At 43.8% G+C, this 144,179-nt stretch overlaps 1 long non-coding RNA gene across 1 annotated transcript; it reads right to left on the bottom strand.

The window, feature by feature from the left end:
- Positions 1-33,761: 33,761 nt before the first annotated feature.
- Positions 33,762-112,619, bottom strand: LOC117079032. Its single transcript, XR_004435253.1, has 3 exons — positions 112,468-112,619; positions 81,628-81,769; positions 33,762-34,165 (listed from the first exon to the last, which is right to left on the bottom strand). It is a non-coding gene; the product is annotated as an uncharacterized LOC117079032 (long non-coding RNA).
- Between the last annotated feature and the right edge of the window lie 31,560 nt (positions 112,620-144,179).

Raw genomic sequence — 144,179 nt, 5'->3', positions numbered from 1 at the left:
TGGTTTCTAAGGAATCCATCCTCAAGCAATTGGTACAGTGGTTCTATGAAGCTAAGGATGCAGGTGGACTACTTTCCACTTTCCAGCTGCTAGCAGTGTGACTCCAATCACTGATAGTGTTTTGCTAGCAGACACACTTTAGAATCTTGAACTATAAGATTTCCCTTAATCCATGGGGCCTGCAGAAGTGGCCTACCTTCCCTCCCCTTTTAGACAGTGTTCCCACTCGATTGACCACTATACTGAAGTCTCAGCCAAGACCTAGTCCTACCTTTCTTCCTGGCCACCAGACAAAGAATAGAGACCAAATCTCAGCTTGGCTTTGGTGGCTATGTTCTGCCTACTGAGCAAAGCTAGGTATTGTACACCAAAGAAGCTGCAGTACCTGTTCATTCACTTACATGGACAGAAAAGTAACCAGAGGAAGGATAGACATAAAGCCGGGCTAAATGGTTTGGCTGGTTTGTCAATGACCTGAGAGGATCAAAATTAGAAGACTGGGGACAAGGAGGTGTAGGAACAAGGCACGTAGGTGGATCTAGGCGAAAGAATCTTTGCAGAGCATGTCACAAAGCCTGTCAGAGAACACCCCCACAGAAGAAGCATTACACAACTGTGGGACAGGATGACTCAACCAGGACATGTCCCTGGCCTCTGTCATTGGCTACCCTAGTTCTACACAACAAACATGTGCATAAACAGAGTAGCCATGGTAGAAAGGAGGGGGCATGCATGGGCTTCCTCTCCCCAAGCATTATCCAGCTACTGACACACTGAAAGTCTAACTTCAAACAACATAGACTGATGCTGAGTCCCTGATATGGTACCAACAAGACTTTGGATGGTTGTTTGCATCACAGTCCCCTCTAGTCTGGAAAGGATGGCAATATACCCTGCCTAGGATGGACTCAGGTGTTGATTATGGGTCTGCTGCTCCCACCACACAGCCTTAGCACCACTGTCTGAGGACTCATAGGGTGTCTGATCTTCTGACCTGGGATTCCCTGCATAACATTGCCTCAGACCAAGGGACACACTGTGTAGCACAGGAAGTATAGTGCTAGCATGACGTGGAAGCCACTGGACCTATTATATGCCATATGCCATACCATCCAGAAGCTCCAGGTCTGAATGGCCAAAAGAATGGCCTCTTGAAGGAACAGCTAAGGCACCAGCTTGGAGATGACATCCTGTAGGGATGGGATGATACACTTAAACCAGTGGCCATTGCATGGGCATGTGCCCAAAAGTAGTTAAAATATATGGGTGTGGGAATCCATATATGGGACCAAGTGGAAGTAGGAGTGGCCCATCCAGTATCGCTCTCAGTAACCCACTTGAGGAATTTGGACTTCTGATCCTTGCAACTTTGAGCTCTATGAGATGAGAGATCTTGGCTCCCAAAATGGAGGAAGGAGAGGAGGGGATGCATCTAGCTGAGAACAGGGTAAGATACCCCCAAATTTAAAGCTGTGGCTGTGGCCCAGTCAGCTTGAGCACCTTATAAGAGTAGAACAGTAGACCACTATGGCTTTACCACACTAGTAGGGGTCATTAGTCCTGACCAGCATGAGGAGGAGGTAGTCCTGCTCCCACAAGATGGTGCCAGAAGGAATACAGATGGCACACAGGTGATCTGCTTGGCAACTCTTGCCTCTCCCATGTCCAGTTTTAACTGTAAATAAGCAATATAAAAACCATGGCCTGATAAGTTATGATGATGACCAGGGATTCAGCCCCCCTTCAGGGATGAAGATCTGGATTGCCCCACCCAGGAAGCCACTTAGCCCAGCAGAAGTGCTATCTGAGTGAGAGGGAATCTAGAATGAAGAGAGGAGGGAGGTAATGAGTAATAGATATGGATCCAGTTGTAACGGGGGGACTGTCATTCATCCCACTGACCCTCCTCATCTAAATTTCCCCAGAAATTATGACCCATTAGAATCCTGGAAAAGCTGTGTGTGGATGAAGTAAATATTTTGTGAAAGCCAATATACCAGGCAGAGGAAAAGGGGACTATAATAAAGGCTGGTGGTGCTCTGCCTAGATCCCTGTTACTGGTCAGCATACCTATTCCTCACTGGCTAACAGCTCACAACTGCCTCTGTCTAGAGAGAATTGACTTCAGATGGCAAGAATTGTTGCACCTGGTAATACCTGGGCGTTCATTCTCCCCACCCCCACCCCAGCCACACACACATGGGCAGGTATCAGCCAAGGATTGGGATGCAGAGATACTTGCCTCCAGGAAGGACGGCTCTCTGGGCACTTCTGATCTCTCCATGGGATCAGGCTGAAGCTGGACTTCAGCTGAAACCACTTGCCTCTCTCCTTCCCTCACTTCCTGGAGGGTTTTTCTGGAGGTCACTTTTCCAGTAAATCACCCCCATAAAAATCCCTTTCTCAAGTTGTGCTTCTAGAGAGTTCTATAGAACTTAAAGACTCTTTGACTTTTGAAACTGTCTATAGCAATTCTTCAATTGCAATAATACCTTTCTAAGATAATAAGAGCTTCCAGAAAAGTGGGGTGGGGTGGTGGTGAGGAGGAAGTTCCTGTATTTGTTTAATTGCCTAGGGCTGCCATACAAAGTATCCCAAACTGGGTGAGTTAAAACAACAGAAATTTATTCTCTCACAGTTCTGAAAGTTAGAAGTCCAAGATCAAGGTGTGGGCAGAGCTCTGCTCCCTCCAAAGCCTCTCAGGAAAGATCCTTTTTTACCTCTTTCAGCTTCTTGGCTCCAGGCATTCCCTGGCTTGCAGCAGTACAACTCTAATCACAGCCTCCATCTTCACTGTGTCTGTGTCCAGATTTCCCTCTTTTTGTAAGGACTCCAATTATATTGGATTAAAGGCTCACCCTATTTCACTATGACCTTATCTTAATTAATTACATCTATAATGCTTCCATTCCTGAACAAGGTCGCATTCTGAAGAACTAGTGGTAGACACTTCAACATATCTTTTGGAGGCTGCAACTTAACCTGTAATGGTCTTCTGTGAGGAATGATAACCCAAATGGTGGTGGATGTCTTGCCATGCACACTGAAAGCTAGACCAGGGAGCATATTTTAAATACTGAAGAAAAATCATTTCTAGCCTATACCTAGCTCAATTAGAAAATAACTTCATGTTCAGACATGCAAGATTCTGAAAATTTCCCTACGTTTGCCTACCTTTTGCTTCTTTGGCAGCAAAGAAGGATGTACTCTAGCAAAATAGAGCAATAGCCCAAGAAAGAAGGGAGTAGAAGGCAGTAAACAGAGGTCCCAGCTAGGTGCAGGTACAAGGGATTTCCAGGATGATGGCCATGCATCCCAGAATGGAAACTGGTTCAACCTGGAAAGGAACTTTAATAAAAAATGCTCCGCAGACTATCTGATTGGCTAGAGCTCTGAGGGGAAAATACGGAGGAAAATTATAAAGAAGATATTGCAATAAGCAAAAAAGAATAATAATCAGAAATTTTAGAAAAAGTGAAACGACACAAAAACTGCAGAAGGAAGGTAATAAAATCATAGCATACCACCTGGTTCTAGAACAAATTTTAAAATACTGAAAACCCTGATAAAAACAAAAGTTAAATAAACATCATGATGTAAATTTGTTGAGAGAATGTGGGGATATTTAAAGGGATATTTATTAAAAGAGTTAAGTCCTAATACAGTATGGCAATTGTCAATAGATATTATCTAAATGTGTAAAGCAAAAAAGGCAATTTAAGCGCATTATTTAAAGAAATGGAGATAACCACCAGAAGAAATAGTTCAAAGAGTTAAAAGTCATTGCTCATAAGAAGCAGGACAGAGAAGGGGAGATCAGAAGAGGCTGCCATTTTCATTATAAAAATGTTTTACTTAATTTTTGTAAAGCCATGTGACCTATTCAAGTTATTAGAAAAGACTTTAGTAACTCACACACAGCTACACAATCAGTAGGTGTCAATACTGGGATTTGACCCCCAAATCCCTTATTTTATGCTTACGCCTGTCCTGTATACTTTGTCCTGTTCTCTCTTGTATATTTTGTTGCCTACTAATTAATAGATGATGTGGCTTACCCTTAAGATGTGGAAGTGGAAAAAAAAAAAACCGTTCTTACCCTAAATAACTCCCCAACCCCCATGTATGTTGAAGCATGAAGATAAGATACATGTAGAATTAAAATATGTTGCAAGAAAGGCCAAAACAATCCAAAGATATGTATGAAGCATTAGAATTTTAGAAATACTCTTGAATATAACTTTGGAGACTTCCATGGCTTTTCAGAAGAAAATATTGCTCAAATCATGTGGGTAGTTCTGCAGGATCAGGCAAATAAACTTCCGTCTACCTAAATTGTTTAGCCCCAAGGGGGCTCTTTGGACATAGATTCAGGTAATTCTGCAGCCTTAGCCTCTCCATAAATGGAAAGACCACAGGTCCAGAGCCTGGAGCACAGTGGAATCTGCGGTGTAGGCTGTGGCCAAGGAAACGGCTTAGCAGTGTCCCAAGATGTACTGTGTTGGGTGTTGCTAAGACACAGTGGTAATGTAATGTGTGCCATAAAACAAACGGAGGCAAGCTTTCTGCTTCCACCCTGGGCTCTGTTTCTTCAGAAGCAAGTTAAGAAGAAGGGGAGATGGAGCTGTCAACTCTCTGTACATAAATTCAAAAGGATGAGCAAAGGCTGGCAGGATGATGGATAATTCTCTACAATAGATGTACATATTCTTATGCAAGAAAGCAACCATTGCAGCAGAGTAAAATATGGAATATGGAACAGTGGAGAAGAATGTCAGCAAGTAGAACGAGCTCAGTGAAAGATTATAATCCAGCAGAATCGGCACTAGAGTGACAAATTCTAGAGTTTACCCTATCCCAAAGCTCACCATTTGGTCTTTTCTATCGGGAACAAAGACTTAAAAAAGATTTTAAGGTACTCTGAGATTGTCAGAAAAGAACTGCAATTAGCAATACCTGCTGCCGGCCACAAAAGCGAAAATGTTGGCTCATTTGCCTTACGTGGTCAACCATGGCTTCTGACATGCTCAGCAAATGAATTCACGCCTCCCCAGGGATGAGCATTTCTAAAGTGTCGAGAAGAGTGTACTTTATTACGAAAACAAGCAACCTTATTCCATTTTTTTTTTACATGGCCAAAGTGCACACTTGTGTTACCTTTACAAAATGAATGAAACTTACTGAAGAGATTTTTTCATTAAAGACAAATAAAAACCTCATTGACATTTGGGTCAATTTCCATCCAGCTTTATCTCTATGAATACATTCTCAAATACAGGATTATATCTAGGTATCTAGGTTAGAAAACTGTGGCGCCCATAGTTTTCATTCCATGGTTTGGGTTTAATGAATCTCAATCCAGTTTAGTATTTTCTTTTATTTATAACACATTAAATTGTTAAAGATTTATTTAGGAGCTAAATATGAATGTTGAAAGGGTGTGCCTACTGAATGCCCATAGAAGGATGGGCAATTGATAGGAAGACTGAACTATTCCTAATTCTAAACTTTGAACTAATTACATATTTCTTGAAACTCTGCCCCGAGACAAAATGAAAACCAATCAACCAAGGTTCTCAAGGAAGTAGCTATTGAACCAACCCCTGCCCCCATGCCACAAACGGCCACAGACTGACAAATCACTAAAATCAGTGCTTCTTTGGTTACTCAGAAGATTTGATAATTTACAAAAATGGTATTTCAGCAAACTGATCAATGTTCAAGCTGAGTTTCAGTGGATGGATTATCATCAAGTTGAATCAGGGCCCCCTTTAAACATTTTGGAGTTGGCAGAGCTCTGGACATCATTTTACAGAAAATAGCCAGGCTTTCTAAAGGGAAACACCCAAAAGTCCCATCCCATTTAGAAATGAAAAGTTAAAGAAACCTGTTGTGTTGATATGGGATAGTCCCAGACAGCGTCTCCTGACAGGTAAGGATGCCAAGGACCCCAAAAAAGGCAGTTACTCCAACAATGAGAGGAGAATGGATGAGGCTAGTGTCCTAGGCAAAGTGCAGGGAGGGGTAAATGGGAGATGTTTGGGACCAGAGTTTAGCTAAACCTGGAAGCCACTCCAGATCCAGTCATCACTGCCAGGCTTGCAAATATTAGCCTCTGGTACACCCCAGTGACTCCCACAGAGATCTGTACCAGCCAGGCAGGCATAACAATGGATGGGCATTTCCATTGGCAGCACCCTCTAGCAGTGACGTAAGCTATTAGAGATTCATCTTCCAGCTCTGCTTCTACTTGGAGCTCATCGGCCCAGCAAGCCCCACAACTGACTCCAGAGACCTCTAGAGAGAGCTGTGTCTGTTCTCAGAAGTTTGAGGAATCTCATGATAAATTTGTTTGCATAAATTAGGATATGTATTTGCACCCCAGCTGGTGGCCCAAGCCAAACCCTTCCCACAAAGAATACAGAATACAGCCTGCATAAAGATTAAAAAGATTCAACCCGCCAGGGTGTGCTCTGCATGACACATGAATAGAAGGTAGATGCCCAATGGACAGCTGTTGCTTTGCTTTGGAAACCCAAGTAGAAATGAGGGCCTACACTCTGTTTTTGGGGATTTGGTTTTGGTTTTGGTGGTTTGTTTGTTTGTTGTTGCTGTTGTCATTGTTTTGAGGAGAGAAGATGAGATCAGTGAACCAAAGAATAAATAGTACAGTGAGATCTTTGGGCCTTGAAGGAAAAAAGACCCAGTGACAAAATGATAATTTCCCTGCTGATACTTACCAAACTTTAGTCCTTTGCAAACAACCGCCTCAATTTTTGTCATATCTATATACTACACCATTTATATTATGATTTACTTAATATATTTTTAATTGGCTTGCTTTCTATTTACATTTTTTAAAATAGACTTTGTTATTTAGACAGGCTTCAGGTTCACAGTAAAACTGAGTAGAATGTACAGAGATTTCCTATAAACACCCTGACCCAATATATGCATAGCCTCCTCCATTATCTGCATTTCCCACCAAAGTGGTACATTTGTTACAATTGGTGAATCTTCATTGGCATAACATTATAACCTAGAAACCATAATTTACAGTACGATTCACTCTTGGTGGTGGTGGGCATTCTATGGGCTGGAACAAATCCTTTGAGGATTCTATGAGAAGAAACACTTGAAGGGGCTCAGAGTGGGCTCTCAGGAAGGGATCGTTATTATTACCTCTGCGGCATTCCATTACACATCTTCATCCCCTGCAACCCGTTTCCGACTCCCGAGGATCACAAGGGAAATAGCTCTCTGAAGTGAGAGAAGATAGTAATAGAAGAACAGACTGTGGATGAGAAACCTGGGACCCTTGTGAAGAGACAGAGACGAAGTGTGACAAAGCCAGTGATGGAGAAGCTGCTAATGAACCTCACAGTATTATCAGACAGGAGGTGCCAAACCTTCATAACTGCATTTGTCCCCATTTCACTTTCTAGAGGAAGTACAAGGGAAAGTGAGAATACAGCCTTTACAGTCACATGGAACCTAAGATGAAGTTTGGTTCCAATGCCTATCAGCTTTGCCGCGCCTACCACCTTGGCTTAGTTTGCTCTTTTAATGAACTGTCATACTCCTACTCAGGTCCGAAGTCATGGTGAATATACATTGAAGAAAAAAATGCATCTCTAAGCAGCAGACACAAAGTAAGCATCCAGCAAAGTTTAATCACCTGCCTTCCTTCCTTCCTTCCTTCCTTCCTTCCTGTTGTGTGTTGCAGAAAATGTCTGAGATTGGGGTGATCACTTACAGAAGAGAGAGGTAACTTGTGGGCTTCCTCTGCTTTCTTGGCTTCACTGAGCAGCTTTCAGAACAGGGTGACAAAGATGGCCATGTCCTCGCTTCTCCACAGGGCCATCTGGCTTGCTCCTTCTGCTCTGACACTCTGCCCCTAGCTTCTGCATGGATGGCTCTCCTTATCTTTCATGCGGTAGCTCAAACTTAATTTCCTCTGTGACACTCCCCATTCTCGTTCATAGACTGTCTCGAGATTTGTAATTACAGATTGATTTGTTTGCTCGCTTGTTGAATTTGTGCTTCTCCTGCCTCCTGCACATCTGTGTGGACATTTCTCTGATTCCTTCCGCCTTCCAGCCCTCAGTGAAGCATTTTCTGCCCTGCTTCCTTTGCCCTGTTGGCTCCAGTGACTGGCTGGCTTCCTCCTACACCCTAACTGGGGCTGGGCCAAGGTCCCAGCATGCCTTGCAGCTGCATCTGACCACTATAACAAAGGTAGAAGAAGCACAGCAGTGGGGCCAGGGGGAAGCTGGATTTCTCCCCAGACTCTGACCACCTTCACTCTGGCATTCACCCTCTGGAGTCTCTTCTCAACACACATTTTCCCATGGCCATACCAAGATCCTAGTCGCTGTAGTGGGTTGCCCCAGAGTAGCCACCTGAGAGCAGAAGGACTTGTCTTAGCCTATAAAAGGTCACAGGACACTTCTCCTCTACTGCTCAGAACTCGCCAATCCTAGGTCAGCCCTTTGGAGGAGAGTGCCGCATGTGAATACTATGGTCCAAAGAGACTACCCAAGAAACCCGTGACGTCCCAGTCAGATGGGAATGAGGCACAGAGGCATGGCCCCTGACCCAGCTCCCTTCCCCGCTGTGATCTTTCTTCCATGCTATGTTGCCTGTCACTCAAATTAGGTCTTGAAACAAAATCAAGACACCACGGGTGTGGGGCAGGATACTGGGCCAGCATTAGTAACAGCCTAGGCAGTGAGATTTTAAGGTGTCTTCATTTGGATTTTCCCAGAGGTAGGCCCTGAAAAAAAAGGATCTAGGGCAACTAGTTTCTTTGGAAAGTGCAGAAAAAATGCATTGGAGTAAGGAAGTGATTTGGGAGGAAGACAAGGCAGCCAATACATGGTGCATTATTAACAAAGTAGGTGACTCTAGTAGCTCTTGGGATGGGCATGAGATGGGGCCTTGATCCTTCCAGGAACGTCAGGGAAATGGTATGAATTACATGCTCGGAAGAATTCCACCTGAGTGAGGGGCAAGGGAGCTGGGGTATTTACAGGCAAGACTGACGCTGCTCCTTGGGAGCACTGATGCCCTGACATTTTTTGGCCTTTTAGGCAGAGGAGCGTCTTATGTTTCCTGAAACAAATATCTCTTAGGCCTGAAGATGAGGTCCTAGTGCTAGACGTTGCCAGGAGTGCATGGCTTAAGGGACACGAGGAGGCACTGACAGGATCATTTACACTGGTCATGCCCCTTAAAATATACATTGCCTGTTGCTGATGCCTGGTATTCCCCCACTAGAACTCAAACCCTTTGACATCCAAATAATGGTAGCTGGTATTAGTGCAGTATCAGTTTACAGCTCATAAATCTCTCCCATGGGGCACTGCCGCCTGGGTTACTTGCAACTAACAAAAACCTGAGAGATATCACAATACCAATGCATTGGTTTTCTATGCTGCTGTGACAAATTACCAAAAACTTGGTGGCTTGAAATAAAACACATTATTATTCTTCAGTTCTGGAAGTCAAAAGTTCAGAATGTGTCTCAGTGGGCTAAAATCAGAATGTCAGCAGGGCTGTGTTCCTGCTGGAGGCTCCAAGGAAGAATGTGCTCCTGCTTTTTCCAGCTCCTAGAAGTTGCCTTTATTCCTTAGCTGAAGACCTCTTCCTCCTTCTTCAAGGCCAGCAGTGTAGCATCTTCAGATTTCTCTCGCTCTCTCTCTCTCTTTCTCTGATCTTTGTTTCTATGATTACATCTCCCACTCTAACCCTGACTTTCCTGCCTCCTTATAAATACCCTGTGATTAGTTACTCCTTGAGATCCATGGGGATTGGTCTTAGGACCCCCTCAGATACTAAAATCCACAGATGCTCATGTCCCTTAAATAAAATGGTATAGCATTTGCATATAATCTATACACATCCTCCCATGTACTTTAAATTATCCCTAGGTTCTTCACAATACCCAATACAATTAAACATTATATAAATTGTCATTACACTGTAGTATTTTTATTTGTATTATTTTTTATTGTTGTATTTTTCCCAGATATTGGGCAGGTGCAGAATCTGCAGATACAGCGGGCCAACTGTACATTGAGCCCACTCCAATCACGTGAGATAATCCTCCCATCTCAGGATCCTTAACTTTACCACATCTGCAGAGTCCCTTTTGCCATATAAGATCATATATTCACAGGTTCTGGCACTTATGATATGGACAACTTTGGGGGAGCATTCTACTGCCTACCACACCCAATTTATAGGTAAGAAAAGAGATATTTGGCCGTAACCTCACAACTCATGTCTAGATAGGTCTAGAATCCATGTGTTTCCATTCTGCATCTACACTCTTATTACGGAGTGGCTGCTTCCTAGAGTTCACAGAACATATTTCTTACTGTAACTCTACAAACCATTGTAGGAGGAACAAACGTGAACCACATCCAGTCATTTATTCACACTGCAGTATGAGGTGGCTTTGAATCCATCTCAAAGTATACTTTTCTTTTAGGCTCCTGTTGAGGGAAAATGGGCTGAAGGGAGCATGAAATAACTTTGTAAAGGAATACAAGGAAGTGCCATTGAACTGGGAACCTCTGAAGCCAGCTGAGGTTAGGGGTACCTACCCACCTTTATCCTTTTCTATCTGATCTTCTAAGAAGTATTTGCTGAGCGCTTAAAACATTGCAGTCCCTGCATGGTGAGCCAGCCCCTGTGCCAGGGCATACGAGAAAAATTCAAGTTCAGAACATCTCAAGCTCAGATAGAAACTCAATAAAGATCTGTGTAATGAATTAATGAATTTACTAATTTTCTACTATAGTCTAAGAACTTTCTGTACCAAGGCCCCAGTTTCCTAAGACTGAGTAGCCCCACACTCATTTCCGGAAAGCCTCTCCCGTTTCCCACAAGCAACTGAGTATGCACATTGCATAGCTCTGACTAGAAGCTAAAAGCAATTTTTATGTTTTTTTTAACAGATCATTTTCTGCTGGCGCACAGATGTCTGCAGAAAGGAAAAAGTCAGGAAGATATTCTTAACTCAGAGACAAAAGTGACTGGTCCCCTCCCCGCTCCTCAATCATTTCCCCACTTACCCTTTCACTTGCTTTACTTCACCTGCAAATGGAGAAAATACTCTCCCTTGAAAACCATCCTGCCTCTAAAAATGTCATCCCGCGCCTTTCCTTTTTCTCCCAGCTAGCTCCTTTTAGTCCAGCACCTGAGTATCAAGAGAAAGGAAATCTTCTGGATGATTCTAGGGAAATACTGAGACGGGGGTAGGTGAAGACAAACAGTGCCGCACCGGGAGCGCATGTCCACGAACACGTAAATCTCTGAGGTCGAAGGCAAAGCGGGGGAGTTCAAAAGGTGTAGGAAGCAGTAAAGTTCAGACACTGACTGACTAAAAGTTTGTCATAACACTCAGCCAAATGTTAGCTCCAGGCGTAACCAGTAATAGGATCATTGTTGTTGCTATTGTTACCATTTTATTATTATTTTCCAGGTGCGTATGCATTTCAACATGTTTTCACCAAATATGTGCATTTTATTCATCATAACTACCTTATGGGGTTGGCCGTGGCCATGTGGCTGTTCCCATTTGTACTTACAAAGGGCCAGAAGCTCAGAGGGCTGAGCAACAGACAGTGAGTGACCAGAGGGGACCTCTAGGCTCGAGGGTCTCCAGACTCCTTAACTGGGGCTCTTGCCACCATCCCACACCACACCTCTTTTTGTACAGAACTCCCAGGAGAGGACACTTTGGAAGCTGGGATTCCTGATGAGTGATTCTTCACCAAGCCTTTCAATGGCTATGAGTGATCAATTAGTTCCAGATCTGTGCCAAGCCAGCTACCAACTCTCCTCTGGAATCATGAGTTCTCAAGCATGGTACACAACTGACCACTTACAAGAGGCAAGGACCTTGCAGGCAGAGAAGCATCCAGTCCGATGCCCTCAAGGGAGAAACCATATGCGTTTCCTGGCAAAGCACAACAGTGTAAAATTGACAACATTCGACCCTATGGTTTAGACTCGCAAAAGGAAGATTGTCATACTCAGTTTCTCCTCCTTCCTCTTTCTCTGTGTGTTTGTGTTCTTATGTCTATCTCTCTCTTTTCTCTGACACACACACACATACACACACAAGAGAGAGAGAATCATTGAGCAATTTCTCTCAGATACTACTCACCTTTTAAAGTAGAGGTAGATGCCCACAGTCAACTGAGAGGACTAAGAAATGCAAGAAATGACATAATATTTTCCAGCATCCAATTACCAAAATCACCACTTGGATGGAGAGGGCTGAAGGGGGCAAGCCTCAGTCATGAGCAGGCAGGGAATCAATCAACTGCTGTTGGCCGAATGCCTTCTGCACTCCAGGGCTTTTGTTACAACTTTCTCATGTATCCACAGAGCAGTCATAAAGATAGACATCACCAGCCCCATTTTACAGCTAAGGAAACTGAGGCTCAAATATGCTGAATTAATTCAAGGCTACGTAGCTTTTAAGACAGAGTAGGATTCAAAGTCATGCTGGTCTGATTCCCAAGTCTGTGGTCTCCCCACCACAATCCTTATCAGATGTGGAAGACGTAAGATAAACATTTACCCACCAACCTTCCCAAGGCCCAAAGGAAGAACTTAAGCGATCTTCTTCATTCCACAAATAAGTATGGAGCATTTTTTCTGTGCTCAGGCCACAAAGGTAAGAAGGATATGTTCTTTAAGATCAAATTAGTGGAGGAAAAAACAGATCTGTAAAGAGATCTAGCAAGTAATGCTGACTGCCCAAAGGGCGAGGTTGGAAGGGGTCTGTTGGGCACAGAGAGGCTCATCACAGGAGCGTTGATACATTGTATCTTAAAGGATGGACAGAAATGTGTCCAATGGTCAAGGAGAGATATTGCATATTGGAGGGGACACAACTTGGGTAAAGTGAGGGTGGCAGAGGAATATGGCAAGTTCTGGAAGCTACATGTGGATTGGTATTAAGGGAGAGTGATGTGTGATAAAGATAGTTGAATTCATCATTGTAGCTAACTCCACAGCAAACCTTTTATCCCAGGAGGTCAATCCAAACAGGTTCTCAAATAAGCCTCCGAATCCCCACTTAATAGCCTTGCAGATTTGGGAGGGACGCCACACCCAGAAATTTTGATTCCATAGTTCTTGGCTGGAGTCTGAGAATCTGAATTTCTGATCAGCTCCCAGGTGATGATGACACTGCTGCTCCACTGACTGACCTTCCAGGACTGGCCCCAGCCTCCTTGCTCATCCTGATGTTTGCCAATAATAGGTCCAGGGATAAACATATGACCTAATTCTGACCACTGAGAAATGAGAGGGCCTGTTGGGAGGATATCTGGGAGAATTTTCTTCCTTCATAGGAGAGAGCCACAAGGAACATTTTTTCTTCCTCTAGATAATCTGTTGTTGGGATGTGACACATGAAACTTCTGCAAGCCACCTTACTCCTAATGTGAGCATGATGCCAGCAACCAGGAACAGCAGGCAGGGAGATGCTGAACACCTGGGTCTTTGAAGGAATCTATGACATGGTTTGAATGTTTTGTCTTCACATCTTATGTTGAATGTTGACCTCCAATATTGACGGTGAATCTAATGGGAGGTGTTTGGGTCATGGAGGTGGATTCCTCATGAATGCTTGGTACTGCCCTCATTGTAACCTATGGGTTCACATGCAAACCGGTTGTTTAAAAGAGACTGGCAGCTCCTCCTCTCCTTCTGCCTCCCTCACCATGTGATATGCCTGCTCATCCTTCACCTTCTGCCACGATTGTAAGCTTCCTGAGGCCCTGCCAGAAGTAGATGTTGGCACCACACTTCCTGTACAGGCTGCAGAACCATGAGCCCAAAGAAACCTCTTTTATTTATAAATTAGGCAGTTTCAGGTATTCCTTTATAGCAGCACAGATGGACTAAAACAAACATCAAGTCACTAAATCATCTGGAAGAGCCCACCTTAATGGGAGAGGATTCTTTCTGACTAGTCAGGAAGGAGAGAGAATAGCATTTCAACCAAGAATGGAGACACAGAGTTAGTCTGGTGGGCCCCTGGGAGAGACAAGAGGTAGGCCTGCTTTCCTGGAGCAGAAAAGTGGGAAAAACAAGGTGACTAGCAAGGAAGCTGGCTGATCACAGAGCTCCCTCAAAGCCTCCTTGAGAAGAAGGTTCTGACAAGCAAAGAAGTAGATGCCATCCAAGGTTCTGGATTGGGCAAAGGGCATGGTAAAATGACTGTCAAGGATAGTTACTTGCCAGAATTGTTGTCTCCTGTGGAGGAAAAGATAGATAAATAACTAATAATGATTATCATAATATTTGCAAGCCCCTTTGGGTGTCAGGCAACATGCAAGTTCCAACTCATTATCACCCACCTGGTGACCCACCTGGTGACAGGGGAGATAGGAAGGATAATCTGTGCCATGAAGGGTGGCTGGGCTGTGTCAGAAGAAGAAGGAGGCCCAGAAGGAATACCATGACAGGTCATGACCCCACGAGGAGTCAGTTCCACTGTGGTGGGAGGAAGCATGAGAAAACGAAAAGGGTAGCCACTTGAGTAGCTGGGATTAGTAGAATCAGTAGATAAGTAGAAAAGGGTAACTTGCCCTGAGTCTTGAAAGATAGATAGGGGTTATTCTGGTAAGATAGTGTAAGAAATTGGGAGGCCACTCCTGGCAGAGGGTACTGCCTAAGAAAAGGTTTGGAGGTAGGAATTGATGTCTTGAACCACCAGAAGCTCCAGATGGGGTGAGAGTGGGAGTAGGAGGCAGACAGGGAGGCCAGGTGAGCCCTGCCATCAAGTATGTGCTTTCTCCCCTGGACTGGGAGAGCCACCAGATGGCATTAAGGTTAGATGTGAAAGGACTCCATGTGTGTCTTAGAAAGATTGTGCTGGCAGAGTGTGGAGGGCAGAATGAGGGTGTGGAAGTGGAGTGAGGAAGGCATTTGAAATTACTAAAACTTTAGATAAGAAATTGGCACTGTGTGGCCTCCGGGCTTCATGTCATCTGGTTGCTTCTCTATGGATGTCCCTGGGCGGATTATAAATGCTTGAGGAGCAGGAAGTGGGCCTGCTTATTCACGGTTATACGCCTAACACTTATTAAGTGCTCCATAAATATTTTGTGTATTAATGAAGAGACAGCCATCCCAGAAGATGTCTCATTCACTCATCAAACTTTTATTGAGTTCCTACTGCATGTTAGTCCCTATGCCTGGTGCTAGAGCACAGAGTTGGCCCTGAGCAAAGATTCCCAATCTTTTTGTTCCATCAACCTCTTTGGCAATCTATGGAATTCTACAGACCCTTTCTCAGAACAATACTTTTAAAAAAGAAATTGAAGCTTATAGAGGAAATCAGTTTCATTAAAATGTAGCTATCAAAATATTTAAAATGGAAGTGGTAGTATAATAATATACTTGCATCTTTATTTAACTCATTAAATAATGCATTGAGGAAGCTGTCTCATGACAACTATCATTTCAACATAATGAATGTGAATATTTTGAGCTATCTGTAACAACTGCAATGTGATAAGAAAACATATACAATTTCTGACCAGATGCAGTGGCTCATACCTATAATCCCAGGACCTTGGGAGGCCCTGGCAAGCCAATCATTTGAGGCCAGGAGTTCGAGACCAGCCTGGGCAACATGGCAAAACCCTATCTCTACTAAAAATATAAAAATTAACTGGGTGTGGGGGCACACACCTGTAGTCCCAGCTATGCAAGCGGTGGAGGCACAAGAATGGCTTGAACCCATGAAGTGGAGGTGTAGTGAGCCAAGATCATGCCACTGCACTCCAGCCTGGGTGACAGAGCAAGACTCTGTTTCAAAAAAAAAAAAAGAAAGAAATACAATTTCTGGTTGTGGTAAAGTCACAGGTACTACTAATAATATTGCACTGTGGGTTGGGAGCAGTGGCTGACACCTGTAATCCCAACACTTTGGGAGGCCAAGGTGGGTGGATCATTTGAGGTCAGGAGTTCAAGACCAGCCTGGCCAATGTGATGAAACCCCGTCTTTACTAGAAATACAAAAATTAGCCAGGCAGTAGTGGCATATGACTGTAATCCCAGCTACTCAGGAGGCTGAGGCAGGAGAATCCCTTCAGCCTGGGAAACGGAGGTTGCAATGAGCCGAGATCAAGCCACGGCACTCCAGCCTGAGCAACAGAGTGAGACATTGTCTCAAAAAAAGAAAATATTGCAGTGTAGTCCTCCATTTATAATAGTAGTGTATAAAATTTGGAGCGGAGTCCTCAGACTGTGATCCCAACATCGGTATCATCTAGGAACCATTCCAAATGCAAGTTCTCGAACCTCACCTCAGACTAAATCAGAGACTCTGGGATTAGAGGTAGGGTGACCAACTCATCCTCATCAGCCTGGAATGTTCCTGATTTTAGCACTGAAAATCCACATCCTAGGAACACCTGAGACCCAGGCAAACCAGGATGGTTATTCACCCTAGTGGAGACCCACCAGTGTGTGTTTGAGGAAGGTTTTGATGTAATTCTGAGCATTTGAGAACCACTGACATACAAGTGGTTATTAAAATAAAGATGTAAGTTTCCCATCCAAGTTAATAAAAGCCCTGAATTCAAAAGATTCAAGATAAGAACCCCAATTTAGACAATATCTCCAGTCCTCAAGGAGCACACTTTTCAGAAGAGGAGGAAACAACTAGGCAGACAGCTGAAATTCAGTGTGAAAAGAGCCTATAAACATAAGCCCAGGGAGTCCTGGGAGCTTGGAACAAGTGTACCTTTCCAATAAGATGCCTATGTCTACGGAGTAGAGAGGTATGGTGTAGGATGATGCAGTGGTGATGATGAGAAAGAGGAAGAGGAGCAGGAGGAGGTGGAGGAGGAAGAGAAAATAAGCTAATATATATTCAGTGTTTAACCCTGTTCCAGGTTCTATTCTTAGTGCTTTATGCCTTTCATTAATTCTCACAACTCTAGAAGGCAAGAACCATATTATCCACATTTAATAGATGACCAAACTGAGGCACAGAGCAGTTAAGAAACTTGCCCAAGGTCACACAGCTATTGAGAGAAGTAACAAGCATTTGAAGTCAAGAAAGCTGACTCTAATCTCATACTTTTAACTGTCATGTGATTGCAGTGGTTATTTGGGTATTTGATCATTGTAAGGTTATAAAGGCCACAGAGGATTCCTCTTCCTCTTCTCTGAAAATAAACTTTATCTTGGTTGAGATTCAAAGGATGCAGCTTATTCGAAGGATGCAGAGCTCAAGAAGTCATTGCATAATTTCAGTTTGGGCATCTAGGGCCACTTGGGATCTGTGGATGTAACTGCAGTGCCAGCTTCCCAGGGCTGCTTTTCATCTTTGTTTGCTGCTTGGGGTCAAGGTTGAGAAAAGGCAAGAGAGGGAAGGAAACCTAAAAAAGAACACAGGGGTCTGATTGAATGATTGATTGATTTAGAGACAGAATCTTGCTCTGTCGCCCAGGCTGGAATACAGTGACATGATCGCAGCTCACTGCAACCTCTGCCTCCCGGGTTCAAGCAATTTTTGTGCCTCAGCCTCCCAAGTAGCTGGGATTACAGGTGCGTGCCACCATGCCCAGCTAATTTTTGTGTTTTTAGTAGAAATGAGGTTTCACCATGTTGGCCAGCTGGTCTCGAACTCCTGGCCTCAAGTGATCCACCTGCCTGGGCCTCCCAAAGTGTTAGGATTACAGGCGTGAGTCACCATGCCCAGCCCTGATTTATTTTTAAGACAGGATAGAGAAATGTCAAGCCTTGACTTAATTTGACCCTCCCAGAGAAGGAGGAAGGTATATTGAGAAGGGGATTATCAGACCAGCTTGGATACAAATCTTTTCTTGGCAACTGGAAACTCTGGTGATTCTCCAGTTTATCTTTGGCCACTTTATTCAACATTTCACTTTGGCCCTCAATATTCTGATCTGTTCAATGGGGATAACAATATTCACACTATCATTATTCTCACAGTAACAAAAGACCTTGGCCGTGGTAGGTCATCAATACATGCACCCCTTCCCTTTCCGGCCAGTTAGTTGTAAATGACATCCCCACTCCAAGGCAGACACTGAGCCAGGACTACGGACCCAAAGGTGGCTAAGGCAGGGTTCTTCATCCTTATTTTTTTCATTCGCCTCTTGGCAGTCTAGGGAAGCCAGTGGATCTCTTCTCAGTGCTGTTATTCTTCCTGGCTCCAGCCTTGGAAGCGCATCACGCATGTTAAGAAAGAAACTCCCCCTGGGGATTTTCTCATATGCCCAGGGCCTCACTCAAATGTTCACACCCAGACATTGTTAGGACCCATCATAGCTGCTTGACAAAAGTTGTCTTATTATCCCCATAAAATGTCATCCACCTGTCGGCAGACAGACCTTCCTTTTGTCCACCAATGCCTACCTGCCTTTGAAGGAGGCAGGGACCAGGTGGCAGAATCTACAGATTCTCTCTTTGGGTGAGATGATTTTCGTGTGTGTACTAAGAACTTAGAAGCAGTTGGATATTCCCACACAGCAGAAAAAAATAGATTGAGAGTGAAGGCAAAATTGTAGGGGAGGATGAGGGACTATAGGCAAAGGGAACAGGGGAAAGGACCTCAAGGTGAATGAATGATAAATAAATTTTATATGATTAAGGTGATGTCTGTGCAGGTCCTGTGTTAGTCACCTGAAATTCACATATCTTTAACAGAGCTCGAATCCATAGTAATAACCCCGTCAGTAGTGTCCTATGGTGTTCAGGATGCAGTGGCCCAAAAAAAGCCATGTGTGGGAGCCACTGCCAGCCTCTGCAGCAGTGTCCCCAAGCAGATCCACTTGTACTCTCTCACTGTAGAGTCCAGGCTCACATAACTCTTTGCAAGTCCCTGTCAGTGCCACCCTGTCTCCAGGCTTCCTTGGAGTACCCTCTGCCCTCTGTTTAGATAGCCTTTAATCCTTCCACCTTTTGCTATCACCTTACACCTACACACACGCTCTTTGCTTGGTCAGAATCTTCCCAATTTCCACATCAACTTAAACACCACTTCCTCCAGGAAGTCTTCCATAACACCCTAAGATAGGTCCAGGCACCTCTCCTTTACTTGCCCAAAGCTGTCTTTTCTTTGCCCATCACTGGCTGTTCCTCACTGTATTGGGTTTACCACTACACTCATCTGACCCCACCACCATGCCATGAGCTCCTCGAGGGCAATGTCTGGGTGTCTCCTGGGGCCATCGTAACATAGCTGAGAAAAAAACAGCCTGAGGTAAAGACACAGGTGCAGGTAGTTTGCTTAGGAGGCGATTCTGGAAAAGAGGAGTGTGGATCAGGGCAAATGAGATAAGTACAAAGGAAAAGCCAGTATCAAGATGCATTTCAAGGTTGTGGCTGTGGCAAACAGGAGCTCCATTCGATGTGTCAGATGCTTTCCAGAGCTGTCCTCTGTAGGAGAGGGGTGGGGTGGGAGTTTTAACCCACCAGTATTTTTTGTACCATTGGTGGCAGAACCCTCACCTGGGGTGTTAATGTCCTGAGCTTCCAGGCTGTCAAAACAAGGTAAGTCTGAGAGCCCAGAACTGTCCACCACCACTGAAGCTAAAGCAAGAGGTAGAAAAGGAGCCATGTGCAGGACACCCAGTGTGTCTGGATAGGACTGTAACCCAAATTCCCAGCACAGGGCCATGCAGTCAATATTGAATCCCGCCCTCACAGTCACTCTGCAGAGCGGGAGCTATTAGCAACCCCACTGCAGAAAAGAAAAATTGAAGGTCAAAGAAGTCAAGGGACTGACCAAAGTTATACAGTAAGTGAAAGGGCTGTGGCTCAGCCCAGATCTGGTAAACTCGCTGTTCATGTTTATTCCTCTATGTTCCAGCTGTTCCATGACCAACTTACTCGTGCCAGAATGAAGATCTTTCCAAAGGGAAAAGGTTTAAACAGGGGCCGCCCAGGAGTGGTGCTCATGAATGACCTGACCAGACAGCCCTCAGGAAGGTTCCCAAAGGTAAAAGTTCCTGAAGCCTCTGCACAAGAAACTAGAGTTTATTCATCTATTAAATGGATTCAGTGGCTTCCCTGCTGCCCTGGAGGTCCTCAGAGTACAGTGGATGACACCCTCTGGAAGACAGGGCCTGGAAAAAGAAAAGCTGCCTGACTTCTTCATGGATGCTCACAAAAGAAGCTTCCACTTCCCTGGAGTCAGAGGAAGTCATTTTTTAGCATGTTTGGGCCCAGAGCCAAGTGAGTTGGGTGACTCTAGCCACAGGCTCACATGCTTGTAGAGGATTAGACCCACGGTTAGCAAGTACCTGGAAAAGGGGAAAGTTTATGGTATTGAAGAACTATTTTCTCCTTTACCTTTTATCACTTCGGTTTTATCTCTATCTGCCTATAGCCACATCTGTCTATTCATGTATCTCATATATCGGTTTCTCAAGAAGCGGGGTTTGTGGTGCAGGCTACAGAACAAGAATCATCACTTGAGACAGGAGACAGAGGAAGCAGGATTGGGCAGAAGGAGGAGCCAAGCTGTGATGCCAGCTGGTCAAAGTCTTGCCAATCATGGGGGGAGTTCTAGAGTATGGCTCACCCAAAACACGCTGCATCAAGCCAAACCGGCCAGACCATTATACCCCTGCCTCATGCAGCTACAGATGCGGGCTCCCCCAGGAAGGACAGGACCTTGGGTGAGGCAGCTCTCTGCAGCTGAGACAGATCCTGTAGGGGCTGTCGGCTGGAGGCTGCCTGCTGACCTCATTGCCCCAGCTGGGCATCGAATCCTCCTCTCTCGAAGGAGGATCTGGGGTCCTTTCCATGTCTGCCCCAGTCCCCTCCTTGCACCTCTCAGGTCCACTTCTCCATGTGGAGCATCCTTCTCAGGCACTAGAGCCACTTTGTTCATATCCCCATCCTCCCAGGCTGGGGTGACAATGACAGAGACAGGCCAGTGTCAAGTGGGGGGATCATTGTGTCTCCTTGTTGTTTGATGGTGTGTGCTCTCCGATGGGCATTAGACTGTAAGACAGAGATCTTCAAAGATTGAGCCCACTCCCTCTACCCACCCACCTGCCTCCCCGTGAGACTCTGTTGCTCTGGTTTTTTGATTGCTCTCCTTCCAGACTTCCACCCAGGCCATTTGCCATTGCCCATAAATCTCTATACATCTAATCTGATATGGTTTGGCTGTGTCCCCCCGCAAATCTCATCTGAAATTATAGCTCCAGTAATTCCCATGTGTTGTGGGAGGGGCCAGGTGGGAGATCATTGAATCATGGGGGCGGGTGCCCCCATACTGTTCTCATGGTTGTGAATAAGTCTCACGAGATCTGATGGTTTTATAAGGGGTTTCCCCTTTTGCTTGGCTCTCATTCTCTCTTGTCTGCCGCCATGTAAGATGTGCTTTTCACCTTCTGCCATGATTGTGAGGCCTCCCAGCCATGTGGAACTGTGAATTCATCAAACCTCTTTTTCTTTATAAATCACCAGTCTCAGGTATGTTTTTATAAGCAGCATGAAAAAAGACTAATACATAGCCTCAGGCCACTTCTCCTCCCATGCAATGTGGATGACCAGCGGCTCTACCTGAACTTCAGCCCATTGGAGTAATTTTCTCTCACCATTGTCTTTCAAGGCCACCCCTGAGTGAGGCTATCAATTCCAGTTTGCAGTCACATCTAAGGAGGTGATCTAAGGAGTCACAACTGATACCAAAACCAATCTCAGGCTTTTTCCTCTTCCTTTAACTGGTTATAGGGCATTGTCCCAAACAGTCAGGGGCATGGGCTGAGTGGAGGGTTGCTGATGGCACGACAGGGCTGTGGGTTTCTGCACAACCCACTCATGTTCCTTACCTGTTCTTCTGCCTCTACTCAGGCTCGGTCCCAGATGGGCCAATTCTAGCTCACTGCAGAGTAAAGCTCGGTGTGCCCAATGCTATAACTCAGTGAGTCACCTAGGACCTGGCTCGTGATACCCAGTTCTGGTTATCTGGCAGCTTGATATCTCATGGGGAGATGTTTTATCTCTCACAGGGCCCAGAAGCACAACAGACGTCGTTTTCATAAAGTGAAGCATTCCCTGCTGGGGATGGCCTGGCCTTTCTCCCCATTTCCAGGCTGCACTATGATTCTCCCTTTGGAGCTTGACATAAATGCTGCATGGTGTCTGTTCCCATCACTGATACCCCCAACATCTGTAATTAAGGTTAAGACCTTGAGATGCAGAGACTGTCCTGGGTTTTCCCAGTAACTAATTGAATTGTATGAGTCCTTACATGTGGAAAACGAAAGCAAGAGAGTCAGAGGCATGCAGAGGTGAAAGAAGAGGCTGGAGAGACTTTCATGTGTGAGAAGGACTCCAACTGCTGCTGCTGGCTTGAAGGTGGGGGAAGAGGATTATGGGCAAAATTAAAATTTGAGGGCTTCTATAAGCCAAGAACAGCCCTCAGTTTACAACCTATAGGAAAAGGGAAACCTTGGTCCTACAACCACAAGGAACTGAATTTTGCTAACAACCTGTATGAAAAGGAAACAGATTCTCCCTAAAAGCTCTAGAAAGGAAGGCAACCTGCTGACACCTTGGTTTAGCCCAAGGTCCAGAGACCCACACTGCACTTATGACCTACAGAAACAGTGAGATAGCAAGGTTGTGTTGTTTTAAGCTGCAGTTTGTGACAACAGGGATGGGAAGTGGATATACTGTCTGCGCTCTGCCACTGCCAGCAATGGGGTTCACACAGTCAGCTGGGAAGCGAATGACACAGCCCAAAACCCCATCTTAGCTCCTGTTCTCTTGAACCACTGTTCCAGATTCAGTACTGCAGAAACAAGTGCTGAGATGGAGATTGGGGTGTGAGATATTTAGTGGGAATTTACACTGTGAAAGGGAAGGGAGGAAGCAAGACTAGGCAAAAGGAGAAGGTGAACTGCAAGATGAACTTGACAAAGCCTCTGCCAAGCCAGCACAGAGCTCTGAAACAAGCTGCCCATTAGAGTTGTCCAGTGTCAGGCCCAAGTGACCAGGACTTTACATCATGCCTCAATTACTGCCCCCACTGGGGGATGTGACTTAGAATGAAGCTGATCCTGAATGAGCTGACAGCTGGAGGCTGTCTTCTTACTGTAATCTGGCCAACTTCTGATCACACTGTGGCCCTCAGCAGCTAGTCTTGCCTTGAAGGAGGATCTGCATGGCACCCCTCCATGTCTGTCATAGTCCCTTCATGCTAGAGGTCATAAAAATGAATCTGAGAGACTCAACTATTAGCTCAGTATCACACAGAAAATGATGGGCAGAGTTGAGTGGGCCAAGTTTCCTGAAGCTTTTCCTAATATCACGGTTTTGACTAATAACACAGTTCTGCCTTTGGAGAACATGATGGGGCTTCTAGATGATGTGCCAGAAGCTAACATAATCATTGAACTCCAGTCAAGAGGGACTTTAAGGGGCCTTCAGTATAACCCCTGGCCCAAGACAGAGGTACCCTGTAAACCATCCCTCATACTTCAGGCCTGGGTCCCAAACTTGCCCACCTTCCATTGAAAATGTTCTGATCCTTTCTGACTATAATTCCTTGTAATTTACTAATCAGTAAGGCCATATATGTGAAACACATTGAAATTTGCAAAGCATAGTACCTCAGTCTCTAAAGTGTTCAGTGCCATTCCTATTTAAGACGATGCCTCTATCTGCATCTGGGCAAGACTGGGCTTTGATTTTCGTTTTAGGCCTGTGGCTCTGTACAACCCATTCCTTTACTATTCCCCTGGTTCTTTCCTCCTCTCACTTTTGGTGGCACTGCCTGGCCTCTTGTTCATCCTGCTCATTTCCTCCAGCATGTCTGCATTGCCCGGCAGCACCACACTGCAGGAAGTGGGACATGAGTGTGTATAATGTAATATAATTTCTGGGCATATTGTATTCATAACAAGAGGGCTAATGCCACCCAGATGAGGTCACATCTGGATATTAGGTCCAGAAATGAGTGAACATGTAGGATCATATGACCAGAGGGTGCTCTGATATGATACTGATAAAATACATGAATACTATATTCCATGATATGATACTAATACATGATAAAATACTATATTCCATGCCATAGAAACTATAACATGTGCATCGACCAACATAATTTACTAAATACTTACATAACACCTCCTCACTTGGCTCTTCCTATAACCCTGTGGGAAGTAAGAGATCTATTTTATTCTCCTGGAGCTTCCATTTCCTCACCCAGAGCTCCAAGCTAACTTTGTGATAAGAAATGACTGAAGGGAACAAAGAGGCTAAGCGTAGATAGAACCATGTTTCCACATTTGACGACCTATTGTCTGGAAGATATATTAGAACTTGGAGGACGCTGAATCTTTGGCCCTAGTTTTCACCATCAGCATGACACACATGGCCTCATCTTGCATGGCCTCATTGTGGGAAAAGTGTACTCCCTGCCTCTTGCCTTTGAGCTTCACCATATAACTTGATGTGGTCAATTGCAAATATGACAAAACCACTGTCTTGAGCCTAAGCCCCAGGAGGCCTCACATGTTGCTGCTTGCCTTCTTGTAGTTTTACCATTTGCCATGAGAGGGGCATGTACCAGCTAGACTAGCTAGGTCCTGGGGCAAGATGGGAGACCCGTAAGGCAGAGCTTTCCGGCCACTGCAGGCTGAAGCAGAGCTCCCCTATGCAACATGGAGAGCTTCTACTGTTCATAGGACCATGGATACAAAGAGAAACTGTCTTAGTCCTTGCGGGAGCTGAGTCCAGTAGAGAGGTATGGCACCATCAGCCACTGAGCTCACAAAGCTTGTGGTCCATGTAGAGCCTTCCCTCTCTCTCCTGCACCTCCTAGTAGATGGTTTCTTTGTTCCAAATATTTGCTGCACTTCTCTGAGATGAAATTACACTTCCTGTCACATTAATGCCAGGCTTGGCCACATAACTTTTTTTTTTCATCAATGGTGTATGAGTGGAGGTGACATGTGCCACTTCTAAATAGAAGCCATTCAAGGGCTGTTGCATAATATTGTTATTTCTCTCTGCCACAAGCCTAAGACAGGGCTTCACCTTCAGCTCCAGTGACAAAGGGAAGACCATGTGGATTAGAGATGCAGTTGAGGCATACAAGCAGTCAAAAAGCATATGGAAAACACGCTCATTACCACTGATCATTAGAGAAATGCAAATCAAAACCACAATGAGATACCATCTCACACCAGTCATACTGGCTATTATTAAAGTCAAAAAGCAGCATGTTGGCAGGGCTATGAAGAAAAGAGAACACTTATTACACTGTTGATGGAAGTGAAAATTAGTTCAGCCACTGTGGAGAGCAGTTTGGGGATTTCTTAAAGAACTAAGAATGGAATTACCATTTGACCCAGTAATTTCATGACTAGGTATCTACCAAAAGGAAAACAAACCATTCTTCCAAAAACACACATACACCCGTATGTTCCTCACAGCACTATTCACAACAGCAAAGACATGGAACCAACCTAGGTGCCCATCAACAATGGATTGTATAAAGAAAATGTGGTACATATACACTGTGGAGTAGTATGCAACCATAAAAAGAATGAAATCACGTTCTTTGCAGCAACATGGATGCAGCTGAAGGCCATTATCCTAAGCAAACTCATGTAGAAAAAGAAGACAAAAATATCCCATATTCTAAATGGGAACTAAACAATAAGTACATATGGGCGTAAAGATGGGAACTACAGACAATGCAGACTCCAAAAGCAGAAAGGCAGAGAGAGAGCAAGGGCTGAAAATCTACCTGTTGAGTACTATGCTCATTTTCTGGATGACAGGTTCAATTGCAGCCCAAACTTCAGCATCACACAGTATACCCATGTAACAAACCTGCATATGTACCTCTGAATCCATAATAGAAGTTGAAAAAAATATCACAAGCCTAATGATGTCACCCCTAGCTTAAAATGCAAGCCTGGGTACGCTGGCTCACGCCTGTAATCCCAGCACTTTGGGAGGCTGAGGCAGACAGATCACTTGAGCCTGAGAATTCAAGGCCAGCCTGGGCAACAGAGTGAAACCCTGTCTCTCTAAAAACAAAAAAATTAAAAACACAATTAAAAACAAAACAAAAACATAACCTGGCCATGAGGGCACACGCCTGTAGTCCCAGCTACTGCGGAGGCTGAGGTGGGAGAATGGCTTAAATCTGAGAGGTGTAGGTTGCAGTGAGCCAAGATGGGGCCACTGCACTCCAGCCTGGGCAACAAAGCAAGACTCCATCTCGAAAACAAAAAATAAAATGCATCTGAAACTCATCGCTTTCAGAAAGCCTTCAACTCTGGCTGAACACAGGAGGCTGTTCCTGATGCAGTCTCCAGCTCCCACTTACCCCTTCCTCTGACCACGCCTCACACCAGAGTCTGCCCTTGGTCACCCAGAGCTGCCCGCCTTTCCTCTGCTGTGTCCCACACTCCTCTGACCCTTCGTCCAAGAAAGCCCTTCACATAGATAGCCTCATCTTCCTCCTCCCCTCCGCCAAAGACCAGCCGAAGCTCTGCCTTTTCTAAGAATGATTCCCACATCCCTCAGCCCAATATTGTCCTCTCAATCTTTGCTGCAAAACAAAATCTTGTGGGGAGCTTTAAAAAAAAAAAGACTGACACTCAGGTCCCACCACCAGAGATACTGAATTAATTGGTCTGGGATGGGACCTGGACAACAGTATCTTTTTAAATCTCTCCAGGTGATTTTAATATGCAGCCCGGGCTGAGGACTATTTGCATTCTTCTATTTTAATTGCATTTCCCCTGAGCACCCGCACTCCCTGTGTTCCCCTCCTTATTACTCTATATTGTAATTTTCTGTTCACTTCTCTGATTCCCGAACTCATCTAAAGGCTCTTCAAGGGCTACGCTCGACTCACCTCTTTTCCCTCTCCTATCCTCCGGGGCTTAGTTCACAACACATGTGTGTTGACAGCTTCATTTCCCCAAGTCGGGAAACTTCTCCCTGCACCCCGCCCTGCCTGCCTGTGCCCCATGAAGCCTCACGTTCCAGCCCCCTCACCCTGCAGTGCTTGACCCAGTGACTCTGAAATCACTGAAATGCTCAGCTGCATCTTTCTCCAGCACTTTTTCTTCTGTCTCTGCTCTCTTGGGCTTTGATACTTGGGTTCTCCAGTGCTTACTGTATCAGTGTGAACAGCTGCTGCTTTGTCTAAAAGCACTTGAGTGAAGTGCCAGAGAATCCCTGGAAATTGCTCTCCCCAATCCCCCGCCAAGCCAAGCTCACTGCATTGCAGAGGAAAGGACTCTGGGGAGAAGGTGCTGCTCTCTCCTCTGAGCAGAGACCCTGCCGACCTCAGGGCCAAGAGCCCCCACCCTCCTTCCAAACACATCCAAATCTCTGCATCCATCTCACTCCACCATTCTAAGGCACGGCTCACTTCTGCTTCCACATCTAATTTAATCTTAAGGGAGAGGGGATTATCATTCTCACTTTACAGGTGAATAAAGGTCAGTCAGAGACCCTCCCATTGCAGCTTGGCCTCTTCATTGCCCCGTGACTTTAGGTGACTTAACCTCCCAGGTTAGAAGACAAAAGGAGGAGGGCAGAGCACCCAGGAGTCAGGCTGGTTTACGGGGCCCGCCCATCTCTCTCCCATCTTCTGAGTCACTATTTTGCTGAAGCAACCCTGCCTTTAAAGTCACTGACAGTGGGGCTGTTCGAGTTAGCCGCAAGACCCTCTTTCCTCCCCTTGAATGGTAGGGCACCAGCTTTGGAGTCAGACAGACCAGAATGCAAATCTGGGCTGTGTTTCTCAATACCTGTGTCACCATGGGTGTGCTTTTCACCCTTCCTAAGGTCCCCTTTTCTCTTCTGCCAAAACAGAATGGTACAATTTGACCTCCCAGAGGAATGGTAAATAAACAGGGAGCTGGGCCTATGTGAGGAGCCCCTCAAACCTCAAATGCTGGCTCTGCCCTGGTCCCAGCCCTAGAGATAGAACAAGTCTCCAAGGCAATTGCTGCAGGATGGACCCTGCCGCCACCCACCAAGTTCTCCCCTGACATCTCCGTGTTTGCTTCCCTGTGGCTGATGCTGCTCCAGAAGTGAGCACCTCTGATTCATGGCCCAGCCATGAGCCCTTCCCTTTCCCAGAGATACCAGCAACTTCTAGCAACCTCCCCCCAGTCTTGCTTTGTCCTCAGCTCTGACCAAGGTGCTGCCGGCTGAGAAAGCTGCTGTGTAGAGCAGGTTCCAGTTACCATCAATTTCCCCATCCGTGGTAACTGCTGCATTCCTCCTGGACACGAGATCAAGACCCTGCAAGCTCACAGCAACTGAAGGCTGCACAGTTGTAGCCCATCGCAGGGGGGTGCCTGGGTGCCCACTCAGAGTGGACCGCTTTCTTTTCTCCATTTGCTGCAAGAGTTTATGGACTGATCTCTGGCTCAACACTTTGGAATCATTCCGATATCCTGTGTCAAAACAAAGTTCTCTTTTGAGCCTGGGGGAAGGGGTAGCTTTTCCCTGGGTGCTGTCTGCTCCTCTGCCTTCTCACCGTGTGTACAACAGAGCATGGGAGTCATTCCTGTCTTCAAGACTCAGCTTCACCACTTCCTTGCTGTGTCTCTTTGGGCAAGTTACTTAACCTTTCTGGGCTTTTGTCCTCCTCCATTATGTGAAGATTTGGATTGTCAGACTGTTCTTGCAAGCTTGTGTGAAGATCAAGTGAACTGCTGCAGATGAATGTCCAGCCTGGCAGGTGGCATCAGAGGTGCCCGCTAGGAGGGTGTAACTGTGGCCGAGAGAGCCAGCCTCAGCAGGGCACATGTAGAAGGCAGCTTTGTTCTTCCCACCTCTGCCTTTTGTCCCTGTGGGGTTGACTCACTCCTCGGGTTTGGGGGAGGAAAGGACTCTGACTCTCAGACAATCCTTAGGTACTAACAAATCATTTCATGTTGTAGCTTTTAAAATGTCCTGTCCAGTCTAATATCAAAGCCTGAAAGCCTCTTCCTATTTAAAATGTCTCTTCCCAAATATCCACCTGTCCTCGACTGAGACACCATTTCTGTGGAAAGAGCAGTGCCAGCTCTGTCACTATCTCTCCTCTCTTACTCCTCTACCCTGGAGGCTGCTGGATCCTCCAGGCCTGAATGGGAAGAGGGAGGGAGACTACTGGGAGGAGAGATAAGGGGCATCAAATGTCCTTTTTGACTCTAGTTGCCATCCAGCATGGACATGTTATGGGTGGGACAGGTGTCTAAATGCTCACCTCTTCTCTCATGGAGCTCTTCTGTGAGCTGCTTGGAGATGCATACAATGGGGATCCCTGACTGCAGCCCCATAGCTTGGGTGATGCCGCTTCTGGCTCATGGTTTCTGATGTCCTCATCCCCTGGCTTCCAGGGAACCATCCCAGGACATACCTGGGCCCATAGCTGACTCCCTTGCCCTGCATCCTCCACATGTCCCTCATTCTATTCCCAGGCACCACGCCTACCTCCAAGTGCCAGAGGTGGGGCTCTCCACAGAGTGCTCAGGAAATCCTTCCTCCCTCACCAGACATAATGTGGGGGAAAGCCTGCCTGCCTGCCCCATGGGAAGGACACAGGAATCCCCAGCACACGACATTCTCCCTAAAGGGAGTCCTCACCTTCCTCCCCCTACCGATCAACTTCCTGGTGATTCTGTCCTACCCTTGAGGGAAGTGATGAGTTAGAGCTTTTGGACTGATTTGGGGGCCACACCTTAGTAAGTTCATAAATTATCCATCATCATTCTTTAGGATCTGCAGCCACTTAATACCATTTGTTCTCAACCCTGGAGGTTTGGCCACAATTTAGGTAAACAAAAAGCCACCATTTACCTTCTCATTAGGTTGGTTGTAACTGTCATTATTCCCAAGCAGAATGAGCCCCCAGACTCGAGCTCCCAGGGCCCTCACCATCCTGTCTCTTCCCTAATCCCATCCCAGTGCATCCTATTTTGTGCTGTATGTTTATCTTCTCACCAGACTGTGAGCTGCTGGAGGGCAAGCCTGTGTCTCCTTCCCCTCTGGGTCCTCAGCACCCGGGATATCACAGTCATCAACCAGTGTATTTTTCTTCAGTGAATGGATGAGCATCTTAAATGACACTGGTATCATCTAACAGCCAGATACCAGGTCTCGCTTACATGGAAGGAGCAGCCTATGGGTGCCACGAAGTGTAACAATAAATGGATGTGACGCTAATCAGAAAACTCCGTAGCAACAGCAGGAATAATTACTCCAGTAACTAACGCTTGCTGAGTCAGATGGGCTGCTATAGCTGGCACACCTATAGTCAGTCCTCACAGGTGGCAAGGGCATTATTAGTTTCCCATCTTACAGATTAGGAAACTAAGGTATATAGGGCTTAAATATGAGCTAAGGATTCTAGGATTATAACACCAAAAGTTGAGCAGATTTCAAAGAAGAGTTCAGAGCTGTGAGGGATCTCCCCTCTTGAAAATGTTCAGAAAAGTCTTCATGGAGGAGAAGATAGTGTGGTGGTTCCTCCAAGAACTAAAAACAGGACTACCATTCAACCTGGCAATCCCATCACTGGGTAAATACCCATAGGAATATAACTTCTATTATAAAGACACATGCACACATATGTTCTTGGCAGCACTATCCACAATAGCGAAGACATAGAATCAACCTAAATGCCACTGGATAAAGGAAATGTGATACATATACATCATGGAATACTATGCAGCCATAAAAAAGAATGAGATCATGTCTTTTGTGGGAACATGGATAGAGCTAGAGGCTATTATCCTTAGCAAACTAACACAGGAACAGAAAACCAAATACCACTTGTTCTCACTCATAAACAGGAGCGAAATGATGAGAAATAAGAACACGTAGACACATAGAGGGGAACAACACATACTGGGGCCTACCAGAGGGTAGAGGGTGGGAAGGGGGAAGAGGATTAGGAAAAATAACTCATGGGTACGAGGCTTAATACCTGGGTGATAAAATAATCTGTACACCAAACCCCCAGGACATGAGTTTACCTATATAACAATCCTGCACATGTACCCCTGCTCCCAACATTAAAGTTAAAAAAGTGTGGGTCCAAGTTGCACGAGCAGACAGGAAAAGAAGCCTGCCAGGTGGATAAACTGCGGCCTGGAGAGGAAAAAGCTCATCAACCAAGAAGAACCCATGACATGGGGCATGCTCTGGGGCCCACCAAGAATTCCATGTTGTCTGGGATGTGATGGATTTGAGATCCAAAGGGGTGCAGGAGTTTGGATTTTGTCACAGGCAATGGGAAACCACTAAGGATTTTGAGTGAATCAGAGCTGTTTTCTAGAAGATTAATCTGACAGCTCATGTTTCCTGAAGTGACAGACAGAGACAGACTAGAGAAGGCAACTAATTAGGAGATACTTTAATTATGCAGCAGCAGAGACTCACTGAATAGAAAGGACTAGAAGAAAACTTAGAAATCATTGTTTGTAACTTCACTTTGCACACTAGACTGAGTTCTCTCAGGGCAGATGAGTGTTACGTTCAACTACGTTTTTCAAAGCTGAACACGATGCTTGGTAGTAAGGCGGTAAGTACGCTCATCCTGAACAAGTGAAGGAATAGGTGAATGAACGAATGAATGAGTGCACCTTCCTTGAGCGAGTCACACCTGAGGATCAGCACTGATTGAGAGGAGCAGGTGGGAGCAAGGGATGATTTGACAAAACCGAAGGGTGCTCAGTTGTATGCAGAAAGGAGAAGGAAGAAGGCACTCGACAGTGAGCTTTTGCCTCCCTGGGGCCTCAGTTTCTCCACTTGTCCATCAGTGAGTGGCAGAGAAGGGTGGGCAAGATGATCTCCAAGTCCCTCCTAGATCCTCTATTCTGGAATTTGATGAGAACCCAAACTCCTTGCTCTCTGCCCCTGCTGCTTCCCTTCAATGCTAAAAAGACCCAGGAGGAATGGAGTCTCTGCTAGAAGAAAGAGCTGGGGGCACAGCCTTGCCGGTCCAAAGCCAACTTCTTCACCTGTTCCAAAGGCAGCTTTGCCCGGGTTATTCTGGGCCAGTGTCATGACACCAAGCTCCTTTTCTTCTCTCCATACCAGGCTTTTATGAAACTCCCTAATGAGCCTTGTGCTATTATACATTTTAGAAATTTCATCTAATAGGGCTCATGAAGTATAAATTAACCCCAAGGAGCAGAATTGCATTAATCCCTGTGGTGATTATGCATTAGCCAAAGAATTTCTTTGCCTATTTTAAGCAGCTGAACCCAGACTGTCTGGGGTGCTTTTCTACTTTGTCTCTGTTGCTAGCCATTCATTTAGATCATCCCATGGTACATGTCCTCTCCACTCCCTCCCCCACCCATCCACCCATGCCAGCTGCAGAGGCTGTGTGATGCAATGGGAAGGGCACAGGCCTTGTGTCCAGCAGAACCTGGCTCTCAGGCCAATCCGTCACTGTCCACATGATCTTAGTCAAGTCACCTCACTGCCCTGAGTTCTGGCTACCCGACTTGAATCAGTGATATTAAAAGCAACTTTCTGGGGTGTCTGAGAGTCTAAAAAGCATTAATAGAGCACCACGTGCATAGTAGGCCCTCAACCCCAGTGAGTCCTTTTTCCTCCTATTGTCATTGCCTTGCTGTGTTAATAGCACCCAAGCTGAGGATGGATGATAAAGAAAGTCGCTTGCAGTGGGAAACAGCCAGAAAAGTTTCAGCTTCAGGTTCATGCTCCGCAGCTGAAAATAGAATTAATTAATATTCTGAATGCATTAATGAGGTCTTCGAAATCAGGTAAAGAAAAAAACTACTGTACATTCATCAAAGGTGTGTTGTACCTAGCTGAGGACTTTCTGGGAAAGAAACTAAGGTGTGCCAACCCATGTCACCTGCTGCTTTAAGCTTGCATTATTTTCCTTTCTAAATCAAAAACTATAATTATAGACTTGTCTTGCAAGCAGCCAGAGCTTTTCTCCTGAGAAGTTCAGAAACACTGCTATTCCAGGGACATCAGCTCATGAGGAACAGTCTCACCAGGGTCCTCAGTCACTCAGGAAATGGACCCCCATCTACCATCGCAAACATGAGAAAACAGGCACAAAAGACACTGAATGTGGCCTGACCCCCTCACCCAGCACCTGACGTGAAGACAACTTATACCTCACGGTGCTTTACCCTTCACAAAACCCTCTTGTAGATTTTATCTCCTGTGAAAATCCCAGCAATTCTGAGGGCCAGGCTGAGGGAAGAAAGGAACATCATGCCCCCTTGACAATTAAGAAATCACAGAGCCAAAGACGGAATCAGAACTCAGTCCTGTGTTTTCTGCATCACCTTGGACAGCCGTGGGCAAATGTGGCCTTTTATCATCCTCAAATGTTGTCAGCTCTGAATAGTGAGTGCAGCTCCCTGATTAGCCTGGATGCTCCTCAAAGACCTGGATCTTTGGCTCCATGTTGAACAGAGAAGAGCCTTGAGCACAGAACCCATGCTTAGTATTGCTAATTGCATATCAGTAAATAAGTTATTGTAAAATGGTCTCATTCTGTACTTTCTCCTTGCAATGAACCTGTGAGGTAAGCACATTTTTATCCCCATTTGATAAATGAGAAAACTGAGTCTCAGGAAGGGTAAGTGACTTGAACCCAGGACTCAGATATTAAGCAGCAACCCTGAGAGTCAATGCTAGGTGTGACTCCAGCTCTTTCCATTCAATGTGCTTGTTTATTTACGCATTCACTCTACAAACACTTGGATGCCACACGCAAAGCAACACCACAGTGGGCAGACATGCTGTTGTGGGACTGCTGTGCCCCGTTCAGCTGTCACTCATCTGATCCAAACATCCTTGGGCAGGTGCAGCCACATGAAACAAAACAAATGAATCTTACTAGTGCAGCAAGTACATTGATGCCCATATTGACTTGGTTTCGGGTCTTTGTATTTCTTTTCTTTGTTCTTGGTTCCTGTTTAGTGAAAAGCATGTCCCAGCACCTTCACAGGCAGCTTCTCTGGAGACGGGACCCCACTCTCTAAGGAGGTCCCACATGGGACAAGGGGAAAAGCAGCAAGCTGGAATTCATAACCAGGGTACTGTTCTCATGGTCCCACCTAGCATGTACGTCCTTAGGCCAGTCATTTGGTTTCTTCGTTTTTACATCCTAATTTTTAAAATGAAAAGTTGAATTAATAAGTCTATTTTATAAGACCAAATACACAAATCCTTTTGAAAAACCAAAATTCAGTTTTTTAATTTATTTTGTATTGTAGTCATGTGCATATAACATAAAATTAAACTATTTTAACCATTTCTAAGTATACAATTTGGTGGCATCAAGTACTTTTACAATGTTATGCAACTATCATCACCACATATTTCCATAGCATTTTCATCTTCTCAGACTGAAGTTCTGTCCCCTTTAAACACTCATTTCCCATTTCCCCACCCCCATCACCTGGTAACCACAATTCTATTTTCTGTCACTATGAATTTGACTATTGTATTCGGTTGTTCTTTCATTGCTATAAAGGCATACCTGAGACTCCGTAATTTATCAAGAAAAGAGGTTTCATTGGCTTACGGTTCTGCAGACTTTACAGGAAGCATGGTGCTGGCATTTGCTTGGCTTCTGGTGAAGCCTCGGGGAGATTTCAGTCATGGCAAAAGGCAAAGGGGGAACAGGCACATCATGTGGCAAAACCAAGACCGAGAGAGAGTGGGGAGGGGGAGCTGCCAAACACTTTTAAATAATCAGATATCACGAGAACTCACTATCACAAAGAGCACCAAGCCTTGAGGGATCAGTCCCCACAGCCCAAACACCTCCCACCAGGCTCTACCTCCAGCATTAGAGATTACAATTCAACATGAGATTTGGGTGGGGACAAATATCCAAACTAGATCAACTACTCTAGGAGCCTTATATAAGTGGAATCATATGCACCCAATGTGTATTCTTTTAAATGCTTTTTTTTTTTTTTTTTTGAGATGGAGTATTGTTCTGTGGCCCAGGCTGCAGGCTGGAGTACAGTGGCATGACCTGGGCTCACTACAACCTCTGTCTCTTGAGTTCATACAATTACCCTGCCTCAGCCTCCTGAGTAGCTGGGACTACATGTGTGTACCACCATGCCCAGCTAATTTTTGTATTTTTAGTAGCAACGGAGTTTCACCATGTTGACCAGGCTGGTCTCGAACTCCTAGCCTCAAGTGATCTGCCTGCCTTGACCTCCCAAAGTTCTGAGATTGCAGGTGTGAGCCACTGCACCTGGCCTCAATGTGTATTCATTTATGTCGGGCTTATTTCACTTAGCATAACCAGGAATCACTATTGAATACAAAGATCAACCCATCATGCCAACCCCACAGCTGGGAACAGAGCTGTAGAGATTGTAAGAGTTTCACATGCCTTACCTCCTGAATGCCTCCCCACAACTGTGACATGATCTCCACTTAACCAATAAGGAAAATGACATGAAGTTCAAGTGATTTGGTCAAAGCCACCCAAAGAGTGGCAGAGACAAATCTGTCCACAGATCTTCTAACCATCTTCAAGGATCTTTCTAAATTTACTCCTGAGACTTCAAACAGTAAGAAAACCTCCGCGTATTAGGCCGTTCTTGTGTTGCTGTAAAGAAATACATGAGACTGGATAATTCACAAAGAGGTTTAATTGGCTCACGGTTCCACCGGCTGTACAAGAAACACGAAGAGGGCATCAGCTCAGCTTCTAAGGAGGAGTCAGTCGTGTACAGTCATGGTGGAAGGTGAAGGGGAAGCTAGCACTTCACATTGCTGGAGCAGGAGGAGGAGAGACAGAGGTGGGGAGACGTGCTACACATTTTTAAACAACCAGATCTCATGATAGATAACTCACTCACTATCAAGAACAGCACCAAGGAGATGGTGCTAACTCTTTTTTGTAGGGGCAGTCCTGGGTATCCTAGGATATTTAGCAGCATCCCTGACCTCTACCCACTAGATGTCAGCATCGCCCCCAACGTTCTGGCACCAAAGATGTCTCCAGACACAGCTTAGTGTCTCCTGGGTGCACAATTGCCCCAAGTTGAAAACCACTGATTTAACCCATGCCAGCTACTGGGAAATAGAGATGAATGGAACAAAGCTTTTCCTCTGGGAGATCCCAGTCTAAGGCTCAGACATGAGGACCAATACTTACCTTAGGCAGGTATGAGAGTAGGAAAACAGTTGGCAAGTGGGAATCTGATGTTAGAGTGCTTTGACTGCAGTGAGAGGTGTGGGCTGGAGGGGGCAGTGGGTGGGGAATGCAGTTAGGAGGCAACCATGACGAGGTGGGGAACGAACAGGAACAGGGGTGACAAGCTGGGGGGTCTGGACAGACCCAGGAGATTAGCCCAGCAGGATTCCAACACAGGCATAGAGTGGAGGGTAAGATTGTGGCTGTAATTAATGCAACGTGGATAGGGTCTGAATAGGGCCAGATTCTCTCCTCTGTGAATCAGGGGCCCATGTAATCTCCCAGGTCCCTTGCTGCTCTGACACTGCAACTTGAACATTCCAGAGGCAGGAGCCCAGGGACTGACAGGCAGCTCCTCTTCCTCCCACTGTCTCACTCCTTCCTCTCCCTTCCCTTGTTCCACACGTCTCTACAAAGCAGAAAAAAGAAAGCCAACATTCCTCCTGGATCCCAGGAGGCTTAGGCCTAGGGCTTTCCTGTTCCCAGTCCTCCCGCTGGGAAGGCTCACAGAGCCTCCTCCAGCTCCAGGGTGTGGGGGCCGCTGAGCAGGACATGGGTGACTCACACTGAGCAGATAATGAGCTCTGGTGACAAGGGACCCAGCATCAAAGGGAGAAATGGCACCTCTCCCAGGGCTAGGGCTTGGGCCCATGGGGCTCCATGGGATGGAGGCTGAGTGAGTTTGACAGTTTCCCAGGTATCATCCTGTCCTTCCTCCCCGAGTCCTACCACCCCCACAAGGAACTGCCAGGAAGTCTTGCTCTTTTAAATGGTGCATTTTGCAGTTAAAACAGGAGGCCCCTTGAGGCTGGAAACTGGAGGCTCTATCCTTGACTTGAGCTATCTAGCTTTTCCTCTCAGCATAAGCTTTAGCCCTGTCTCAATGCTTAAAATATCAAAATGTGTGTTTTCTCTGCCCATCTGGCCAGTGATCCTCTCAGCTCAGTCAACCCACTCATTCCACAGACCTTAGCTGACCGTTAGAAGTCAGCCGTGAAAAACTGCACATGTTCCAGCCATTATCGCAAGGTGACTAGCATATTCTCTACACGTGGTGGCCTTCTAGCTGTGTCAAGTACCCTGTTGTTAAGACTGTAATGTTGTAGTCTACAGCATTGTTAAGATCACAATGAAAGGATGACAGACTGATAAGAAAGCAAGACCCCAAGACAAAGAGAATGTAGGCAAAGGATGGCACATTTTTTAATCTGCCACAAAATAACCCTGACTACATCAGGAAGGCATCAGTCATGCCGAGAAACAGTGGCACATGCACACTGGATGTGCGACAGTGTAATCCTGGAACCATGTGCAGGAAGGAAACCAACAGGAAATAGTGCAGAACCCATGGGCTGGCAAAAGCAGGGAGCAGTTATCACCCTCATATCCAAAGAAGCAAAGGTGTGAAGGGAGAAGTTACCAGAATCCACAGATAGTAGCTGCATGGAGAATGCCTCCCAACAGGAGCTAGGGTCTTTGGTAAGGAAGTGCTGCTGACAGAGAGGGTACCAAGAGAGACAATTCCCCAACCCCACTCCTCTCCTTCCCTGTGTTTCCTCCCTGAACTCCCTACTAGCCAAAGGCAACTTTAAGTCAAAGCACAGATGAATCTATTGAGGCAGTTCCTATAGCCAGCGTCCCCCAACTTCCCTTAAAGTGTATGGCCTGGGCCTCACTGTCAGTCCTTTACTTCAGACAGATGGGGAAGGAAAAAAAGGGATGGGCACTGGAGACAAAAGACAGTGAGTCCTCCCCTCCATACCCTGACCAGGTACTTAGAGATGAGGAAATACTTTTAGCATCTTCAGTAGAGACTTCCTGTTGGTCTCTTCAGCATCTCTTCAGTAGTTTCCCCCTACCCTTTCATGACAGCTCCTATGAAGCTGACCCCAGCTCCAGGTGTGGGAGATGCAGGTTTCACTAAGCCAATCAGAACATTCCATTCCCCTGAATGATAAGATGGGCATTTGATATAATCCAGTCCAATTTGACTATACAACTTTTCCTTGGAATTCCGGAAAATGACAGTCCAGGTTTTCTGCTGGATGTAAATAAGGAAGAATGGGAGAGCCCTAGGAGGTGGGGGCAGACACCTTGGGGCCACAAAAAAAAGTCAACATCAGGATGAGGTAAAGACCATCAGAGGCGGAGTAGAGTCAGAGATTGAGAGCAGGGACTTGGTGGCATCACTAGCTGTTGAACAAGCCTCTCAGACAGAAGCCCTGCCTTCCTGCTTTTCAGCTAAATGTCAATAAATTCCCAGTGTGAGCTGGATCTTCTTGTACTTGAAAGCAAAAATGCTTCAGCTGAGACATCCTCCAAGAGTTAAGCAAAATAACCAAATACATAATCGAAAGAGACAATGTATCTATCAGGCCCGTAAGGAAACATGGATTGAAGGGATTTTGGTCAGCAATGTTGGAGCATCTTACTTCTGCATGGAAAATGGGAAAGAAGGCTATCTTCAGCTGGTCCAGACGGAGATACCATCTACTGGGGATAAGACCAGTTTTGTCACCAGAGAGGCCTGAACTATATGAGCTTGGGCAAGTGGGCTTTAAAGCAATTCTAAGAATTAACAAGAACCAAGAACTCTTCATTCTCAGTTCCACTGCACCTGTGTACGGCTGATGGGGCCCATCTACGGAAGAATCTGCAAGGGCTTTTAGATGATGAGGGCACATCCCAGAATGTAAAAAGCCACAAGCTTACAGGCAGAGGACATTCATATTTCTCACTGAAAAGAAATGACCCTCTTTGTAAATGAGTGTTTGTGTATTTGGTTTGATATATACAGGTGTGTGTTTGTCTGTGTTTGGCTCATGTCATCCATCGTTGCAAGTTTCTTATATTATGCTCAGAAATTCCTGTTCAAGAACCCGTAGAAGCTCTTGGAGTCAAATCCATGACAGCAATGCCCCTCATGAGGCTTTCTGACAAGCGACCGACCACTCAGCCTCCTCCTGGCACTCTCACCCCACTGCCTTGCTGCCTTCTCCCCCGGACTGAGCAACATGAGGAACCAATCTAACTAGGGGCAGGGGAATGGGTGAAAAGATAAAGGCTTAGGGTTGAAAATACAGGATTATCAACCCATGTATTCTGAAACTTTGAGAAGAGAGGCTCCATAAATCAACCGGGTGCCCCTGGCTTGATGTCATGGAGGTGTTACCTCCAGACATCAACAATTACTGTCCTTAGGGCAGGCTGCAACAGCTCAATGCCTTGATAGCTAGTGGCGCTCTCAGCCCATCTCAGCACTGGAACTGCTGGGCCAGGCAGGAAGAAGTAAAAGGGGATATCAGGAGGGCCTGAACCTTGGGCAGAAGCAGAAAGAACTATAAGGATTCTGAGACTTTTCATTTATTTATTTAACAAACATTTATTTTTGTGCATCTTTTATGTGCAAGAATTGTACCAGGTAAATACTTAGTCATTGCTTCATTCAATAAACACTTATGGAACATACACTTGCCAGGTACTACGTGAGATAAGCACGAACAAGTCAGGATCTAGGCCATTCCGTTGTGCCCATGGTAGAGTGTTCCTAATTCTATGGGATTTGTCCTAAGTGGACACACGTGGTTTTAGATTTTATTTTTTTTTATTTTTTTTTTTTGTTTTTGTTTTTGTTTTTTTTTTTTTTTGTGATAATAAAATGTCATTCGGGAAGCTGTAACAATGAAAAATACACACTTAATAACACAATTCCAAAATACATGGAAAAAAAAAGCTGATAGAATTGAAGGGAAAAACAGACAATTCAACAGTAATAATCAGAGACTTTAATATCCTCTTCTCAATAATTGCTGTGCAGAAAATCAGCCAGGATATAGAAGACTAGAACAAAACTACCGACAAGCTAAACCTGGCATCTATAGAACCCCCTAGGCACCAACAGCAGAATACACATGGTGCATCCTCCAGGATAGGTCATGCAGAAAATCTCAATACACTTAAAAGGACTGAAATTATACAAAGTATGTTCTCGAATCAAAATGGAAGTAAATAAGAAATCAACAACAGAAGGAAATTTGGGGAATTGCCAAATATGTGGAAAATGAATAATGCACTTACAAATAACTCATGGGTCAAATGTCAAATAACAAATCACAAGGGAACATTGGGTATATTTGAGTTGTACAAGAACAAAAACACAACATAACAAATGTATGGGATGTAGTAAAGTAGTGCTTAGAGGGTAATCTATAGCTTAGAGCATCTGTATTAGAAAAGGAAACATATCTCAAGCTATCAACCTAACTTCACCTTAAGAAACTAGAAAAAGAGCAAACTAACACAAACAAGAATGCAGTATGAAGAAAATAATAAAGATAAAAGTGGAGATCAGTGAACTAGAAAGAGAAAAATAAGTACAATGAATGAAATCAAAATTGGTTCTTTGAAATGATTGAATAATAATTGACAACCTTAAGCAAAACCAACCTAGTCAAAAAGAACACATGGATTACCAGTCAGGAATGAAAGAGGAGACATCATCACTTACTTTCCAAAAATTAAAAGGGTAGGTCGGGCTCAGTGGGAGCCACCTAATCCCAGCGCTTTGGGAGGCCAACGCCGGAGGATCACTTGAACCCAGGAGTTCGAGACCAGCCTGGGCAACATGGCGAAACCCTGTTTCTGCAACCAAATGCAAAAATTAACTGGATGTGGTGACACATGCTTGTGGTCCTAGCTACTTGGGCAGCTGAGGTAGGAGGAGCCCTTGAGCCCAGGAGGCAGAGGTTGCAATGAGCAGAGAACTGACCACTGCACTCCAGCCTGGGTGACAGAGTGAGACTTTGTCTCAAAAACTAAATAATAACTTTTTAAAAAATTAAAAGGATTGGCTGAGCACAGTGGCTCATGCCTGTGATCCCAGCACTTTGGGAGGCCAAGGCGGGTGAATCACCTGAAGTCGGGAGTTCAAGACCAGCCTGGCCAACATAGTGAAACCCTGTGTCTACTAGAAATACAAAAATTAGCTGGATGTGGTAGTGGGAGCCTATAATCCTTGCTACTCGGAGGCTGAGCAGGATAATCACTTGAACTCAGGAGGCAGAGGTTGCAGTGAGCAGAGATCACGCCACTGCACTCCAGCCTGGGCAGCAGAGTAAAACTCTGTCTCAAAATAAAATAAAATAAAATAAAAGGATTATGAGGGACTACTATGAAAAACTGTGTGCAAACAAATTAGAAAACAAAAAGGAAAAACTGCTGGGGGCAGTGGCTCATGCCTGTAATCCCAGCATTTTGGGTGGCTGAGGCAGGAGGATCACTTGAGCCCAGCAGTTAGACACCAGCCTGGGCAACATGGCAAAAACCTGTCTCTACAAAAGTACAAAATTAGCCAGGCATGGTGGTGTATGTCTGTAGCCCCAGCTACTTGGGAGGCTGAGGTGGAGGATTGCTTGAGCCTGGGAGGCTGAGGTTGCAGTGAGCCAAGATTGTGGCACTGCACTCTGGCCTGGGTGATGGAGTGAGACTCTGTCTCAAAAATTAAAGAAGGAAAAATTCCTAGAAAAATTCAAACTACTGGAATTGACTAAAATAAAAATAGAAAATCCGAATTGACCTTAGCCAGTAATGAGATTGAATTAGTAATTTATTATTTATTATTTATTTATTTTTTTTTTATTATACTTTAAGTTCTAGGGTACATGTGCATGATTTATATCATGTATAACTCCCCAATGCAATCCCTCCTCCTCCCCCCTCCCCATGATAGGCCCCAGTGTGTGATGTTCCCCTTCCCGAGTCCAAGTGATCTCATTGTTCAGTTCCCACCTATGAGTGAGAACATGCGGTGTTTGGTTTCTCTTCTTGTGATAGTTTGCTAAGAATGATGGTTTCCAGCTGCATCCATGTCCCTACAAAGGATGCAAACTCATCCTTTTTATGGCTGCATAGTATTCCATGGTGTATATGTGCCACATTTTCTTAATCCAGTCTGTCACAGATGGACATTTGGTTGATTCCAAGTCTTTGCTATTGTGAATAGTGCCGCAATAAACATACGTGTGCATGTGTCTTTGTAGTAGAGTAATTTATAATCCTTTGGGTATATACCCAGTAGTGGGATGGCTGGGTCATATGGTACATCTAGTTCTAGATCCTTGAGGAATCGCCATACTGTTTTCCATAATGGTTGAACTAGTTTACAATCCCACCAACAGTGTAAAAGTGTTCCTATTTCTCCACATCCTCTCCAACACCTGTTGTTTCCTGACTTCTTAATGATTGCCATTCTGACTGGTGTGAGATGGTATCTCATTGTAGTTTTGATTTGCATTTCTCTGATGGCGAGTGATGATGAGCATTTTTTCATGTGTCTGTTGGCTGTATGGATGTCTTCTTTTGAGAAATGTCTGTTCATATCCTTTCCCCACTTTTTGATGGGGTTGTTTGTTTTTTTCTTGTATATTTGTTTGAGTTCTTTGTAGATTCTGGATATTAGCCCTTTGTCAGATGAGTAGGTTGCAAAAATTTTTTCCCATTCTGTAGGTTGCCTGTTCACTCTGATGGTAGTTTCTTTAGCTGTGCAAAAGCTCTTTAGTTTAATTAGATCCCATTTGTCAATTTTGGCTTTTGCTGCCGTTGCTTTTGGTGTTTTAGACATGAAGTCCTTGCCCATGCCTATGTCCTGAATGGTACTACCTAGATTTTCTTCTAGGGTTTTTATGGTATTAGGTCTAACATTTAAGTCTCTAATCCATCTTGAATTAATTTTCGTATAAGGGGTAAGGAAAGGATCCAGTTTCAGCTTTCTACTTATGGCTAGCCAATTTTCCCAGCACCATTTATTAAATAGGGAATCCTTTCCCCATTTCTTGTTTCTCTCAGGTTTGTCAAAGATCAGATGGCTGTAGATGTGTGGTATTATTTCTGAGGACTCTGTTCTGTTCCATTGGTCTATATCTCTGTTGTGGTACCAGTACCATGCTGTTTTGGTTACTGTAGCCTTGTAGTATAGTTTGAAGTCAGGTAGCGTGACGCCTCCAGCTTTGTCCTTTTGACTTAGGATTGTCTTGGCAATGCGGGCTCTTTTTTGGTTCCATATGAACTTTAAAGCAGTTTTTTCCAATTCTGTGAAGAAAGTCATTGGTAGCTTGATGGGGATGGCATTGAATCTATAAATCACCTTGGGCAGTATGGCCATTTTCACGATATTGATTCTTCCTATCCATGAGCATGGTATGTTCTTCCATTTGTTTGTGTCCTCTTTGATTTCACTGAGCAGTGGTTTGTAGTTCTCCTTGAAGAGGTCCTTTACATCCCTTGTAAGCTGGATTCCTAGGTATTTTATTCTCTTTGAAGCAATTGTGAATGGAAGTTCATTCCTGATTTGGCTCTCTGCTTGTCTGTTACTGGTGTATAAGAATGCTTGTGATTTTTGCACATTAATTTTGTATCCTGAGACTTTGCTGAAGTTGCTTATCAGCTTAAGGAGATTTTGGGCTGAGACGATGGGGTTTTCTAAATATACAATCATGTCATCTGCAAACAGGGACAATTTGACTTCTTCTTTTCCTAACTGGATACCCTTGATTTCTTTCTCTTGCCTGATTGCCCTAGCCAGAACTTCCAACACTATGTTGAATAGGAGTGGTGAGAGAGGGCATCCCTGTCTTGTGCCAGTTTTCAAAGGGAATTTTTCCAGTTTTTGCCCATTCAGTATGATATTAGCTGTGGGTTTGTCATAAATAGCTCTTATTATTTTGAGGTACGTTCCATTAATACCAAATTTATTGAGCGTTTTTAGCATAAAGGGCTGTTGAATTTTGTCAAAAGCCTTTTCTGCATCTATTGAGATAATATGTGGTTCTTGTCTTTGGTTCTGTTTATATGCTGGATTACGTTTATTGATTTGCGAATGTTGAACCAGCCTTGCATCCCAGGGATGAAGCCCACTTGATCATGGTGGATAAGCTTTTTGATGTGCTGCTGAATCCGGTTTGCCAGTATTTTATTGAGGATTTTTGCATTGATGTTCATCAGGGATATTGGTCTAAAATTCTCTTTTTTTGTTGTGTCTCTGCCAGGCTTTGGTATCAGGATGATGTTGGCCTCATAAAAAGAGTTAGGGAGGATTCCCTCTTTTTCTATTGATTGAAATAGTTTCAGAAGGAATGGTACCAGCTCCTCCTTGTACCTCTGGTAGAATTCAGCTGTGAATCCATCTGGTCCTGGACTTTTTTTGGTGGGTAGGCTATTAATTGTTGCCTCAATTTCAGAGCCTGCTATTGGTCTATTCAGGGATTCAACTTCTTCCTGGTTAGTCTTGGGAGAGTGTAAGTGTCCAGGAAATTATCCATTTCTTCTAGATTTTCTAGTTGATTTGCGTAGAGGCATTTATAGTATTCTCTGATGGTTGTTTGTATTTCTGTGGGGTCGGTGGTGATATCCCCTTTATCATTTTTTATTGCGTCTATTTGATTCTTCTCTCTTTTCTTCTTTATTAGTCTAGCTAGCGGTCTGTCAATTTTGTTGATCTTTTCAAAAAACCAACTCCTGGATTCATTGATTTTTGGAGGGTTTTTTGTGTCTCTATCTCCTTCAGTTCTGCTCTGATCTTAGTTATTTCTTGCCTTCTGCTAGCTTTTGAATGTGTTGCTCTTGCCTCTCTAGTTCTTTTAATTGTGATGTTAGAGTGTCAATTTTAGATCTCTCCTGCTTCTCTTGTGGGCATTTAGTGCTATAAATTTCCCTCTACACACTGCTTTAAATGTGTCCCAGAGATTCTGGTATGTTGTATCTTTGTTCTCATTGGTTTCAAAGAACATCTTTATTTCTGCTTTCATTTCGTTATGTACCCAGTAGTCATTCAGGAGCAGGTTGTTCAGTTTCCATGTAGTTGAGCGGTTTTGATTGAGTTTCTTAGTCCTGAGTTCTAGTTTGATTGCACTGTGGTCTGAGAGACAGTTTGTTATAATTTCAGTTCTTGTACATTTGCTGAGGAGTGCTTTACTTCCAATTATGTGGTCAATTTTGGAATAAGTGCGATGTGGTGCTGAGAAGAATGTATATTCTGTTGATTTGGGGTGGAGAGTTCTATAGATGTCTATTAGGTCCGCTTGGTGCAGAGATGAGTTCAATTCCTGGATATCCTTGTTAACTTTCTGTCTCGTTGATCTGTCTAATGTTGACAGTGGAGTGTTGAAGTCTCCCATTATTATTGTATGGGAGTCTAAGTCTCTTTGTAGGTCTCTAAGGACTTGCTTTATGAATCTGGGTGCTCCTGTATTGGGTGCATATATATTTAGGAGAGTTAGCTCTTCCTGTTGAATTGATCCCTTTACCATTATGTAATGGCCTTCTTTGTCTCTTTTGATCTTTGATGGTTTAAAGTCTGTTTTATCAGAGACTAGGATTGCAACCCCTGCTTTTTTTGTTCTCCATTTGCTTGGTAGATCTTCCTCCATCCCTTTATTTTGAGCCTATGTATGTCTCTGCATGTGAGATGGGTCTCCTGAATACAGCAGACTGATGGGTCTTGACTCTTGATCCAGTTTGCCAGTCTGTGTCTTTTAATTGGAGCATTTAGTCCATTGACATTTAAGGTTAATATTGTTATGTGTGAACTTGATCCTGTCATTATGATATTAACTGGTTATTTTGCTCGTTAGTTGATGCAGTTTCTTCCTAGCCTCGATGGTCTTTACATTTTGGCATGTTTTTGCAATGGCTGGTACCGGTTGTTCCTTTCCATGTTTAGGGCTTCCTTCAGGGTCTCTTGTAAGGCAGGCCTGGTGGTGACAAAATCTCTAAGCATTTGCTTATCTGTAAAGGATTTTATTTCTCCTTCACTGATGAAGCTTAGTTTGGCTGGATATGAAATTCTCGGTTGAAAATTCTTTTCTTTAAGAACGTTGAATATTGGCCCCCACTCTCTTCTGGCTTGTAGAGTTTCTGCCGAGAGGTCTGCTGTTATTCTGATGGGCTTCCCTTTGTGGGTAACCCGACCTTTCTCTCTGGCTGCCCTTAAGATTTTTCCTTCATTTCAACTTTGGTGAATCTGGCAATTATGTGTCTTGGAGTTGCTCTTCTGGAGGAGTATCTTTGTGGCGTTCTCTGTATTTCCTGAATTTGAATGTTGGCCTGCCCTACTAGGTTGGGGAAGTTCTCCTGGATGATATCCTGAAGAGTGTTTTCCAACTTGGTTCCATTTTCCCCCTCACTTTCAGGCACCCCAATCAGACGTAGATTTGGTCTTTTTACATAATCCCATACTTCTTGCAGGCTTTGTTCATTCTTTTCTTCTTTTTTCTTTTGGTTTCTCTTCTCGCTTCATTTCATTCATTTGATCCTCAATCGCTGATACTCTTTCCTCCAGTTGATCGAGTCGGTTACCGAAGCTTGTGCATTTGTCACGTATTTCTCGTGTCATGGTTTTCATCTCTGTCATTTCGTTTATGATCTTCTCTGCATTAATTAGTCTAGCTGTCAATTCTTCCACTTTTTTTTCAAGATTTTTAGTTTCTTTGCGCTGGGTACGTAATTCCTCCTTTAGCTCTGAGAGGTTTGATGGACTGAAGCCTTCTTCTCTCATCTCGTCAAAGTCATTCTCTGACCAGCTTTGATCCGTTGCTGGCGATGGGCTGCGCTCCTTTGCAGGGGGAGATGCGCTCTTATTTTTTGAATTTCCAGCTTTTCTGCCCTGCTTCTTCCCCATCTTTGTGGTTTTATCTGTCTCTGGACTTTGATGATGGTGACGTACTGATGGGGTTTTGGTATAGGTGTCCTTCCTGTTTGATAGTTTTCGTCTGACAGTCAGAAGGACTGTCTGTTGGTCTGTTAGAGATTGCTTGAGGTCCACTCCAGACCCTGTTTGCCTGGGTATCAGCAGCAGAGGTTGCAGAAGATAGAATATTGCTGAACAGCGAGTGTACCTGTCTGATTCTTTCTTTGGAAGTTTCCTCTCAGGGGTGACGCCACCCTGTGAGGTGTGGGGTATCAGACTGCCCCTAGTAGGGGATGTCTCCCAGCTAGGCTACTCAGGGGTCAGGGACCCACCTGAGCAGGCAGTCTGTCCGTTCTCAGATCTCAACCTCCGCGTTAGGAGATCCACGGCTCTCCCCAAAGCTGTCAGACAGAGTCGTTCGGGTCTGCAGCGGCCCCGCTCTTTCCCCTAATGGACTGCAGCTGTGCGCTGTCCGCAGAGGTAGAGTCTACAGAGACAGGCAGGCTTCCTTGAGCTGCTGTGAGCTCCACCCAGTTCGAGCTTCCCAGCGGCTTTGTTTACCTACTTAAGCCTCAGCAATGGCGGGCGCCCCTCCCCCAGCCTCGCTGCTGCCTTGCGGATAGATCGCCGCAGACGGCTGTGTTAGCAGTGAGGGAGGCTCCGTGGGCGTGGGACCCTCCCGGCCAGGTGTGGGATATATTCTCCTGGTGTGCCTGTTTCCTTAAAGCGCAGTATTGGGGTGGGAGTTACCCGATTTTCCAGGTGTTGTGTGTCTCAGTTCCCCTGGCTAGGAAAAGGGATTTCCTTCCCCTTGAGCTTCCAGGTGAGGCGATGCCTCGCCCTGCTTCAGCTCACGCTGGTCAGGCTGCAGCAGCTGACCCGCACCGATTGTCCGGCACTCCTAGAGAGATGACCCCAGTACCTCAGTTGAAAATGCAGAAATCACCGGTCTTCTGTGTCGCTCGCGCTGGGAGTTGGAGACTGGAGCTGTTCCTATTCGGCCATCTTGCTCCGCCCCCGGTTTTAGATTTTAAATGCTACATGAAGAATCATTCTTTATGCACAGATAGGGCATTAAATATCTGAATTATAAAGTATGAAAGTCATTCATTTTTTCATGTTTTTCCAAACACCTTGATTACTTTGAGAATAAAGGCTCAGTCTCATGTCATGTAGCAGTAACATCTTATTAAAACTTGCCAATTTTCCTTTCTCAGAGAGAGACAGACTGAGAGAGAGAGAGAGAGAGAGGAGAGAGAGAGAGAGAGAGAGGAGAGAGAGAGAGAGAAAATTTGCCTTAGGTCCAGAGCTTTTAAAAACAAAATCTAAAAAAATGTAGTTTTTTTTCCATACACACTTATGTTTCATGAGAATTGGTTACATGACACTTGACTTTTTGTCATTTTTTTATTGACATGTAATATTTGTTAGGTGAAATAAGCCAGGCACAGAAAGACAAATATTTCATGTTCCCACTTCTATGTGGGAGCATACAAAGTAGATTTCAGGGAGGTAGAGAGTAGAATGCTAGTAGAAGGCTGGGAAGGGCGTGAGGGTGAGCGGGAAATGAAGAGAGATTGGCTAGTGGGCACAAAGGTAAAGTTAGGTAGAAGAAATCAGCTGTAATGTTCAATAGAGGGTGAATATAGTTAACGACAGTGTATTGTATATTTCAAAAGAGCTAAAAGAGAAGACTTGAAATGTTCCCAAGAAACGTAAATAATAAATGCTCAGGGTAATGGATACCCTAAACACCCTAATGTGATCATTACACATTCTATACATGTAACAAAATATCACATGTACTCCAAGGAGAACCTAATACTATTGTTTTGTTATTCCCAGTTTTTACTTTTATGGTGACTTCTTTAAATAATAATACTGTGTTTTAAAGAAAAATTACAAATAATAATAAGTCAGCTGGCACATAAGTACGGTAAAATTGTAAGGGTAGGGCACAAATGATTGAATTTCAGGAAAATAACAACACTGTATTATGCTATTCTTTACCAAATTTTTAGTAAATTCTTCACCCTATGGGAGAATTATACAGACCTACCTTGATTAACTCAGGAGTGGTCTTGTGACTTATTGGCCAATGAAATGTGGGTAGAAGTAGCATATGTCATTTTCAGGAAGAAACTTTAAGAGCCATTATGTAGTTTACTGTGGCCCCTTTCTTTCTTCCATGAGACAAGCCATGTTGTGAGAGAACCTGCCCCATCAGTCTGGATTCTGGATTGAAGATGACATTGAATAGAGACAACCAAGCCGTCACGAACACGAAGCATGAGTGTGAAATAAACTTTGGTTGTTGTAAGCCACTGAGGCATAGTCCATTCTGACTGATACAAAGAGCCACAGCAGGATCCGATAAAAAGATGCAACATCCCAGAACAGTCCAGCCCCACTCCTGGAAAACAAAACTTTAATCACCTTTAGTTACCTGTTCCTAACTGTCCTTCCCACCAAACTACTCACCCAGTAACTCTGGCTCATACCCCTGCTCTCTTTAAAACAGCCAATCCGAATTAGCTTAGACTGTGCGGTCCAACCCTAGCCAATAGGGGAACAACACAGCAGTAGGGGCTACCTGTGTCAGGAATAAAAACCTCTTCCTCTCCCTTGATCAGGTGTGCTCTCGCCATTACTCCATTCACCAGTCACACCCTTCTATAGAAGTAAAAATCAACTTGTTGAGAAAATTAAATTTATGCTTGAGTGCTATTTCTTTGTGGCACCGAAAATTTATTTATACCAGAAGCAAAGTGCCATGCACTTTGTACATTTTCTCTCACCGGATCTTCTGAGGACTGATCTATCTCCCATTTTATAGATGAAAATACTAAGGCTTATTCCACAAAGTCAGCCAGCCAGTAACTGATGGAGCCAGGACTCAAATCCAACGCTCTTGAGCTAAATCTAGTAACTTCCTGTTGTTGTTTCTGTGTAAGATACTGGAAACACAAGGCTGGAAAAATGCCACCAGCTACATGCATTTTCATCATACCTGCCTTGATATTTATTAGAAATGTGGAATATAAAGGCTTTGGCTAATGAAATTAGATTCACCCCCACATTCATCATCTTTTCTGCATCTGCAACATCCAAATTGAATCTGGGCTGGAGATGGCAGAATTCATCAGAACTGAGATAATTCAATGAATGCTGCAGTGGTGTTTCTCAACAACCCATGCAGGCTGAGTGTCACAGTGATTGGAGAATATACAATCATCTTTCTAAAGCCTGGAATTAGAATCTTTTTAACCATGACTAGATGGCCTAACACTTGGCTAAACCCAGTAACATAATACTCAAACAGTTGTTAATCATAAGCAATGCTCCTGAAACCTCTCCTTCCTTTTCTTCTCTTTTTCCCTCCCTTTCTTGCTTCCTGTTTCACAGCCTCCATTCTTAACCTGGGAGTAAGTGTAGTGGTCAATCCATTCTCTGTTGAGTGGCTGAAATAAGCAAAGAGGAAGGATGAAGAAAAGGTGGATGGAGAGGAAGAAATGATGAAGAAAATGTGGAGAAGGAAATGGAGGTAAATTGACCACCTGCTTTATGTTATGCACCATTACAGACATGAGTTTAAGAACATTCTGCCGTATCACTTTCAGGGCACTCTGGAGAGGTGGCCTCAACACCATCACCAACTAGTGAAGTTCCTTCTGCAACTGCTAGGGTAAGGAAAAGATAAATGCACTTTAAGGGAGTTAACAGATTCAATCTCTTGGTTACTTAGCTCAAAATGGCCAAGGAAAAAAGTTGTGTTCGTGGCACAAACTGTCAAACAGAATCTCTTTGAAGGCAAAGTAGGCTTTCCCAGTCCTACTCCTGCACATGCTGTTTTAAAAGTGTAGTTCTCCTACCCATGCTTAAATGCCCTTAATATTCTTCAGGTTTAGTTTATTCATTTACTCAATATTTTTTCAAAAAGTAGTTATTGAGTGCCTGCTATGTGCCAGGCACTATTGCAGGTGTTAGGAATACAGCAATGTACAAAAAAAGAAGACAAAAAAATCTTGTCCTGCTGGACCTTGCCTTTCGGGTAAATGGAGACAAACATTAAGCAAAATATCAAGTAAAATATATAATATTTTGGAAAGTGTTAAAAGTATGGATGAAAGTAAAGTAATTCAGATAAGTCAGGAGTGTTGGAGGGAAGTGGGATGTAATTTTAAATAGAACACTCAGGAAAGGACTCACTGGAAATACATTTGAACAATGACTTAAAGAAAGTGAAGGAGCCAGTTATACAGACGTCTGAAGGTGCAGCACTTCCGGTAGAGGGAACAGGATGTGCAAAAGGCCCTGATGCATGAGGATGCCAGTGTGTTCAAGAACAACATGGAGATCAGCGGAACAAAGAGCAGTCAGCGGGAGAGGGGCAGCGAGGGGAGATTGCATCAAAAGGAAAACAAGAGGATAGATTGTGTTGGCCTCATAGGACTCTCTCAGCTTCTACTTCAAAGACTGTCAGCAGTGGATGAGTTTTGTACACAAGAATGGCATAATATGACCTGCATTTTAACCAAATATTTCTTACTGTTGTGTTAAAGATAAGACAGGTGGAAGCAAGGGCATCGGTCAGGGGCTATTCTATTAATCCCAGCAAGTTGCTCAAGAGATTAGGAAACTGGCTATGCTACTCCCACAAAGTTCTAGAAATTTGTTCCTTCTTTCTACTCTCCACTGTCTCTATCATAGTGCAAGTTCCTATTGGCACTAGCATTTCGAGTACATTGGCTTCTTAACTGGTCTCTCTGTCTCTAGTCTTGTCCCCTAAGATAGTCAGGATAGGAGAGGCTATGTTGCAGTCACAGATAAATCCCGGAATCTCAGGGACTTGGTACAAGAAAGGAGTATTCTTATTTATGCCACCATGTGATGTGAGTCTGGCTAGCTTCTTCCACCTATTGTCTGTACTCTTTGAAGCATGTGGCCTCCAAGCTCTTCACAGAAGAGGAAGAAAGAAATGAAAGATCTTAGTAAGAAAAGACTTAGAAATAGCTTACAATTCTCTGCCCACCCTCTGTTTCGCCAGAACTCCATAATATGGTTCCAACCTGCTTTCCCAGAAAGCTGGGAATGTAGAGCAGTTCCTAAGTGTTGGATATGCATTAGCATTCTCCACCACACATCCTTCTAGTCCTTGTGCTATTTCTAAAGCAGAAATACCTCCATGTCCCTGTCATGCTCCTAACTTGGTGATGTATCTCTACCCCACCACAGTTTAACATCATATTATCAGCGGGTCTTTCCTTAGCTTTTCCCCCTCTTCCTGATGCTTTCCACTTTATAAATAGATACTCTTGCCTAACCCTTCCTTACTATCCTTTCTCCTGTTTTTAAGACAGAGTCTCACTCTGTTACCCAGGCTGGAGTACAAGTGGCCCTAGGCTGGAGTACAGTGGCATGATCTCAGCTCACTGCAACCTCCGCTTCCCAGGTTCAAGCGATTCTCCTGCCTCAGCCTCCCGAGTAGCTGGCATTACAGGCACCCACCACCATGCCCAGCTAATTTTTGTATTTTTAGTAGACACAGGGTTTCACCATGTTGGCCAGGCTGGTCTCAAACTCCTGACCTCAGGCAATCTGCCTGCCTCAGCCTCCCAAAGTGCTGGGATTATAGGCATGAGCCACCACACCCAGCCATCTCCTTTAACTAATAAAACCATGACCACAACAAGATGTAGTTCTTAAGTTTCAATGTATTCTGAGGAACACTATTGTTGTTTTTTAAATTAGTTCTAGGATATTGCCCAGGAATCTGGATTTTTAAAACAAATAGATAGTAGTTCATTGGTCACATGTTTAAAGAACTGATAAAAGACAACCAATAGTGCCTTCAGAGTCCAGAATGAAAGCTCAGAAAACTAAGATGGTGGGTGGGTACCAAAGTCAGGGTTCAAATTCAGAGTTGCTTTTCTCAAAAACCAGTGCTTATTTAAATAAATTCATGAATGATGTTATAACCCAGCATGGGAATGGGGATTTAAGGACAATAATGGCTTTTATGATTGCCTTCGAGTTCTTCCATTCTCCTTTTCATGGCCTTCCAGCCTGTGGAGGATTCTGTCAGGTCCAAAATCCCAGACCTCACTGATATCCCAGTGACAGAATGAGAGCAGCTACATATAGCAAAGAGTGAAAAGAGTGAGGTTGAACAACTGTCCACTCCTAGTTTCACTTAGAGAAAGATTCTTACAAAGATTCAGGTGCAATACTTCTGTCAAGTGTCCCTTTTAATCATCCATTTATGCATCTGTCTTCCCTGGTAGACACTCCTTCATGGCAAGAGTTAGGTCTTATGCATCTCTGCATTTAAGGGATAACTGTATTTGGAATAAGTGTGCACCTGCCTTATAAAGGGCCTACGGCAGAAAGAATGGAAAGGAACTGCTGTTCCAAGGATTGCTAAGACTTGTCCAAGGTTCTAACCCTGAGAGCTGGCCCTATAGCCCATGGCTTCATTCAATACTATGAATGTCTACACTGTGCAAAGCACCATGCTAGGCTAGAAGATGTAATGAGAAATGAACTACTTTCCTTCTCTCAAAGAGCTCATGGTTGGGCCCAGCAGTGGTGTGAATGGTCAGTAGGATGCCAACAACTCCATATTCCTTCCCTCCATGCCTTCATACCCGGGCCTTTAGGTACATACCTGGATCACAAAGGCTATGTCCATAGAAACTCAAATATAACCACTGTAAGTACTAGCCTTTGCAGGGAACCTAGGGTTCTCCGCTCCAGTGTTACTTTCCATAGCCTACTGCCATAACCTTAGTTTCTCCAAGTGTTAAAAAATTATGTTGAGCCAAAGAAAAATCTGAGGCTTCTTTGAGCTCCAAAATTCTATTCAGACCTCTAGAATTGGATGTCATGCAGAGGCCACCTTGTTAATTCAAACGTAGAGAAGAAATTTTCCTAAGTATAGAATCATTTACCACTTTCAGGAAGAACTGAACAGAACTCAAGCTGTTCAAGCTTCTTTCTCCTTGGCCAAGCACGATTTCATTGCAAAACTCTTGGGTGGGATTTTTTTAAGTTTCCAAAGAGGCTCTAAAGACTTTTTGGACATTCATCTGTACTTGTATACCATATGGTTTGAATTTAGTAGGAAGAAGTCAAGAACAGACAGAACAAGCCTCTTGTGCCAAGCACCCAGTAATTTAGAAAGTTTCAAGAAAATGGATAGTTCAAAAATGTTATACAAAAAAAAAATTGGGGGCAGAATGGACATATATAATTAAACAGAGGAGAATGAATGTTCTAGAAGTCTGAGGTATCAGATTTTCTGCAAAATAAGTGACCCCAAAGCTTAAAGGCTCAAGTCAACAACTACTTACTTAGCTGACTCTTCTGTAGGTCAATGGTTTGTGTCAGGGTCCTGGTTTTTCTGATCTTGGCTGGACTATCATGTCCAGGGGTTTGGCTGCAATAGTTCATCCTAGCTTCATGGAGCCCATTGTGAGCACAGGATTGTTCACATGTACGTAGTAAGAGTGCTAAGAGAGTAGATGTTTCTCAAGTCTAAGGGTTGTTGCTGTCCCATTGGCCAAGCAAATCCCATGGCCACTCCAGATTCTAAGGGTAGAGAAAATTCCCAGTTCTTGATGGGAGGAGCTTAAAAAGTTATGGAAATTTGAAGATATAGAGAGTGGAAGAGTTTGTGCTCAGTTTTATAATCTACCACAGTTAGACACATGGGAATTGGATTAAATTTGCTGAGATTTTACCTAGAAAAGTGAAGACTCGAGGCGAGGGGATGTTGGAAGAAATAGGTTAGCAAAATGTAAGCATTGTTTTCAAATTTCTAAAGAGATATCGTGGGTAAGAAGAATGGCATATGTTCTGAATGCATTTAGACAGAAGTATTATGGTTTAATGGGTACAAGCTACATGAGGCCAAAGGGAGAGCGCTTGAACCATCAGAGCTGCCTGTAATACATAAGGAGAAGGGTGCAGACATTTATTGAGCACCTACCATGAATCAGATAATATGACATTTTCTCATTTAATGCACTCAATAATACATTATCTCCCATATTTTAGAAATGAGTCTCAAAGGGGTGAGGTGACTTTGATCAAGCTCACAGAACTAAGAAGTGACAGCTCTGGGATTTGAACCCAAATCTCTTCAATACCAAAATCCATGCTCTTTTAACAATATAATACTGCTTTAAAGCTCCTGAAAGGAACAGAGGCACCCAGGTTCAATGTGGAAATAGATGTTTGTAGTGAGGGTATATGGGGCAGTGCAGCCGTGTGGGGAAATGTCTCAGCAGCTCCTCACGTCACTGCACCCATCTCCTGCCTCTATTTCCAGCCCCCTGTCTGACTCCCTTTGCCCTTCCACCCCCAGAAATCAGGGACGTGAATCTCCACTAAGAGTTACTGCTTTACAGCTTGTTAATTGCATTCAAGTTCAGCTACAAGGCTGGGCCTTTCTCTGAACGGTTTGTAATTTAAAGAATCCACATCATGAATTTCCAAGATGTGATAATGAGTGCTACCATTTTCTTAGTACTTTGTATACCATCCCTTATCCTCACCAAAACCCACTAGATCACTACAATTATCATTTTACAGACTTTTTTTTTTTTTTTTGAGACAGAGTCTCATTCTGTCACCTAGGTTGGAGTGCAATAGCATGATCTTGGCTCACTGCAACCTCCATCTTCCGGGTTCAAGCAATTCTCTTGCCTCAGCCACCTGAGTAGCTGGGATTACAGGCACCCACCACCATGCATGGCTAATTTGTTTTTTGAATTTTTAGTAAAGACAGGGTTTTGCCATGTTGGCCAGGCTGGTCTTGAACTCCTGACCTCAGGTGATCTGCCCACCTCGGCCTCCCAAAGTGCTGGTATTACAAGCATGAGCCGCCACACCTGGCCCATTTTACAGATTTTAAAAATTAAAAAACAAAAACAAAAAAAACAACAACAACAAAAAAAACTAAAACTCAGGATTCAAGTTTATCTTGAAAAAAAAAAGAAAGATCAATACTTTTCCCACAATACTATACCCCTTCTTAAAGAAGTAGATGTTGGGAGCCTCCCAGGCTGTATGAAAGTGAATAGTAGAGATAGTTTTTTATTGAGCAGATGTTCCTTGAATTATACCACATGATACCATAGCTGATGCATCAGAAATTCTGGTACATAAATGAATTAGATCTGATCATTCTTGTCATTAACTTTAATGACAGCAAATTATTAAAACTTTCTTTATCATAGAAAATTTCAAACACATATAAAAGTAAAGCAAATAGCATGATTAACCCCCTTTTACCCATCATCTGGCTTCAGTCATGTTTAACATATGGTCAATTTGGTTTCTTGGCAGATTTTTAAGAGATAATTCCCAAACCTATGATTGATAATGTGCTGCTTCTGCTTCTCCAAATTTTTAATAGTCAAGGAGTGTTGGAGCAGGAAGGCCCTTCCCAGCATCATCTTAGATGAATTTTTCGTTTTCAAAGAAGAAGGCTGGGGCCCAGAGACAGAACTGGCTTTTCTCAAGGTCACACATGAAGGTAATGGAAAAGGAAGGCTTAGCACCTGGGCTTCTGACTCCCTGAACCAGCCACTTCTGAGGAATCGGGGTGCCTGCTCTGATTCCAGGGTACCCACACCCTAAGCAACCACAGCCACCTCCAGAGGAGAAATAGGAGGTCAGAGTGGATTGGAATTGGCCTCCATCCAGAAGGCTCAATGGACTTTGTCAACCAGGCCATCCTCTGACCTCCCTACTGTGTCAAGGGTAATTAACCAGCCAAATGGGTTGCCTCTGCTGAGACTTGGTGCCCAAATAATGACACACACCCCCAACTACTGGTGACAAGATCACCCCTGAGAGGTCCCACTCGGCCCTCCAATGTCACATTCTTCATTAACTCAGCTTTCCTGATTTGAAAATGTGATGCTTCTCAAAACTGGCAGCTCCTGAAAAGACTTTGCCAGTTGGTGCTAGTGGCATGTTACCAGGTACAAAATGACCTTCTCCCCTGGGCGAATGGAAGACAATAACTCAGGGCTTAGATAGTGCGGAGACATGGCATGCAATGGTCCTTCTCCAGTTGGAAACCTAAAGAGATACCCGGTACCTAGCAGAGGGATTCTGGAAGCCATGAGATCCACATCTTCTGGACGAGAAATCTACTTTAACAGCAACCACCAGATCTAGGGTTGGTAGAGGTAGAACCACATGATAGGTGCTATGCTAACTGTAAAGAATTACCTGCATTGATTTGTTTAATTTCCACAAAAACCCAATGAGGTAGGTACTGTGTTATCCCCCTCATAAGGAAACGGAGGCACAGAGAGATTAAGTAACTTCTTGAAAGCTGCAGAGCTGTTAAGTAGCAGGGAGTATTAATTAGAATAATAGGGCTTAAAATGCTATATACATTTTAGAGGAGAATTATCACATGTGCAAGGTTATTATTAAAGCCAAAACTATGAAAGTTAAGCAGAGATGGGTATGAGACAGTGTGTATTTGTGTGTATTCAAGTCCTTGACTCTGTGGTCCAGATGTATATTAGTCCATTTTCACACTGCTGATAAAGACATACCTGAGACTGGAAAGAAAAAGAGGTTTCATGGTCTTATAGTTCCACATGGCTGGGGAGGCCTCACAGTCATGGCAGAAGGCAAGAAGGAACATGTCACATCTTACATGGATGGTAGCAGGCAAAGAGAGCTTGTCCAGGGGAACTCCTCTTTATAAAAACATCAGATCTCATGAGACTTGTTCACTATCATGAGAACAGCATGGGAAAGGCCCATCCTCATAATTCAATTACCTCCCACCAGGTCCCTCCCACAACACATGGGAATCGTTGGAGTTACCATTTAAGATGAGATTTGGGTGGGGACACAGCCAAAGCATATCATTCTGTCCCTGGTCCCTCCCAAATCTCATGTCTTCACATTTCAAAACCAATCATGCCTTCCCAACAGTCCCCAAAAGTCTTAACTCATTTCAGCATTAACTTAAAAGTCCACAGTACAAAGTCTCATCTAAGACAAGGCAAGTCCCTTCCACCTACGAGCCTGTAAAATCAAAAGCATGCTAGTTACTTTTTAGATACAATGGGAGTACAGGTATTGAGTAAATACAGCCTTTCCAAATGAGATAAATTGACTAAAACAAAGGACCTAGAGGGTCCATTCAAGTCTGAAATCTAGCCAGGCAGTCAAATCTTAAAGCTCCAAAATGATCTCCTTTGACTCTATGTCTCACATCCAGGTCACACTGATGCAAGAGGTGGGTTCCCATGGTCTTGGGCAGCTCTGTCCCTGTGGCTTTGCAGGGTACAGCCTCCCTCCTGGCTGCTTTCACAGGTTGGCATTGTATGTCTATGGCTTTTCCACGTGCACAGTGCAAGCTGCTGGTAGATCTACTACTTGGGGGTTTGGAAGATGGTGGCCCTCTTCTCGTAGCTTCACTAGGCAGTGCCCCAGTAGGAACTCTGTGTGAGGGCTCTGACCCCACATTTCCCTTTTGCAGTACCCTAGCAGAGGTTCTCCATGAGGGATCCACTCTTACAACAAACTTCTGCCTGGGCATCCAGGCATTTCCATACATCCTCTGAAATCCTAGGCAGAGGTTTCCAAACCTCAACTCTTGATTTTGTGGGCTCACAGGCTCAACACCATGTGGAAGCTGCCAGGGCTTGGGTCTTGCACCCTTTGAAGCCACAGCCTGAGCTCTACATTGGCCCTTTTCAGCCATGGCTGGAGTGACTAGGACACAGTATGCCAAATCCCTGACTGGACCTAGAAGAGGGACCCTGGACCTGGCCCACAAAACCATTTTTTCCTCCTAGGCCTCCAGGCCTGAGATGGAAGGGGCTGCCACAAAAGTCTCTGACATGCCCTGGAGACATTTTCCCCGTTGTCTTGGTGATTAACATTCAGCTCCTCCTCACTTATGTAAATTTCTGCAGCTGGCTTGAATTTCTTCTCAGAAAATGGGATTTTCTTTTCTATTGCGTTGCCAGGCTGCACATTTGCTGAACTTGTATGCTCTGTTTCCCTTATAAAACTGAATGCCTTTAACAGTCACCTCTTGAATGCTTTGCCATTTAGAAATTTCTTCCATCAGATGCCCTAAATCATCTCTCTCAAGTTCAAAGTTCCACAAATTGCTAGGGCAGGGGCAAAATGTTACCAGTCTCTTTGCTAAAACATAACAGGAATCACCTTTGCTCCAGTTCCCAACAAGTTTCTCATCTGCATCTGAGACCACCTCAGCCTGGATTTCATTGTCCATATCATTATCAGCATTTTGGTCAAAGCCATTCAACAAGTGTCTAGAGAGTTCCAAACTTTCCCACATTTCCCTGTCTTCTTCTGAGCCCTCCAAACTGTTCCAACCTCTACCTGTTACCCAGTTCCAAAATAGCTTCCACATTTTTGTGTATCTTTCCATTAGCACCGCATTCCTGGTACCAATTTACTATATTAGTCCATTTTCAAGCTACTGATAAAGAAATACTCAAGACTGGGTAGAAAAAGAGGTTTAATGGAATTACAGTTCCACATGGTTGGGGAGGCCTCACAATCATGACAGAAGGCAAGAAGGAGCAAGTCACATCTTACATGGATGGTAACAGGCAAAGAGAGCTTGTGCAGGGGAACTCCTCTTTATAAAACCATCAGATCTCATGAGACTTATTTACTAGCATGAGAAAGACTTGCCCCTGTGATTTAATTACCTCCAACTGGGTCCTTCCCATGGCATGTGGGAATTGTGAGAGTTATAATTCAAGATGAAATTTGGGCAGGGACATGGCAAAACCATATCATTACGGAAAATGCCAAAGGAATTTAGAAAAGTAAAAAGAGCAATAAAACTTGTGGAAGAGGGCTTCAGGGTGGGACATAATATTTGGAGAGAAACTACACTTACACAATCTTTTCTCAGCTCCTGTCACTTAATCTTGAGAATATATTTTAATGTGGGGATAAATATATAGACCATTTTATAGATAAAGAAAGCAAAACTCACTAGTGATAAGTAACTTGCCAAGTATCTAAGTAGGCATTAGGTCTGACTCCAAATCCAGAGTATTTTCTAACCCATCCCAGCAGAGCTGATTTTAAATGAGGTATGCCCTTGTTTCTCAAGAGGGTATTACAGTTACAGCCCCATGGAAGCCCATAGTGAATAGGGTGATCCTAATTCCTGCCTTGTCTGGGACAGTCCTAGTTTATACTTGTCCTAACATAATCCATAACAATACTCTTTTTCACTTTTAAAGGTATTCCTGTTTGAAGGAAAGATTATAAAGCCACCTGAAGCCTGAGCACTGCTTTCTCAGATACAGATTTTTGCAGTTACAGATAACTGCAAAATGGAACAATGAGTCCCTGCAACTGTCCTCCCTCTCAGGAACGTTGTTGGAGAGCCCTTAATGAGGAATAAGAGCTACAGATGCGACTAAATTTAGGACAACATGTGTAGAGAAACTTTCTAGTTTATTCCACCCACTCTCACCTCCAGCCCCAACTAACTGTGGTAGAAGTGATTGTTTTCTGGTGGAAGGTTCAGGAAGAAGCAATCTAAGAAACAAGCGTAAGAGAGAAACAGAACTGGCTGTTTGCCCTTCCCTGGCTAGATACTTGAATTCATTAAACATTTGGGAATTATAAGAACCTTGCAGCAAATCACCTAGCCCCTTCTCTATTACTAAGGTGACCCAGATTCCTTCAACTGTTAGATCATTTTACAAGTCATTGCCAACATTATTCTGCAAACCAATGGCAACTTTTCTGAAATGCCTTTCCCACCCCCCATCCATTTCTCAGGAAGACAGTGTTAAGAAAGCAAACCAAGATGACTTTGATGCCCCAGGGCAGCCATTTCTCAGGGTGCAGGCTGACAAAAGTCCAGTGCAATAGAGTTAGAAGACCAAAGGCTTAGAGCCAGGCAGACCTAGGGGTAAATTCCAGCTCCATGCCAAGCCAGCTGTGGGCTCCAGCATTATTTTTTTTGCCCAAGGGAAGAAAATCAAATTGCACCTGATGAGATTGGAAACTGTGGCTCTACGAAGTCTCACGTTGGAGTCTAGCATTATACCTTATCAGAAGCTCAGATGGTCACTTAGTTCACCTTAGTAACTTCACTAAGAATGAGCAGTGATTAATAGACTAACCTCTTCCTACACATTACTTGTAGAAGTGTTAATTTCTACACGTGTTAATTATTAATCTGTAGAAAGCATTACAGATTCAAAGTTCTCAGGTCCTATGAACAGAATTCAGACAACTGCTCCTTACCCGTTTATAGGAGAAGACAGGAATATGTACTTTTCTCCCTTCTTTCTTTGAGATACACTGGGTAAGGCCCAAAACCCAGCCAAGATGTGTTTAGAGAGGCATAATGATGCAAAACTTTGGAACAAGGCCAATTAATGTTCCAGCAGATGGCTGTGGACCTTTAGCTAATCATTTTAATCTCTCTTTGCCTCAGTGTCCTTATCTATAAAATGGAAACAATGCCATTATATACCTGCATTGTAAAACTTAGGTAATATGATTGTAACATGACTTAGGCAACAAAAGATGTGGGCAGAGCACATGCAGATGCTACCCAATGAAACGCTCATCAGTCATCCACTCTTTGTACCCTGCCATCTTCTTCTCTGAGTGCTCAGGGAAACAATGAAATCCCCCAGCTTCAGCTTCTGACTATCTACATGCTGCAGGGAGTTCTACTAATTGAATGTCACATGAGAAAAACGTTAAGTGTTCACTGTGTTAAACCACTGAGATTTGGAAGTTTATTTACAATAGTATATTATCAGTTAGCTATTTCTACGAAAACAACTTCTAGACTTAGTGGCTTCTACAAACTAAATGTTTATGTCCCTCCCTTCAGTTTATATGTTGAAACCCTAATCCCCAATATAGTGCTATTTGGAGGTGAGGTCTTTGGGAGATAATTAGGTTATGAGAGTAGAGTTCTCATTATGAGATTAATGCCCTTATAGGAAGGGACACCAGCGAGTTTGCTTTCTGTTTCTGCTCTCCACCACCTGAGGATACAGCAAGAAGGAAGCAAACCAGGAAGAGAGCTGTCACCAGAACTTACCACTGCTGACACCCTGATCTTGGACTTCTAAAACTTCTAGCTTCTAAAACTATAAGAAAAGAATAATCCCTATTGTTTAAGCCACCAGTCTATAGTTTCTTGTTAAAGAAGCCTGGAATGACTAGGACAGTGCCTTAAAACGACCACCATTGATTATAGCTCACAAATCAATGGGTCATATGAGCAGTTTTGCTTATCCTGGCTTGGCATTATTTGACTTCAGCTGGGCTCATTCATCTGAGGTCAACTGCTAGGTTGGCAATGGGATAGCTGGTCTAGAATGGCTTGGCTGAGGGTTATTTCACTTCACTCCATGTGGTCTCTCATACTCCAGCAGGTTAACTCAGGTTGGTTCTCATGGCAGTGGCAAGAGCACACACGGCCTCTTGATGGCTAGGCTTGGAATTGACCAATGTCACTCCTGCCACATTTTATTCACCAGACCACGTCACAAGGCCAACCGAATTCATGGAGTGAAGAAATAGCAGTCCATTCTCTTCACTGGAGAAGCAGCCAGATCACATTGAGAGAGGCTGAGAATTGGGATCATCTTTGCAATCAACCTGCTACATAGCAACTAGTGTCACCTTAACTACTATTGTCACACACAGCTAGTGATGACAGAGACAGGATTCAGTTCCAGGCCTGACTCATGTCGAAATTGGAGCCCTTTTTTGGAGTACTATTTTAGTACCTCAAGGAAAACAAAACAGATTTAATAAAATCAATAAAAACATATTTATGCAAATGTCCTGAAGCTGCACATGGATGGAAAATTTTCCCTCTCTCCTCTCATTCTCCAAGGCATTTTCAAGGCTGCTGAAGAGGTGGAAGCAGCTTTATTTTGCTACTTTCCAGGTTTAGTTCTTCAAACATGCAGTCACTCCCTAATTAGTTTTAATCAGATGCATGGTTCATATTAGGTCACAAAAAACCCAAAAGTTGAGTAATTTTAATAGGATCCACGAGTCAGTTCCAATAAAGCTGGCTTTGTGGTTACCTGGGTGATGGCTGTTCCCTCTCTACCTGTTGTTTCAGGTAGCTGACTGAATTCCAAATGTGGGATGATCTGAACAGAAAGGTGGAAAACCTCCTGCATTCTGTGGACCTTAGGCGTCTTCGTGGTAAGGGTTATAACTTCCTCCACTTTCTGGGAGTAGGTGGCCCAGGTTGGCTTTAAAAGAACCAGGTTTTTCCACTTCTCTAACCAGACAACCCTTTTCTGAAGCTTCAGGCATCCCTTGCAGCTCCCATCTTTGTCCTTCTCAAAGACTCACCATCAGAGAACAGCTAACTTAGAAGCACCTGATAAATCATTGTCAAGTTCCACTATTTCATAGAAGGGAAGATTGAAGTCCCAAGAAGAAAGGTACTTATCCAACTTCAGCAGTGCTCAGACCAGTCTGGATGAAGGTACCATGGTATAACAGAGAAGGCATGGTCCTTAGATTGAGCCAGATCTATAAATTCCAGCCAAAGCTCTCCCAGTCACCTCTGTGTGACCTGAGGCAAGGAATCAACCTCTCTGTGCCTTAGTTTTCCCTTTAAAAAGGTCAAGAAAGGTTTATCTTTCTTGCAGGATCATTGTGGTATTTTAAGCGAGATAGCATGAAAGCCCCTACTAGATTTCCTGAGACACAGTAGGTGCTCAACAGGAGATAACTCATATTATTCCCACAGCCAGAGTGAGAATGGAGGTAGTGGTGCAAAGAAAGCAAGAGCTATGGATATTTCCTAAGGAGCAATGGACAAGAATGTCTTTTCCTGTAATCCGTAAATGCCTTCAACACAATCCAGGTTTCTTAAAGAGCAGGAACTTGATCTGTTTTATTTGCTGCTATATTCTCACAGGCTGAATAAAGAGGACAATAACCATTTGTAGTATGAATGGAGAGATTACTCTTAGGTCACCAGTAAAATGTATTATGCGCGTGTGGTTCTCTTCTTTCTAGAGGGTAGATTAGAAATTCAAAAGAGATGCTATCCATAAAACTCACTTTCCCACCTTCATCAAATTAACACATAAAGGAGGCAGACAGTGCAACTGAAATGTTAAGTATAAGGTCCACAGACCAGAGAATCCTCAATAAGAAGTCCAGTTCAGCGAAACCTTAATGTGTTATATAAGCTCTTCGAGCCTTCTTCTACTTACATAATGAGTGATAAAATTGTCTCTTTCAAAGGGTTGGTGTAAGAAAGGTGAGCAATGATGCTTGTGCAGTTTAGTGCCTGACACAGAGTGAGGGCTCTGTCAATGGGAACTGCAACATGCCAAAACAAATACAGCCCCACATCCTAATCTTCATCTTGGTGGGAGGTGAGGCTGGCTTCTCTGTGGGGCATCCTCATTGGCTCAGCTAAGAAAACAGGCCAAAAACACACCACGGGGACCCTCCCAAGGCTCCCTGTCTCACTGTGTGTCCTCTCTAGCTGTAAGCCACAAAAACCTAGTCTACTACAAATGAGCCAGTGGTCACAAGATATTTATAAGCCAGGTAGGGGGAAGGGAAGAAAACGTATCAGTGGACACCAGTTCTGTACTGCGACCTTCTTATGTGTTATGTGCCCCTCAATGAAGGATGAAAGGACTCATGCTATGGATGATGCTTCCTCATTCACACTGAACAGACAGAGAACAACCCATGTCATGGCCCAAATCTCATGACTCTTTGGAATCCCTAGGCTTGCGTATTTATATCTTTTTTTCATTCAACCTTATCTCACTACTTTTTGTTTTCTCTGTTTTATTATATAAATTTTAATACCTCACATACTTGGTGAAGATCGGTATTAATCAATCAATAATCCCACTTATCCTTTCAACAACCCTAGGTAAAAGGCATTATGATCTCCTTTTTATATGTATAGGAAATAGTCCCACGGAGGTGAAGCAACCTCCCCACTGTCTCACAGATATTATCAAGGGCAGAGTGAAAGTCAAAACCATGTCAGTCCAGCCCCTGAGCCCATTTTGTTTCTGCTGCAACAGGACCCTCTCACCCAGATCTCTGGGCCCTCTGCACTCCTTGACACTGTTGACCTCCTCCTCCCCTCTCTGCAGGAAACCACTTCTGTACTTAGAATTAGCTCTCTGGGGTGAATTATCAGAAAAGGAATTCTGGAGTCAAAGTCTATGAACATATTTATAGCTCTTGCCCAAATGCTGCGTAAAGGTAGGGCTTCATGTTCCTGAGGCCCAGGGAAGGAACACGATTGCAAGACCACAGAGCCCATTTGAGCTGGAACCAGCTCTAACATTAGAGCAGCCAGCTCCCCCAACTCAGAGCCTCTCACTTTTTCTAAAACCTAGTGCCAGTGCTGCCTCCCACATGTGGAATGTTTGAAGGACACTGCAGTAGCTCCCCACCCTTTCTCAAAAGTCTCCCTGCTATATTACAGCATTCAAAACCCTCACAGCTGACCTTCAGAGTCCCAGCATGAGGGGAAGGCTTATCATTTAATGTCTGCACCACTGACATGTCAGGGATGTAGCACTCTATGAAACTGAGATCCAGGATGAGGTGAGGAGGTAGAACCACCATCTCTCTTCCAGGGATCCTGCTTCAGCACAACAGTTCCCTCTAATAAGGCAAGGTGTGCAGACAACATGCACTAGATGTTTGCAGAGAAAACCATCTGTCTCAAACCATGCTGTTCTCCCCCTCGGTCCACTTTAACTTGGCTTGGCCCCAGTTTCTTTATCTGCCGAATTTAATAAGGTATGGCCTCAGGGCTGTTGCAAAGATGAAATAACACAGGTAAAGTGCTGTCACCATGCCAAACAAATAACCAATTTTAATCTATGGGAATTTGCATGTATTGACTGAATCTGTAGTGTTTTACAGTCTACGATGATCTTCACATTTATGTCAGTTACAATGGTTTCAGTAAGAGATAGGTCTTGAATGCCTGACACTAATCCCAGATGGGGTATAAGAAGGAGGAATAAGATCACCAAGACTGACTCCAGCTTTTACTTGACTCCCTCTACCTAGGTTCTAGGGTGACCAGATGTCCCTGCTTGCCAGGGGCAGTTCTGGTTTAATCCTGTTACACTGGGGTAATAATAGCTTCCCCCTTTATTCCCAAGAGTGTACTGGTTTGGATGACAAGCTCTATGATCACCCTCCTGATTATCCTATGATCAGTAGTTCTACATTTAGAGTGTTGGTGATGAGAAGATGGTTAGAAGCTTGGATTCCGTATCCTGAGTTCTTCACTTTGTTGCTGGGTGACCCTGGGCACATTATTTTATTAACCTCTATGAATCTCAGGCTCCTCATCTCTACAGTGAGGACAAATCAAGACCCACTTTGCAGAGTTGCTGTGAAGGTGAAAGGAGAGATGCACATAAAAATATGTGCCCGACACAGAGTGAATACAGAATAGTTATTAAGCAATGATATTAGCTCTTTTGGAAAAAATAATTACTTGCTCAAAATGCTTCTGGAGTCATGTTTTAGCAGACTTGACCCATCAGAAAGTTCAAAAGGTAAAGGACCCAGTAGTCTGATAAATAATAGTCTCATTCAAACATACAGTCAGCAGGGCTCCGGGCATTTCTGAGTCATTACAGATGCTGGCTGAGAATGTTGACACCAGTGAAATTTTGCCCTCAGCTTTCTTCACAGAGTCACTGCTGATGATTGCTGGTGATTGGCGGCTGTTTCTTCCACCGCAGGATGTGTTACAACTACATTGCAGTTGGTCAGTGTTGGGTGGAAGTCTTGGATGGCTATATTTAACTTGGACTGTAACAATGCTGGAAGGAGTGAACTTGCCCATGACCTTGGCAATTCATTACCCTCTGTGACTCCCTCCTAGTGAGCCTGCCTCTCCTTTGGTCTGCTTTAATCCCTGTACATGCAGAACAAGGGACACAGGCAGGGGCTAAGAAAGGATGATTTTTCATCTGCATAAAGCCCTAGGGCTCCAGCACAGAAGAGCTGCAAAGGGCTCTGCCTGGACACCACTCTCATTTCACACATGGGAAATCGGGGCACAGAGAAGTTCAGGAATGTGTGCAAGGTTACAAAGCAAGCTAATAGAAGAGTAGGACCCAGGACTTCTAGCTTGCAGCTATTCCTCCTGCTACACCAAACTTTGCTTTCTGTTCAAAGGAGTCCTTAAAGGCTTACCAGATCCTCTTCATGCCCCTTCCCCAATTGGCTCAGCCATGCTTTGCCTCAAGGAAGGTCACCTGGCACCTGTATATTCTTGGTATCAAAAGAGAAGATTTCCATAGAGAGAGGCTGTGTGCTCCTCTATTTCCATAGAGAGAGGCTGTGTGCTGTGACAACAGCAGCAGTCCTGTTGCCAACCCCTCCCCTGGCTTAACCAGCCAGACCTTTTGCCACCATGGCCCCCCATGTCATGTGGCTTGACCCAATAGTGCCCCACCTCATGCCTCGTACCACCAGCCTCTTGCCTCATATGCAGGGCTTTGTCAACACTAAGGTGCAAGACATCTGACAGCCCCTTTCGTACTCTCCAGCTCACCCAGCTACGTCTATTAGGCTGCAGGCTGGCTGGAAATGCTTGGCTCACACCCAATCACCATTACCACTGCTATGATGGGCCTTGCTTTCCAGAGGATCAGGTAACAAAACTCAGCAGTGCCGGAGAATTAACTCCTACTGGGTGACCTGTGACCATTTAGAGATGAGAAACAGGAAAAAGCAATAATTTTATTCCCTTTCTTCTCTGAATGGACTCTTTCAAGATGCAATGTTTCTGTGTGACCCTCTCAAAGATGTCCTGCATGACCCAGCAAATGGCTGGGTTTCTTGTGAAGCTGTGGGCAGCTCAGTGCCTCACCTTATATGTGTTTTCCCTCTATCCCTGCCTCAGTTTCTCTTTTACCTCCAGTCTTTCTTCTCTGAGATCTTACTCGTCAATAAAACCTTAGCACATGTGTTTTGCCTCAGGCTGTCTTCCTAAGAAACCCATGCGAAGACAAAGGCAAACCCTGGTGAAAGTCACATTGAGACATGAGGTCACAGTAGGGCTGGGAAAGCCCAAATGATAGTGTGAGCACATAAGGCCAGGGGTCGCTGTCTGCTTCATTCTCAGATGGACTCCAAGCTTCTAGGATGGTGCCTGCAGGCAGCAGCACTCAGTAAATATTTGTAGAATGAACAATTAATACTGTGAATTTTAATAGGGTTTTCTAGTTAAAAAGTGCTTTCACATAAATGATTATCACATGACTCCCAGGACACTCCTGTGAGGGATTGGTAAGAAGCTTGGACCCGTTTCTGCATATGAGGAAACTGAGCCTTGGAGAGCTAGTCCGAGGGTCCACAACCGGATAGTTGGAACTTGGAAACTTGAACAAAACTCTCTGGGCTGTCTTTCTGGAATTTTTTTCATTCTACTAAGGAAATCAGTCCAACAAGGCAAATATTAAGGGTTGAAAAACTGCTAGAGTCTGTGGTTGGCAGAAGGTCTGAAATTTCATTAGATGGAGAAGTTGAGTCCAAGCATCAGAGGGAATAGGTGATGATGTCATTCTGCTTCTGTGGCCAGGTCTCCCTCTGTCTCCAGCATTAAGGAAGGAGGGGCTATGATTCCACTGACGTAAGGAGGGATCTTTGAGAATAAGGCAAGAGAGACAGTGAGGTTTACAAAGTTTACCAAGCACTCACACACATTATCTCACTTAGTGCACACAATCATCTGAGAAGTGAGTGAATATATTCGTTTGTTTTTGCTGCATAACAAATCATTCCAAAGCTTAATGGCTTAAAACCATGATTTATTTAACTCATGGTTCTTCAGGTTAGCAGTTTAGACTGGTCTTAGCTGAGAGGCCTTCTGTTCTTATTGGATTCACTTATTAATATGTGGTCTGCAAAGTCAGCTGGGGACTAGCTGGCCAAAGGCAGCTCCACTGGGGATAGCTCGCCTCTGCTCCATGTGGACCCTCACCCTTCAGCAGCATGGCATGGGCTTAATCTCATGCAGGAGGCAAGGGTCCAAGATGGCTAGAGAAGAAACTTGCAAGGCTTCTTGAGTTTCAGGCTCCAAACTGGCACATTGTCATTTCCACTGCAATCCATCAACAAAAGCCAGTTGAAAAGCCTGATCCCACTCTAGGGGTTGGGACACACACACACCAACGTTGAAGGAAAAAATTGCAAAGTCACTTTTCAAAGAATACAAATGTAGAGAAGTATGAACAATAGTAACTACTTTGCATTCTACTACAGTGATGTTATCCTAGTTTTACAGCTGAGGAAATAAGAGTTCCCAGAGGTGAGTGATTTGCCCATAGCCACACAGCTCAAACGCTGAAGGGCTGGAACAGAAACCCAGGACTCTTCCTGCTAAACCCAGAATAGCTAATATGGCAGAACATCCTGTTCAGCCCCGAGGAGGATCCCCAAGACCAGCAAGGTGGGTCCCTGCCTCAAGACACTCAGGGATGAGTAGACGAGAAAAGCCAGGCAGAAAACTAAGGTCCAATGTGCTAAAGCCCAGGAGAGAGATGCCAAAACTCACTGGCAGATGGAAAGATGAAAGGTTTTCTGCAATAAACTAAGATTGAAAACAGGAAATGGAGTATTGCCTACCATTAAAAAAAATCACATTCTCACAGAAAGCAGCTCTGCTTGGGTGTGGAAGTCTGCGTTGAGGGATAGATTGTAAGAGGGAAGGAATTGTGAGCAAAGGAAGTCCCATCCCTAAAGCCATGCGTGTGTCCATCCAAAGGTGCCCCTGGGAACTGGACTGGAATTGCTGCCCGGTCGTTATTGCAGTTATGTCTGTTGCTGTTTGGTTTGGTTTGGTTTTTCTTCTGAATTTTGTTTTGAAGCTATCAAGATGGCCATTTTAAAATTTCAAAGTGATTTCTGCCTTCTAGGTTGGGGAGTTGTCTATAGGACAAACTGCTCCCCTTGTTCTGGAAGGATCTTCATAGATTTGCAAGTTTAGGTAGGTGCCCCACTCATTGTTCTTTTGAAAACCTTCAGGCCTCTCAGAGGCCCAGGAGTCATTGGGCTGGCCCAGAGACTCAGAGATCCCTGGAGGTCCTGAGAAGAGGTTGGCTGGAGGATTAGGGGATGCTTTCTGCCATCTTACAGGGCAAACCAGAGCCAAGTGGGGAGACAGCAACTGCATAAGAGACCGTGAGATGGGGTTGAGGCCTCTAGACTCCAAGGACATTGCCTGCAACTGCAGTGGAACTTTGTGTGCCACACTTGAAGGAGGTATACGAGGGAATAGAGATGTGACCTCCTTTATCAAGGCCAAGATGGGAATCGGCACTGATTAACCTCAGGGGAGCACTGTGCCCCCAAAAACAGGCAATATCCTGTGGTTACTTGCCTTAGACATCAGCCAGATGCGGAAGGATGAGCTCATGCAGTAATTTGGTTATAAACAGAAAGTACCTTGGTATTTGTAGTCAGAGATTAGTGAGACCTGCAGCAGATTAGATATACAGGGCTCTTACAGGGCACTCAAAATATAATTGGTGCTCCAGAGAAGATTATTTAATTAATTAGGTGAAAGTAATACTGAAAAAAAAATTTTAAAAAAAAAACAGGTCATGAAGAGGAGAGGAGAGGAATTCCTTGTCTTAAAGGGAAGTGATGATCTCAGTGATTCAACCAGACTAGCCATTTCTTTCTTCCAACTCCTACCCGTTTCCTCCTTAGCAGACCCTCGTTGGTGGTAAGATGACCAAGAGCAGCCTCAATGCCCTCTTCCAACCTCCTAGCAACGTCTTATGCACCTCTTGGCTCTGATGCATTCACATGTTTGTCCCCAAACCACTCACTGTGGCCACTGTTCTAGGTCGTAGGATCTAGAACACACAAAAACAGTACTGGCGTTTCATTCCACAAACAACAACAAGGAGGGAAAGGAGACTAGATCTCCAAGCAAAAATCAGAGGTTCTTGCAAGAAGAAAAGCATATTCATGCTGGGCCGAGCACCCATGTCCATCATCCAAAACACACGACCCTGTGTTGCTTTATTTATTTATTTATTTTTTATTTTTTATTTATTTATTTTTTTTTGAGGCGGAGTCTCGCTCTGTCGTCCGGACTGGAGTGCAGTGGCCGGATCTCAGCTCACTGCAAGCTCTGCCTCCCGGGTTTACGCCATTCTCCTGCCTCAGCCTCCCAAGTAGCTGGGACTACAGGCGCCCGCCACCTCGCCTGGCTAGTTTTTGTATTTTTTAGTAGAGACGGGGTTTCACCGTGTTAGCCAGGATGGTCTCGATCTCCTGACCTCGTGATCCGCCCGTCTCGGCCTCCCAAAGTGCTGGGATTACAGGCTTGAGCCACCGCGCCCGGCCCCTGTGTTGCTTTATAGTCTCATCTAAACTCAGTTTGCTTATTATGGACAGAAAGATGATGATAAATGAAACCTTCCAGGGTTTTTTGTGCAATTTAAAATAAATAACATAAAAGCTAAGAACAGTTTCCAGCAGAAAGCAGGAATCAAGAACATCACATGAAATATAATTTTCTTCAGTTTCATCAGACTTAGTTTTATTATTATTATACAGATATTTATTCCCCTTTCTTTAAATAAACTTGTCAGTAATCTCTTTATTAGGACACAAATGTGACTTCTTCTGAATAAAACAAATGTATTATCCCCTGTCAAGTTCGGAGACATCCAAGGTTAGCAACGTTCTTTAGCATGAACCATGAAGGAGGGCCGACAGCAGAGGCTCAAGGAATTTTCCACAGGCCTTGAAGAGCAGTAGAAGTTATAAAAAGAATGTTCATGTTTAAAAATTAAATGTTTGGTTTAAATATTTAAATGTTCCATTTTTCCCCCTGCCTGGTTGTTAATTCAGTATTAAAACAGAAGAGGAGTTGATTTACAACCCCTGACATTGGCCTCCAGGGCTTTCTGAGAAGGAGCTCTGAATTCTTTCTTCAGAGTAATCATCAGTTTCCTAGTTCACCACTTCCTGGGCATTACCTCTCTTCCGGGCGTCAGAATAGATGCTTTACATCTGTCAATTCCTTTCCTCTTTACCTTAGATCTGCAAAGAAACCATCATTTCCCATTGCACCGGTGAGGGGACTAAGGCTCAGACAGGCTAAGTTAGTTTGTCTAAGATGATCCAGCTAGCCCATGATAGAGATGGTATGTGGAACATTGATCTAGGCCTGTCTGATATTAAAGTCTATATCATTTTATCTGCAATATACTGAAAAATCACAGGCCAGAAAATCAGATGTCACACCTGTCGGGATGTAGGGTGGCACCATCCCTGGGATACCTCTTTGGCCTCGTTGCCAGTTGCTGTAGGGAATTTATAGAAATCTGATTAGGGTCCAAGAAAGTGCTTACAAAAAAATGAAAGACTGCAAGATTGAAATGAGTCTGTGTTATAAATCAAGCACAGCAAAGATGGGCATTTTGAAGTAGCACTTAAAGACACATCATCAGCAAAGTAATGAGATATTTATTGTTTTCAAGATTTACCGGCATTCTAATAAATGCCACAATTGACATCCATCGGCCAGAATGAGAAGCTTGAACATTCCTCTTGATACTTAGGAGGAAAACACTAGTGCAGGCCGTGGCTCACCGGATGTGTCCTTTCTGGTCATTCTGTGGGTCTTCGTAGGAGAGAAACTTCTGCCAGCTTCACAGTTTTCAATGTCAGAACAGGAAGGGACCTGAGAACTCTTCTCAGCCATCCAGGGCAAAGTTAGGACCAGAGAGGGGAAGTAAGTTGCCCAAGACCACTCAGCAAATTGATGGTGAACAGTGAGCTCTAACCCAAGATGCCTGATTCCCATGCAAGCCTCTGCCATCAGCTTCTGCAATGTGCACGTATAGGTGCCTGTGCCTTCAACACCTCCTATGTTTGGTTGAAATTTTCCAATTTGTGGGTTTTTTCCTAAGTCTTTCAAAAACAGAAGAAAGTGTTTTCTAGTAACCTCTGATTGACAAGAGACTGCAAGCAGGTGCTATGACACAGGCCAGAGAAGAGGAGGTAAGAGTGAAGTCTCTTAACCAAATAAGAAAGAAGAGTGGTAAACAGAGCTAGTCATTCACCTTGGGAAAGAGCAGTCCACAGGCCACACCTGTACAATTACAACAGTCGCAGGGGGTCTCAACAGCTCTAGGAACCCAAAAAAGAGAGAGATGACTATACACCTAGTGCTTCTAATGGCCACATAGGAATGAAGGAGAAGTAGAGACCAAAAGTCTTTCCATACAGAGCCCAAAGAGAGCAGAAAGTTTCACACATAAATTCCCACAAGATTGTCCTAGAGTCATAGATGGTATGACCAGCATCACACAAACACACACACACACACCCCATATGCCAAACTTAAAGGAATGTCCTGTGCATTGTACGTAGGATATGTAGCAGCATCCCTGATCTCTACCCTCCAGATACTTGTACTCCCCCACCAATGCCTGCCTAATTGTAAATAACCAAAAAATGTCTCAGGCACTGCCCAATAACACTTACCTCTTTAACAATGATCCAAGATGATCACTGATAACATTTCATGAGTTCAGGTCAGCATTTATTTAAAAGTTGTTTTGATAGCATTCTCGATTTGAATGGAATGATAATGATACTCAAAGTTTGCCTTTAGTTCCCTTAATGAGGAACTCTATCTATATTTTTAATTATATATATTTAAGGCAAAAGCAAATCACCTCCATGGTTAATAATGCTTCTGAGAAGTTCAGAAGTTTGAACCATCTGGTCATCACTGTGTTACATCCTTCCACCTGGTACTAACGCACATTTTGTTTGACAGCAAAGCAAATAAACAATAATTCAAAGGTGTTCAAGGGCTGCTTTGAGAAATTGCATTCTGTCTACACACTGATTGAAATATTAGGCTGATTATCAGAATTTCCAATAAAATCTCTGTAAAAGTACAATTTTCTAGGCCCTTTCTGGGCTTTCCAAGGGATGCAGTCCTGGAATCTGTATTTAACAAAAGAAATCTCCCCAGGAGAGAGATGTCTAGATGGGTGAAGGAAATATTGCCACAGGATTGACATTCTTTGTTGTCACTAAAGATCAAAAGGACCCTGTTCCTACCATTCCATCATTGCAACAGTGGGTGATGCCATGATACACAAACACAGCATTTTGCAATAATTAATAACATCTAGATCCATTCACCCAAGAGCCACTTTATAAACACAAGTTGAGAGCCAAGTTTTGTAAGTCCGTTTTTAAACAAATGAAACTGATCAACAACTCCTCCTAACACAGTGAATTATGTCCTAAACAGTAGGGATGGTGTCAAGCCCTGACCCCTTACTCAAGGATTACTTGAGGCTCTCCCAGACACATCTATCAAGGGCAGGACCAAACAGGAAGTCAGGAGGTCTGCGTTCAACTCTTTGCCCCACCACTCACTAGCCATGTGACCCTGGGATGTCACTTTACATCTCCAGCTCTCAATCTGTAAAATCAAATTAAATAACATGGCTAATGAAACAAATTCAAGCCTAAAGAGCATTACATAATTGCCCAACAAGGCACAGCTAGATAGAAGCGGAAGCGGGACCAGAACTCAGACTACCTACCTTGTGCTCTTCTCCCCACATGGCCCGCAGGGTTAGCCTCTCTGCTTGTGCAAATTGAGCAACTTGCCAGAATGATGAGCCTCTTTCAATTATTTCTTTAAAATAATGAAGAGATCTTGAGGACTGATATTCTAACTTCTATCTGCCCCTCAATCAAGATGAGCCTTGGAAGATTTCCTCGTCCTTGGGCATTGCTCTCCTTCCCTGGTAACTCAGTGGGTTTGACTAAGTGAGTAAGGAAGACACAACAAGGCCTCATTCCCGCAGCAGGTGCTGCAGACGCTATTCATTGCCACCCAGAAACCACTCTCCTGACTTTGTTCCTTGCCCATGGGCCCCAGCTTTGTCCAGGATGCCGTATGTCAGGCCGAGGGGATGGCTCAGGACGACTCCCAGGCCCTTTTCCAGCCACTTCCTGAGAATCCCACACAGCTGGGGTGGCCTCAGAATCCAGTTTTGCCTAAAGAAACTTACAGCAAAGTCTGAGGAGGAGTTTCTGGGAAAGCTTTTGATTTCCTGGTGAAAGCAACGGACAGGAGATGAGAGATTCCTGGCTCTGCCCCTTCACCCTGACAATGCACTCAGGCTTCCTGGAGCAGCTGCAGACATCCTGGAAATACCAGGAGGCAACAGGCATGAGAGAAATCAAAGATGGCAGCAGGGAAAGACAGAAGCTGCCAAAATCCTCAAAGACGTGGTGGAGCTTCCTAACCAACCCCGAAAATGCCTCCCTGGGGACTTCTAGTTACATAAACATTAAATGTCCTTTTGGTTGAAGCAACTATTAGCTAAAGGCCCTGTAAAGCTGTACAAATGCAAACATCTGTTTGCTTTGCTTGGGGCTGGAATTATAATCATTGATGTGGCCATGGTGATTATCTCCTGCTGATCAGAAGCTCTTATCGGCAGCTACATGTGACTTTGAGTAATAACGAACGGTCAAAGGTACTGCTTTATAAGAAATGCAGTTTGTTTGGTAGACAGAAATATTTTCAAATATGGAGCCCCTGTCGGGGTAGAGGAAATATAAAGGAAGCTGTGGTGGTGACAAGAGAAAAAGGAGGCTGCTGTCCCCATGCCAGGTTTTTGTGCCAGGTTCTGTACAAGGTCCTGGGGGCCAATATGAACAAAACAGGCAAGAGCTCACCTTCTTAGAGGTCAAAGAAGAGTGATGTCACAGATTATACAAGCAGGGGTTATAGGTGAGATGAAGAATACAAAGGAGGCTCTAACAGCAGAGGGAACTAACTCATTGAGGGCCAGAAAAACCTTTCTCAGGATGGCTGATACCTAAAGAGTGAACAAGAGCCTAGAGTGGTGAAGGAAATAGTTCCAGAACAAGGGAATAATTATTCAATTCTCAGAACAATCCTATGCTATATATATGATGAGATTATCATTTCCATTTGTATCAGTCAGGATAGGCTAGGTTATGCTGTGGTAACAAACAACCTAGAAATATTTAAAGATGTAAAGCTAAACAGTTTATTTCTCACTCATACTTATGTGACCGCTGCAGGTCAGCAGGGACTTCTGCACATCATAGTTCCTCAGGGACGCAGGCTGATGGAGACTCTGTCTAGATCCATTCTTCCACAGGCACAGAGACTAGGAAAGAGAAACATGGCAAGCCATGCACTGACTCTTTAAAGCTTTCCCCCAGAAGTGTCAGATGTCACTTTTGGACACATTTCCCTGGTCAAAGCAAATCATGAGTTCACAAGGGTAATCCCCCTACAGAAATGGGGCACACAATATAGGTGATCAGTGATATATTCTACTACCCTATTGTAGAGATAAAAAAGCAGAGGTGTGCATGGAATACTATACAGCCATGAAAAAGGATGAGTTCATGACCTTTGCAGGGACATGGATGAAGCTGGAAACCATCATTCTGGGCAAACTAACACAAGAACAGAAAACCAAACACCGCATGTTCTCACTCATAAGTGGGAGTTGAACAATGAGAACACATGGACACAAGGAGGGGAACATCACATACCAGGGCCTGTTGTGGGGTGGGGGTCTAGGGGAGGGATAGTATTAGGAGAAATATCTAATGTAGATGGTGGGTTGATAGGTGCAGCGAACCGCCATGGCACGTGTATACCTGTGCAACAAAACTGCACATTCTGCACATGTACCCCAGAACTTAAAGTATAATTTTTTAAAAAGCAGAGGTGTGAAGAGGTTATGTGATTTGTCCAAGGTCACAAAGCTAGAAGGTGGCAGAAGAGAAGTTCAAAATCAGGATTTTGAATTCTTAAGTCTAGGGCACATTCCCCAAATGACCCCAAATGAATCTAAGTGATCGTCCATCTTGGAAATGCTATTGCAGACACTCATGAAGAGCCACACTTCCTGTGGACACTAATCTCTGTGTGCTGGCCAGCCTGAGCAAATTACTGACCATAGTACCCATTCAGAGAAGTTTCCTTCTCACCCGCTTGGTTAGCAGAACAGAGAGTAGACAGTCTGGGCTCCCCAGTCCTGCCCCTATGGTTCTGAGCCATACTCCCCTTCTTAAATCTGCTACTCTGAAACGTAAAGACATCTGCAGGTCTGTACTGCCAAGACCGCACCCCCACCCCTTCCACAGGCGCCTTCTTCTTGGAACAACGGGTTCCTGGTTTACCCAGCGCAGAAAACTTCTGTCACTACCACAGCTTGTTCCCAGTTGGTTTCTGGCTCCTCACCTCTTCCAAGAGGAGCTGCTGCTTCTGATTCTTAGATCCCCAGCAGCATTTTCTTGGTCTCCGTCCCTACCCAAGCCCAGAATCAGGTAATAGTCACATACACTGTAGACATCTGTGAGGACTGCAAGCCAAGACCTTGGCTAGTCCCCACATTTGTGGTGGGAATTTGTTTTTTTTCTCCAAATGCTGTAACATATCATCAAAATATTTAAGAGACCTGGTTAGACCTCCAGTGTCCCTTTTGGGAAACCATGCAGGATGTTTTAAAATCTATTTAAATAAATTCTGTCACTGAAATAAATTCAGCATTGCACTCCACATCCAATCAGACAGGGAATTCTGTTGGCATTGCCTTCAAAGTACATCCACTGGCCCAGGCCACCATCAGCTCTTGTATGGATGCCTGCAAGAGCTTCCAACCTGGACTCCTCATTTCCTCCTGTCTTTCCCCCACTTTCATCAATTTTTCACATGCCACAGTAATTCTTTCCAAACACAGGTCACAGCAAGGTATTGTCTGCTGCAAACTTTCCAGTGACCTCCCACACCCTCCAAGGGGAGGCTGAGGTGAGTAGAATTAATTGGCCTACTCGCCCTCACGTGCTCTCCGTATGGCCCTCTGAGCCACATGTGTGTCACCCTTTCTGTGGGGGTCCCTGCGCGTCCCCCTTATTTAAAACTGAGCCACCAACCCCAACCAGCCCTGCCCTCCACCGTACCCCTTCCCTGCTGTATTTTCCTCCCTAGCACCAGTCACCATCCAACACAAAATATGTCCATTGTTTATGTAGCTTATTGCCCGCTCCACCCACTTGAATGAAAGCTCTGTGAGAATAGGGTTGTTTATCCTTTTTTGTTAGCTGCTATAATAATGCTGTCCATAGAACAGTGCCTGGCACGGGGTAGATGCCCACTTAATATTGATTTAATATAGGAATTCTATGACATCCTAATGGAAGTCACCTCAACCGGGAACCTTCCTAAGCCTGAAAAGAAACAATGGTGAAGGCTCTGCCACTTAATGGCTGTAGCACTATGGGAAAATTACCTAGCTCCTGCGAACTTTCATTTCTCTGCAAAATGAGACACTTACCATTCTGCCAGGTGTTTGTGAGGAGTAAGTGAGACAATGCATGTGGAGCGTAACACCGTGTCTGGCCCAGAATTCACACCTGAGAATGGTAGCAGCTCTTCTTAATTATTACATGATAGCATGTAAATGCCACACGGCTGCGGCGAGTGACGATGGCTCACCAGCTGCGTGCTTGCTTTTAGTTGATCTTACAGCCCTTGAAATTCAAACTTTGCCTCAATAAAGTTACAAATTATCATATCACATGAATGTTCGGGGACTCTCCCAAATAGTCAAAATTACAAGGTTAAGCTTCAAACACCAAGGTTTCCTGAAATATTAATTAACATTGGAAAAAGAAGCAACACCAAGATAAATGAGAAAAACTTGGAGATAATTTGTAGAATTGTACAATTGTGGCATTTCAAGTAGCAGAAACCTTACAGGATGTCTATTTTAAACCCTGCTCTACAGATGACCCTTATGGTTCTTTCCCAGCTCATACGGGACATCTGAATTTGCAGTGACTGCTTTACTTCCAACTGGCTACATTTGCAAAACCTACCCGGGACCGGGGGCAGATGGGAAGCAGAAATCCTCAGCCTGAGCTACAGTCCCATGCAATAACCAACACCACAGGCCTTGTCTCTTTCTCTCCTCACCTTGAGCAGCAGCCACACATTTAAATTGCAACATCACACTTGTCCTTCCAGGTGGCTCAGCACTGGCACGGCAAAGCTGTGTCTCTTCTGTCACTGCCACATCGAGAGGGGGGCAGTCTTCAGAGGCCATCAGATTAGCATTGGGTTCAGGTATGAGATCCACAGGAAGGTGCATGGGCTTTGGGGCCAGATGTCTCTGAATTCATCACCGGCTCTACCCTCATTAGCTGTGTTTTTAGACAAATCTACCAGCCTTTCCTTCCTCACAAGGAAATAGGGCTGTCAAACACAATGTTCAGGGCCACGATGAAAAACAAAAACAGCATATGCAACAGCCTGCCTCAGAGTAGGCCATTGATAAGTTATAGCATTTTTATTACATTATAAATTATTTCTTGCTTCTATCCACCCTTCTGCGTCTCATGCCTGGACCACTGCAGAATCAACTGCCAAGTCTACCTGCCCATAGTCTTGGCCTTCCCATTTATCCTCCAATGTAGCCAAAGAAATGTTGTCCAAAGCCCAGACACAATCATGACACTTTTTTTTTTTTTTTTTTTTTGCTTAAATCCCCAAAATAGTTCCAAAGGGCCACAGAATTCACTATGTAAGGGAATATGAAGAGAGGGGAACCACCAGAGCTGAGTAAAGCTAGTCTTTTAAATACTTTGCAAGGACGTGCCCTATGGGCTACGCCAAACTTGCCACAATCATATCTTCTTACATAGATTCTTTGATTCAAGAAAAATCCACGGAGCACTTATTCTAGGGACGTTCTGCATTGAGTGCTGAGCATGCCGTCGTGGAAAAGGTAAATTCCTGCCCTCAAAGGTGGCAGTCTACTCAGAGAGGTCCAAGGGCTTTTGGGTGTTACATCTGCACGGGGCAGAAGAGGACCTCAGAGAAGGTGTTTATCCCCAGGAAGCAGTCAGGAAAGATTCTTAGAATAAGTGATGTTTGTGGTTATAGGATTAGATAAGTTCCTTCCTTGAGAAAGTATGAGATTCATCGGAAACGTGAGTCTTCCTCTAAGAAGAGAATCAGTTTTCATTTAATAGGAACCTATGAGGCAAATCACCTGGATTAAAAGTGCTCTGTTATTCAGATGCGCTATAAAATATTTTAGGCTATGCCGATAAGAAAATAACCAACTGAAGCTTCTACCATAAACACTGATTAATTGAGCTGAAATGAAGGTCTCAGGTAGGATTTAACCATGTTCTGATGTTGATCCTAAGCAGAAAATGTCCTCTGTGGTTTTCCCTTTTCTTTTATTATAAAGAGATATCACTGTCAGAGTTCTAAGTTGCAAGAAACAGAAGCCAACTCTGACTGAGAAAGCGGTAAATAAGTTACTGAAACAATTTTGGATGCATAATAATTACAAAAGGAGAAATGGTAACTTTACAGTAGAGAAAGTGACCTGGCTGACACCACCTTAATCAAGTGATCAAAGAAACACCAGGAGTAATGAGGCTGATCAACATCGTGTGCCTCCCAGTACGATAGACTAAGAAGAAGATAGTATCACTTCTGTGGTATTCCAGCCAAAAATATATGGCATGACTTAAATCATGAGGAAATAACAGACAAACCCAAACCAAGAAACTTTTACAAAATAAAATGCCTGTTTGCACTCTGAACCAATGTAAAGGCCGTTACAGAAAAATAAATACTGAGGAATTATTTGCATTGTAGGAGACTAAAGATTTATGACAATAAAATATCATATGTAATCCTGGATTGGATCCTGAAACAGAAAATAATGGTTGTTTGCTTTGTGGTTTTTATTTTTGTCTTTTAGTTTTTGTTTTTTTGTTTGGTTGGTTGGTTTTTTTATTTGTTTGTTTGCTTGTTTGCTTTTGCTTTATAGGACAATTTTGATTTTAATCAGAATTTGATAAATGTCTATTTGCGTGGTAGAATTGTATCAATATGAATTTCCTGATTTTGATCATTGTACTAAGGGTGATACGAGAGAAAGTGGGGTGGAGGGAAGGGTAGCTCAGAGACTTGCAAGGAGAGCTGATGAGCCAGCTTCGAGCTTAAGCTTTCAGGAACATCCTGAATGGCCACTAGGGAAACCACGGCTCCCGCTCTCACTGCCTTTTAGCTGTAGCCCAGCTTCAACACTAGGAACCAAAGGCCCTCAGCAAAAGGAACTTACTTCTGAACCAGGAACTTGATGGGTACCCGGGACCCTCCCAAAGCTGGTGCTTCTGCCATGACCGTTTGCAGCAAAATGGGCCAGTGGAGAGTCGGATTTCTAGTTCTCACTTTCAAATCCCATCTTGTGCAGAGGCTAACGATCAGTGGAACTTGTTAAAAGTATAAATGGTCTGCGTTTGAGCTGCAAGGGAGGCTGTAAAATCAAATTTGCTCATTCTGTGTTGAAGATGTGAAACTCATAAAGCAAGAATTTCCCCCAAACATCAAGAGGTTGCCAATCAGACAACATGACTAATGTCCACTAAAAGGCAAGCATTCTTTTACAGTCAAATTATTTTATTACAGAGTCAGCCTTTACTCACCTAAGTTGTAAATCTTTGTGTGCTTGTCAAAGTTTGTAAGATATGCTTTAGCTTGCTTTGGAAAGTCGTAAAATATGGCTAAGGTAAGATATAATGATAGTTCATAAATTCTACTTACTGTTACTCATTTCAGGCACAGCTGAAGTCAAAATTGCCCAGTTTAAAATAAACTTTTCTTCTTTCTCTCTAGATGTTTGTTCTCCAACCACTATAAAATCTGTTAGTTTTCGAGGTGGACATTACAATTCATTGTCTTCTTTCTGCAGAAGTTTACAACAAGCTTGAATCAAATAAAAATGTTTTTGACCATTTCTAAGCCTAAAGCAACAGGGAGCCCTGTTTATTTCTACACACTAAAGCAGTGAAGAGAAAGATGAATAGGTGTTCCCACACAGAAAGAACAAGGCAGCCAGCAGTTCTCACACCATAGTATTACTACTAAGAATCACCCATCATATTTGCCAAAATCCAGATCCTTCAGCTCCAGCCCCCAGAAAGTGATTCAGCAGGAATGTGCTAAGGTCTGAGTTCTGCACTTTCAGCAAAATTCCTAAGTTGTTCTAAGGTAAACGGCACACAGTTGACACTTTGAGACCCTCCAGAGGAAGGGGTGGGGAAGAGCCTCCCAGGCAGGTAGTGTAGTGTGAATAAAATCAAGCAGGTATGGAGCTCTCTGACACCTTCAACAGATTGCAAGCAGTTCAGAATGGAGTGGCCAGGGAGGTGAATCAGGAGACCACAGCTGGGAGGAACTGGGCAAGTCCACATGACTGAGATAAATGACCTTCCATAGAAAAATAACAGAAGGCCGGGCGCGGTGGCTCAAGCCTGTAATCCCAGCACTTTGGGAGGCCGAGACGGGCGGATCACGAGGTCAGGAGATCGAGACCATCCTGGCTAACACAGTGAAACCCCGTCTCTACTAAAAAATACAAAAAAAAAACTAGCCGGGCGTGGTGGCGGGCGCCTGTAGTCCCAGCTACTCCGGAGGCTGAGGCAGGAGAATGGCGGGAACCCGGGAGGCGGAGCTTGCAGTGAGCTGAGATCTGGCCACTGCACTCCAGCCTGGGCGACAGAGCGAGACTCCGTCTCAAAAAAAAAAAAAAAAAAAGAAAAACAACAGAAAAGATATTTCTAAACTCAACCTGGCCAGTGCTGCTTAGTCAGCCCATGAAAATCACACCTGCTGGCTTCCGACAGGTCTCTTTTTAAAAATTTATGGATTTATTTGCATATTTTTTCCACCTATGGTGCTGATTATCCACCCCTCAATGCTCATCCCCCAGCAACAAAGACTAAGATTCTCCGCTTCAACAGCCTCTCCTCTCTTGGCGTGCCTTTTGTCCTGAGAAGAAAAAACAATGTGCTTTTAATCTGGTGCTCCATCTCTGCCCCCAGTAGAGTAGGGTTGCCTTCCACCCCAGGCATGCAGTGCCTCTCCTCCCACAGAGTTCAGATCCCAGGTCCAGAGCTGTTTCTTTCTCAGTCCTCAACACCCACCTTGTGACAGAAACGCATTTGCCTTATTCTGAATCAAAAGCCTCTTTCTCCACCCTCCACAACTTTCTTTCCCTAGATCGATGGGATTAGAAATGGCTGATTTAATTAGTCCAGTCGCAGCCTTGCTTTATTACTTTCTCATTTACAATGAAATAATGGGGAGCAAATGAAAGGGATTTGTCATTATCTAAGGACCCGATGAGGCTGGGAGGATGCCAATCTCTGGAATCAACTGCAGCCCTTACTGGAGGCAGACCACGGGAATCGCTGCCTTTCAAAGAAAATCAGCATTTGTGATAGTTTGTGGAGTCCAGCAGGCAGCTTCACTGCCCACAAAGGCAGCTGAGACCAATAGCCCCTGGACCTCAGGATTCCTAATAATCACCCCAGGGACCTGAGTGGGACATTCATTCCTGACATTTTCTGTATGACCATGGACAGTGCGCTGAATTTTACTAACCTTCAGGCTTGAGTCTGCATTAGAATCACCTCTGGAGAATTTCTGCATAGTGATACTCAGGTGCCACCCCAGTGATTGTGAGTCCTCAGGCCCAAGTGGAGCCAGGCGTCCTCCTTTTTAGATGACGTCCACATGATTCTGACGCATGCTGGCCCTGAGAACTCCTGAACTGGACATACACAGCCCTTGGTCCTCGTGGACTACACTGGCCTCATTCCTGATGCACACACTTGCATACGTCATGAGAGAACATTTCCCACCCCCGTATCGTGTATATGCTGTTTCCTCTGCCTAGGACTTCCTTTTTCTCCTTCTCCCTCACTCTTGTCTTCAACTAGCAAACTCTTCTACATTATAAAAGGTCCCAAATATTACCACCTCCGTACCATTTGTCCTGATTCTCAGAGGCAGAAGTTGTCACTCTCTCCTCTTTGTGCACAGAGCACTTCCTACAACCCTTCCTCAGAGTGCACATTTCATTATGTTTCACATGTCTTCCCCTCCACTAGATGAGATCCACGGACTTGTATTCTGTTCATCTCCATATCCTCAGAACCCAGAAAAGCGTCTGGCACATGAGCAGATGTGTTAGTCCATTCTCACACTCCTATAAAGAACTGCCCAAGACTGCATAATTTATAAAGAAAAGAAGTTTAATTGACTCACAATTCCACATAGCTGGGGAGCCCTCAAGGAACTTACAATCATCGCAGAAAGGGAAGCAGACACATCTTCACAAGACAGCAGGAAAGAGTGTGAACGTGCAGGAAAAAGCTACCATTTATAAAACAGATCTCACAAGAATTCACTCACTATCACAAGAACAGCACTGGGGGAACCAACCTCATAATCCAATTGCTTCCCTCCTTCAACAAAGGGGGAATACAATTTGAGATGAGATTTGGGTGGGGACACAGAGCCAAACCATATTAGCAGGTATTCAAAATATGCATGTTGGGTGAAATAATGAAACAATCAATCAATCAATTTTCAGCCAATTCTATTGTCTGTTAAGCCCCAGCTCTCAGTTTATGAATGATAAAATGTACTATTGTCTCAGTGATGTGATTTCAGAGAGACCAGTAGCTCTCTCTACACCCCAAAATAGCTTCCCTCAAATCCCATTATGGTGCATGAAATTCTCACCATTAGTTTACTCAGTTAATTAAAAAATATTGATTGTGACAAGAACTCTACAAGGTAAGCTTGAAATTGTGGTTGGATCCAGTCTAGCATTCCCACCTGAGCACAGCAGTGGAAGGAGCTGCTTTTAATATGGAAGGAAACACTATACCATGGAAGGTTTTAAGGAAGAGTTTCAGGCACTTGGAGAATTGGTGGCCTCATTCTCTGAGCAAAGGAAGAAACCTAGGAGGAGGAGCAGATGGAGTGGATGGAAAGGGATAATGAGTTCATTTGGGGGCATGTGGAGTGTGCCTCAAGGGAGGTGGCCAGTAAGTGATGGATATGAGGATCTGGGGCTCAGAGGAAAAGTGCCCTGGGAGATTATAATTAGGAAGTTACCCAAGTGTGAGCAGATCCAGACCATGCAGTGGAGTAGATGACATCACACATGGAAAGGTTGCAGCATAAGCCAAAGACTAAATATAGGAGAAATCTCTTAGTAAAGAGAAGTTAAGGCACCTGACATTTAGCTAAGCACTTCAATGTAATCCTCCCAATATGCCTAGCTCTGTGCCTGTCACATCATCTTGCTCAAGTAACATTGTTGAATGACTGAATAAATGGACTTTGGGTTGTAAGTACTATTACTATTTTCATTTTCTTGGTAAGGCAACTACAGCATAAAAAGCAAAATGACTTAACTAGGATTATAATTAGTAAGAGGTAGAGCTGTACTTCAAACTTAATTTTGTCTGACTTAGAGGTCAGACTTTGCTATCCTTATGACATCATTTGAGTTGACAGCTGCTGGCAGCCATGCTAGTTCCTGACAACTACATAAAGAGGCTGACAGTGATGTACTGGAGTTGGCTCAGACCAGCTCATGAAAGCTGATTGTGCACACCTCATCCCAATGCTGTAGGCAAGCGACTTCATGTCGGTAGCTTAAAATTGGCTACCATTGTTGGAAGTACTTACACCATGGAAATTTGCAAATGCTACAAATCAGGGGTTTTTTGTTGTTGTTTTGTTCTTGCTATTGTAACTTATTTGCATTTAGAAAGACAGTTTTTTAATCTTTACCTGATACCACTGAAGGGAAGCCGGAGCCCCTTATTCCCATTTTGCAGAGGAAAGAGACCCAGATGGTTAAATTGTTGAAATCCTCAGGTGGTTACCATTCTCCTTTGTATTGCATGTGATAAAACTGAAGCCTCTAAAATTAAATGAGTCAGATGAAGTAACATAGCTAGTGCGTGCATATTGTTGTATACAGCTGGTATTCATTTATTTTCTTTGCTGTAAAGTGCTAAGGTGGGAGGTGGAGAGGAGATAAGATCAGTCCTCCCCAGTTGCAGGGAATAAGAGGTGTATTACCTGTAGAGAATTTAAAATCTTCAGTAAAGTTGACAAAAATGTGTGTCTGCTGTTTATTAACACCATGTTCTAGCAATTCTAAACGATGTCAGTAAGAAAGTCTCCTGCCCCTGGGGTGGGTCGGTCTCACTCTCCTTTTAGTACACCACCAATTGATTTGTTTAAATACATGTATCTATTTAATATAGGTTTTCACATACATTGGCGTAAGTTGTTCATAACGTCCTCTTTTTATCTTTTTAATGTAAGCTACACATTTTATCACTAAATATATTTTTAACATTTATTTTAAACATTTTTTACTTTCTCGATCGTCCATTCCACAGGTTTCTCCATTTTGTTAAAATTTTCGAAGAACCAGCTTTTGGATTTGTTGATGTTTGCTATTTTTTATTTTTAATGTCATTAATTTCTGTTTATATCATTATTCTTTTGTGCTTTTCCTTCTCTAGTTGACTCTATTGTTCTTTTTCTCACTTCTTCAGTAGGAGTCTTAATTGTTTGGTCTTTATCTTTTTCTGATACAAACACTTCAGTCTATAGTTTACTTCCAAGTAACCATTTTGATGCATATAATGTTTTCAAATGAAATATTTTTATATCATTTTCTCCTAAATGTTTCTTCTCAGACGCATGAGTTGTATAGAATTGAAGGTTTGTTTTCCAAACATATGAGGTTTTTAGTTAAATTGTTGTTAACAATTTCTTGGCTATTCTCATTGAAGTCAGCAAACATCGTTTTTATGATACCAAATATCTGAATGCTTGTTTTGTTTTGTGGCCTAATGTATGTCAGTTTTCATATGTTCCTTGTATGAATATGAATGAAAAGCTGCTGTTTTCTGCAATTGTTGGGTAAAATGCCCTAGATGTATCTTTTAGCTCAAGCTTAATAATTGTATTTTCCAAATCTTACTTATCCTTACTGATTATTTGGGTATTTACACTATCAATTATTGAGAGAAAAGTGTTAAAAATCTCCTGTGATACTGGAATTATCTATTTATTTTTCCAATTCTGTCCATCTTTGCCTCATATACATTGTGGCTATGTAATTTGATAGATACAAGGTTAATTAGTTATATCTTCCTGGGAATGGGGACTTATTTCATTACATAGTGAATCTCTTTTATCTCTGGCAAAAGTGTTTTCTTAAACTCATTTTTACTTAATATTGCAACAGTTTTGCCAAATTCTTCTGTGTAATATTTGCCAAGAACATAATTATGTGCATTTTTGTCTTTTTCACGTCCTATGTTTGAGGTCATTATGAATATCATGTTCATTGATTTTTTAAAAATAAGTATGATAACGTTTGTCTTCATAGCACTTGCCGATATATTTTGGTTTATCTCTATCATTAAAGTCTGTGCTATGTGTATCTTATATGTTTCCTTCGCTCCTTTTCATTCTTTTACTTTTTAATTGATATTTTTCTCATCCCATGTATGTCTATCTACTGGATGAGAAGTTATGGCCTGTATTTCTAGCGCATCCTAGAAATTCTAATATGTTTATTTAGCACACTTAGCATTTCAGAATCTAAGATCTTGGAACATTTTTATTCCCTTCACTCCCTTCTGATCTTATGTTCTATTATGCTTGTATACTTTAATTATATTCTTTAAAACTCCACAAGATATCATTTTTACTGTTCTATATTATTAAGGTTTGTTTTGATTTACCCATATATTTACTGCTTTCCTTATCATCATTTCTTCTTGCATCTCAAACCTTCCATCTGGAATTATTTTTGTTCGGCCTAAAATACAATCTTCATGATTACTTCACTGAGTGTTAGTTGCTGGTCAATTTTTGCCTATCCAAAAAAGTCCTTTCTTTTCTCCTCATTCTTAAGAGATATTTAAATTATCAGTTATTTTTTCATAGCACTTTGAAGATATTATTCTACTGTTTTCTATGTTCCATTGTAGCTATTAAGAAATCAGCTGTTGGTGTATTTGCTGTTTCTTTGTAAATTACCTGTATGTTGTTTTCGCTGTGCTCTTATAATCTTCTATCTTTGGCATTCTGTAATTCTATCAGGCTTTGCCTAGGTGTGTTTTTTATTTTATTTTATCCTGCCTGAGATTCACCAGAACTTCCACATTTGCAGATGTGTGTCTTTCATCAATGTAGGATAATTCTCAAACATTATTTTTTCAAATATTACCTCTACCCTGTTCTCTCCCCTCTCCATCTGAAATTGCAAACTGACATGTTCACAGCTTCTCATTTAAACCCCATACAAGTTAATCTTGCTTCCTTTTTTTCTATCTCTTTATCTCTAATCGGTATACCCTGAGTAATTTCTGTAAGTCTATCTTCTAGTAAATTCTTTCTTCAGTTGTGTATAATATGCTATTAAATTTTATTTATTGAGTTTTTAATTTCAATTATTGTTCATTCATAGAAATTGTTTTGGTTTTTTATTCAAATCTAATTAGTCACATTTATTGTTCTTACACTTTCCTCATTTTCAATTCATTTATTTATTCAAATATAGAAACAACTGAACTGTGTATCCTGGCTCTGATAACTTCAATATCTGATCTCACAGTATATTATTTCTTCTTACTGGTTATCACTCAAGATAACTTGTTTTTTTTTTATTTTATTTTATTTTTTTTTTTTTTGTTTGTGTGTGTGTGTGTGTGTGTATGCTGGGGGACGGCTTCGTGACTATATTAACATCAGCTCATATTTCTTGGAACTTTATCAGTGGGAATTCTTTGAGGCCTGAGTTAAATGTGAGTTATTTCAGAAATAATTTTTATTTCCTTATAATAGTCTTCTGAAAGTTCTATCAACTCATAGCCATTTAAAATTAATTTATTGGCTTAAAATTTTGTTGAACTACCCAGAGAGGGTGGATTTGGGCTGCAAACTCCAGTAAGGACTGGTTTTTCAAATTTTCCTCTGCTGCTGATTTCTAATGTAATTCTTCTATGGTCAGAAAACATACTTTGTATTATTTCAATTTATTTAAATTTACTGAGACTTGTTTTATGGCCTAACACATAAAGAATATTTAATATACACTTGAACGTGTATTTTGGGGCCAGGCAGACTGACATGCCTGTAATCCCATCCCTTTGGGAGGCGTAGGCAGGAGGATCTCCTGAGGCAATGGAGCCCAAACCAGGAACACAACACAGCAAGACAACACAGCAAGACCATATCTACACACACACACAAACACACACACACACACACACACACACACAAATTAAAAATTAGCCAGGCATCATGGCATACAGCTGTAGTCCTAGGTACTCAGGAAGACTGAAGTAGGAGGATCACTTGAGCCCAGGGATCCAAGGTTACAGTGAGTTGTCTTTATGCCACTGCACTCTAACCTGGGTGACAGAGTGAAAACCTGTCTGTTAAAAAAACAAAAAAATGTGTACATTTTACTATTGTTGGGTGGAGTGTTCTACAGAGGTCAGTTAAGTCATGTTAGTTGAGTTAGTTGGTAGTGTTATTTTAATTCTTCCATGTCCTTCCTGATTTTTTGCCTATTATATCTTCTATTAGTTATTGTGAGTAGGTACTGAAATCTTCAATTATTACTGTCAAGTTTTCTATTGCACCTTTTAATCCTTTTGGTTTTAGACCTCTGTTGTTAGTTGCATATATGTTTATCATTTTTATAGCTTCCTGATAAATTGAACCTTTATCACTATTAAATATCTCTCTTTGTCTCTAGTAACATTCATTTTGTTTTAAAGTCTATTTTGTCTAATGTTTCTATAGCAACTCCAGCTTGTTAGTAGAGACACTGCAGCTTGGATACTGTTTGATAATATATCTTTTTAATTTTTTTTACTTTCAACCTACTTGTGTTTTGACTCTAAAGTGGTTCTTTTGTAGACACCATATGGTCAGATCCTGGGATGTTTTCATCTAGTATTACAATCTCTGCCTTCTAATTGGAGTATTTAATATAACAATTGATGTGATTGGATTTATGTTTGCCATTTTGTTGTTTATTTTCTATATGTTTCTCATCATTTTTGTTGCTCTGCTTCTCCTTTACTGCCTTCTTTTGTGTTAAATAGATGCTTACTAACCTATTATTCTCTATAACTCAGCTCAGAGTTACCTCTGCCTGGAATCCTTTCCTGACACAGTCCCCAATCTGCCCATGTCCCTCACTAGATTGGAAGTCTTTCTCTGGGTTCCCATTGCCAAAGCAGAAGCAACACTAGTCTATGAGCTTCTCAAAGGAAAAAAAAATTACTTTTCTATCACTACGTTCTCACATAGAGGCTGGCACATATTGGAGTTCAATAAATGCTTGTTTAGGGATAAAGAAAATAAATAAACAATTGCAATTTTATGTGTTGAGTGCTGAGATGAAGAAAAGCACGAAATGCTCAAAGAAGAAAGGAAGGATCTAACTTAAACTTAAGGTCAGGGCATCCTTCCTAGGACCCACGAGATGAACAGCAGTGAAGTCTATCAGAAGGATAGAATGATATACCAGGAAGATAGAACTAATGTAGTGTTTTGCAATATAGAGATTATGTGCCATCATGGAAGATCATTTTAGGTGGTGTAGGGAAACCTTTCTCTCTCTCTCTTCTCTCTCTCTCTCTCTCTCTCTATATATATATATATACACACACACACATACACATATATATACACGTGTATGTATATGTGTATGTATGTGTGTATATATATATATATTTTTTTTTTTTTTTTTTTTTTTTCTTTTTAAGATGGTGTCTCCCTCTGTCGTCCAGCCTGGAGTGCAGTGACACAATCTTGGCTCACTACAACCTCCGCCTCCCAAGTTCAAGTGATTCTCCTGCCTCAGTCTCTCAAGTAGCTGGAAATACAGGTGCACACTGCCATGCCCAGCTAATTTTTTCTATTTTAGTAGAGATGGGGTTTCACCTTGTTGCCCAGGCTGGTCTTGAATTCCTGAGCTCAGGCAATCCACTTGCCTCAGCCTCCCAAAGTGCTGGGATTATAGGTGTGAGCCACCATGCCCAGCCAAAACCTTTATACTTTTATTTCATTGGTTATACATTTATTTTCATATGAATTAGAAAAAAATTGTGCATACACCATATGCTCACATACACACATCTTCTACATCAAACCCATCCTCTCGCACCTATTGTTGCTGAAAGTCTACTTTGTAAGTAACAATTAATCTTAAAAATTAACTGAATAGTGGTTCAATTGGTATACGAAAGTGGCAGCATTGTGAAAGTGATATTTAAATACCTGGAGTTGGGGAAGCACTGAGCTAAAACACAGAGATGTGAACAAGCCTGGTGAGGTAGATGTTGCAGACAGTTGAAACCAGCAGAACTATAAACTATATGTGGGGATAGTGTGAGGAAGAGGCTGAGTGGCTGGAAAGGAGCCATATCATACTCTGCTTTAAACACTTGCAAATAGTTTGGGGTTTCCTCCAAGGGCAGTGCATGGGGGAGAGGACAGAATCAGCAAAATCATTAGGATTTCGGTTAAGCAAATGAAACATTCAGTCCTATCTGGGGAACCAGCCCCCAATATTTCAATGTAGGTTCTTTTCTATTTTCCCTAAGTGTCTGCTGGTCTGAGAAATAAAGAGAAAGAGTACAAAAGAAAGAAATTTTACAGCTGGGTCTCCAGGGGTGACATCACATGTCAGCAGGTTCCGTGATGCCCCCTGAGCCACAAAACCAGCAAGTTTTTATTATGGATTTCAAAAGGCGAGTGGTATACAAATAGGGAGTGGGTCACAGAGATCACATGCTTCAAAGGCAATAAAATACCACAAGGGCAGAGAGGTAGAGTGAGATCACAAGGCCAGGGCGAAACTAGAATTACTGATGAAGGTCCATGTCCCACTGGGCACACATTGTCATTGATAAACATCTTAACAGGAAACAGGGTTTGAGCAGACAATTGGTCTGATTAGAATTTGCCAGGCTGGAATGTCCTAATCCTAGCAAGCCTGAGGGCATTGCAGGAGACTAAGGCGTATTTCATCCCTTATCTACAACTGCATGAGACAGACACTCCCAGAGCGGCCATTTTAGAAACCTCCTGTGGGATTGCATTCATTTTCCCAGGATTATTCCTTGCTGGGAAAAGAAGTCAGCGATATTTCTCCTATTTGCTTTCTGAAAGAAGAGAAATATGTCTCTGTTCTGCCCGGCCCTCTAGGCAGTCAGACTTTATGGTTGTCTCCCTTGTTCCCTGAAAATCGCTGTTATCCTGTTCTTTCCAGGGTGTCCAGATTTCATATTGTTCAAACACACATGCTTTACAATTTGTGCAGGTAACGCAATCGTCACAGGGTCCTGAGGCAACATACATCCTCAGCTTACGAAGATGACAGGATTAAGAGATTAAAGACAGGCATAGGAAATCACAAGAATATTGATTGCCAAAGTGATAAATGTCCATGAAATCTTCACAATTTATGTTCAGAGATTGCAGTAAAGACAGGTGTAAGAAATTATAAAAGTATTAATTTTGGGAACTAACAATGTCCATGAAATCTTCACAATTTATGTTCTGCCATAGCTTCAGCTGGTCCCTCTGTTTGGGTTCCCTGACTTCCTGCAACACAATCCAATACTTTAAAAGTCTTGAGCTAGAAGAGAATAATTTGAATGTCCCTAACATAAAGATAAATATTTAAGGTGATGGATATCCCAGTTACCCTGATTTAATGTTTATACATCATACAAATGTGTCAAATTATCACACATAACCTCAAAGTATGTATATCTATTACATGTCAATAAAAAATAAAAAGATTTAAAACAATATAAGTCTTGAGAAATACTTAACAGCTGAAATAATCAGACACGTAAGTCAAGATAAATGTAAAGCGTATTCATGGTAGCATCATCTTTGTTGGTGAAGGATACAGTCATCAAAGTCATTTTTTAAAAATATGCTATGACATGGGAGAAATGCTCACAAATAAAGTTAAGTTTAAAACCTGAATATAAATCTGTATATTCAGCAAGGCATATATTCATTATAGGAAAAATAAATGGAAAGAAAAAATATATATAAGTGTATTTATATCATGGTTCTATTTGGGGATATGCTCACCATTTAAAAAAAAAAAAAACTTTTTTAAAGTTTACTATTTTCTAAAATTTCTACCACAAATAATATTGTTTTTTATTTATTTTTATAGATAGAGAAAAGTTATTTTAAAAAATAAAAGGATATTTTTACAAAGATGGAACCAAACACAAAGAATGAAGTTTTGGCCTCTCCTAAAACCAAAGCCCAACAGAGGCTTTAAAGGCCAAGAATGCAGTGCTAAAAAACACTCATGCCAAAAAATAAATGAAAATTGCATATCATCCACATTTCAACGGAATAAAATACTGTGGCTCTCAAGGCAACCCAAATTCTCTAAGAAGAGCACCACCAGGAGAAACAAGCCTGACCACTACTCCATCATCAGATTTCCCCTGACAATGGAGTTGGCCATGGAGAAGATCAAAGGCAACAACACACTTATGTTCACTGTAGACGTCAAGGCCAATAAGCACCAGATCAAACAAGCTGTGATGAAACTCTATAACTTTGACTGGCCAAGGTCAACACCCTGATCTGGTCTGATTGAGTGAAGAGGAGTGCATTTGATCTTCCCTAAGATGCTTTGGATGTTACCAGCAAAATTGTGATCACGTAACAGAATCCAGCTGACTAATCCTAAATATAACAATTTTTTTCCACCACCAAAATAAAGGAGAAAAAAAAAAAGGAAAAGGAAATCACTGAGGACTATTCATTGCTACCCCTGTAATAATCTCCCCAGAAAAAAGAAAAAGAACAGATCTTGAGACTAATTTTAAAAATCAGAGGGTGTATTCAAATTTCCTTTTGTAGTCACTCCCCTTTTGTCCCCTGCTGTGGGAGTGCTAATACAAGGATCTGGGCATTTGTTCCTGGAACCCCGGGCTAATCTTTGTCAATAATGGCTTCTTGGAACTATTTTCTGAACCAAAATGGAGGGCATGGAACAGAAGGAGAGATTTCTGACCAATCCCCAGTGTCTGTCCTGTACAAATGAACTTTTAAAGGGAGACAGAATAGAGAAAATGAAATGTAAGAAAAAAATAACTGTTTCTTATATTCATGCTAATTATTTTAATTATCTGATCCTTTTTTAAGGAATAGAGTAAAATAAAATTTAGATTTATATTTTTTGTAATTTAAGGATAAGCATTCTGTAATGTTATCCTTTTCCTCTTTATTCATTAGTGAAATCACAGACTGTCAGACTTGGGAAGGGCCTTCAAGTTCATCTGGTGCAATCCTTTCCTTTTACAGAAGGAAAACTGAAACTCAATTCTGAGTTGATTCAGAATTTCATCAAGGAAACAACATAAGGATAAGAATGAGGAGGAACAACTGGGATGTTATTAAAAAATTACATGATTTGAAATTATGCAGAATGTTAATATTTCTTAGCCACATAACCTTAAACGAAATGTCTTATTGGCACTGAGACTCAACTCCATGATTGTAAATTGGGATAATATTACCCACTAAGTGAATGTCTGGAAAACAGTAAGCAAGTCCTGTGTGTACAGTTGGGTCTTGAACTCAGCCAGACACTGTGCTATGCAGGTGACACAAGCTTCATATGATACTGCACACTGAGCGTTCATACCAACCATGTGAGGTCAGGAGTTCATACCGCCGTCCCTGTGTTACCAACCAAGAATCCAAGTTACACAGCTAGAAAGCAACAGAGTCAAAATTTACGCACAACTCACCAATTCAAGAATTGGAGCTGTTAAATGCCAAAAGTACCACAAAAATTGCCAAGTGCTCGAAATGTAAACATTTGGTCTTTTTTCTAACTATCCAAAGCGATTGGGGTTTTTCTCAGATTCAAAATCGATCTGAACTGGCAGCTTTGCCTCCAGAATGCTTTGCTAAGTGATAACTCAGGTTCATTCCAAGGGGTCTCTAAAGGTCGTTTGATCTTAGATGTGCACATCCTGATCTTCTCTTGGTGTAGACAGACACAGGACCAAGGCAGTCCTGGGAAGGAAGCTGAAGATACAACTCAAAGATGACCACTGACCAGGAGTTAAGAGCCCACAGTCCTATTACTGGCTCCACCACCGATAACCCTCATGACCATGGATGTGGTCATTGACCTTGCCAAACGTCAATTTCTGCATCCATAAAATGGCAACTGAGATAGCAGAGTTGTGCAGCGGAAGCATGCTGGGCCCATAAAGTGGGAACTGAAGTCAAATAAAGACCCACATGTCTGAGCCAGATATTGACAAGTTTAGAAGGGAACTTCAAGATCCCTAAGCTCCAGGGGTCATAAACTGAATGCCTCTAGGGGCTAGGCAGGCCACATAAATGAAGGAAACAACTTCACTGTAGTGCAATAAGAAGCAGTGGGGACTGTGGTAAACCAAGGAGATTCATCAGAAGAACTGTCCAGTTCCAGCTCTGTTGCAGAAATGTGGACCTAGGACTTCCAGATCTCTCCATTACCAAAAGAAGGCAGAAATTTGATAGTTCATAAAACCTATTCTGAATTTTTAGTGTTGACAAATAACTCAATTTTTTTTGGTGCTCTCTAGGCTAACCACACAAGTCTGAGGCTAGATAAGGCCCTTGGGCCAATGTTTGCACCCTCTGACTCAAACCCACAACCCTCTCATCCCAGGCGAAGACACTGAGGTTCAGTGAGGTGAATGCAGTGGTCTCTCGTGTCCAGGGCTATAACCCAAACATCCTATCACCCAGTTCTAGCTTTTTTCATAGCACCTTGCCACTTCTCCTTTGAGTCCTTGGAGAGGACTAGAAAATGGAAGATTATAAATTAACCTAGCGAGCAGCAAACTTCAGCCTCCCCTCTCAGCCTGGCAGTGTCATATGGCCAGAGTGCAAGGCACAAAAGAGATGATTCAGTATCTCATTTTCTGACAGACCAGGAGTAACCAGTGGGAGGAAAGAGACGATGGGCTCACGTCACAGTTGCAGGGAAATTTATTTCTGTTTCAGACATTGATGTGTCTGCATATTCATAAAAGTCTCAATCATTAATCCAGTAATACCACAATTTCCTGTCTGTTTTCTCAGGTGTTACCTCTTTCTTATCTGCTGAGTAAAGAATACCCCCAAATGGCTGTGTTCCTTTCTCCCACAGAAAGATATGCTGGTGCCAAGAGAACCAGCTTCAGAAGTCAGAACCATGAAAAATAAAAGGCATCAGGTTATGCAGGAACAATTATGCCCAAGACCCTAATTGGATTCTCAGCAGCCCAAAATTCAGCTTTAAGCAATTATCTATTCCAAGTCTATGAAAAAAAAAAAAAAAAAGCACAAGTCATTTCTTAGCTGTCCTTCCTGGGAAGAAGGTTCTTCTTGCAATGCGTAGGAGATTTCTATTAATGAGGCAGAAAACAAATTCTTGGAGGAAAAAAAATTACATACATCCACACAACCTGTTACTTCATTTTCTTCCATTATGAAAAGATTTTTTAAAAGTCTAAAAAAGCGAATAATTTAAATCTCTGTACAGCCCAATACTGTACTGAGACCTGCAAAAGATCAGGTAATTCTTTTCAAATTTCATAAATTATTTCTGTGAATCATCAGACTTCAATTAAAGACAGCATAAATTACAGGCCTTCCATGTGCCAGCCCCTATGGTGGGTACAGAGCTGAGTGGGATTAATTGGTGAGCCCTCCCAAGAGCTTGGAGTCTTCTGAGCTCAGAGCCTTGGGGTTAGAGAAGTCAGCACTACCCAGACCATCATAGAACCATGAAACTTGTGTGAGTCTGGACGTGTACACCAAGGGCCTTGTAAACAGCAGACAGAACAAGGAATAATGCCTGGGAAAGTCAAGGAAGGCTTCCTGGAGGAGGTGAAACAAATATTGAAGGATGCGTAAGAGTTTGCAGGACTGACAAAGTAGTGGATTGTCATTATGATAAGAGAAGACAAGCAATACATGGTCACAAGGTGTGAAAATTCTTGTTGGTTCAGGGGCCCCTGGGTAACTGATAACAGGTTCCCATGGTGCACAGGATGCCATGCAGCTCCTGTAATTTCGTGCAAAGTGTTTTTGTTATCATTATCTCATTTAACCTAGAATAGTCCAAAGTCCATGAGGCAAGTACTTGAACTGAGAACTTCCCATATTCCAGCCATGTGGGTGTTTTATATATATATAATTTCACTTCCTTTTTCTATCAGGCCCTTGCAGGAGACCTCCTTCCTAATCCCATCTTGCAGCCTGGGGAAGACAGTGGGCCATTGGTAACCTTCCCCAGGTCATGAAGCAGCAGAGGGGTAGAGCTCAGATTCACACCTCGGCAGCCGACTCCAAGACCACACTCTGTCCATGCATGTGCCACCCACGTGACAGCAAGCAAAGCCCATTAGTGAGTTCTTGCTAGGATGAGGACTGAAGCCCCAGGAGGTCAATGGAGAACACGAGGTCCACGTTGTAAGACAAACTGCCTCAACTGCTCACTCTCATGATGGCTTGTTAATGCATCCTCTGTGCCATCCTGGGAATGGTGGGGCAGATGGAAGCCAGGGTCACTTGAGGCTGGAGGTATTGAAATTGACTCCAAGAATTAATGACTAGCTACAAAAAGGCACAGAGGATAGAGGCAGGGTCTGAATTTGGGGCTCTATCCACATCTCCAATGCTGTGGCTCTTTCTACTTGACTGTGTGGTCCAAAGTGAGCAGCTTCCAAAATGTCCCATGCAACCTAAAGTCTCTAGGGATAGCAGGATCTTGGGCCAATAAAGGTCAGATAGCACCAGACCCTGTGACATTTCTAATCAATGGCTGCCCTCCTCCTGGCACACGGGCCTTGGGATTGCCTGTTTCTCCATGCAGCAGCTCTGATAGGAATTCTCCTTGTCAGCTTATCAGAGTGACCCTCAGAAGAGGGGCTGACACAAAAGTCTCCCCAGGATATTTCTGTTTAATTATTTATTCCTATCTTTGGCCTCTTCTTCCCTCCTCACAAACACCAACACCACCTCATCCCTAAACCTTTTAAAGAGTAGGAAGTAGGCCAACTCTGAGGCAGAGAGTAAATTTGAATCTTGACTACACATTTTATTAACCTCTTAGGAATGGAGGCCCCTCAGCTATAAAATGGGATTTATTTGTTCAAGACATATTTCTTGAGCACCTACAATGTACCAGAGACATAGAATTCATAGTCAGCAAAATAAACTGAGTCCCTGCCTCATAAAACCTACAGTCTAGCAGGAAAGAAGAGCAATGAAATCAGCCATTACAATCAATTTGATAAGCGTTGGGGCAGAGGAAGCCTAGTTCTTAAGTCAGGAGGGTGGTATTTCCAAGCCTTATCCATGCAGTTTGAAAGCAGATCTTCCACATCCAATGCCTGGAAGCATTTTGAAAGAAGTGTGGTTGGGACCAAGAGGCTGTGGGACGAGGATAAGCTTTAGATTCAGACAAGACCAGGCACCACCATTTACTACACATGCTGTTCCCTACCTGCAAAATGGGTATACTAGCAAGACCTACTTTCCAGGTTTATTTCTTTTTTTTTTTTTGAGAATGAAATGAGATCATGTCTGTTATTCTTTTCTTCTTTATTTTGTTTAAGACAGGGTCTCACTCTGTCACCTAGGCTCTTCAGTGCAGTGCCACAATCCCATCTCACTACAGCTTCAAATTCCCTCAATTCTCCCACCTCAGCTTCCCAAGGAGCTGGGAAGACAGGCACATGCCACCATGCCAGGCTAATATTTTTATGTTTATGTTTATGTTTATTTTGTAGATATGAAGTCTTGCTTTGTTGCCCATGCTGGTCTCAAACTCCTGGCCTCAAGCAGTCTTCCTGCCTTGGTCTCCCAAAGTGTTGGGATTAGAGGCATGAGCCACTGCACCTAGCCCATGTCAGTTCTGAATCTGGCACATTGCAGGCATTCAGTCTACACTCATCCCTGTCCTCCGTGTCCCTCAGTGCAGGTGGCAGCACATGGCAAGGCCTGAGCTTGGAGCAGTAACAGGAGGCACACAGTCACTGAGACAAATCCTCTTCTTTTAATCAGCCCCTTGTAAATTCAGTAAATCCTATAATGTGCAGGAAGCAGAATGAGCCCCCAAAAACTCTACATTAAAATACAAAAAAAAAATCTACTTTTAATCACAACTGGGGGACCAATTTCCTGTGTTAATTAATCTTGTGAAAATCAGAATTTGATGAAATAAGTAAATTACAAGCCATGGAAAAACATTGAAGTGGAAGTGGTTCATGCTCTTACAAATGACATTATAGTAATCCCGCCCTTATCCTCAGGGGATACGTATCAAGATACCCAGCAGATGCCTGAAACTGAGTATTGAACTGAACCCTTATGTATACTGGGATTTTTTCCTATGCATGTGTATCTATGAAAAAGTTTAACTTGAAAATTAAGCACCATAAGAGATTAACAACAATAATTAAGAATAAAATAGAACAACTATAACAATACGCCAATGTCACTACTCTTGCTCTTCGAGGTCATTATCAAGTAAAAGATGGATTACTTGAACACAGGCACTGCGATACCACAATGGTGGATTTAATAACTGAGATGGCTGCTAGATGACTAACGGGCAGCTAGTGGGTGCAGCATAGGAACACTGGACAAAGGGATGATTCATGTTGTAGGCCAGACGGAGCAAGATAGCGTGAGACTTCGCCATGCCACCCAGAATAGCATGCAGTTCAAAACTTATGAATTGTTTATTCCTGGAATTTTCCATTTAATATTTTTGGGGCATGATAACTGAAACCACAGAAACCAAAACTGTAGATCAAGGAGAACTGCTGTGTATTCGTTGTTGTTTCAAAGCTGGGCCATGTTGGGGTTGGGGTTGTTTTTTTTTGTATTTTTTAATCAATATATCATAGTTATACATAGTTTAGGGGGTACATTTGATATTTTGATACCTATGTATAATATATAATGATCAAGTCAGGGTAATTGTAATGTCCATCACCTCAAATATTTTTTTTCTTATTTGGGAACATTACGATTCTTTTCTTCCAGCTTGGGTCATGTCGTTTAATGGAGTTTATGATAAATTATGGTGATGATGTGCTGATGAAAAAAGTCACTTAGTTCCATTCATGTGGGCATAATAGAAAGACAAGGACTGTCGCAGACAGAAAGATGAGGATTAAAATCTCATCTCAGGGTCCATGCACAGTGGCTCACGCCTGTAATCCCAGCACTGGGAGGCCAAGGCGGGTGGATCCTGAGGTCAGGAGATCGAGACCATCCTGGCCAACATGGTGAAACCCCATCTCTACTGAAAATACAAAAATTAGCCGGGTGTGGTGGCAGGCACCTGTAACCCCAGCTACTCGGGAGGCTGAGGCTGAAGAATTGCTTGAACCTGGGAGGCAGAGATTACAGTGAGCCAACATCATGCCACTGCACTCCAGCCTGGTGACAGAGTGAGACTCCACCTCAAAAAAAAAAAAAAAATTCATTTCAGTCACTTTCAGCTGTGTGATCTTGGTGAAGTTAATTTACCTCTCTATGCTGCCATTTTCTCATCTGCAAAAGAATACATTTTCTGTAGCATGGTGTTCTAAGGATTGAAAATGACAGCCCGTGTCAAGTTCCTGAAATATCACAGGAGCTCAAAAATGTGTGAATCCTGGTGAGTGACACTAGCTTCCCTGCCACACATCTGGATGCCTGAGCCCCAGCCTCTTAGCCATCTCACATGGCCAAACATTTTCTGACCCAGGAATCTTGCTTTTCTCTGCAGAACTTGCTGTATTAGGCTGTTCTTGCATTGCTGTAAAGCAAAACTTGAGGCTTGGCAATTTACAAAGAAAAGAGGTTCAAATGGTTCACAATTCTACAGCCTATACAGGAAACATGGTGCTGGCATCTGCTTCTGGTGAGGCCTCAGGGAGCTTTTACTCATGACGGAAGGCAAGGAGGGAGCAGATGTGTCACATGACAAGAGCCAGAGCAAGGGTGGTGGGAGGTGCCACACACTTTTAAACAACCAGATCCCGTAGAACTCACTCACTATCACAACGACAGCACCAATCCATGAGGGATCCCACCCTCATGACCCAAACACCTCCCACCAGGCCCCACCTCTAGCATTGGGGATTACATTTCTACATGAGATTCGGGCAGGACGAATATCCAGCACCCCTAAAACTGCCCTTCTACCTGTGAACAGCAGCATCCTCAGCTCCTTCTTCTTCCCCTCAACATTCTCCTACATCTTCAGTCTTCCCTTCAGGAATGGGTACCTCTTCTCCTAAGACCAGCTGCTTACAATTATACTTTCAGGGATCATTTCTATAGTTCATTACTAAGACAAGCCCCTCAACCCACGCCCTCAGACCTGACCGGTCTAAATTCACCCTATGTTCTCCCTCCTCACATTCTAGTAGGGTAGCAGGTACCCTCTACAGGCCTCCTTCCACTGCTTAACACACCTCAGAGGGCCTCTCCCAGTCCCCGCTCCTTTCCAGGCTACTGTATCACTCATCATGAAAAACAGAACCTATTTCTTGCCTCTCAGCCTAAGTCCATTGAGCTTGCACCTCCAGGCTGTCCCTTAACGTCTCAATCCTTCACCCTGGCCGCGATGCCCAAGTTCCTTTGGCTCTGAGAAGCAACAGGCCTGCCCTGGCCACTGCCCAGCACACTCATCCAATAATCCAACAGAGCCATGTCCCCAGTCCTTGGCAGGAAGGACCTGACAGAGCACCCATGCTTTTATCTGCGACTATGCTCCATCACTAGCTTTCTGTCACTTGCAACATAAGAGCGCTGATTATTGTACTCCTAATTTTTTAACATCTAGCAGGTCAGGCTGGTCACCGTAGCTCATGCCTGTAATCCCAGCACTTTTGGAGGCAAAGGCGGGAGGATCACTTAAGCCCAGGAGTTCAAGACCAGCCGAGGCAACATAGGGATACCTTGTCTCTATTAAAAAATTAAAAAATTAGCCCAGAATGGTAGCACACACCTATAATCCCAGCTGCTATGGAGGCTGAGGAAGGAGGATCACTTGAGTCTGTAAGGTTGGGGCTGAGTGAGCTGTGTTCACGCCATGGAACTCCAGCCTGGGCAAGATCTTGTCTCATAGATAAATAATAAAATAAAATCTAGCAGGTGAACTCATAAGTCCTCTAAACCTGCCTTTTGGAGGTGATCGGTGATGTCCATCTGAAACCTGACACTAGGAGTCGTCCTGGCCCAGGAAGATTCCTAGGCAGGAGGACAGGGCCTAGAGGCAGGGAGCATAATGCCCATCCAGGCTGACTTCCTGGAACTAAATCAAATGAAAGCACTTCAGCAATGACAGGAATGTGAATGACTCTGTAACTTCATCCTGTCCATTCACGCCATTTATACTTTGTGACTTCACATTCATCCTCTTCATTTACATAGATCACGCACACCAAGTAACATCCTCTCCATTTACAACAGGGCACATTCTGAGTAAATGACTCTGTTACTTCACTTCATTCTCTTCATTTACATAGAATATATACCAAGTAACCAATAGGAAACATCTAGAGTATTGAAACCCCAGAAAATTCTGTAATGGGGCTCCTGAGCCCGTATGTTCAGGCTGCTCCTACACTGTGGAATGTACTTTCATTCTCAATAAATCCCCACTTTTGCTTTCCTTGCTTTGTGTGTTTTGTCCAGTTCTTTGTTTGAGATGCCAAGGACTTGGACACCTTCTGCCAGTCACCATTCCATGGGGCTGAGAGACAGGCAGAGAAGCAGGGCCTCTTGTCCACAGCTGCAGGTAACACTGAATCAATAGTAAATTTAGGGTCAAGCAGGAGTGAGGTCCAGAGGTCTGTGAGCCCAAGAAAGGTCTGGACTGCTTGCCAACCTGAGAGGAAGGCCTGGGAGAGGATTCAGAGCCAACGTGTGAGGCCGGGGAGTCCTGGAGCCCAGAAGCCAATTGCAGAAAGTGAGAAGCCAGGCAGCCAAGTGTCAGGTAGACCTCAAGTGAGCTACTGCCCATGGCCCTATGGAGAAAGAAGGCTTTACTTAAGAAGCCAGAGATAAGCATGGACCACCTCCTCATTGCCAAACCTAGAGATTGCTTCCCTGAACTCTTCCTTCACAAATGCCTGCTGTTTGATCTTCTTTACCATACTTCCTGCCTGAAACTCCCCTCTTTGGCATCCTCTCACTCTTGGCTTCTTCTCTGGACCCAATTTTCCCTTAATTCTTTGCTCTTCATCCTCTCAGATTTTCCATGGCCAATACAGACACCAGACTAATAGGTGGAAGAACAGGACTTGGGTCTTCTAACTCCTGATGACTCTGCTAATTCCATTTCTATTGGACAGCAAGCAGCTAATAAAACAAAGAGCATTCCATCAAAAATATTCATCAAACTCCTTGTATGGAACTGGACTACACCAGGCATGATGGAGAATTGCTATGAGTGGCCTCCAAGGAGCATTAGATTAGAAGGTGGCTGGAGGGTGGACATTTTCATACACAGAGACAAGGCTCCCCATCCCTGTGATCCAGAGTCTATTTTCGACCACAGGGAAGGCCCTTCTCCAGGATTCTGATGAGTATTTGATACCCAACAATTGTTCCCACATGTACTTGTACTGGAATTGGCTTTTCTGTGGCTGCTGAATGCTATATTTGCAAAACTATCAGCTTCACCATCAATCCCCAAGCTTGTACGGTCTCTGAATTATTTAATGCCACATTCCAAGAGGCTGTGAATAATGGAATGGTGTGTAAATAATCTTATCTCTGTCTCTACATGCAGAGATTGTGAAGGGGGCAACTAGAGAGGCTCTGTGCTGCCAGAATCTTACAACACCTGTGCATGATTAAAAACCAAGCCAAATGCCCCCTGGATAACTGCTGTTCCCTAGTGGGTGAAAGAATCAAGCAAGCATCTCATCATATTTCTCATGTGGAGAGAAGCAATTATATATCAGGTTTCAGGTTCAGATGCCTCTAGGATAATTATAGCACTACTTTAGAGCTGTATAGAGCCTGTCAGATGTACCCAGTTCTTTCCCCTGCCTGTGAGAGGGGCAGGCTGGTTTTCCTAATTGACACACAAGGACTGAGCCCCAGGGAGATTACCTAGCTTGTGGGATGTGCAGGCAACAAACCCGGGGCTCAGGCCTCCTGACAACTCCTCCAGCATGCTTTCTTCCTGTGATATGGCTATCTGGGCATCGCGCAAATGTGCATTTGCCTTCCAGTCATTGTGCAGTAGGACTGTGACCTGCCCACACATCAGGTACATCTTAGTTTTGACCAGATTTTTGTGTGGGCATGGGAAAGGGAATTCTGTTTTCTTGAAGTCACACACCAAGAATCAGACACTTGACCTACTTAGGTCAAGCGAGCCATTGAGGTAAATGAAAAAGAGAATGAGAATACAGAGAATTGGGTGCTTTTTCAATGCCCTACAGTGTGGTGGAAACAACCTTTGGGCCAAAAATCAAGAATTACAAGAAAAAGTTCTGATTCTGCCATTACCAGCTGCATCCTCTTAGAGAAGCCTCTTATCGTTCTGAGCATCCATTGTTTATTCAATAAAATAGCATAATAATAATTTACCCACAGTGTTGCTGTGCAACTAAAATGGGAACCATGTGTATTAGTGGAAGTGTTATCCCCAGTTATGAACTCACATCTTCAGGATTGCCAGGGTGATGCAAAGATTACTCAACTGGCTATAATAATTGGGGAGAATTTTCAATCCTCCCAGAGGCAAAGGGCCCCAAAGAGGCAGAAACAGTGCCTCAAGTATGAGGCACAGAAACAGTCCAGATGAATCAAAAGTCTCCCATTTTAACCCTTCCAAGTCCTCTCCCAATTTCAAAATCTCCCATCATAAAACCCAACCCCTTGGTGAGGATGAAGGAAAACATGGTCAGAAATGATGGAAGGAATAAAGTTTTCCCACTGTGATCTTCACCTTCATTTCTGAAGTATTTATCCTCAAAGGTCTTCCTTCTTTTCTTGGAGCTCTGGATCTCTTGTGATAACTCATCTACATATGCCTTTAAAGGAGTCCATTTGGATCTGTGTCTCAGTAGACATCATGGGTTCTCCCTCATGCCCACTTCCACAGGACATCTGACTACCAAAATCACATAGATATCAACCAGGAGGTGGGTGAACAGCATTTTAAGTTAATTAAAGAAAGTGAGTTATTGTAGGGAGGCACTATTCAAAAAAGAAGGAAATCCAGTATGACAGAGAGATGAAACATTGCCTAATTGGGAGAACAATTGGGAAGAACTATTAACCAGAATAGACTTAATTCCAGACACCCCACTGCTTAAGTGTCAAGACCAGAATAGCTCCTCAGGTCTGATCAATGATTCCACTTCCTCCTCAACACCAAAGGAGTTTTAAGGTAGGATAATAAAGAATTATACAAAATGGGAGGTTCACTCCACCTGTTCTTACACTTTCTCCCCCTCTTCTCTCCCAGTTTTGTTGCAGCATTGAATTGTGATTATATCTGATAGTTCTGTGAGCATTCCAAAGGGAGAAAGTGTATTTCTTTTTCTTTTATTTACAAAAATGTGCTGAACATCTCCACACCACACAATTGGTCCACAGATATCTTTAAAAATATAAAAATAAGTTTCTTACCTCCCCCTTAGATTTGTTCTTCCTCCTAATACCCTATCTCAATTGGTGACACCACAGACACCCTAATCACCAGGCAAGAAGGTGAGGAGTGTCCTGTGACCCATCTCACCCCTTCATATCCTACATCTATCAACCCTAAATCTTAGTTTTCTCTTAGTCTTCACTTAACTCCTTGATATGTGCTGCGTTCCTTGTATGTGCCTGCCATGCATTCTCCTTCCAGTCATTGTGCAGTAGGACTGTGCAGTAGGACTCCAAGCTGTAGGAAAATCATGGTGGCCAAAATGGACATAATGCCCTCCCTCATGCTTCAAATTCAGCTCCACCCCCTACTAGCTTGGGCAAATTATGTATTATCTGTGCAATTCAGGGTTCTCATCTGAAAAATAGAGATAAAAATAGTACCTACCTCAGAGGATTGCTATGAAGATTCAATACATGGTGTATTAGTCTGTTCTCATGCTTCTATAAAGAACTATCTGAGACTGGGTAATTTACAAAGGAAAGAGATTTAATTGACTCACAGTTCAGCATGGCTGGGGAGGCCTCTGGAAACTCACAGTTATGGTGGAAGGGGAAGCAAACATGTCCTTCACATGGTGGCAGCAAGGAGAAGTGCTGAGCAAAAGGAGCAAATGCCCCTTATAAAACCATCAGATCTCATGAGAACTCACTCACTATCACGAGAACAGGATGAGGGTAACTGCCCCCATGATTCAATTACCTCCCACCAGGTCCCTCCCACGACAGATGGGGATTATGGGAACTACAATTCAAGATGAGATCCAGGTGGGAACACAGCCAAACCACATCAGATGGGTTAGTATTTGTAAAGCACTTGGAATATAGTAAGTGCTATGTGTCTGCTATCATATTAATTCCAATTGCAGTAAGTGATACTAAATAATTTAGGTTCCTGCAGGGTGTCCTGGTGACCTCACACATATCTACTTAAACCAGGTAGACAAAGCCCCAAGTTAGTCTGAGTCTTGGCAGAACACTTATGGATCCTTCCAGAACACGGGAGGATGGGTGTCTTGTAAGGGGCTACTCAAGTTCCTGTGACTCACCTCCCCATCTCCCCAAGAGGCTGTCTGGAGGCACTTTCTTATGACCTCTCGGGTTCTGATGAGTTATGAGGCCTCTTACCCCACCCCTTGAGGGTATGGCTGAGAATATAGAACCATGTTGCTGGTTCTATTGCTCCTTCCTGCCAAACTTCCTCAGAGGAATCAGAGCAACACAGAGAATCACATCTGTCCCCTGCTTCTTCAAGTATGTTTAAAGACTTCCAATTTTATCAAATAAATGCAATTTTGTTATCAACGTTCTACAAGAGCCATCATGACCTGGTTCTGCCAATGTCTCCAGCACCAGCTAAGACTCAACTCACCCTCTCACCATTGAGCTCTCGTCATGCAGGCCTTCTCCTGCCCAGTCATCAAACATGAGGAGATCTGCACCTCAGAGCCTCTGCATAGGCTGCCCTTCCCTCCTTCTGAGATAAGGGAAGAGAATATGGCAGAGGCTGCAAAGAGTAGGGGGTGAAACACAACAAAAGAGCAATGACAGTGAGCAACTGGAAATGTGGGACAGTAACCCAGAGAGAGTGGTACCCGGAACCCGGTGAGGGGAATGTGCTGGAAGGAAAGATTGCTGTACTCAACAGCACAATGAGAGTCCCTGAAGGAGAGGGCTCCCAAGTATTCAACAGTTCAGCACTGTATGAGGTCATGGGTGGCCTGATGAAGACCAGTCCTGGCACAGTGCAGAGGGTGGGGGATGTGGGCGGTTAAAGCCAGCTCAGAATGGGTTGAAAGGAATCAATGAAAACAGAGAGGGAGAGGTAGGCTGCAGATGCAGAAGGAAAAGGGAAAACCACCAGAGTGAAGCTGTGAGAAGGCGGGAGAGGATAGATTTCAGAGGACAAGTGGAGGGGGTGACCTTGATGAGAGGAAGAGGCTGAGAATCAAGAGGGAGAGAGAGAAGAGAGGATGTCTTAGATGCTTTATCTGCCATTTGTCTCCAACTTGACTCCAGACTTCTCACAATTCACCAAATATATCATATTGGTATTCCTTTCTGCAGGCTTTTGCTCTGGCTCTTCCCTTCCATGAATGTCTTTTTTTTTTTTTTTTTTTTAAGATAGGGTCTCACTCTATTGTCCAGGCTGAATGCAGTGGCAGGATCATGGCTCACTACAGCCTCAACCTCCCAGGCTCAAGCAGTCCTCCCACCTTAGCCTCTCAAGTAGTTGTGACTACAGGAGTGCACCACCATGTCTGGCTAATTGTTTACTTTTTGTAGAGAAAGGGTCTTGCTATGTTGCCTCAGCTGGTCTCAAACTCCTGGACTCAAGCAATCCTCCTGCCTCAGCCTCCCAAACTGCTGGGATTACAGGAGGGAGTCACCACACCCAGCCTATGAATGCCCTTTCTGCTCTCCTTGGCCTACTAGCTTCCAGTGACTTTATGTGTATACTTTAAGGACACCCCTTCCCCTCCTAGGTGCTATATTTCTCATCTTACTTCCCAAAACCTACTGTGCATCACTCCATCACTACACTTGCCAATTTGTCTTATATTTACAATCTTAGCTATTTATTTTCATCATGAGGGGACATGAACTGTATGTGAGTAAGACAGTAATCCTATTTACATCTGCATCCCCAGTGATGTCTAACACAGAACTGGCACACTGTAAGCATTTGACGAACGACTGGAGTCAGAAGCCCTGGATTCAGTCACAGCTTTGTGTTTCTTTTCTCTGTGTAGATTTAAGCAAATCATTTCATCTATCTGAGCTTCTATTACTTAAACTACAGATGAGGGGCCAAACCCAGTTGGATATTGAAGGAATTCTGTGGGATATTGAATATCACAGTGCTTTGGAAAATAACACAGTTTAAATGTTATATATTATCACCCATTGCCATCATGTCTTATGGAGAGCTGGTCCTTTCAACCTAATTAGTTCCAACAGGAGTATCTATGATACTACACTTTGATTTGGGTTTTTGAGAAATTAGAGAGGCGAAGTTGTGCTAAAATACGACCTGAAATTGAGACCAAGTCCCTAAATAGCCTTGGAACTTGAAGCAAATCACTTAGTTGGTCAATTTCATCAATCACAAATACTTACTGAACAATGACCATCATCAGCCACTGGAGATGCCAAAGTGAAAAGAAGGCTCAGTCCCCACCCAGAGGGTGAGAGACTGGCAAATCAACAGTAAGAGTTCAGCATCTCCTAGTAACCGCCACAGTGGGAATGGGACAGGGAAGGGCACCAGCACCGCAAATGGAGCAAGAGACATTCGGGGAGGCTTCTAAAGGTGGAGCTGCAATTTGGAGAATGTGTGGGGCTTGCCACAGAGAGCCCAGGTGTATTAGTCAGAGTTCTCTAAAGGGACAGAACTAATAGGATATATGTGTATAGGAAGGGGAGTTTATTAGGAGAATTGATTCACACCATCACAAGGTGAAGTCCCACAATAGGCTGCCTGCAAGCTGATGAGCAAGGAAACCAGTTCGGGTCCCAAAACCTCAAAAGTAGGGAAGCTGACAGTATAGGCTTCCTTCTGTGGCCAAAGGCCCGAGAGCCGCTGGCAAATCCCTGGTATAAATCCAAGACTCCAAAAGCTAACGAACTTGGAGTCTGATGTTCGAGGGCAGGAAGCATCCAACATAGGAGAAAGATGAAGGCCAGAAGACTCAATAAGTCTCTTCATTCCACTTTCTTCTGAATGCTTTATTCTAGCCATGCTGACAGCTGATTAGATGGTGCCGATCCAGATTGAGGGTAGGTCTGCCTCTCCCAGTCCACTGACTCAAATGTTAATCTCCTTTGGCAACACCCTCACAGACACACCCAGGAGCAATTCTTTGTATCCTTCAATCCAATCAACTTGACACTCAATATTAACCATCACACCACGGAAGGTTCTTTTTTTTTTTTTTTTTTTTAATGATATAGGAGCTCACTCTGTTGCCCAGGCTACAGTGGTGCAATCACAGCTCACTGCAGCCTCCACCTCCTCAGCTTAAGTGATCTTTCCACTTTACCCTCCCAAGTAACTGGGACTACAGATGCACACCACTGGCTAATTTTTTATTTTTCATAGACATGGGGTCTCACTTGGTTGCCCTGGCTGGTCTTGAATTCCTGCATAGACAAAGAGGTAGAAGTATGAGACAGGCAGACATTAAGGGGTCCCTTTGACTGCAGCCTGGTGAAACTCAGAAGCAGAGAACCCAGCTAAGGTTGCTCCGACTCTGGACTTGCAGAAACGGAGATAATAAATATTTGTAATTTAAACCTACTAAGTTTGTGTCAATTTGATACACAGCAATAGAAACCTATACAAAGCATGGGAAAACAACAGAACATTGTTAATCTCGGAAGGGACATGACCATCTCCTAAGCTTCGGTTTTCCCAGGTGTAAAGTTGCAACTGTAACAAGATCAGACAGCCCCACTTCACAGAACCATTGCAAGCCCCACTGAGATGTTAGCCTCAGAAGGGTTTGTAAATTGCCAAGCAACGTAAAGTTGCTGGTCGGTAGCATTCAATTTCCTTACACACACTTAACCACAAAGTTCCCAGAGTGGGCCTCAAATCTACTTAGAAAGAGTAACACATTGAGAACTAGCCAAGATCTTTTCATACTCCCAAAGCTCTTTCTTGCCTCTGAGCCTTTGGCTGGGCTGTCTCTTCTGCTGGAGCACTCTTTCCTCCCCACCTCCTATTCACCACTCCGGTACCTGGCTAGCTCCTACTTCCTATACACTTTTCAGTTTCTAGCTCTCCCAGGCTCCCTTCCAAGGCAAGATGACCATCTACCATTTCACCCTCCCTCCAGTCCCCCGGCACCCTCCACAAACTTGTGTCATCCTTGACTACAGTCTCCTATTTGCCTATTTGTCTCTCATCCCACATCCTTATGAGCTGTGACCTTCTTAAAGTCAAGAACTATATCTGAAGTCACCTTCATGCCCTTAATATCTGGTACAATGCCCAGTGTACAGTGGGTGGGGTTATACTAACATATAAAATATTTTATTAATATATATCAATATACATTGTGTGGGCAGGCTTCCTGGTCTAGCAGCACTGATATGTGCAGGGCAGCAAACTCTACCAACAGTCTTCCCCCAGGGAAATAGATACATTTATAATGTATTCCCTGTAAGAAGAGGGTGTGTGGGGGCTTGTTTAAACTTTTTTCTTAAAAACAAAAGCAATTGGAGAGTATTTGGCTTTCTTACAGGTACAGGCAGCTCTCCTGCTCTGGGCTCCCTCAGGCAGCTGCCAGAGAAAGTTTGCGGCTGCCTGAGTCGCCTTCTCTTCTGAGCTGTCAACTCAACAGCTTTGGAGCAGCCTTCCTGAGAGGTGGGAGGAAGGGAAGGTGGCTTTGCTAGTATTTAGATTGAAAGCAGGAAGCCTTCATTACGCGGAGACTGGGACCATTCCCACTATCTCAGGGAAGGTACAAGAGAGATCCAGGTAGAGGGGTGAGGAAGGAGGGTGAGTGCAAACCCCACAGCGAAGCACCAGCACTGCAGGCCCAAGGGTCCTGATGGGGCTGAAGACAGGGAGGCAGTGTGATCCCACTTCTGCTTTGCACCTCTCCTGGGAACCCTGGGACTCTCCTTGGATGAAGCCGCAAAACAGAGCCAATACCATTTCCCTCTCACTCCCACGTGTAGGTGGGACTTTGCTACCATTCCAGCCTGGATTTGAATCCAGACCCCACTATTGCCAGCTGCATGACCCAAAGCCAGTCAACCAATCCTGCAGAAACCCAGTTTCCCATCTAAGAATGGAAGTGGTAATCCCAGCCTCGCAGGGTTGTTGAGACAATTCAATGAGATAAATACGCATGAAGCCCAGAACATGAGATGATTTCTAAATGTCAGTTCCCGATCTCCCAGCTACTTCCCCCTGGCACGGCAGCCACCTGAGCCCAAAGGAAACTGCATTCTTAAAATGAGGTGCTACATGGAATGGTTCTCTGAGTAAAACTCCAGCATGCAAAGCGTAATCACCATCATTACTAACGAAGAAAACACAATGAAAATCAACAAGTATCGTACAAAGGAAAATTGCGGCACCTGCAGTGCCTGCTGTGTTCGCTGCTTGCATGTGTATAGAGCACTGCAGAGCAGCCAAGCCTCTGCACACATTTTGTTGTCACCTGACCCTCGGACGATATTAATATTTCAGTATTTCCTGCATCTTACAATTGTGGAAACTGAGGCTCCACTATTGTAATGGCTTTCCCAGAGAACCCCGGCTAGGACTCAGGGGGACTGGAAATCAACTCCACTTTCCTAGAATTATATGTTCCTTCCTCCCCACCACACTGTATCCATGAACACTCCTGATCGTCTCAGACAGGGAGGAATACACCAGAGACTGTCAAATCCCTTGCCCTGTGTGTCTCCCACCATGGAGCCAATACATACATTCCCCTGTTCTCTCCAATCATTGCTAAATTAGAGCAATTTCAGTTGCACATGAGACGAACACAACTCAAACAAGTTGAACAGAAAGAATTCGTTGAATCCCATGCCTGAGATGTGCAGGGGTGTTCAGGCTTAAGTCACAATGGGGTTCAGGTGACCCACGATGACGACAGTCAGGTTGAAAACACAAGGTGTCACAGACATCTGTGGTCACACTCCTTCTTTCCCAGTCTCAAGCCCTCCACAGCAAAGCCAGCACCTTCCCATACCCTCCACTCTGAACAAAGCAGCCTACATAGCACCCCCCAAATGCACACGGACCATTTACACTTCTGAGAATTGCCTTAAAGAGGTTGTGCCTCTGAGAATCTGTCTCACCTCGTTTTTTTTCTTTCTAAAGTTTCTCTGTTACTGAAGACACACGGCGATTACCCCTCCTCTGTGAGACCTTCTCTGACCTCTCTTTGCTGTGATCTCTAAGGTCTTAGAGGATTGACGTTGCAGGGGTCTGATGGGGCAAACCTGGAGTCCTGGGGTCTGTTTTTAAGTGAGAGAAGCTGTTACTATTTGAAAGTTGCCTACTACTTTTTTCTATGTTTATAAAGAACACAACAAAACTTTAGATAAACCACTTTTAGTGGCCCTTTTAATTATTTACATGTAAAGCTAGTAGGAAGAGTGCAGTGTAGGAGGGGTACACTGGGGCTTTTTATTTTTTTGAGACAGAGTCTTGCTCTGTAGCCCAGGCTGGAGTGCAGGGGTGCAATCTTGGCTCACTGCAGCCTCTCCCTTCTGGGTTCCAGTGATTCTCCTGCCTCAGCTTCCTGGGTAGCTGGGATTACAGGCACATGCCACCACGCCCAGCTAATTTTGGTATTTTTACCAAATTTTAGAGACGGGGTTTCACCACATTGGCCAGGCTGGTCTCAAACTCCTGACCTCAGGTGATCCGCCTGCCTCAGCCTCCCAAAGTGCTGGGATTGCAGGTGTGAGCCACCACACCTGGCCCACTGGGGCTTTTTTAACTTAACTAAAGTGGTCTTTCTCCTCTAAGAAGGACACAGGAATATTGGCCTAAGGACCCAAGAGCCTCTTGAGAATAAAATTATTTAGACCCCAATCCTGAATCTTTTGATGTTCAATATTGATGGACCTTGTCTGGATACCTAGGGGGCTGCAGTGGGGGTGGGCTCCATTTACTGATGAATGGAACTGATGAATCCCATCAACAGGCCAGACCTTCTCTTCTACCACCTGAGCCCCGAGTGGGCTGGCCCTCTTGGGCTCTCTCCTATAGCCCTCGATTGCGTGGGTAAGTCAGAGCGCACCTGCTCTGCAGGCCTGCTGTTCTTCATTTCAGGGAGGAGGGGAAGAAAGATCCACTTTTGTCTCAACTAGAAGCCATAGTCTCCAACTCAGTTTTACAGAGGCCCTATATTTTAGAAATCCTTATGTATTTGGCCAAAGTCATAAAGGGGTACTTTCTCATTTGACCTCTGACTTTTGAACCCTAAACACGAGAGGAGTGAAGATGTATGTTTTATGGTGCCTTTAGAACTTCATCCTGGGTCTCTGTTTTGCTTTGTTTCCATTTTCCTACTGGGTTGGGGGCAGCAAGGACAAAACCCAGAACTTCCCCAGGAGCCTCGCTGGCCTGTGGCTAGGAGAGGATCTCAGCACTGAGGACTCAGTAGCATTGTCAGGTCTGTGTCCTCCCTAAGCCTAATACACCTCCCATTCGGAGGTGCACGCTCCCATTCATTCCTCAGCAACACTTGATTTATGGTGCCCAATGTCTGGGATAGAGAGGGACTAAGCAACCAGCCCGAGGCTGCACCGTATGTGAGTGGCAGCACCAAGCTTCCAGCCAGATCTCCATGCCTAGGTCTAGTGCCCAGGGTGGCTTTTTATTCAGGAGATGACCAAGGTGACATGTGACACCTGCTTCTAACTTGTCATGCATTGGTTCCATGCCCTTTATACAATAAAAGAACAAGACCTATCTTTAAAAAATAATTTGTATACAACTTTTGTCATACTATTCAAGAAATTAAATAGACAAATCAACTTTTGTTTTGTTAGGAAGTTGATCTTGTCAATATTCTCCTTGGGTCTTCTAGAACCCTCTCTCCAAAATCAATTGAAAGGGGGGTCTGAGGAGCAGTGAGTCGGCCCTGGGCTGAGCTTGCCTTCCTGAGAATGCTGCCCCTTGCAGGATCACCCCAACTCACCCCTAATGCCCACTCGCCCTCACCCCACTGCCCCACACCCTCGGTTTTGCTGTCACTCTCTGTTCATTTCTTCCCTCTTTCTCTGTCTCAATGTCCCCACCTCCCTTCTTTTTGCCCTGTTTCTCTGCATCTCTTTCACAGCCATACACATAAATTCACTTTATGTTTTATGTATCGAAACTAGTTGCCTTCGATGGGGTAGAGGGACAGCTGTTCTGAAAAAATAAAATTTGGCCAATATCATCAGGTGGTGGTAGTTTTCCTTAAGCCCTTAAATTCCCGTTTCTCTCTGTGTGTCAAGGCAATCTTCTCTGAAGGACAAAAGCACGTGGATCTTAATAACTGGGGAGGTTGCTGCACTGAGTTTCTGATTCTTCCTCCTGCATCTTTACTAATCTGCCTCCACAGAGCCTCAGGCCAGTGCCCTGAGTGTCCTTGCCAGATATTACCACAGCCTCTCCCAGTCTTTCCCTGAACTTCCAAACCACTCAGGCTCAGCTCCTTGGCCCAGGGCAGCACAGTCTCTGCCTGTTGGACAGCCTCAGCTGTATCTGCCTATGGAACAGCCTCAGCTGGGGAATGCTCACCTGGGGTAGCGATGGAGAGGCCAGGTGGGGGAGAGAGGCTGTCCTGCATTGATTGAAGGGCTATCACCACAAAGGTCAGCTCAGCTGTGCAGGGCTCTCCATCTGTTACAGCTGATGATTCCACAGCTGGCCAACCCTGGCGTGACCCTCCAGAGAATTCCTCTCTCAGCATCCATCAGCCTTCTAAGGAAAGCTGTGCTGACAGATGTGGCATATGCAGGTCTTGAGTGACAGGCCACCTGTCACCCTCACTGCCTGCCATTGAGCTCTTCTCTCTCTTCCTCAGCATGGTGATTTTTTTTCCTTGCTTTGATTGGACCCACGGATGTGTTGACTGTAGCAGGAGTGGGAACCGCAGCCAATCAGCCCACTGGTGGCCATCCAGGCGCTGCCCCGACACCAGTCCTATGATGCCGCATGGAAAAGGCACAGGCCTGAAGTAAGACCTGGGCTCCAGTCCCAGCTCCACTGCTCCAGACATCTGACCTGGGTCAATTACTTGCTTTCTGTTTCCTAGCAGGAAATAGGTGTCACACTCAAGCTGAGTATGGTGAGGAGAGTTTAACCAAGGACTGTTTACAAGGAAGAGCCAGACCTGAGGAAAGCTAAAGAATGAATGACAGGCAGGAATGCTTATCGGCTCAAGGCTACGAGGGCCGAGAGGAGTGGCTACTGTTTGGGGATAGCTGCCTGATGAGAGCTGTGGCCTTCAGTAGAAGGACACAGCCAACCCACAGCCTAAACCCATGGCATACTCTTCCTACTGACCAACCCGGCCAGAAGCCGGAGGACCAGGGGGCCCATGGAAGCATTCCATAAGGGTTGGCTCTGGGAGCACAGGGCTAAGGATTTGGAGAGAGGACAGGAGATATCCAGCTTACTCTATCTAAGCTGCAGTTTCCCCACCTGTAAAACAGAAAAATAACTATAGGATTATCAGACAAGTCAACAAAATAACACAAGCAAATGTCTTATTGTAGCATCCAGCACACAGGAGCTGGACTATACTTTCTTTTACCAGGAGCCAGAACCCTGTGCCTGTCTGGTTCTGCCTTAACCCAAATCAGGATACATCCCTTCACCCAGAATCTCCCCTGGGAATGGCCTGGTTTGCAGCAAGAGTCTATTCTCACTAGCCATTCAGGATGTAGCTTTGTTTAGAAAACATTGACAACTTTTTATTTTTTGGAGATGGAGTTTTGCTCTCGTTGCCCAGGCTGGAGTGCAATGGCGCCATCTGATCTCGGCTCACTGCAACCTCCACCTCCCGGGTTCAACCAGTTCTCCTGCCTCAGCCTCCCAAGTATCTAGGATTACAGGCATGTGCCACCACGCACAGCTAATTTTGTATTGTTAGTAGAGACAGGGTTTCACCATGTTGGTCAGGCTGGTCTCTAACTCCTGAGCTCAGGTGATCTACCCACCTAGGCCTTCCAAAATGCTGGGATTACAGGTGTGGGCCACCACACCCAGCCAATAATTAATTGTGTATTTCAAAATAGCTAGAAGAGAATTGTAATGCTCCCAATACAAAGAAAAATGTTTAAGGTGATAGATATCCCAGTTTCCCCGATTTGACCATTATATATTATATACAGTTATCAAAATATCAGATGCACCTCCCAAAATATATGCAACTATTATTTATCAATAAAAAATAAAACATTGATACCTAATGTTGAAACAATGGATTGCACAGCACTTAGTCTGATTTAACACTCACAGCCACCCTGGGAGGTAAAAGGTGTGATTGACTCCATTTTACAGATGAGGAACTGAGGCTCAGATTAATGGCTTTGCCCAAGATATTTGCATCATGAACAAGAGAGCTAAGAATCAAACACTAGTCTTTGCCTTCGAGTCTGTGTCTCTTTGCATTTATTCTGCATTTCTCACCTATAAGGGGAGTGTGGTATATCCCCTTCTTAGTTTTCCAACCCACCTGAAGGAGATAGGCCCCCTCCTCTGTGGCAGACACTGGCATATTCCACCCAAATCCCCTTGGAACTATTTCCTGAGCATCCTTCCCCAGGCTTCAGTGTGCTTTGTGTTTGCAACCCTAACCCTGAAACTTTTCAAGAGAAGAGTCTCCTCAAGGTACTGGCACCACTTTGTCCTGTGCTCAAGGAAAGTGGGATGCACCTGGGAGTTCATACCTCCCTCGTGGCAACCCTTAACAGATGACTGTGACCACAACCATGGGTGTTGGCGACTGACCACCCTGTTCCCTTGCCTGAAGGCATGGCCACTCTGAGCTGAGGGTGTCCATGGCTTCTTTATGGGATCAGGCTGAAGGTGCCCATCTCAGGACTTTGCTGAAATCGCACCCTTGCTTGGCCTCTTCCCTCCCTGACTCCCTCATCAGCTTCCCCTGAGAGCACTTTCTTAAGAAATCACCTGCATGCAAGTTCTCATATTGAGATCTGCAACTGCAGACCCCAACCCAAGACATCCCTTACTCTAAAACCTCTTCACTGGAACTAGAAATATCCTCACAACAGAGTGATAGTCAGATGGAACCACCTCTCCCCAAGTCAGAGGCAGCTTCTCTTCTGCTCTAGATCTTCAGGCTTTCTGTGTAGTCACACACTATTCTAAAAATGCAAAAAGTCATTCTCTAGCAGAGCCCATAAGAATCCAGGAGAATCAAGCTGATAAGCAACTTCAGCAAAGTCTCAGGATACAAAATTAATGTGCAAAAATCACAAGCATTCTTATACACCAGTAACAGACAAGCAGAGAGCCAAATCAGGAATGAACTTCCATTCACAATTGCTTCAAAGAGAATCAAATACCTAGGAATCCAGCTTACAAGGGATGTAAAGGACCTCTTCAAGGAGAACTACAAACCACTGCTCAGTGAAATCAAAGAGGACACAAACAAATGGAAGAACATACCACGCTCATGGATAGGAAGAATCAATATCGTGAAAATGGCCATACTGCCCAAGGTGATTTATAGATTCAATGCCATCCCCATCAAGCTACCAATGAGTTCTTCACAGAATTGGAAAAAACGGCTTTAAAGTTCATATGGAACCAAAAAAGAGCCCGCATTGCCAAGACAATCCTAAGTCAAAAGGACAAAGCTGGAGGCGTCACGCTACCTGACTTCAAACTATACTACAAGGCTACAGTAACCAAAACAGCATGGTACTGGTACCACAACAGAGATATAGACCAATGGAACAGAACAGAGTCCTCAGAAATAATACCACACATCTACAGCCATCTGATCTTTGACAAACCTGACAAAAACAAGAAATGGGGAAAGGATTCCCTATTTAATCAATGGTGCTGGGAAAATTGGCTAGCCATAAGTAGAAAGCTGAAACTGGATCCTTTCCTTACCCCTTATACGAAAATTAATTCAAGATGGATTAGAGACTTAAATGTTAGACCTAATACCATAAAAACCTAGAAGAAAATCTAGGTAGTACCATTCAGGACATAGGCATGGGCAAGGACTTCATGTCTAAAACACCAAAAGCAATGGCAGCAAAAGCAAAAATTGACACATGGGATCTAATTAAACTAAAGAGCTTTTGCACAGCTAAAGAAACTACCATCAGAGTGAACAGGCAACCTACAGAATGGGAAAAAATTTTTGCAACCTACTCATCTGACAAAGGGCTAATATCCAGAATCTACAAAGAACTCAAACAAATATACAAGAAAAAAACAAACAACCCCATCAAAAAGTGGGGAAAGGATATGAACAGACATTTCTCAAAAGAAGACATCCATACAGCCAACAGACACATGAAAAAATGCTCATCATCACTCGCCATCAGAGAAATGCAAATCAAAACCACAATGAGATACCATCTCACACCAGTTAGAATGGCAATCATTAAAAAGTCAGGAAACAACAGGTGCTGGAGAGGATGTGGAGAAATAGGAACACTTTTACACTGTTGGTGGGATTGTAAACTAGTTCAACCATTATGGAAAACAGTATGGCGATTCCTCAAGGATCTAGAACTAGATGTACCATATGACCCAGCCATCCCACTACTGGGTATATACCCAAAGGATTATAAATTACTCTACTACAAAGACACATGCACACGTATGTTTATTGCGGCACTATTCACAATAGCAAAGACTTGGAATCAACCCAAATGTCCATCTGTGACAGACTGGATTAAGAAAATGTGGCACATATACATCATGGAATACTATGCAGCCATCAAAAAGGATGAGTTTGCGTCCTTTGTAGGGACATGGATGCAGCTGGAAACCATCATTCTTAGCAAACTATCACAAGAAGAGAAAACCAAACACCGCATGTTCTCACTCATAGGTGGGAACTGAACAATGAGATCACTTGGACTCGGGAAGGGGAACATCACACACTGGGGCCTATCATGGGGAGGGGGGAGGAGGGAGGGATTGCATTGGGGAGTTATACATGATATAAACGTCATGCACATGTACCCTAGAACTTAAAGTATAATAAAAAAAAAATAAAAATTAAAAAATTAAAAAAAAAAGAATCCAGGAGAATCTCCATGATTCCTGGCCAACAGACAAGCATAGCACACAATTTCTTACATGATTTTTCTCAGGGACACACAAATAGTCCTAATTCCCCTCAAATTCTCTCTCTCCTGTGCAGGCTTAGGCCTGACATTTCACTATCAGGGTTTGGATTGCTGCTCCAACAAACCATCCTCACTGGAGTCACACTTGAAGTTGTTATCTCAAAGCTGTTACACTTTAATTTGAATGAAATATCAGTTTCTTCATCTACAAAACAAAGATAACACCACAATCTTGGGAGCCTGGAGCAAAGATATAAGGGCTATGGAAAACTATCAAAATTTAAGCAAGTGTCCTTATCCCCATGACCATTTCACTAGGGGCGTTTTTAGGCTGAAAGTCATTGTTGCTTTCACCCCTTCCAGCCTGTGGAGAGTGAGGCTGGGTAAACCAAGCAAATCAATGACAACGCTTTCCACTGCAAGGAGCAGAGTACCTGACTCAGAATGCTTAGGCAATGAGGAAGTTCACATAACCCGAATCTCGACAGGTTTTCTAGCACAGGTTAAGCCAAAGCTCAATGACCTTAACAAGGACCTGCAATCTCCGCATGATATTTTCAGCCATCATCAGTCTGATGGCTTGTTCCTCAGGCTAGACACCCTCATGGTCACAAGAAAGCTCAACATCAATTTCCAATTTGCATTAGCAACTTTTCGATTAGTGTTAGAAAAATACAAATTGACACCACAAGGAGATACTCCTACACACCTATTCAAATAGAGAAGATTTAAAAATTTGACCATACCCAGAGTTGGTGAAGATGTGAAGGAACTGGAAATTTTACATACTGATGAGAACATAAAATAGTACAACCACCTTGGAAAAGAGCTGGCAATGTCTTTAGAAGTTAAATACAGGCTGGGTGCAGTGGCTCAGGCCTGTAATCCCAGCATTTTGGGAGGCCAAGGCGGGCTGATCACTTGAGGTCGGGAATTCAAGACAAGCCTGGCCAACAAGGCAAAACCTCATCTCTACTGAAAATACAAAACAAAAAAAGTCACATGTGGTAGCACATGCCTATAATCCCAGCTATTAGGGAGGCTGAATGAGGTACAGTTGTTTGAACCCAGTGGGTGGAGGTTACAGTGAGCCAAGATCACGCCACTGCACTCCAGCATGGGCGACAGAGCGAGATTCCATCTCAAAAAGAAAGTTAAATACATACCCACTATATGATCCAATTATTCCAACACCCAAGAGAAATGAAAGCATGTGTTCATACAAAGGCCTGTATATGAATTTTCATAGCAGTGTCACCTGGAATAGCCAAAAACTGGTTCATCAAGTGAATAAACAAATTGTGGTACATCCACACAACTGAATACCACTCAGCAATGAACAGGAATGATACACTTGATACAGATGAATCTCAAAGGAATTACACTGTGTGAAAAGAGCCCGACAAGAAAGGGAACGTATCATACATTTGTACAAAAATTCAGGAAGTGCACACTAATGTACAGTGACAGAGAGCAAGTCAGTGGTTGCCAGGGGACAAGATGGCAGAAGGAACAGGAGAGAAAAATTAAAGGGGCCTAGAGAAACACTTTTGAGCCTGATTCATGTGTTTGCTATCTTGATTGTGATGATAGTTCCACAGTGTACATATCTCTTAGTTTGTGCTGCTATAACAAAATACCTGAGACTAATTACTTTACAAAGGACAGAAATGGATTTCTCACTGATCTGAAGGCTGGAAGTCCAAATCAAGGTACCTGGAGGTTCTGCTCTCTGGTGTGGGCTGTTCTGTTTCCAAGATGGCACCCTGATGCTGCATCTTCCAGAGGGAAGAAACGCTGTGTCCTCACATCTCAGAAAAGACAGAAGAGGAGAAGGGACCACACTCCCTCAGTCAGCCCCTTTTATGCTGGCAGTAATTTATGATGAAGGTGGAGCTCTCGTGACCTAACCACCTCCCCAAAGCCCCACCTCTCAACACTTGCATTGGGGATTAAGTTTCACCACATGGTTTTGGGGGGACACATTCAGACCATGTCACTACATATGCCAAAACATATTAAAGTGTATGCTTTAAATATATGCAGTTTACTGTGTATCAATTATGCCTCACTGATGATCTTTTTTAAAAAAAAGTACTTCAGCAGCATGAAGCATGGAAAATAGCAACAACATAGAATGGTTTGGCAGAGGTCAAAACTAGCTCCCCTCCACTTGGGAAACCCAGTGAAATATTTAGTCACAGGCCAGAAGACATTCTTTAGTGAACAGAAGGATTGTGTTCATTTGTGTCCACAGACATATTTCTTTTTTTTTTTTTTTTTTTTTTTTGAGATGGAGTCTTGCTCTTTCACCCAGGCTGGAGTGCAGTGGCACGATCTCAGCTCACTGCAACCTCCGCCTCCCGGGTTCAAGCAATTCTCTGCCTCAGCCTCCTGAGTAGCTGGGATTACAGGCGCCCACTGCCATGCCTGGCTAATTTTTGTATTTTTAGTAGAGATAGGGTTTCACCATCTTGGCCAGGCTGGTCTTGAACTCCTGACATCGTGATCCACCCGCCTCAGCCTCCCAAAGTGCTGGGATTACAAGCGTGAACCACCACACCCAGCCTTAAGTGTCTGCTATGTGCCATTCATGTGCTAGATGTTGGGGACTCAACAATGAAGACTTTTCTCTCGATAGTCCAAACTCCAGCAGAGAAGGCTGGCAAAGAGCAGCAACAACAAAGCAGCATCCCAATCAGACATAGATTTGGGCTTTTCACATAGTCCCATATTTCTTGAGGCTTTGTTCATTTCTTTTTACTCTTTTTTCTCTAAACTTCTCTTCTCGCTTCATTTCATTCATTTGATCTTCAATCACAGATACCCTTTCTTCCAGTTGATCAAATTGGCTACTGAAGTTTGTGCACGCGTCACATAGTTCTTGTGCCATGGTTTTCCGCTCCATCAAGTCATTTAAGGACTTCTCTACACTGGTTACTCTAGTTAGCCATTTGTCTAATCTTTTTTTCAAGGTTTTTAGCTTCTTTGTGAAGGGTTTGAACATCCTCCTTTAGCTCGGAGAAGTTTGATCATCCAAAGCCTTCTCTCAACTTGTCAAACTCATTCTCCGTCCAGCTTTGTTCCATTGCTGGCAAGGAGCTGGGTTCCTTTGGAGGAGAAGAGGCACTCTGATTTTTAGAATTTTCAACTTTTCTGCTCTGGTTTCTCCCCATCTTTGTGGTTTTATCTACCTTTGGTCTTTGATGACAGTGACGTACAGATGGGGTTGTGGTTTGGATGTCTTTTCTGTTTGTTAGTTTTCCTTCTAACAGTTAGGGTCCTCAGCTGCAGGTCTGTTGGAGTTTGCTGGAGGTCCACTCCAGACCCTGTTTGCCTGGGTATCACCAGCGGAGGCTGCAGAACAGCAAATATTACAGAATAGCAAATGTTGCTGTCTGATCGTTACTCTGGAAGCTTCGTCTCAGAGGGGCATCCACCTGAAAGCGACGGGGAGAATGGAACAAAGTTGGAAAACACTTCAGGATATTATCCAGGAGAACTTCTCCAACCTAGCAAGGCAGGCCAACATTCAAATTCAGGAAACAGAGAGAATGCCACAAAGATACTCCTCGAGAAGAGCAACTCCAAAACACATAATTGTCAGATTCACCAAAGTTGAAATGAACAAAAAAAATGTTAAGGGCAGCCAGAGAGAAAGGTCGGGTTACCCACAAAGGGAAGCCCATCAGACTAACAGCAATCTCTCAGCAGAAACTCTACAAGCCAGAAGAAACTGGGGGCCAATATTCAACATTCTTAAAGAAAAGAATTTTCAACCCAGAATTTCATATCCAGTCAAACTGAGCTTCATAAGTGAAGGAGAAATAAAATCCTTTACAGACAAGGAAATGCTGAGAGATTCTGTCACCACCAAGCCTGCCTTACAAGAGTTCCTGAAGGAAGCACTAAACATGGAAAGGAACAACTGGTACCAGTCACTGCAAAAACATGGCAAATTGTAAAGACCACCAATGCTAGGAAGAAACTGCTTCAACTAATGAGCAAAATAACCAACTAACATCATAATGACAGGATCAAATTCACACATAACAATATTAACCTTAAATGTAAATGGGCTAAATGCTCCAATTAAAAGACACAGACTGGCAAATTGGATAAAGAGTCAAGACCCATCAGTGTACTGTATTCAGGAGACCCATCTCATGTGCAGAGACACACATAGGCTCAAAATAAAGGGATGCAGGAAGATCTACCAATCAAATGGAAAACAAAAAAGCAGGGGTTGCAATCCTAGTCTCTGATGAAACAGACTTTAAACCAACAAAGATCAAAAGAGACAAAGAAGGCCATTACATAATGGTAAAGGGATCAATATTCAACAAGAAGAGCTAACTATCCTAAATATATATGCATCCAATTCAGGAGCACCCAGATTTATAAAGCAAGTCCTTAGAGACCTACAAAGAGACTTAGACTCCCACACAATAATAATGCAAGACTGTAACACCCCACTGTCAACATTAGACAGATCAACGAGACAGAAAGTTAACAAGGATATCCAGGAATTGAATTCAGCTCTGCACCAAGCTGACCTAATAGACATCTACAGAACTCTCCACCCCAAATCAACAGAATAGACATTCTTCTCAGCACTGCATCACACTTATTCCAAAATTGACCACATAGTTGGAAGTAAGGCACTCCTCAGCAAATGTGAAAGAACAGAAATTATAACAAACTATCTCTCAGACCACAGTGCAATTAAATTAGAACTCAGGATTAAGAAACTCACTAAAAACCGCTCAACTGCATGGAAACGGAACAACCTGCTCCTGAATGACTACTGGGTACATAACAAAATGAAGGCAGAAACAAAGATGTTCTTTGAAACCAATGAGAACAAAGAAACAACATACCAGAATCTCTAGGATACATTTAAAGCAGTGTGTAGAGGGAAATTTATAGCACTAAATGCCCCCAAGAGAAGGCAGGAAAGTTCTAAAATCGACACCCTAACGTCACAATTAAAAGAACTAGAGAAGCAAGAGCAAACACATTCAAAAGCTAGCAGAAGGCAAGAAATAACTAAGATCAGAGCAGAACTGCAGGAGACAGAGACACAAAAAACCCTTCAAAAAATCAATGAACACAGGAGCTGGTTTTTTGAAAAGATCAACAAAATTGATAGACCACTAGCAAGACATGCCAAATTGTAAAGACCACCGATGCTAGAAAGAAACTGCATCAACTAATGAGCAAAATAACCAACTAACACCATAATGACAGGATCAAATTCACACAAATTCTCCTGCCTGTTTGCCCTGACCAGGCAAATTCACACAATAAAAAATGATAATAAAAATAAAAAATGATAAAGCAATAAAAAATAAAAAATGATAAGTTATCACCACCGATCCCACAGAAATACAAACTACCATCAGAGAATACTATATACATCTCTACACAAATAAACTAGAAAATCTAAAAGAAATGGATAAATTCCTGGACACATACACCCACCCAAGACTAAACCAGGAATAACTTGAATCCCTGAATAGACCAATAACAGGCTTTGAAATTGAGGCAATAACAATAGCCCACCAGCCAAAACAAGTCCAGGACCAGATGAATTCACAGCCGAATTCTACCAGAGGTACAAGGAAGAGTTGGTACCATTCCTTCTGAAACTATTGCAATCAATAGAAAAAGAGGGAATCCTCTGTAACTCATTTTATGAGGCCAGCATCATCCTGATACCAAAGCCTGGCAGAGACATATCAAAAAAAGAGAATTTTAGACCAATATCCCTGATGAACATCGATGCAAAAATCCTCAATAACATACTGGCAAACCGAATCCAGCAGCACATCAAAAGCTTATCCACCATGATCAAGTGGGCTTCATCCCTGGGATGCAAGGCTGGTTCAACATATGCAAATCAATAAACATAATCCATCATATAAACAGAACCAAACACAAAAACCACATGATTATCTCAATAGATGCAGAAAAGGCCTTTGATAAAATTCAACAGCCCGTCAAGCTAAAAACTCTCAATAAATTACATATTGATGGGACATATCTCAAAATAATAAGAGCTATTTATGACAAACCCACAGCCAATATCATACTGAATGGGCAAAAACTGGAAACATTCCCTTTGAAAACTGGCACAAGACAGGGATGCCTTCTCTCACCACTCCTATTCAACATAGTGTTAGAATTTCTGGCCAGGGCAAACAGGCAGGAGAAAGAAATAAAGGGTATTCAATTAGGATAAGAGGAAGTCAAATTGTCCCTGTTTGCAGATGACATGATTGTATATTTAGAAAATCCCATTGTTTCAGCCCAACATCTCCTTAAGCTGATAGGCAACTTCGAGATACCATCTCACACCAGTTAGAATGGTGATCATTAAAAAGTCAGGAAATAACAGGTGCTGGAGAGGATGTGGAGTAATAGGAACGCTTTTACACTGTTGATGGGACTGTAAACTAGTTCAACCATTGTGGAAGACAGCGTGGCAATTCCTCAAGCATCTAGAACTAGAAATACCACTTGACCCTGCCATCCCATTACTGGGTATATACCCAAAGGATTATAAATCATGCTACCATAAAGACACATGCACACGTATGTTTATTGCGGCACTATTCACAATAGCAAAGACTTGGAACCAACCCAAATGCCCATCAATGATGACTGGATTAAGAAAATGTGGCACATATACACCATCAAATACTACGCAGTCATAAAAAAGGATGAGTTCATGTCCTTTGTAGGGACATGGATGAAGCTGGAAACCATCATTCTCAGCAAACTATTGCAAGGACAGAAAACCAAACACCGCGTGTTCTCACTCATAGGTGGGAATTGAACAATGACAACATTTGGACACAGGAAGGGGAACATCACACACTGGGGCCTGTTGTGAGGTTGGGCGGAGGGGGGAGGGAGAGCATTAGGAGACATACCTAATGTAAATGGGTGCAGCACACCAACATGGCACATGTATACATAAGTAACAAACCTGCACATTGTGCATATGTACCCTAGAACTTAAAGTATAATAATAATAAAAACAAAACATTTCAAAATGCAAAAAATAAAAGAAATTTTCATTTCAGAATGTCAAAAAAAAATTACCTAATTCAAAAAAAAAAAAAAAGCAGCATCTGCACTCATGCCCCAAAGCATCACATCTCCTGGCCCTACATACTGATCAGTTTTGCTGGTCTGAACTGCAATCTTTCTTGTGCTCAGCACCCAACCCCTTTGGGAAACACATCCTTTGTTTTAATTATCTTCTATCATTGGTTAAGCTACCATTGGTTAAGCTATAATCAAGTGACTGTCAGTAAAGATTATACAATTCTCTGTTCATATCATACACTGACTTTGAAGACACTCAACCATCATACCCTGAACTCATCAACCACATCTACTGTTCCCTCTTTGAATCCATCTTGCCTCCCATTAATAGAATGGGAACAAGCATGTTACAGCATAGGAGCATAAATAGGTTATCAGACATAGCCAGATCCTAACCCATCTCACCACTACATTATCTATATAACTTTTGGAAGGTAATAAACCTCCCTGGGACTTCATTTTTCTACCTATGCAATGGGGATAATATATAATTTCCAGGGTTAGTGGGAAGACAAAAGATAATGCATGTGAGAACCAAGCACAAGGCCTAGCACATAGTAGGTGCTCAGCAAACTGAAACTATCACCATGATCATAATGATTCACATTCAGGCTCCATGATTTATTAGCATTGTGTCCTTGGGTGATTATGCTACTGCTGTCACGCCGTTTCTTCATTTGTAATGTGAAGGTTACAAAGCTTATTTCACAGGCTGTATGTCAGGTTCATTATGAAAGTAGCATTAGAAAGTTACTATATTAACATCGACTGAGTACTTGCTAATTGCTTTGTGTTGATGCAAGAGAGATGAAAAAAGACATAGTCCCTGGCGTCTAGGAGCTCAGAAAGCGTAAGCAGCAAGTTAAGCTATAGTGAGAGAGAAGGAAGTTCTTGGAGGATATGGAATATACAAAGGTACTTCTCCCAGACTAGGGTAGAAAAGAGATCAGAAAAGGCTTCCTGGAGGGTATACTATCTGAGCAAGGCTGAAAGAATCTGGAGAGTTTCTCCAAGGAGCAGGGGAGATGAAATGTCTTCCAAACAGATGGTCAATAAGAGCCGGTCATATCAGAGAACTGCACATTGTCTGGTCCAGCTGGTGCTGAGAGGTGGAGTGCTGCACCCACCATCCCGACCACAGAAGCCACCCAGAAAAGGTTGGTCTCCCCTTCCCGTCTCTTCCCCAGGCATTGCGTGCCCTGTCAGCAGCTGGCACGGAGCTGCGCTTGCAGCAGAAGCTGGCCTGTCGCTATAGCAGGATTGACCCGTGTGCAGGCGTCCCCCGCAGATATGACATCCCACCTCCTGGCAGGCCCTCTGAAGTGACTCCCTGCCGTGGGCACTGACACAGCCTGGTGACAATTACAGAGTGAGAGAGACTCCTCGCCATGGGGCTTTCAGATCGGTGCCATTATCCTCATGTAACATTTCTATTCCCCTTTGTCCTGCGTTGCCCTTACGACTTCAGCTCATGATTACTCAAAGAGCATTATTTCTGCAGAAGAGTTCAGGGAAAAAAAAAAAAAAAAAGGTTCTAGATGCCTTTACTTAGCTCCCTCTTCAGGCCCCTTTATTAAGCTGTCCCCTGTTCCCCACCCCACACCCCTGGGATGGCTGATTACCCGTGACAGATCGGGAACTGGGGAGAGAAGCAGCCAGCATGATGAAACACATGCTGAGCACCATATGACACCTCACACGTGCCCGTGGTCATACGGTGAAATAGATATCATCGTCTGCATCTCCACTTTACAGACAGGGCCTTAGAGGGAGAAGCAATTTATCCGAATCACAGAGATCACAGATAATATAGCCAGGATTTTCACTTGAGTGTGCTTGTTTCCAAAGTGTTTGCTCTCTCTCCACACCAAAATAGCTTCTGAATCCCCAACATCAGGTAGAGATGGAAGGAATGTGCTCAGCTCTTGTGGAAGTTCTTCTAAAAGCATTCAGTGGCTTGTGTGCTGCTCCTTCCGGGACTGACAAAGTGAGTGGTGATGATGTTGTAAAGAGTAGCAAAGCAGTAGTCTTCAGAAGTTCTAAAGTAGGTGAGTGATGATCAGATTTACATTTTTAAAAGAGCACTCAATCTTCTGTGTAGAGGCTAGATTATAGAAAGCAACACAGGCAGCACAGAGACCAATTAGGAGGCCGCTGGCAAAGCCGGAGGGAGCACTGGCGGAGTTTGGCGCATTTGGAGCAGCAGGGAAGAAGAAGAGGAGATAGATTCCGAATCTCTCTGAAGGATAGCACCCACAGGTCTCACTCACTTGTGGGTTGAATGTGGGGGTGAAGTGGTGACATGAATCACAGAGGATTCCTGGGACTTGGGCTTGAGTGATTTGGGGGATGGTGGTGACATTTCAAGATGGTAAACACGAAGGGTAGAACATTTGTGGAGGTAAGGTGGGAAAATTAAGACTTTTTGATATATTAAGTTGAGGTGCCCATTAGTCATCTAAGTGGAGATGTCAAGTAGCAGGAGATGTGAGTCTGCAGCAGAGGTGTCAGTGCTGAACAGAAATTTGGAAGTTATTATCTTGAAGATGGTATTTAAAGCCATGGAAATGGATGGAGTCACCTAAGGAGAGCGTGTATAGGTAAAGAAGAAAAGAAGGACCCAGAAGTGAGCCCTGGCATGGTCGTCAGACTGGGGCTCAGACCCAGAGCAGAGGAGGGAGACCCAGCAAAGACAACAAGGGAATAAAGCCAGGGAGGGGGGAGCAGGGCCTGGACAGTGCTGTGTGAGTGAAGCCAACGTCATCATCCACATAGAATGTTACAGGGAAATAAGGGAGATGACTGACAAGACCCTTAGAGATGCTGGTCTAGAGGCTGACCATGACCTAACAAAGCACAAATGGAGGGTCACATTCAGCCCAACTGGAGGAGATGGAAGAGGAAATGGGAGATTGGAAGTAAAAATGCATGAAAGAAGTGATTCTGTGATGGAGAGAAAAGCAACAGAGGCTAGTGGGGAAAATGAAAAGACAGGAGATATTAGCACATGGTATTATTCTGAAAGAGTAATTCTAAATATAGGAGTAAAGTCCTATAATCCAGACCATGGTGAAAGTTTGCCCTTTGATAGAAGCTGGGGCCAAAAGGAGGAAAGGAAGGTGGGCCTGGGGGTGGGAAGAGGATTCCCAGTAGGACTGCTTCTCGTGAATTACGTAAGCAAATCAACCAGCTGAGAGTGAAGATGGGAAAAAACTAGTGGCGTATTGAGGAGAAAGTGCTTTTCTGAGCATGGGAAATAATATCTAAGTGTAGCAGGGTTGTCAACCACACCTGAGTGTCCATCTGCAGTTAGAGGCCATAGTCTTCCTGCAGGACCAGTCTCAGAGCTGTCTCCAGTTCATTCAGCTGCACAGGTACAGATAGGACAGAGAGTGCACATCTGAGCTGAATCAGAGTTGAGGTTTGACTGGGTCAGTTAAGCAGAGGAGAGGTGCATAGACATTGGAAGTATTTGCAAAGAGTGACTTTAATGATGGTCCTTAGAAGATAAAGTGTGCCTGAGAGGAAAAGAGGTCATGAGGGGTGACTGATCATGAAAATGGGGCAGATGGATGAATAACAATGAAATGGAGCCATTGGGTGCTGGGGTGTCACCTGCAAGGGTCAGGGGTGTGCCCAGAAAGCACTGTATTCTAAAGGGAGGTTTCAAAGATGCTGCAAACAGCAGGGTGTAGCACTAGAGTGAGTGGCTGGGGGAAGAGGTGGAGGAACACAGAGGCCAGTGAGTTCCAGGGCACTGTTCTGTTCCAGGTGCTAGACTCTGCCTGGAGGCCTCTGCCCAGAATCCCCATCCCCAGCTTTGAATTGCCTGCTTCTTACCCTAAAGTCCCAATTCAAGTGTCTCCTTCTCAGAGGAACCCCCTCCGCTACCACACCATGACCATCCTTTGACGCATCAGTCCCCTCCAGCCCTCCATTATTTTCCATCACAATAATGGAAAGTTTCCTTCTTCCATTGCACCAGACGGCACTTGCAATTATTTTGTGTATGTGTTTACTCATCTGTTTGTTGCCTTACCCTTCCCTCCCACAGAAATACAAATGCTCTAAGATCAGGACCTGCATCTTGTTTTGCCCTGAACCTCCAACACATTCTATGCATCAGTAAACCTTGGTTAAATAAATGAGAGTGAGTCTGAAGTTCCTAACCTGTGCCTGGCATGTATGAGACGCCCTCCCCTGCAGAGGATCAATCCCCCTCACTCTTCCTCATTTGTAATCTCTGAGGTCGACAGAGCAGGTGGGTGCTTGAGCATTAATCAAAGTATGAAACAGGCAGACGTGGGATGTGGAAAGTGAAAAACACAAAGGCAGAAATGTACCTGTGCAATCGGGAGGTCTGTGTGCACGGCCCAGGTCCGAACTGGATTCTCTATGTGACCTTGTGGTACCTCCCACCTCTCCACCTTCCATTCTGCAGGCTGTGTCTACTCATCTGTCAAAGGTGAGGACTGGACTAAATCTGTGGTTTTTAATCTTTCTTTTTGAATTAGCAGAACTTCTTAGATAAACCCTTTAGTGCTGGTTTAGATATAAAATAGATCAATGGGGCTGGTATGATTAAGAGGTTGGTAGAATCCAGCACCCCACAGATCAACCCACCAGGGACCTCCACACCAGTTTCTCAGGCCTCTCTCAGGGCCCTATGGCCCCATAGGACACAGTTTGGAAGCTGCTGGTCTAGGCTTCTTGGATCTCCATGGTGGGCATGCCCTGCAGGTGCAGTCCTTTATGGGCCCCTCATCCTCCCAAAGAGACCGTCTCCTGGTGACAGAACTCAGCCCTAAGGCCCCTCTGGCTGGGATGCTGCTTTCCCAGTGATCCTGATGGGTGCTGACAGCAATTAGCAGAGAGAGAAATTTCCCTGTAGAAAGCTGGGAACATTTATCAGGCACTTCACACCGGGAGCCAGGACACAGCACAAAATTCATTAGTGTTTAGGGCAAGTAAGCTGTCCCATTCTCACACAAGGGTTAAAGGGAAATCCAAACTCTATAAATAAGGGCTACTAGGGCCTTTTAAATCTTGGTTTGCACCAAAGTGGAGTTTCCATCTCTTTAATTTGCCATCCTATTCCCTGGGCATGTCAGGGCTGATGTGAGTTTAGGGTTTTTTATTAAATCAAGCACCTGTCAGGTGGAAGTTGGTTTCACTGGCAATGCATGACCAAACCAGCCACCAGTGGATGTCCAGCAGGCACCTCAACTGCAGAGCTTCTAAACAGCCTGCCTCTGTGAGCACCCTAAAGGCTCGACTATAACAAATCACATTAAGGGTTCTTAGCATATCCAAATACTGGCACCTTGCGTCTGTCTTTCGTCTCTCCTTTCCCACTCACAGGGGTGATTGTGAGTCATTTCAGGAATGTGTGTTGAGCACCTTCTATGTAGCAGACACTGTGCCATACCCTGGAGATACAGAACTATTTTATTCATATCTAAAGTCTCTGCTCTCAAGGAAATCTGAGTATTAGAGGTGAGTCAAGAAGGAAACTGGCTCCTGCAGGAGAGTGTGATGGTTGGGGATGAGTGTCTGTTACGCAGAGTCAGAGGAGGGGTACCTAATCCAGGCTCAGGGTGTTCAAGAGAGCTTCTCAAAGCAAGAATACCCAAGGAAGAATCAACCCACAGGGAAAAGCATTCCCAGGAGCAGGAACTGCATGTGCAAAGTCACAGAGAAGGACAGAGCAGGTTGGACTTGGGGTATTTAAAGTGTGGAGAGGCTGGAGATTTGCAGACAAGTAGGTGCAGAGAAATGAGGCCAAAGAATGAGGCAGGGCAGGGCCATGAAGGCCTGGAGGCTTAGTGAAGGAATCTGAACTTTAGCCTGACAAAACAAGGGGACCAAAAGAAGTTCTAATGTTGTAATAGCAAGCAGTCTTCTTATGTGGAAACATTCACTGCAACAGTTAATGCTCTTCTAGTCGCAAGTTACAAAAACTCAATTCTAACTGGCTTAAACAGGAAACTCTAGAGATTCAGTTGCATTCAAGCATAAATGGATCCAGGTTCTCCAGTGATAACACCAGGACTCCGTCTCACTGTGTCTGGGATCTGTGCTGGCTTCAACACCAGAAAGACCCTTTTCCTTGTACCTGCAGGTAGTTCCAGGCCAACCCAACAGCTGGTATTAGCTAACATGCATGATTGCCTACCCTATCCTGACAGTATTCTAAACATTTTCTAAACACTCAGTCATTTAGAACTCAAAATAACTCCATAAGATGGGTGCTTTTTTAATGCTTTTTCATAGATGACAAATTGAGGCACTGAGAGGTTAACTTACCCCAAATCATGCAGTTAATGCTGCAGTATAAATGTGTTCCCCCAAAAATCATGTATTGAAACATAATTATCGATGTGATTAAGAGATGGGGTGTTTAGGAGGTGATGAAGTCATAAAGATGGAGCCCTCAGAAATGAGATTAATGCCTTTATAAAAGAAATTTGAGAAAGTTGCTGGTCCCTTTTGTCCTTCCATCTCTTCTGCAATGAGGACACAGAGAGTTCCCGAAGAGGAATGGGCCTTTACTGGATGCCAAATCTCCCAGGACCTTGATCTTAGACTTCTCAACTTCCAGAACTGTGAAAAATTAATTTGTATTGTTTATATATTGCCCAGTCTAAGGTATCTTGTTCTGGCAGCGGGAATGGACAAAGGGCTAGTAAATGGCAGAGCTGAAATAAGAACTCAAGTTTGATTCTAGAGCCCATACAACTTACAGGCATGTTTAACCACACCCCTGTGGGACCTTTGCAGCTTGTGATTGCAGCAGAAAGACTCTCTTCCTGATTGTTCCAGCATAGACTCAGTTGTCAGACTGATCTGGGATTCACGCCTATCCCTAAACTAATCACTAAATCCAGAGAAATCGAATTTGATAATTGACTGGGCCTGGGTCCCTCTGAATCCAGGAGAGTAGGGTAGCCTAACCCAAATCTCGTGAATTCAAAAGCCAGAGGAGTGGTCCCCCCCAAAGAAAAATCAACGTGGTGTTACTGGAAAGAAATAAAAGGGATAGCCAGAAAGAAGAAAAAAAAAATCAACAGCAACAACAACAATAACAATAATAACCTGATATGCACACCTCTCATTCCATTTTAAAAAGCCCTTTCTCATTCATTAGGCACTTTGATCTCCAGTACAACTCTTTAAGAAAATAACAAGCAAGGGATTATTAGATCCACCTTCAAAAAAGGAACCACATTTGGAGCAGTAAAACATGTCTCCTAAGATCAGTGAGGAATTGAGGGCCAGAACTTTCTCAGATGTCACTAGTGGTGCATTCTCAGCCCTCTGTGGCTCACTGTCACCGTCGTTGCTGCACTGGGAGCAAATGGCGGTGTTAGTGACAGAAACTGGGCTTGAGCTCTGGCTTTATCAGGTTCTCTGAATTCTCCCACCTACCCCAGGCAACAGGTGCAATTGATCCATCTTCAGATCTGAGGCTCGGAGGTGGGCAAGGGTGCAGGTCACACAGTTGGTGGAGGTGAAGTATCTCCCTGCCACCCCCATCCAGACCATGCCTTATAAACAGGAGACATCCTCCCCAACCAAACTTCCTTATTGCTTTCCCAATACATTTTCCTGGATCCTTGGGCCTGGCTCCTGCTGCTCCACATGGCACCATAGTATAGTGTGGAAAACAGGGTCCAGGCAGAGGACACCCCAGGCTGAGCAGCAGGGGAGCATCTGTGAACACAAGGTGATCAGAGGCTGAGTGAGGAGGAGGCTGAGTGACACTACAGTCAGGTCTCCGAGATCAGAAGCAGCATTTGTAAAGTAAAAATAAAAACAAATGTCCTCTAAGCTTCTATCATATGCTGAGCCCTGTGCAAAGCACTTAAATCCCCTTGTATGCCCATACCACGTCATCTCCATCACCACTGCGCAATGGAGAAATCAGTGTCTTGACTCAGCTGAAGTTACAGCTAACCTGCTAGGCAGGCCCAGCACTAAGCCCCTTACATGTGTCTGCTCATTTAATCCTTGTAGCAGCACAAGGAGGCCAGAGCTATCCTCATCCCTTTTTTCAGATGAGCCTTAGTGTTATAAAGTCACTTCCCTAAGGTTGCTCAACAAGTAAGTGCAGAGACAGTCCCAGAGCCATGTCTAGAGACCCCAGAGCCCATGACCTGGCCCTACATCCAATCTGTCCCTGAGTCAGAAGGTCAAGGTGAAGCTTGAAAAGAGAGGGGCCCTCGCCAGAAGCCGGGAGAATCAAGGCAGGACAGAGGGTATTCAAGGGCAGTGCGGGCGGGCAGTGCGGGCAAGCAGTGCTGAATCAAAGTCACAACCAGAGAGAGGAGGCTGCAAGACCCTGAGGTGTGGGTTCAGGGCCAGCACAGGGCAGGTGGTGGCTTAAAAGGTCTATCCTGGACACCACGCTCTTCTCTGTGCATACCCAGGATGTCCCCGTCACCTCTGGAAACCATGTCCTTCACTGCCTGACCTAGCCCTCATCTCCATGGAAGGCCTCTGGCTTCTTCAGCTGGTTCAGAGTCCCACATTTGTCTGAAGTCTTCTATCACCCTTGGTCTGCTCCATTACAGGGCAGCACTCCATTTTACTCTGTTATTCAGTGGTCATTGTTTCAGAGGCCACAGAACTGGGAAAGTAGGAGCTGGAGGGAGAATTCACTCATTCATTCAATGCAAATGCACAGCACCTCCTGCCTGGTGACACAGAGGTGGATGAAGCAAAAATGTTCCCTGTCATACATGCAGATACTGTTGTTTTCCTGCCATGACCCTCTCAGCCCATCTGGAGTGAGCTCCTGATGACCATCCCCATACATGCCAAAAACTCACTGGATCTCTCTATCTGAGGATGCTCCCATCTCAGAGCCTGGAGTGGGCCGGACATGCAGGAATCAATGTTTCAGGAGCAGTCATAGACCAATAGGGATAGAAGTTGTTGGATACAGACCCCAGCATCTTCGTCCTGAAGTGGGAGAGTTGTCAGATGTGTCTAGAACAGTCTCCCAGAGGTCCCCAGTGAGACAAAGTCCCAGTCACCTGCTGACAGCAGTGACCACTCATCACTAAGACTTTCCTCCCTTCCTCATATTCCTTCCCTCACTTATTCCAATGCTTCCTAATAAACTAACTGCCCCCAGTGCTTGTCTCAGGGTCTGCCTTGTAGGGGAACTCTACCCTTGTATAGTCTAGTAAGAAGACAACATCTAGATAATCCTAACTCCTTATTTTACACTTGAAGGAGCTGAACCCAGAAGAGAATAAGCTTCCTTGGTATGTCCATTTTAACTCCATGTCTGTAGTAGGGTCTTCTCCAAAGCTGAGACAACTCCTGTCCTATATTTCTTTGGTGTTACTCAGTTCTGGGCACATGGTTGGAGCCCTATAAATACACATTGAGTTGAATGGAATAGTAAATGCTATAGATTTCCCCCAGTCCTGAGGGGAACAATAGGGCTGGTTTCCAGAGTGCTGCAAATTAGCTCCATCCAGGTGCATGCACCTGGGTTTAACTGATTCTATCTTGAGCACCCAGAAATGAATACATGCAGCTGATTCTTTTCAGTGCAATCGTACAGACCTGTGTTTACATTATGGTCCCCGGCAATGGGCAAATTACTTCATGCATTCATTCTACAAGTATTTTCTGAGCAACTGCAAGGTGCCAGGCACTGTGTGAGCCACTGGGGACGTATATAAAGATCATTAAGGTCATCACTACGTGGAGCTTATAGTCCAGTAGGGGAGATAAAAATAAGCCAGTAAATAAAAACCATCATTTCAGATTCCTCATCTGTAAAACGGGAAGAGTGGACGTTCTTCCTGGCACTCCAGAGAGGCAACAATGAGCTGAGCCAGGGGAAGCACCTGCACAGGGCTTGGGGTACATAAATTTAGGTTCTTTTCTTCCCCCACCCCAGGGTTGAAGACAAGGATTTCTAAGGGAGGAAGCAGAGGCAGGAACAGGGACTAGAAATAGTAACACGGAGCTGTATTTCAGGCACCTCTTTGCTCCTACCCTTCTCCATCTCTCCAAGGAGAGAAAAAACCCAGTCTGGTTGACAGATTCCAGGACAACAAGCCAATGTTGCCAGTGATGAAGATGTCAGAGAGTAGAGTTAAAAGGTCAGGACGCGAAATAGCTCTTGTTTCTCCTCCTTCTGAGAATCCAAAGTGCTAAGAGCTAGGTTTAGTGATAAGAGCTAGGGTTAGGGGAGCTGTCCTGAGCTCTGGTCTCATTATCTCTCCCTCCCTCCCAAGGTTTTCTCCTTCTCCTATAGGCAGCCTGAGCCAGCTTAGGGTTAGATATGAAAGTGGACAGCCATCTCTCTCTCTCTCTCCCCCAACTGCCCCCTGCCCCCACGTTCCTTTCCCGCTAGGTATCAGAGCTGCTCCCTATTCATTCTAAGGTTTGCCTACTGAGATAACACAACAAAGAGGTTAGGAGGACAAACTCCACAGCCAAACTGCTACCTTCAGTCACTTGTGACCTTAAGAAAATGACTTAGCCTCTTCACAATCCAATTTTTTCATCCGTCAGATGGGTGCAGTAACAACGATTTCATCTCAAAGGATAACGGAGAGGGAGCTCATGGATTGCTAGGTGTAACTCTAACTGCCAGCTGTTTCTAACAGAACAAGGGCAGGAAGCTTCTCAGGCTATTTTCAAGCCAAAGCATCCCCTACAAATCCCTGGGCCCCGTAAGGCTCAGCTGGCAATCCTAGGCTGTTTGCTTTCCTGTTTCTATTAGTGCGTATGTTCCTCCCTCCACTGCTGTTGTCTAGGGCTCCATTTGGTTATTCCTGGGATAACACCACTGAGAAGAACCCCAGCCTCGCCCCAATGTCTAACACAACCCTTCCCTCTCTGTATGATCGCAAAGATTTGGTTGTGATTTTCCCTTCCGGTGGAAAGGCTCAATATTCCAAGATATGCCTTCCCTCTCCTGCCTTTGCCCTGACAAACATCAAGACAGAAAAATAACCACTTACCCTTTCCAGACAAGGCCCCCAAATCTGCTAGGAATTGCTTACCCCTCCCACTCCCCTGCTCCCACTCACACACGCTTTTCCCCAGGCTCTGGGGCCAGGCAGAGGCGGGGGTGGGGAGCTCCAACTCCTAACCACTCCTGAGCTGTGGCACTGACTGAATTAATTCAAGAGGTGGATGGCAGCCATTCAGCCTGAAGGCCACCTGTGCTCCAAATTTGAAAATCCATTCACTGGGGAAAAGTTGAGAGTCCTAAAGAGAGTCAATGGATTTTCGATCACCAAACATTGCTTTGGGCAAATAAGCAATTTTATTTTCCCTTCCCCACCCCCTTGAAAACATCAATGAAGTGTTTTGTGGTGTTGCTGACAGCACATGTCACTTCGGAACTGAAAATAAAATCTTCTTTGAGCTATTTATAACTGACTGGCAAACAGAAGATAGTGGGATGGGAGCTAAGAAGAAATCCGAGATTAGCGGGGTGAGCTGAGAGCCAGCCCCTCCAGCTCCCAGCTGAGCAGCTCTGCAGGAGCCACTCAGAGCCTCCGACCCAGAGTCCTGATCTGTAAAGGAAGACGGATGACCCACACCCACCTCCCTAAAGACAGAGCAAGGATTGGGGATGGAGAGGATGAGGAAGGGAAACAAGAGAGGGACATGTACATGCTTTGCAAGGAAACGTGGGGGGGTCTTTTATGAGCTGTTAGGTGCCCATGCAAGTGACATTTCAGAGACCTTGAGGGATCCTTCTTAAAGCAGGGGTTTTTAACTTGAGGTTGAAGATCTAAACAGCTTTGAGGGGCCTGGGAACCACCTGTAATTATATGCATTGTTTGTAGTGCAGGGTGCATCTCTCAAAAGAGAACATCTTTAACTTACATCAAAATCTCAAAAGAAATGGGAACATGTTGTTCAAAGGATACAAACTTTCAGTTATAAGGTGAATAAGTTGGGGGAAATCTAATGTATAGCATGAATTATACATGTATATAATGTATAGCACGGTCTATAGTTAATAATACCATATTGTTTACTTGAACTTTGCTAAGGGAGCAGATCTTAAGTGTCCTTTACACACACACACACACACAATGGTAACTATGTGTAGTGAAGGGGGTGACAATTAATTTGCTTGTGGTAACCGTTACCCAATGTATACATATATAAAATCAACATGTGTATACCTTGAATATATACCATTTTGATATTTCAATTATACCTACATAAAGCTGGGGGAAAAAATTATCAAAAAGCATTCAGAGACCGGGCGCTGTAGCTCATGCCTGTAATCCCAGCACTTTGGGAGGCCGAGGTTGGCAGATCACGAGGTCAGGAGATTGAGACCATCCTGGCTAACACGGTGAAACCCCGTCTCTACTAAAAAATACAAAAAATTAGCCAGGCATGGTGGTGGGTGCCTGTAGTCCCAGCTACTTGGGAGGCTGAGGCAGGAGAATGGCACGAACCCGGGAAGCGGAGCTTGTAGTGAGCTGAGATCACACTGCTGCACTCCAGCCTGGGCGACAGAACGAGACTCCGTCTCAAAAAAAAAAAAAAAGTATTCAGAGAGTTTAAACCCAACATTCTAGGTGGGCAAGAAGACTGCAAACTCAGACTCCCACCGAATCCAGGTAGGTGGGCTTGGGTGGAAGCTGGGCAAGGAACCAAACAAATGGACCAGTGTGGACTATGGCAACCTGGGAGCTCAAGCCCCAACAAAGGCAGTAACCACCGCTCCTAGATTATTGTCAGTCAGCAATGTGGGCCAAGGGCTCCTGATTCTTTATTTTTTATTTATTTATTTATTTATTTATTTATTTATTTGGTTGTTTCTTTGCTTTTGAGGCAGGGTCTCATTCCACTGTGCAGGCTGGAGTGCAGTGGTACAATCTCAGCTCACTGCAGCCTCAACCTCCTGGACCTAAGCAATCCTCCCACCTCAGCCTCCAGATCAGCTGGGACCACAGGTATGTGCCACTACACCCAACTAATTTTTGTATTTTTTGTAGAGATGGGGTTTCACCATTCTGCCGAGTCTGTCTTTATTTTGTTTTAAGACAAAAACAAAAAATCCAGATTTTTATTTATAATCATCTATCTTTTTTCTTTCCTTTAGCTAATTCACAGCTTTAAAATTGTTTGGGTTTGGCTGGGCGTGGTGGCTCACACCTGTAATCGCAGCACTTTGGGAGGTCGAGGCGGGTGGATCACCTGAGGTCAGGAGTTCAAGACCAGCCTGGCCAACATGGTGAAACCCCATCTCTACTCAAAAGACAAAAAAAAAAAAAAAATTTCACTGGGTGTGATGGCGCACTCCTGTAATCCCAGCTATTTGGGAGGCTGAGGTAGGAGAATCGCTTGAACCCAGGAGGCAGAGGTTGCAGTGAGCCAAGATGTCACCACTGCGCTGCAGCCTGGGCAACAGAGTGAGACTCCATCTCAGAAAAAAAAAACAACTGTCTGGGTTCAATACAACACATTGGCAGGCTGCATTCACCCTGAACACCTCACTGTAAATTCTATTCTGGAGTCACTTGGGGAGACGTGTCATAGCTGCTCAAAAGGAACCCAAGACCAGCATCATGATTCCAAAATGATGCCATCATAAGCCTTCTCGAGGCCCCTGATGTCACCCTCTTTCCACATGTTCATCTCTTCTGGGAACTGTACTCTTCATCAGCTCCTCTCTCCAACTCCCATTGGATCCATTTCCAAATTCCTATCCACTGACCCTCAGAGCCTCCTCTGATTCAAGCCTCCGCTCATCTCCTGGACCTGCCTGGTGTGTACCCACCTATCATTCCATCATCAGCATGGCAGCCAGCTGGTTCCCGGCCACAAGCCTTTCCCTTCTTTGTGCATACCGGCAATCATGAGAGGTGGCCGCCCAGCCTATATACACACAACGGCAAAGAAGTTACTTCACCTCCTTGAACCTCAGTTCCCAAATGGGTTCCAGTTCATGTCAGTGGTCCTATCGCTCACCAGGAACTCTAGGCCCCACTTTGAATTCACTAATTGGATCCCAGTTGTTTTTTTTATCTCTGAGGAGGCATGAGTGGGTTGTAGGTGTGGAGAAAGATGCCAGAAATGCTGCTCCAAAATCTTTCCCTCTTGAGAAGTAGGATTTCCATTCTCCCTACAGAAACACTAAGAGTTGGAGATAAGAGTTCCCTAGCAATGCAGCCATTCACTATTTGCAACAAGACTGAAAATGAATTGCTTATTCTTTGGAGATAAGGTCCAAAAGCTGTTTAAACAACACCCTTGCTGTTGTCTGCATGGTTCTGCCCAGGCATAAAGGGAATGTACTTGTTTGTTTAATGCCCTCATCTTCCTTGCTGGATCCTAAGCTTCACAAGGGCAGGGTCTGTATTTGTCCTGTGCACTTCTGAGAGCTCAGTTCCTGGCAGAGGTCCTGGCATGGGGCTAGAGCTCAAGAGATGGTTGTTGAAATGAATTAAATCTGCTGACAGCGACACCTGGCATGCCACCATTCCCGAGTTTTCTCATCCCCAGGCTAAATGTGCCTCAGAGTCTTCAGCCCCTCCTGACCCCACAATCACTCCAGGAAACAAGTCCCCACAAAGTGACCCCACGCAAACATAATACTCCATAAAAGGTTGAGTGGCCCAAGGCCCTCAGTGCAAGACTTTCCTCTCCCCTGCAGACCGCCTTCTTCTCTGCGTGTGCCTGGGACAAGACTCATATTTCTGACCGCACCATCACTTCGCTGCCTGTGGTCCAGGACGGAGCTGCAACGAAGAGGCTCCAAAGCAACCTGCTAACGCTAATAAAATGGTTCCTGTGTATGGAGGGAGCTGCTGCCCTACAAACATGTGACAGAAAAATTAATCTCTTTACAGATGAGTAGACAAAGGCCTGGAGAGAGATGTGTCATCTCAAGAATGGGGTGTGGAATTGATTGTACAGAGAAGGGGTCCCCCAGAGGGATAAACAATGAGCTGTTGTTGTTCATGCTCTGTAGTTTGAAAACAGCTAAACCTCCAGAAACAGAAAGACAAGATTAGAGCAAAATGTGTCACTGGAGGTTTTCTTTTTTTCTCTAGACAACTTTATTGAGGTATGATTGACATACAAAAGCTGTACATAATTAACGTATACAACCTGATAAGTTGTATTTTTATTTTGTTTTTTGAGACAGGGTCTCACTACATTGCCTAGGCTGGTCTTGAACGCCTGGATTCAAGCAATCCTCTCACCCTGGCTTCCCGAAGTGCTGAGATTATAGTTGTGAGCCACCCTGATGGCTTTAGATTAAGTATACACTTGTGAAATCATCACCACAGTCGATGCCATAAACATACCCATCACCTCTAAGAGTGTCCTCCCGCTCCCTTTATTTTTTGTACTTGTGTCTTTCTTTTGTAGTAACAGATAATCCCACTTCTGGATCTATATACCCAGCAGTTGAAATCAGGATCTCAAGGAACTATCAGCACTCTCATATTTATTGCAGCGTTATTCTCAATAGCCAATACATAGAAATAGCCAAGGTGTCCATAGGAAGATGAATGAATAAAGAAAATGTGCTATATACATTCAGTAGAATGTTATTCAGTCATTAAAAATAAGCAGATCTTGCCAGTGGTGAGAACAGGGATGGAGTTGGAGGACATTATGCTAAGTGAAATAAGCCAGACACAGAAAGATAACTACTACCAGAGGTTTTCATGAGATCTGGCTTGGTGACAGGACAGGGTAATGAATGGAGAAGTAGCTTTGACTCAAAAGACTTACCTTTAGGTCCCATAAAATCCATGGAAATAACTTTAATTTCTTCAAGACTAAATTTATTTCTCCATAGTGGCAGACTGAATTGGATCCAGTTCTTCACACCCCAGTACAAGTATTCTGCATCCATCCTCACTTGCCATGCCTTTGCTTTGACTTGGCCATGTGCCCTGCCTTAGGGAACAGGATGTTAGCTATCATGACAGGAGGGGAGAATTGAAATGAGATTGGGTTGCCATCGGGCCTACTTCTGTGCTCTGGTGATCTGCTTTGACCTGAGCTTCCCTGGGATGCAGTATCTATTCCTTCAGCCCAGGACCCAGAACTAAGTTCAACCTGCAGGCTGGAGCAAGTGTCAGCCAGTCCCACAGAGCCTCCCTACTGAGCCCAGCCAAGATCAGCCTATCCACAGTCAACCAGAAAACCCATGAACAAAGGGAATAAATGCTCATTGTTTTGTACTAGTGGGAGTCTATGGCTGATTTCTACACAGTGAAAAAGACTGAATACTGGTGAAATGAGGGCAGCATCAATTCTGATGAACTCTTTGCATCATGCTCTGAATCAGAAGTCATGGTAGTAGACAGTCTCTTGTACATTATAACACATGACAAATGTAAGATGTTTGTTTATTGTTATTGGGTAAATAATCCAAATGTGTCTCAAATAGAGTGAAAAGAAGAACATAATTAAATATAAACAAAAAGTAAAGTATATTATTTAATTCGTCACTTCAGTCTTTTTACAAAGATCTGCTCATGCCCCTTCTCTACTTAAAACTCTCTGTTACTTACAAGGTGTCATGCAAGCCTTGTCAAGCACTGGTAGCTTTTAATGTGGCTTCTTCATGCCTCTCCCACCTTCTCTTTGGCCTCTCACTCACCCCACATATGGCTCACTGTATATTCCAAGAGCCAAAACTGGACTAAAAAACGATTCCCTACGTACCTCAAAACCTTTTACTCTCTGTGAATTTGGACAAGGCGTTGCTATTTCCCAACTGCCGCCTCCTCTATGAAGCTGCTTCTGCCTTCCTTAGGCAGAGTCAGTCACTCTGTCCTCTAGCTCTCACAGTTCATAATCCTTCACACATGTACCCCGTGCTGTGGTAGACTGCTGCCTAGTAACCCTTCAAGGAACTATTTCTTCCAGAATCCATGCCCTTACAGAGTCCCTTCCCACTAATAGATTATAACAAAATTGTCACTGTAACATTTCTAGGGCTAGCCCATAATTTAGCCTGGCAACTTCTGCTTCCTCCCTCTCAGAAGTTTCTTCTAGAAACCCAGCCACCATGTCATGAGGCAGCCCAAGCAGCCATGTGGAGAAGGCTACTTGAATGAGAACTGTGGCCCCTGCCTGACAACTCCAGCTAAGCTCTGGTCAAGCCTCTCAACAATTCCAGCCTTCTAGATACCCCTGAAGTTCCAGTCCCAACTGAGCTCCCAGTTGAGTTTCCAGATGAGGGAAGCCTCCTCAGCACCCCAGCAAGACAATGTGGAGAAGAAAAGTTGCCCAATAAACCAAGAAAAATTATGAATAGTAATATGCCACTAATTGTTTTAAGCCACTAAATTTGAGGGTGGTTTGTTATGCAACCAAAGATGACTGAAACACCTCTATCTGCCAGGGCTCTCAGTTGCAAACAACAGAATTGATTCAGTCTTTTATTAAAGGAAACTTAGACAATGAAAGAATTTCTGAGAGGGCCCTAAAATCATGCTTGAAGGCTACATATCCAGTAACAAAATCTTAATTACCGCACTGATGGCTCTGATGGAGTCCCAGTGTTGCTGGGCTAACATGGTCACCTTGACTAACACCATGTATACTACAGCCAAGAGGTCCACCCCTTAACCTGAATG

The sequence above is a fragment of the Trachypithecus francoisi genome, unplaced genomic scaffold (genome assembly GCF_009764315.1).
Source record: "Trachypithecus francoisi isolate TF-2019V2 unplaced genomic scaffold, Tfra_2.0 Lachesis_group7, whole genome shotgun sequence".
NCBI lineage: Eukaryota > Metazoa > Chordata > Mammalia > Primates > Cercopithecidae > Trachypithecus > Trachypithecus francoisi.
This window is presented reverse-complemented; position numbering and strand designations above follow the sequence as displayed.